Source organism: Bos indicus, chromosome 8 (assembly GCF_029378745.1).
Source record: "Bos indicus isolate NIAB-ARS_2022 breed Sahiwal x Tharparkar chromosome 8, NIAB-ARS_B.indTharparkar_mat_pri_1.0, whole genome shotgun sequence".
In the NCBI taxonomy this organism is placed as follows: Eukaryota; Metazoa; Chordata; class Mammalia; order Artiodactyla; family Bovidae; genus Bos; species Bos indicus.
The window spans coordinates 3639354-3783532 of NC_091767.1; positions in this window are offsets into that span (position 1 = coordinate 3639354).

A 144179-nucleotide genomic window follows, 5' to 3' on the forward strand; every position below is an offset into this window, starting at 1 on the left:
TACTTTTTGTTCTGCAACTTATCTCTATATGAATGGAAATGTCGTATCTTTGAAGATCAGAGCCTTGAAAATGGACTGTCCTGTATATTTCAGGCTGTATGCAACATTTCAAACTTGTAGCAAGGTACGAGACAGCAAAAGAGACACTGATGTATAGAACAGTCTTTTGGATTCTGTGGGAGAGGGAGAGGGTGGGATGATTTGGGAGAATGGCATTGAAATATGTATAATATCATATATGAAATGAGTCGCCAGTCCAGGTTCGATGCACGATACTGGATGCTTGGGGCTGGTACACTGGGACGACCCAGAGGGATGGTATGAGGAAGGAGGAGGGAGGAGGGTTCAGGATGGGGAACACATGTATACCTGTGGCAGATTCATTTTGGTATATGGCAAAACCAATTCAATATTGTAAAGTTAAATAAAATAAAATTAAATAAAAAGTTAAGGAAACAGATCCAACATGGATGCAGATTTGTTCTTCCCTATTATATATCTACATTTGAAAATAAATAGTTAAAAAAAAATTAATACAAGGCACCCAGCTCGCTAGAGGGTTCAATTCTTCATCCTACTCCAGAAATCTTATCTTACTTAGAAAAACCTTACGGGGATGTGATAATCCTATTCAAAGTACCCTCTGCACATTCTCATAGTTCATAGTTATTGGTTCTTGTTAATGCTTTGGCACAATCTAGTTTTCTTTTTATCCTTTCTTTTCCCCACAAAAAAGCAATACTATTTGCTCTACCTGTCAAAGCCCACAAACATGATTAGGGCAAGCCAGAAAATGACTGCTTCTCCAACAACAGAATTGGGGTCTTGAAGTAAACCAGGAGATGTGCATGAGGAAAATGAATGATACCTACCCAAGGTGTTTTATATTTCACATTGGTGTTAACAATTGCTCAAAATAAAAATAATTCACATTCATCAACTAAATTATACTTTTTTTATTAGTTCCTATTGTCAGATTAGGGAAGCCCCAGGTGGTACAGTGATAAAGAATCTGACTGTCAATGTAGGAGACCCAAGAGACACAGATTCAATTCTGGGTCAGGAAGATCCCCTGAAGGAGGAAATGGCATCCAGCTACAGTGTTTTCGCCTGGGAAATCCCATGGAGAGAGGAGCATGCTGGGCTACAGTCCATGGGATCGCAAAGGTTGAACGCGACTGAGCATCTGAACCCAACACAGCAAATAGGGTTGACAGTATGTTAAAGCTTTGCTCAGACATAAGACTTCATTTAAATAACCCACAATTCTTCAAACATAAAAGCTGCAGAGTCTGCTGGAATTAAATGTGTTGGCTCAAATTGTATACATATTGAGTGCTTATAATAAAGAGCTAATAGATTTAGGAAAATTAAAATTGAGTTTTAATCTACTATGTATTAATCTTAAATATGTCTTACATTTGCAAAATTACTCAGAAATATTTTTCTTTGCATTTCACAAGAGTGCATATAAATTACTTCTGACCTACTTTCAGAGAAAAAAAAAGTGTTGTGATAGTCAGTCGTGTCTGACTCTTTAAACACTCCCCCTTAAAGAATATGAATTCCTTTCTGAGACATACATTTAAATACAGGAAAAAAAAAAAAAAAACATTCCTTTTTAGGTGTCATGTCAATGCTTCTACAAATAACCAAACTATCATTTTACAGTAAGTGTTATCATCTCAAAAACTCTAAAAATGTAAATGGGCCAGAGTCCCTTTTAAGTGTGAGTTGAATGGTACAGCTGGGTGTCTGCTCATCACACTGCCCTGCTGATAAAGTATGAGATTACACAGGAATCAGATGGGAATTTCAGTAGTATCAGAAGAGAACTAAAGCATAGCCGTGCATTCAAACTAATGGTGGACAAGGCTCTAGGGACTGCTCTAGGGCAGTTGATTATGCATGAAACCATTTAAAATTCCATCCCTTGTTAGTTTGATCGAACTACATTAAAAACTATGTGCTGCAGAGGAAACTTAAAATAAAAAGGTTCATTTATTTCCCTTTGGACCAGAAAGTTACAGCTACCCAATATTACCTCTTAGATAGAGGAAAGTGCTTGAGAAAATTGACCTAGGGCTGATCAGACTCAGCATCTTAGAAATGTATTCAGTTGAACTGGTCCAGACTGACTCATGTGATGGTGCAGACTGAGGGCCTTTCCTTAAGAATTAAGTATTTAGCCCTAAATTATATAACTACACTAAAATGTTAGTGTGCATTTTCTTATAGCAAATTCTCTCACTGAGTAATTCTTTCACAAGATGCCCACATTATGTCAGAAATTCTTTCTCTTCAGGGGATGAATAACAGATGATAGAATGATGAGTACATCTGCTGTTTTGCTTGTTCCCCTACTCATCTTTTACAAGAACTTGCTGGAGTTCTGAGGATTAGAAATGAAAGTTCTAGACCTTTTGTCTTGTTTTGAAGTCTTATTCTGAAATTGTGGTTTAGTCACTAATTCGTGTCTAACTCTTGAGACCTCATGGACTGTAGCCTATCAGGCTCCTCTGTCCATGGGATTTCCAAGGCAAGAACACTGGAGTGGCTTGACATCTCCTTCTCCAGGGGATCCTACTGACCCAGCATCTGCTGCATTGCAAGTGGAGTCTTTAGTGACTGAGCCATCTTGGGAGCCATTGTTCTGGAATCAGTTCAGTCCACTCGCGCAATGTGTCTGACTCTTTGCAACACCATGTACGTCACCATGCCAGGCGTCACTGTCCATCGCCAACTCCTGGAGCTTGCTCAAACTAATGTCCATTGAGTTGGTGATACAATTCCAATCATCTCATCCTCCGTTGTCCCCTTCTCCTCCTGCTTTCAATCATTCCCAGCATCAGGGTCTTTTCCAGTGTGTCAGTTCTTCACATCAAGAATCAAAAGCATTGGAGATTCACTTTCAACATCAGTCCTTCCAATGAATATTCAGGACTTATTTCCTTTAGGCTTTACTGGTTTGAACTCCTTGCAGTCCAAGGGACTCTCAAGAGTCTTCTCCAACACCACAATTCAAAAGCATCAGTTCTTCAGCAAACAGCTTTCTTTATGCTCCAACTCTCACATCCATTCATGACTACTGGAAAAGCCATAGCATTGACTAGATGGACTTTTGTTGGCAAAGTCATGCCTCTGCTTTTTAATATACTGTCTAGGTTGGTTATAACTTTTCTTTCAAGGAGTGAGTGTATTTTAATTTCATGGCTACAGTCAGTCTGTAGTGATTTTGGAGTCCAAGAAAATAAAGTCAGTCACTGTTTCCATTGTTTCTCTATCTATTTGCTGTGAAATGATGGGACTGGATGCCGTGATGTTAGTTTTTTGAATGTTGAGTTTTAAGCCAGCTTTTTCACTCTCTTCTTTCACTTTCATCAAGAGTCCCACTACTGGGCATACACACCGAGGAAACCAGAATTGAAAGAGACACGTGTACCCCAATGTTCATCACAACACTGTTTATAATAGCCAGGACGTGGGAGCAACCTAGATGTCCATCAGCAGATGAATGGATAAGAAAGCTGTGGTACATATACACAATGGAGTATTACTCAGCCATTAAAAAGAATACATTTGAATCAGTTCTAATCAGGTGGATGAAACTGGAACCTATTATACAGAGTGAAGTAAGCCAGAAAGAGAAACATCAATACAGTATACTAACGCATATATATGGAATTTAAAAAGATGGTAACAATAACCCTGCATGCGAGATAGCAGAAGAGACACAGATGTATAGAACAGTCTTTTGGACTCTGTGGGAGAGGGAGAGGGTGGGATGATTTGGGGAAAAAAAAAAAAGCAGAGACATTACTTTGCTAACAGAGGTCTATCTAGTCAATGCTATGGTTTTTCCAGTAGTCATGTATGGATATGAGAGTTGGACTCTAAAGAAACCTGAGCACCGAAGAATTGATGCTTTTGAAATGTAGTGTTGGAGAAGACTCTTGAGAGTCCCTTGAACTGCAAGGAGATCCACCCAATACATCCTAAAGGAAATCAGTCCTAAATATTCATTGTAGCGACTGATGTTTAAGCTGAAACTCCAATATTTTGGCCACCTGATGCAAAGAGGTGACTCATTTGAAAAGATCCTGATGCTGGGAAAGATTGAAGGCAGGAGGAGAAGGCGATGGCAGAGGATGAGATGGCTGAATGACATCACTGATTCAATGGACATGAGTTTGAATCAGCTCCAGGAGTTGGCAGTTGACAGGGAGGACTGGCATGCTGCAGTCCATGTGGTCACAAAGAGTTGGACACGACTGAGTGACTGAACTGAACTGAACTGAACTGACTCTGAATCTAAGTTAAATAAGCAAAGAGACAACATACAGCCTTGACGGACTCCTTTTCCGATTTGGAACCAGTCCATCCTTCCATGTCCAGTTCTCACTGTTGCTAATTGACTTGCTTATACATTTCTCAAGAGGCAGGTAAGGTGGTCTGGTATTACCATCTCTTTAAGAATTTTCCACATTTTGTTGTGCTCCACAAAGTCAAAGGCTTTGGCATAGACAATAAAGCAGAAGTAGATGTTTTTCTGGAACTCTCTTGCTTTTTCAATGACCCAAGGGATGTTGGCAATTTGATCTCTGGTTCCTCTGCCTTTTTAAATCCAGCTTGAACATCTGGAAGTTCTCAGTTCATGTACTATTGAAGCCTTGCTTGGAGAATTTGAGCACGTTGCTAGCGTGTGAGATGAGTGCAGTTGTGCAGTAGCTTGAAAATTCTTTTATTTTGCCTTTCTTTGAGATTGGAATGAAAACTGACCTTTTCCAGTCCTGTGGCCACTGCTGCCTTCTCAAAATTTGCTGGCATATTGAGTGCAGCACTTTCACAACATCATCTTTTATAATATGAAAGAGCCTTACAGGAATTCCATCACTTCCACTAGTTTTGTTCATCCACTGGACTTTGCATTCCACAATGTCTGGTTCTAGATAAGTGATCACACCATTGTGGTTATCTGGGTCATAAAGATGTTTTTTGTATAGTTCTTCTGAGTATTCTTGCCACCTCTTCTTAATATCATCTGCTTTTGTTATGTCCATACCATTTCTGTCCTTTATTTAGTCCCTCTTTGCATGAAATGCTCCCTTGGTATTTCTAATTTTCTTGAAGAGATCTCTAGTCTTTCCCATTCTATTATTCTCTTCTATTTCTTTCCATGGATCACTGAGGAAGGCTTTCTTTTATCTCATTACTCTTCTTGGGAACTCTGCATTCAGATGTGTATATCTTTCTTTTTCTTCTTTGCCTTTTAGTTTCTCTCCTTTTCTCGGTTATTTGTAAGGCTTCCTCAGACAACCATTTTGCCTTTTTGCATTTCTTTTTCTTGGGGATGTCTTGATCATTGCCTCCTGAACAATGTCAGGAACCTCCGTCCATAGTTCTTCAGGCACTCTTTCTATCAGATATAATCCCTTGAATGTGTTTGCCACTTCCACTGTATAATTGTTAGGGATTTGATTTAGGTCAGACCTGAATGATCTAGTGGTTCTCCCTGCTTTCTTCAATTTAAGTCTGAATTTGGCAATAAGGAGTTCATGATCTGAGCCACAGTCAGCTCCCAGTCTTGTTTTTGCTCACTGTATTGAGCTTCTCCATCTATGGCTGCAAAGAGTATAATCATTCTGATTTCAGTTTTGGCCTTCTGGTGTTGTCCATGTGTAGAGCCTTGTGTTGTTGGAAGAGGGTGTTTGTTATGACTAGTGCTTTTTCTTGGCAAAACTCTGTTAGCCTTTGCCCTGCTTCATTTTGTACTCCAAGGGCAAATTTGCCTGTTACTCCAGGTATCTTTTGATTTCCTGCTTTTGCACTACAGTCCCCAAGATGAAACAGACATCGTGTGTGTGTGTGTGTGTGTGTGTGTGTGTTAGTTCTAGAAAATCTTGTTTGTCTTCATAGAACCTTTCAAGTTCAGCCTCTTAGCATTGGTTAGGGCATAGGCTTGAATTACTGTGATACTGAATGATTTGCCTTGGAAACAAACAGAGATCATCTGTCATTTTTGAGATTGCACCCAAGTATTGCATTGTGCACTCCTGTTGACTATAAGGGCTATTCCATTTCTTCTAAGAATTCTTTTCCACAGTAATAGATATAATGGCCATTTGAATTAAATTTGCCCATTCAAGTCCATTTTAGTTCACTGATTTCTAAAACGTCAATGTTCACTCTTGCCATCTCCTGTTTGACCACTTCCAATTTTCCTTGATTCATGGACCTAAAATTTCAGGTTCCTATGCAATATTTTTCTTTACAGCCTCAGACTTTACTTCCATCACCAGTCACATCCACAACTGAGCATTGCTTTCACTTTGGCTCTTCATTCTTTCTGAAGTTATTTCTCCACTCTTCTCCAGTAGCATACTGTGCACCTACCGACCTGGGGAGTTCATCTTTCAGTGTCATATTTTTTTGCCTTTTCATACAGTTCATGGGGTTCTCAAGGCATGAATACTGAAGTGGTTTGCCATTCCCTTCTCCAGTGGACTACGTTTTGCCATAACTCTCCACTATAACCAATCTGTCTTGGGTGTCCCTACGTGGCATGGCTCATGGTTTCATTGAGTTAGACAGGCCTGTGGTCCATGTTGGCTTCCCTTGTGGCTCAGCTGGTGTCGAATCTGCCTACAATGTGGAAGACCTAGGTTCAATCCCTGAGTTGGGAAGATACCCTGGAGAAGGGAAAGACTACCCACTCCAGTATTCTGGCCTGGAGAACTCCATGGCCTGTATAGTCCATGGGGTTGCAAAGAGTTCATGTGATCAGTTTGATTAATTTTCTGTGATTGTGGTTTTCATTATGTCTGCTCTTTGATGGATAAGAATAAGAGGCTTATGGAAGCTTCCTGATGGGAGAGACTGACTGAGGGGAAACTGGCTCTTGTTCTGATGGGTGGGGCCATGCTCAGTAAATCTTTAATGCAATTTTCTATTAATTAGCAGGGCTGTGTTCCCACTTTGCTTTTTGACCTGAGACCAAAGTATAATAGGGACAATGAAGATAATGGTGACCTTCTTCAATAGGACTTGAAGTATTCAGTGCCCCCTGACCATGCAGCAAGCCAGTGTCAACCCATACCTCTGCCGGAGACTCCTGGACACTCTCAGCCAAGTCTTGGTCGGTCTCTTGTGGAGTCACTACTCCTTTCTCCTGGGTCCTGGTGCACACAAGCTTTTGTTTGTGCCCTCTAAGAGTCTGTTTTCCCAGTCCTGTATAATGTCTGTAATCAAATCTCACTGGCCTCCAAAGTTAAATTCCCTCCAGTTTTACAGGCCCTTTGCCAGATCCCCAGATTGGGATATCTGTTGTGGGCCCTATAACTTTCTTAACAGTGTGAGAATTTTTTGGTATAATTGTTCTGCAGACTGTGGGTCATCTGCTAGGCAGTTCTATGGTGGGGTTAATGGTGACCTCCTCCAAGAGGGCTTATGCCACACGCTATGTGACCCAGGTCTGCTGAACCCAAACCCCCTGCCCCTTTGGCAGGCCACTGGTGACCCGAAACTCCCCAGAAGACATTCAAAGGCAGGTCTGGTTCAGTCTCTGTGGGTCTCTAGGTACTGGTTTGCACAAGGTTTTGTTTGAGCCTACTGAGAGTCTCTGGTGGGTATGGAGTTTTATTCAAAACGTGATTTTGCCCATCTTACAACCTTTCTTGGGTTTCTCCTTTGCCCTTGGACATGGGGTATCTTATTTTGGTGGGATCTAACATTTTTCTGGGCTTTCCTTGTGGCTGATCTGGTAAAGAATCCATCTGCAATGCAGGAGACATGAATTTGATCCCTGAGTTGGGAAGATCCCCTGGAGAAGGGAAAGGCTGCCCAATCCAGTATTCTGGCCTGGAGAATTCCATGGGCTGTTTAGTCCATGGTGTTTCAAAGAGTTGGAAATGACTGAGTCACTTTCACTTTCACTTTCAACATTCTCCTGTTGATGGTTGTTCAGCAGCAAATTGCAGTTTTGGAGTTCTTGCAGGAGAAGATGAGCACATGTCCTCCTACTCCACTATCTTGCTTCATCTTTTCTAGAATCATCTCCCATTTACCTTCTAAGATGCAGACCATGGCCACAAACAGAAATATTTTATCTCACAAAACTGCTTCACTTTCCTAACTTCAAGCATTCTTTAGCCTGACTTTAGCCATAATTTCATTGGCTCCTTCAAAACCCATCAGCTTGATTCAAATACTTCAGATTAACCCTGGCCTTCTGGTTCCCTTGGTCTCTATACCACTTTGCTTTGGTCAGCATTTACGTGCTAACTATTTGGAACTCATTCCTCCCTTTTTCTTTCTTACTAAGGAAAAAGAACAAATACTTTTGCTTTTTGAATAAAGAAATGACAAAAATAAATATATCCAAGACTATGTCATTCAGTTTTCCAGGAGTAGATCATGAAATGTGGAAAGAGGAAAAAAAATTACACATGAATCTGTATGAATGATTAAAAACAATATTTTAGCAAAGAAAAGTGTGTGAGTTTGGAGATTAAAAAGGATGAGTTTAGTACTCAAAAATATATACCTGTTTGACTGAATCAAAAAAACATCATTAAAGTTCTTCTAAAACAAAGTAATTTAACATGAGTTCTATCGAACTTTCCACATTTTTCCTTTTTTTTTTTTTTTTTTGGTCTCTGATATCAATAGTATTGGAATTCTATCTAACATTTTACAGGTGATTCAGAAATACCTGACCAGAAATATTTTTATTAATAAGTAGAAACAAGAATTATATATCCATGGGTTATAAGCTGTATAAGCAGTTAAAATGTTAATAACTCTTAAGCCAAATTGACTGTATACATTTGATGTTGCTAATGTGATTGATGATATGTTTGAAAATTTTTTCTAAAATGTATCTCCTTAAAATGGAATTAATTATTCCATTTCTAAAGAAATTTGAGAAAGTTTCAAGAATTAGCAATGCATGTTCTGCACATTTCATGCAGCAAGATGCTGTAAATTTTTTTCAATATTTTACATTTTTCTTTACCATTCCCAAGGAATTCTTTAAAGCAACATAAATCCCAAATTTAGAGAAATATTCTACATGTCTGGGGCTTCCCTGGTCGCTTAGTGGTAAAGAATCCACACGCGAAGGCAGGAAATGCAGATTTGATCCCTGGGTGGGAAAGATCCCCTGGAGAAAGAAATTGCAACCCACTCCAATATTCTTGCCTGAGAAAAACCATAGGCAGAGGAGTCTGGCAGAGCCACAAAGAGTTGGACACAACTGGACACACATGCAAGTTGCATGTTTTAAAATTTTGTATACTGAGTACTAAAAGACATCCCAAAAATATTCAAGAGGAGAAACTTGTGTCAATAATACTTATTTAAAAGTTAAATACTTATTTACCTAAATACCTATTTACAGACTTGAAATATGTTCCTAAAGAGAATTTAAGACAAGTTAGCAAGAAAGCATGACCTCACTCTAAGTAAAACCTCTGTGTGTGTGTGTGTGTGTGTGTAGGCATGGTGTGTGTGTGTTTGTGTGTGCACGTGCGTATGTGTGTGTGCATGTGTACACTTGTGCGCATATGTCAGTCTGAACGAAACAAGCTTGTTTAGTCAGTCTGAAACAAGCTCGTGTTATCTCATCCTTAACTCAGAAGCTGAGCAGACTTGGGAGAAAAAATGATAAGGAAACAGAACTAAGGGCTAGTTAAAGGCTCTGTCTCATTTGGCCAAGTTTCTCCTGGCAGAAGGATGGCCTGATACCGTCGAGTACAAGTGTTAATGTAAGGCAGTAATAGAAACTCCCCAAAATTCAGAGCCTTCACAGACACTTTAGTTCCAGTAATTTGATGCTCAAGAATAAAAATTTGCTGTCGTATGAACTGTTGTAAAGCACACACACTCATTCTGACATCTAGCATAAATCATCTCAGCTCCTGTCGATTATGTATTTAGTATAATAAAAATCATGATTTATTTTTTATAAGAATGTAAAGAAATCAACATAGGTCCATTAACAATATTCTGCTCTGCCACTTAAACAAAGGAATTGCCAATGCTGAAATAGAACTGAGGAGAATTATAAGGGGGGAAAAAGAGATATGTAGAGAGGAAAACAAAAGGAGAGACTGAAAATAGTGAAATCTGAGACCTTTAAGAAAATTACCAAATATACTAAGAAATGTGTGTGTGCAAATACATTTTTACATCTACATTTTAAAATACTAGATATTTTATTTGTGCGTTTTGAAATTGAGGTTTAAAGCTTCTGCCACAGCAGTAACGAATTTCCAGGTTTTTCTTTGTTTTGTTTGCTGGATGTTTTCTGATTAATTTGAGCATTTCTCTGTGTGGGGGTGACTTTATGCTTTTTTTCTGCTATCATATGAAGCAAGTAGTCTTCTGCAATCTTTCATTTGTCTTTTGGCTTTGCTTAGTGTGAACATTATCGTGTTGAAATTTCTAATACTTATGGAGTCTATCTGACATTCTTTTTCTTTATAAATTCTGGTTTTCCTATCTTGCTTAAAACTTTCTCCTCAATTCTAAGGATTCTTATTATATTTTATTTTTACATTTAGAATATTAGCTTATTAGAAATAATTTAGTATATGTGATAAAATAAGCCTTACTTTTTCAAGTGCAAAGACTATTGTACTAAATTATTAACATAAACTGTTAATCACTGAATCAAAATGTCATATACATATATAAGATATTTTATATTTCTTATATGTTATTTTCCTATATACACTTACAAATTATTTTCTTTAATACTCTCTAAAATAGAATCTTGATTGATTTTGAAGTAAATACCTATAATAAATTTAGCAAGGTGTAAAAGCATAAAGCTATTCTTTTCTGTTCTAGAACATTACAGGTGTCTCCATCCTTAACTTGGGAAGCTATTAACAGAATAATCTTAATAAAATAATGAATTTTCATTGTCCAGAAATTAGGCAGGCATGCCATTTTTCTGAGATGGACATTAGATGGTGATTGTCAAAAATACTTAATGTTTCAGCAGCAATTAATTTTACCAAACTATCTGTTAGCCAGTGAAATGTGACTTCCACAATAAATGTTTAAGGCTAGGGAAACAAGTTAAAAAGCCATATTCCAATTGAATTGTGAATATCAATAGAATTTTTTCATTATATATTTTAAAACTCAGTTGATTGTTTTGTATTTCCTTTGATAGTTGAGACTGAAGGAATCAAATTATGACCTAACAATACATTCATCTTAGATTTTTTTGGTCAATTCTCAATGTATGCACTGTTCTTTTATCTTTCTGTATCCCTAAATCTGAATTAAAAGTTTAAAGTGTCAAATGTCAAATGGTAGAAGATAGCAAATATTAAAAAGTATGAGTCAGAGAAGAAGAATTAATAGGGAAACCAGAAGCCTTGTATTTGACATTTAAGCATCTTCCTCAAGACTTCATCATGAACAATTTGTAGACTTAACTACAAATGAAATGTCACAGATAATTGTTCATGTACCTTTGACATTATATCTCGGGTTTTGTGAATGAATTTTGTAATTTGGAACACTAGGAGCCAATATTCAGGGACTGAAATATCAGAACTAGCTATTTTAAACTATTTTATGGAAGTGTGTATTTTGCTAATTTTATAAAGTACAATAAGGCAAATCATGACTAGAGAAACAGAATATAAGTCAACATAGAGATTCTTGACATATAAAAATATTAAATGAAAAAGCATTTCTGATAATAATAAGTATTAGTTCAGTTCAATCATTCAGTCGTGTTCAACTTTTTGCAACCTCATGGACTGCAGCATTCCAGGCTTCCATGTCCATCACCAAATCCTGGAGCTTGCTCAGACTCATGTCCATCGAGTCGGTGATGGCATCCAACCATCTTACCTTCTGTTATCCCCTTCTCCTCTTGCCTTCCATCTTTCCCAGCATTAGGGTCTTTTCTAATGAGTCAGTTCTTTATATCAGGTGGCTAAAGTATTGGAGCTTCAGCATCAGTCCTTCCAATGAATATTCAGGACTGACTTCCTTTAAGACTGACTGATCTGATCTCCTTGCAGTCCAAGGGATCTCAAGAGGAGTCTCCAACAACACAGTTCAAAAGCATCAGTTCTTCACCGCTCAGCTTTCTTTTTGGTCCAGTTCTCATATCCATACAAGACTACTGGAGAAACCATAACTTTGACTAGACGGCCCTTTGTCAGCAAAGTATATGCTGTCTATGTTGGTCATAGCTGTTCTTCCAAAGAGCAAACATCTTTTCATTTCATGGTTGCAGTCACCATCTGCAGTGATTTTGGAGTCCAAGGAAATAAAGTTTATCACTGTTTCTACTGTTTTCCCAGCTATTTGCCATGAAGTGATGGGACCAGATGCCATAATCTTTGTTTTTTGAATGTTGAACTTTAAGCCAACTTTTTCACTCTCCTTTTTCACTTTCATCAAGAGGCTCTTTAGTTCCTCTTCACTTTCTGCCATAAGAGTGATGTCATCTGCATATCTGAGGTTATTGATATTTCTCCCGGCAATCTTGATTCCAACTTGTGCTTAATGTAGTCCAGCATTTTGCATGATGTACTCTATATATAAGTTAAATAAATAGGGTGACAATATACAGCCCTAACATACTCCTTTTCCAATTTGGAACCACTCTGTTGTTCCATGATGAGTTCTAACTGTTGTGTCTTGACTTACATATAGATTTCTCAGGAGGCAGGTAAGGTGGCCTGGTATTCCCATGTCTTTGAGAATCTTCCACACTTTGTTGTGATCCACACAGTTAAAGGCTTTGGCATAATCAGTAAAGCCAAAGTAGATGATTTTCTGGAACTCTTTTGCTTTTTCTATGATCCAATGGATGTTGGCAATTGATCTCCCCTGTGTTTTCTAAATCCAGCTTGAACATCCAGAAGTTCTTGGTTCATGTACTGTTGAAGCCTGACTTGGAGAATTTTGAGCATTACCTTGCTGGCGGATGAGATGAGTGCAATTGTGCAGTTGTTTGAACATTCTTTGGCATTCCCTTTCTTGTCCTGTGGCCACTTTGTGGTATACTGAGTGAAGTATCATCTTTTAGGATTTAAAATAGCTCAGCTGGAAATTCATCACCTGCACTAGCTTTGTTTGTAGTGAAGCTTCCTAAGGCCCACTTAACTTTGCCTTCCAGGATGTCTGGCTTTAGGTGAGTGATCACACCATCAGTTATCTGAGTCATTAATTATAGAGGTCTTTTTATTTCCTCTTTTGATATAATTAAAATAATATCCCATATTGTGCTTCTGAGCTTTAGGGTAAATATTGTCCATTTCTGAAGAACTTCCTATATAAAATATATATGTAACATTAATTACTGCATTGGTTAAAGTTGAGCTTATAGAAGGATATTATTGTCCTATCTAAAACTTTGAAATACTTGACTCTTTTTTATGAGCACACAAAAGCAAGTCAAGTCAATTTAGAAAGGAGGCAAAGATATTAATAACATTACAAAATATTGTGCATAATCATAGACCAAGGAAATAGTTAAGAATCTGGAAAAATCAGAATTGAGTCAATTTCTATTGGAATTCTCTCTTTTTTTTCCTATTCTCCTTCCTTCTGAGTGTTTGCCTCATTCTTATTTTATGCAGTCAAGCTGATTTATTTATTTATTTCAAACCACAAACCAAAATAAGGCAGTCAGAAGAACACAGGTTTACATTCTGGTACTTTAAAATGTCTTACCTACTGAGTTGGAATCTTACTAAGAGACAACCTGGGCAGGATTCTGGTTGGCCTGACTTGAGGAGTGTCCACATGAACCAGTTATCTGTGACCCAAGTTTAAAGGGCTCCACCAGAAGGTTGGGGAGCAGCAGCTTGATGTACTTCCCTAAATAATTGTGAAGGTTATTCTCTGAAAATGGGATGGAGGACCTGAGAGTGTTTTCTTTTTCACTCTAGGAATAATCTCCTATAATTCGTGGTTGTCCAACATGCAAATCTAAAGGGGCCAACTTATTAAAGTGCATGTATTTAAAGAAATAAAACTAGAACGTCTTGAGTGTGTTTAAATAATTTTCTGATCAATTGACCTTCTCTTAGTTTAGGAAACAGCTTTTAGAATTATGGAAAGTGACTGGAAATCAATAGCTTAGAGACCTGTGAAATGAAATGGGAAAAATAAAAACCTCAAAAGGGTCAAAAGTGGAGATTGCTGACCTTAAATAGAAAATAAACTTGCAGTTTTTAACCCTGTCTAATTTATTCAGCTTGAGATTAATATTTTAGCACATTGTTTGTGGCCACAAAGCACACATTCTGGCATCTTGCTCTGTAATTCATCACTGTCTTGTTAGCTCTTTGCTATTTCCTGGTGGATTTAAACACATGGATTTTATCTAGCTTTTCAGGTTTCCTTAGAAACAGAGTGAGAGAGAGAAATAGAAAGCAGAATAACATACCCCAACATCATTGCAATCCTACTTATCAATACATTTTAGTATTGATGATGTATTTAAGTTGTAGGAAAATAGGGCATGAGAGGATGGCCACATCCTAGGTCCTCAGTGAGTCCTAGGGATGGGCCACCAAGTGAGGGTCTTTGGCTTCTGATAGGAAAGAACTCAAGAACTCAAGCCATAGTAAAGGGAAAGCAGGTTTATTAAAAGAGATACACACTTAGATAACCACAGATAGAGTATGGTTCATCTCAGAAGGCAAGATCACCCTGAGGTGAGGGGCTGGTTAGTATTTAGAGGCTGGGCAATTTTATAGGCCAGTGAGTGGGAGGATTATTCAAACTATTTTGGAGAAGGAGCAGGGAATTCCAGGAACTGGCCCCTACCGCTTTTGGCTTTTTATGGTCAGTCTTGGAACTATCATTGTACCTGTGATTTTGTCATTTAGTTAATGTTGTTACAGTCAGCCTGGTGGTGAGATATTAAAGAACATGCCTGCAATGCAGGAGATTTGATTTCAATCCCTGGGTCAGGAGGGTCCCCTGGAGAAAGGAATGGCTACCCACTCCAGTATCCTTGCCTGGAAAATCCCATGGAAAGAGGAACCTGAAGGGCTACAGTCCATGGAGTCACATACACACCTCTTTATTCCACTGTTAAACTTTCTAAATTACTTTATTTTTCTTCTCTGGATGTCTTAACTTCTTTCCTTACAGTTAGCATTTTAAAATTTTGGGAACTTATACTCTGGTGAGCTTGTTTTTCATTCATTAACCAGGTCCTTTAGTGGACCCATCTGTACTACAACTCTTAAGTAAGTTATTGCTTTTTGGTGGTAAAAGCTTATGCAATTTTCTGACATTTTATATCTCTAGAACAGAGATATTAATTATTATTCAGATATGTGGCCTTATATATTGATACTGTGCATCTCTTTGATATTTTATTTTTCTGAATTTTATTTAAAACTTTTGGAAAGCTTCCTTGATTATGTTTTCTAAGGTCACTGGACAAATTTTAAATTTTATTTTGAAAATTTATTTATAATTTTTGTTTATTTGGTTTATTCCCTGATTGGTTCTTTGTTATTTTTATGGATGCAATGGCTCTCACATTTCTCTGAGCATGCATTAGGATATCTTTTTGTTTTTGCTTTCTATTCTTTATATCACTTTTATTATCTGTTTCCTGGGGTAATTTTTCATAGTGATGTTTTTAAATTTTTTATTGAAATATAGTTTATTTAAAATGTTGTATTAATTTCTGCCATACAGGAAAGTGATTAAGTTATACACATGTGTATATTCTTCTTTATATTCTTTTCTAGTCTGGTTTATCACAGGATGTTCAATGTAGTTCCCTGTGTTATACAGTAGGGTCTTGTGGTTCACCCATTCTATGCGTAATATTTTGCATCTGCTAACACATGGTGATAAATTAAATCAGATGTTAAGAGGTGTTTTACTCCTTATTCCGACATAAGTATAAGGAAGTAAAAGGCTGGTTGGCAGCTTTCAGTATGCACCTTCATCTTGGCTTTAATAGGGAAGACTAGAAGTGAGGTTTCAAAGGGAAGCCTGAATGCCACCACTCACATCACTTTCCTTGGAACTGTTACATTTTCCAGGGACAAACTCTTAAGTTATCCTACTTGGGAGGTATTACTGGAATGTCATGCAGTGTGTGAGTCTGAGAGGGAACAAAATCCCTCCTATGAAGCATTTCAACAATCCTTTTGAATTTACTACTATGTTTTTGATTCCCATCTGGCATCCTTGAGGTTTTTGTTGTTGTTGTTGTTTGTTTGTTTTTTAATATAAATTTATTTATTTTAATTGGAGGCTAATTACTTAACAATATTGAGTTGGTTTTGCCATACATGGGTTTCTGCTTTCTGAGCTGCATCATGGTTTAGGAACATTCTGGACCAAATCTTTCATGACCTGGTGCCTTAGTTACTACTCTTATATACAACTTGTTGTTGCTGTTATTTAGTTGCCAAATCTTGTCCAACTTCTTGTGACCTCATGGACTGTAGCCCATCAGGTTCCTCTGTCCATGGGATTCTCCAGGCAAGAGTACTGAAGTGAGTTGTCATTCCCTTCTCCAGGGGATCTTCCTGACCCAGGAATCTAACCCATGACTCCTGGATTGGCAGGCAGATTCTTTAACACTGTGCCACTAGAGGATCCTCTTCTAAGTGTGAGTCACATGTGTATCATCAGACTTCTTAAAGCTCAGAGTGAGGTGACAGCTGCTGACCTTGCTAAATATAGATTTCATTTTCATTACCACTAGGTGAACTGCTCCATGGGCCTCCTATGAAGGTCAATCTGATTCAATAGCCTGCAACTTCCTTGAAGTCCATCTGCTTTCTCTCTTTTCTTCTTGTTTTTATCACTATTATTTGCTAACCAGGTTAATGTCATATGAAGACTTCTGTCCAGGGGAAAATATCTGAATTTCATCTTGATATAATATACAACTACCATGGTCTGATTTAACTGAAATTGTTCATGCAATCCTTCTTATTGAGTCAATTCCTAGGCAGGTTGATAAGAAGTCCAGGGTCCCTGAGGAGGAGAAAGTGGTCTGGGGCTCTCAAGGAGGAGATGGGGTCTGGAATTCTTAAGGAGGAGGAAAGGACAAATGTTTCTTTTTTCATTCCTTAGTAAAGATTATAACAGTAATATATCCTGCTTAAGGACATGTTTCTCCTTCTTGAAAATCTTCTGACATATCCTTTTATCTTAAAATGTATATTGTGGGAGTGGATCTAGTAAGACCTTTACAACCTTGACACATTCTTTTGATTTATCATAATAACCAATTATAAAAATACATAACTCCGTTGTTAACACTAGTGAGGGGGATACTCTCCATCCCCCTTCTGATGTCTATGTCAGAAGCTTTCCCTGCCCCCTTTCCACTTTAAGAAAACTCTGCTATATAAAAGCTCTTGAGTGATCAAGCGTGGTCCCTGGTCCTGAAGTTAAATTTTCTTTGGAGATCAAGAATCCAACATTGGTCACCATAAGCTATCATTGTATTAGATTTATTCAACATACATTTATTCAACTTTTAATGATATGTTATTATTTTATTGGGATTTTAGAAGAGAAAATAGTTGAGTGTGATCAATCAATTATATTCACACAGAAAATTTAAACTGCATATAGGACACTTTCATATGAAAAAGACTCTACAGACTTTGAAATGATGACCAAGTAAACTTCCTATGTACTACTATAGTTGCAGCATCATGAATCTTTGAAAATTAGGTCAACTCTAAAACATTTGCAGTACCCTACAGAAAAAAAAAAATGTAGATAGTCACTAACTGGAATAATAAAACCTTTTGAACAAATACATTCGATTTGCATATGTAAATACTATAGCACAGAAAAAGTAGGGATGAAATATCTTAATGCTTACCTCTCTTCCATCACCTGTAACTATGAGAAAGCATTTGAACCTTGCTGAAAGATGTTTTTAAATTAAATTAGATAATGCAAGAGAATGGTTAGCATATAATTTAGTACACTGTATGCCTCTAAAAATGCCTATTATATCAGCATTTCCTCCAAATGCAACTAAAGAAACATACATTCACACTTGTCAAGACTTTAAAATAAAATTTTAGGTTTAGTAAACATCTGAATAGTGGAGTTTTGAAAGAGTAAGCTGTCTCTCAATTCAGTTTAACTGAGTCATTCAGTGAACTCAGTCACTCAGTCATGTCTGACTGTTTGCGACTCCATGGACTGAACCACACCAGGCTTTCCTGTCCATCACCAACTCCCGGGGCTTACTCAAACTCATGTCCATCGAGTTGGTAGTGCAATCCAACCTTGTCATCCTCTGTCGTCCCCTTCTTCCACCTTCAATCTCACCTAGTTCAGAGGCTTTTCCAAAGAGACAGTTCTTTGCATCAGGTGGACAAATATTGGAGTTTCAGATTCAACATCAGTCCTTCTATTGAATACTCAGGACTGATTTCCTTTAGAATTGACTAGTTGGGTCTCTTTGCAATTCAAGGGACTCTCAACAGTCTTCTCCAACACCACAGTTCAAAAACATCAGTTCTTTGGTGCTCAGCTTTCTTTATGGTCCATCTTTCATACCATACGTGGTTATTGGAAAAACCATAGCTTTTACAAGATGGATCTTTATTAGCAAAGTAAACTCTGCTTTTTAATATGCTGTCTAGGTTGGTCACAGCTTTTCTTCCAAGGAGCAGGCGTATTTTAATTTCATGGCTGCAGTCACCATCTGCCGTGATTATGGAGCCCTCCCCAAATAAAGTCTTTCACTGTTTTCATTGCTTCCCAATATATTTGCCATGAAGTGATGGGACCAGATGCCATAATCTTAGATTTCTTAATGTTGGGTTTTAAGGCAATTTTTTCACTCTCTTCTTTCACTTTCATCAAGAGGCTCTTTAGTTCCTCTTTGCTTCTGCTGAATCTCTGGTTCTGCTGGCTTTTATAAATCCAACTTGAACATCTGGAAGTTCTTGGTTCATGTACTGTTGAAGCCTGTTTGAGCACTACTTTGCCAGCATGTGAGATGAGTGCAGTTGTGTAGTACTTTGAACATTCTTTGGCATTGCCTTTCTTTGGGATTGAAATGAAAACTGACTTTTTCTAGTCCTGTGGCCACTGCTGACTTTTCCAAATTTGTTGGCATATTGAGTGTATCACTTTAACAGCATCATTTTTGGATCTGAAATAGCTCAACTGGAATTCCATCACCTCCATCAGCTTTGTTCATACCGATGTGTCCTAAGGACCACTTGCCTTTGCATTCCAGGATGTCTGGCTCTAGGTGAGTGATCACACCATCATGGTTATCTGGGTCATTAAAATCTTTTTTGTATAGTTCTTCTGTGTATTCTTGCCACCTCTTCTTCATATCTTATGCTTCTGTTAGGTCCATACCATTTCTGTTCTTTATTGTGCCTGTCTTTGCATGAAATAGTCCTTTGGTATCTCTAATTTTCTTGAAGAGATCTCTAGTCTTTCTTAGTCTATTGTTTTCTTCTATTTCTTTGCATTGATCTCTGAAGAAGGCTTTCTTATATCTCCTTGCTATTTCTTGGAGCTCTGCATTCAAATGGGTATATCTTTCCTTTTGTCCTTTGCCTTTCACTTCTCTTCTTTTCTAAGTTATTTTTAAGGTCTCCTCAGACAACCATTTTGCCTTTTTGCATTTCTTTTTCTTGGGGATGGTCTTGATCACTGCCTCTTGTACTATGTCAGGAACCTCCGTTCATAGTTCTTCAGGCAATTTGTCTATCAGATCTAATCCCTTAAATCTGTTTGTCACTTCCACTGTACAATCATAAGGGATTTGATTTAGGTCATACATGAATGGTCTAGTGGTTTTCCCTACTTTCTTCAGTTTAAGTCTGAATTTAGCAATAAGGAGTTCATGATCTGGACTGCAGTCAGTTTGTGGTCTTGTTTTTGCTGCCTGTTTAGAGCTTCTTCATCTTTGTCTGCAAAGAATATACTTAATCTGATTTTGGTATTGACCATCTGGTGATGCCCACGTGTAGACTCGTAGAGTCTTCTCTTGTGTTGTTGAAAGTGGGTGCTTGCTATGACCAGTGTATTCTCTTGGCAAAATTCTATTAGTCTTTGCCCTGCTTTATTTTGTTCTCCAAGGCCAAATTTGCCTGTTACTCCAGGTGTTTCTTGACTTCCTACTTTTGCATTCCAGTCCCCTATAATGAAAAGGAGAGCTTTTGGGGGGTGTTAGTTCTAGAAGTTCTTATAGGTCTTCATAGAACCATTCAGCTCCTGCTTCTTCAACATTACTGGTTGGGGCATTGACTTGGATTACTGTGATACTGAATGTCTTTCCTTGGAAACAAACAGAGATCATCTTCATTTTTGAGATTGCATCCAAGTACTGCATTTCAGACACTTCTGTTGACTATGAGGGCTATTCCATTTTTTCTATGAGATTCTTCACCACAGAAATGGATAATGGTCATCTGAGTGAAATTCACCCTTTCCAGTCCATTTTAATTCACTGATTCCTAAAATGTCAACATCACTGTTGCCATCTCCTGTTTGACCACTTCCAATATACCTTGATTCATGGACCTAACATTCCAGGTTCCTATGCAATACTGTTGGGTAGGTATGGCATAAGCCCTCTTGGAGGAGGTCACCATTAACCCCACCATAGAGCCGCCAAATGTTACATAGCACTGGGGAAACAGACTTTGGAGGACACAAACAAAACCTTGTGTGTTCCAGGACCCAGGAGAAAGAAGCAGTGACCCCCACAAAAGACACAGCCAGACATGCCTGTGAGTGGCCAGGAGGTTCTGGCAAAGATGTGGCCTGCTGCTCTGTTGGGGCACTGAACACAACAGTCCTGGCATAAGCCCTGTTGAAGGAAACTGCCATCACCACCATCACCCCTACCATAGAATGGGAAAATACAAACAGAAAGACTAAAAATCTCTTCAAGAAAATCAGAGATAACAAGGGAACATTTCATGCAAAGATGGGTACAATGAAGGACAGAAATGGTACAGACCTAACAGAAGCAGAAAATATTAAGAAGAGGTGGCAAGAATACACAGAAGAACTATAAAAAAAGATCTTAGTGACCCAGATAACAATGGTGGTATGATCATACATCTAGAGCCAGACATCCTGGAGTGTGAAGTCAAGTTTTCCTTAGGAAGCATCAATAAGAACAAAGCTAGTGGAGGTGATGGAATTACTGTTGAGCTATTTCAAATCCTAAAAGATGATGCTGTGAAAGTGCCGCACTCAATATGTCAGCAAACTTGAAAAACTCAGCAGTGGCCACAGGACGGGAAAAGGTCTGTTCTCACTCTAGTCCCAAACAAAGGTAATTTCAAAGAATGCTCAAACTACCATACAATTACACTCATCTCACATGATAGCAAAGAAATTCTCAAAATTCTTGAAGCTAGGCTTCAAAAGTATGTGAACCAAGAACTTCCAGATGCTCAAGTTGGATTTAAAAAAGCTAAAGAAACCAGAGATCAACTTGCCAACATCTGCCAGATCATAGAAAAAGCAAGAGAATTCCAGTAAGGCTTCTGCTTCATTGACTACCTTACAGCCTTTGACTGTGTGGATCACAACAAACTGTGGAAAATTCGTAAAGAGATGGAAATGCCAGACCACCTTATCTGCCTTCTGAGAAATCTGTATGTAGGTCAAATGCAACAGTTAGAACCAGACATGGAACAATAGACTGTTTCCAGATCGGGAAAGGAGTATGTCAAGGCTGTATATTGTCACCCTGATTATTTAACTTTGTGCAGAGTACATCATGAAAAACGCTGGGCTGGATGAAGCACAAACTGGAATCAAGATTGCGCAGAGAAATATCAATAACCTCAGATATGCAGATGACACCACCCTATGGCAGAAAGCAAAGAGGAACTAAAGAGCCTCTTGATGAAAGTGAAAGATGAGAGGGAAAAAGCTTGCTTAAAACTCAGCATTCAGAAAACAAAGACGGCATCCCACCCCATCATTTCATGGCAAATAGATTGTAAAACAATGAAACAGAGAGAGATTCTATTTTCTTTGGCTCCAGAATCACTGCAGATGGTGACTGCAGCCATGAAATTAAAAGACGCTTGCTTCTTGGAAGAAACGCTATGACCAACCTAGACAGCATTTTAAAAAGCAGAGTCTTTTCAACTTGCTTATAGATTTTGTTGTTGTTGTTGTACAGAAGCTTTTAATTTTAATTAGATCCCATTTGTTTATTTTTGCTTTTATTTCCAATATTCTGCCAGGTGGGTCCTAGCGGATCCTGCTGTGATGTATGTCGGAGAGTGTTTTGCCTCTGTTCTCCGTATGTCAGAGACTGTTTTGCCTATGTTCTCCGTATGTCAGAGAGTGTTTTGCCTATGTTCTTCTCTAAGAGTTTTATAGTTTCTGGTCTTATGTTTAGATCTTTAATCCATTTTGAGTTTATTTTTGTGTATGGTGTTAGAAAGTGTTCTAGTTTCATTCTTTTACAAGTGGTTGACCAGTTTTCCCAGCATCACTTGTTAAAGAGATTGTCTTTTCTCTATTGTGTATTCTTGCCTGCTTTGTCAAAGATAAGGTGTCCATAGGTGAGTGCATTTATCTCTGGGCTTTCTATTTTGTTCCATTGATCTTCTGTCTTTGTGCCAGTACCATACTGTCTTGATGACTGTGGCTTTGTAGTAGAGCCTGAAGTCAGGCAGGTTGATTCCTCCAGTTCCATTCTTCTTTCTCAAGATTGCTTTGGCTATTCGAGGTCTTTTGTATTTCCATACAAATTGTGAAATTATTTGTTCTAGCTCTGTGAAGAATACCGTTGGTAGCTTGATAGGGATTGCATTGAGTCTATAGATTGCTTTGGGTAATATACTCACTTTCACTATATTGATTCTTCCAATCCATGAACATGGTATATTTCTCCATCTATTAGTGTTCTCTTTGATTTCTTTCATCAGTGTTTTATAGTTTTCTATATATAAGCCTTTCGTTTCTTTTGGTAGATATATTCCTAAGTATTTTATCCTTTTCGTTGCAATGGTGAATGTAATGGTTTCCTTAATTTCTCTTTCTATTTTCTCATTATTAGTGTATAGGAATGCAAAGGATTTCTGTGTGTTGATTTTATATCATGCAAATTTACTATATTCATTGACTAGCTCTAGTAATTTTCTGGTGGAGTCTTTAGCAAGGTGAAAAGACAGCCTTCAGAATGGGAGAAAATAATAACAAATGAAGCAACTGACAAACAACTAATCTCAAAAATATACAAGCAACTCCTGCAGCTAATTCCAGAAATATAAATGACCCAATCAAAAAATGGCCCAAAGAACTAGACATTTCTCCAAAGAAGACACACAGATGGCTAACAAACACATGAAAAGATGCTCAACATCACTCATTATCAAAGAAATACAAATCAAAACCACAATGAGGTACCATTTCACACCAGTCAGAATGTTTGCAATCCAAAAGTCTACAAGCAATAAATGCTGGAGAGGATGTGGAGAAAAGGGAACCCTCTTACACTGTTGGTGGGAATGCAACTAGTTCAGCCACTATGGAGAACAGTGTGGATATTCCTTAAAAAACTGGAAATAGAACTGCCATACGACCCAGAAATCCCACTGCTGGGCATACACAGAGAGGAGACCAGAATTGAAAGAGACACGTGTACCCCAATGTGCATTGCAGCACTATTTATAATGGCCAGGACGTGGAAGCAACCTAAATGTCCATCAGCATATAAATGGATAAGAAAGCTGTGTACATATACATAATGGAGTATTACTCAGCCATTAAAAAGAATACATTTGAATCAGTTCTAATGAGGTGGATGAAAACACCAATACAGTATACTAAAGCATATATATGGAATTTAGAAAGATGGTAATGACAACCCTGTATGCGAGACAGCAAAAGAGACACAGATGTATAGAACAGTCTTTTGGACTCTGTGGGAGAGGGAGAGGGGATGATTTTGGAGAATGGCATTAAAACATGTATAATATCATATAAGAAACGAATATCACCAGTCCAGGTTCGATGCAGGATACAGGAAGCTTGGGGCTGGTGCACTGGGATGACCCCGAGGGATGGTATGGGGCGGGAGGTGGGAGGGGGGTTCAGGATGGGGAACACGTGTACACCTGTGACAGATGCATGTTGATGTATGGCAAAACCAATACAACATTGTAAAGTAATAAAAATAATAATAAAAAAGAAAATAAAATTGGAAAAAATAAAAAATAAATAAAATCTAAAAAAAAAAAAAAAAAGCAGAGTCATTACTTTACTGACAAAGGTCCATCTATTCAAGGCTATGATTTTTCTAGCAGTCATGTAAGGATGTGAGAGTTGGACCACAAAGAAAACTGAGGGGCAAAGAATTAATGCTTTTGAACTGTGGTGTTGGAGAAAACTCTTGAGAGTCTCTTGGACAGCAGGGAGATCAAACCAGCTAATCCTAAAGGAGATGAATCCTGAATATTCATTGGAAGGACTGATGCTGAAGCTGAAGCTCCAATACTTTGACCACCTGATGTGAAGAATTGTCTCCTTGTAATGGACCCTAATGCTGGGGAAGATTGAAGGCAGGAGGAGAATGGATGACAGAGGATGAGACAGTTAGATGACATCACCAACTCAATGGATATGAGTCTGAGCAAGTTCCAGGAGTTTGTGATGGACAGGGAAGCCTGGCATGTTGCAATCCTTGGAGTTGCAAAGAGTCAGACATGACTGAGCAACTGAACTGAACTAAACTGAAGGACATGGATGCAATCTAGATGTCCATAGACAGAGGAATGGATAAAGAAGTCATGGTACATATATACAATAGAATATTGCTCAGCCATAAAAAGTATATATTTGAATCAGTCATTACATATTTAACGGAACTCAGATCAGATCAGATCAGTCTCTCAGTCGTGTTCGACTCTTTGCGACCCCATGATTCGCAGCACGCCAGGCCTCCCTGCCCATCACCAACTCCTGGAGTTCACTCAGACTCACCTCCATCGAGTCAGTGATGCTATCCAGCCATCTCATCCACTGTCATCCCCTTCTCCTCCTGCCCCCAACCCCTCCCAGCATCAGAGTCTTTTCCAGTGAGTCAACTCTTCGCATGAGGTGGCCAAAGTACTGGAGTTTCAGCTTTAGTATCATTCCTTCCAAAGAAATCCCAGGGCTGATCTCCTTCAGAATGGACTGGTTGGGTACTGTCTCTGCTTTTGAATATGCTATCTAGGTTGGTCATAACTTTCCTTCCAAGGAGTAAGCGTCTTTTAATTTCATGGCTGCAGTCACCATCTGTAGTGATTTTGGAGCCCAGAAAAATAAAGTCTGACACTGTTTCCACTGTTTTCCCATCTATTTCCCATGAAGTGATGGGACCAGATGCCATGATCTTCGTTTTCTGAATGTTGAGCTTTAAGCCAACTTTTTCACTCTCCACTTTCACTTTCATCAAGAGGCTTTTGAGTTCCTCTTCGCTTTCTGCCATAAGGGTGGTGTCATCTGCATATCTGAGGTTATTGATATTTCTCCCAGCAATCTTGATTCCAGCTTGTGTTTCTTCCAGTCCAGCATTTCTCATGATGTACTCTGCATATAAGTTAAATAAACAGGGTGACAATATACAGCCTTGACGAACTCCTTGTCCTATTTGGAACCAGTCTGTTGTTCCATGTCCAGTTCTAACTGTTGCTTCCTGACCTGCATACAAATTTCTCAAGAGGCAGATCAGGTGGTCTGGTATTCCCATCTCTTTCAGAATTTTCCACAGTTTATTGTGATCCACAAAATTAAGAGTGAATGATGGGAAATCTATGGACCTTGAGTGACTATGGTAGGTCATTGTAGCTTCATGAATTGCAAAATATGTACCACTCAGGTGGGGAATGTTGATTATGAGGGAGGTTCTGCCTTTTTAGTGATGCAGAATATATGGGGAAATCCTGTACCTTCCTCTCAATTTTCCTGTGAATCTGAATCTTCTCTAAAAAGAATAATGTATGTTGAAAAACTCAGGAAGGCAAAACAAAATGCAAACCAAAGTCTGCTTGAAAAAAGAATAAATTACAGATCTTAGAGTTTAATACTGTGATTATATAAATTTAAAATATCTCAACATTTTTATGGTTGAATAATATTCCACTGTGTATATGTATCACAACTTCTTTGCCCATTCATCTGTGGATGGAGAGTTAAATTGTTTCCATGTCCTGGCTATCATAAACAGAGCTGTGATGAACACTGGGGTACATGTGTCTATGTCAATTGTGGTTTCCTCAGAGTATATGCCCAGTAGTGGAATTTTGAGTCATATGTCAATTTTATTCCTAGGTTTTTAAGGAATCTCCATACTCCTCCCTAGTGGCTGTATCAATATGCATTCCCACTAACAGTGCAAGAGGATTCCTTTTCCTCCACACCCTTTCTGGGCTTTATTGTTTGCAGATTTTTTGATGATGTCCTTTCTGACTGGTGTGAGGCAGAATGGATTAAGGGAGTGGCATTGAAACATATGCATTATAATGTATAAAATAAGATAGCCAGTGGAAATTTACTGTATTATGCAGGGAGCTCAAATCCAGTGCTTCATGACAATCTAGAGGAGTGGGATGGGGTGGGAAGTGGGAGGGATGTTCCAGAGGGAAGGGACATATCTATACCTATGGCTCACTCATGTTGACAGATGGCAGAACCCAACATAACATTGTAAAGCAATTATTCTCCAATTAAAAATAGAATTTGAAAATTCATCCTTTTTAAAAATATTAAAAATAAAACTTCCTCCCAACTACCAGAGACGTTGTGTCCTTTCATGTAATTTGATTGTTTATAGTCCATTTCTTTGAGAAAACAAGAGTATAATTAAACTTGTTTAAGATCCAGACATCTTATGTCTTTTTTCTGATCTTCCAACATCCCAGGAAAAGCAGTAAGGATGTCAGTATAAGAACACTGTGCAAGAAAAGTGAAAGGAAATGCAAACTGGATAAATATTTTTTAAAAATAAATGTAAATTAACAAGATAGAATTTAAGGGAGAAAGCAATATATTGAAGTTAAATTGGGCCAGCAATGTGACAAATGAAAAATAAATATCTGTCATTTATAATTTTTTTCCTTTATACTAAAATAACTTAAGGTCACTAAGTGACCATAAAGAAGAATTTTCTCTTGTTCTTATTGAAAACATCATACGCCCACATCAGTCTTCATCTAGGTAGAGTTGAGTTGAGTATTTTTTAAATCTAACAACTATAAAAATGGTCTTTATGCTCCAAATTTCGTAGGACAAATGCCATTCTACACCAACAATAGATAATGACAAATTATAAATTCTGTTTCTGTTGAAGAAGTTAACCGCCATAGTCTGCCAGGTATTTAGAAATGCCTGAATCAGCATCTCCTGGGGGATCACTGCTTCTTTCCCCTGGGTCTTGGTGCTCACAAAGTTTTGTTTGTACTCTCCAAGAGTCTCTGCTTCCCCCAGTCCTGTGGAAGTTCTGTCATCAAATCCCTCTGCCCTTCCAAGTCAGATTCCCTGGACATCCTAAGTCCCTTTGTTGGATCCCCAGATTTGAAAGTCTGATTAGGGCCTAGAAACTTTTCAACAGAAGGACTTTGCAACAGAAGCACTGATACTGAAGAAGTTGAAGCTCCAATACTTTGGCCTCCTGATGTAAAGAGCCAACTCATTGGAAAAGACCCTGATGCTGGGAAAGATTTACGGCAGGAGAATGTGGCAACAGAGGATGAGATGGATGGATGGCATCATCGACTCGGTGGACTTGAGTTTGAGCAAACTTGGGAGATAGTGAAGATCAGAGAAGCCTGGTGTGCTGCAATCCAAGGGGTCACAAAGGGTTGGATATGACTTAGTGACTGAACAACAACAACAAATTCAGCATCAGCCTCTGGAATTCCCTTTTACAATTGAGAGTAACTATTTAAAGGGACATGCACATTTTTCTGCAGCTGTTCTTCAAATGATGTGGTGCATTTTAATTACAATATCCATGCAAATTCTTCATCATGAAATCCCTTCTGAGACAAGGCCTGTGTGCCCTAGGCCTTCAGTGTTTTATTCCAGCTTTCTAAGTATTCTGCAAATGTAAGATAATAAAGGATCTTGAAATTATCCCAAGTAGCTAGAAAGTACTAACCACCTTTTGCAGTAAAATAACAATGTGTATACTTGCATTTTGGAAATGAAGAAGTCACTGCAAATATATAAAAATAGAACAGCAAATGAATAATACAGATTTCCAGTTATCTGAATATTTAACTTTTTTGGTCACTTAATATAAGAAAATATATATTAAGCACACTTAATATAAGAAACCATCACCACTGGCAGACTGTTTTATTCAATAGGACCTTAATAGTTTCTTTTTAATTCTACAACTTCTATTTCTGAAATTGTATGTTTTTATTTAATCATGATGTAAACAGTAGCATCATAATTTTACTTCTAAGTTACTCGGGTGTTATTACACGTTTTAATCTGCTCCCGTCCTATTGACATAAAACTGAGAGACCTGAGGATTTCCAAATCCAAGTATATTTGTATAGCGATGCAATTCAAGAATGCACAGAGCAAGCAGGTGGACAATGAGGTTGGTAAGAGTGGCCTGCCTGGGTAGGCGCAAGCACTCCATCACTGAAATTGTCCTGAGGTACTGACTCACAGTAATAATACGGTAATGATAAGAACAGATCAACTTTTATTCTGTTTTATGATTGCTTCCAAAGTCACTGCAGATGGTGCTTCTCTTACTGACTGCTGTCTGTGGTGCTGTGTTGTCAATGAAAACCAGAACAATAAATAAAAATAAATAAATAGCTTGCTTATTTCAAAAGTAAACTCTGGCATTACTCTGAATATAAAAGTAGACATGCATGTCCTTTATTCATTTGTTTTGGCTTCGCTGGGTCTTCATTGCTGCGCAGACTTTCTCCAGATGCCGAGAGCAGGGGCTACCCTCTAGTTGTAGTTTGTGGGCTTCTCACTGTGATGCTTCTCTTGTTGCAAAGCACGGGCTCTAGCTTCATGGGTTTCAGCAGTTGTGGTGCCTGACTTAGTTGCCCTGTGGCATGTGGGATGTTAACTCCCAGACGAGTGATCAAAATCATGTCCCCTGCGTTGGCAGGCAGATTCTTCACCACTGAGCCATCAGGGAAGCCCCTCTTTCCCTTTAGAACAAGCGTATTTGTTGTGAATAAGTCCTTTAGTCCCAGATACCTCTAAAGGGTAATAAGGAATATTTAGGTGTTCCATGCGGAGAAGGCAATGGCACCCCACTCCAGTACTCTTGTCTGGAAAATCCCATGGACAGAGGAATCTGGTAGGCTGCAGTCCATGGGGTTGCTAGAATCGGACACAACTGAGCGACTTCACTTTCCCTTTTCACTTTCATGCGTTGGAGAAGGAAATGGCAACCCACTCCAGTGTTCTTGCCTGGAGAATCCCAAGGACGGGGGAGCCTGGTGGGCTGCCGTCTATGGGGTCGCACAAAGTCAGGCACGACTGAAGCGACTTAGCAGCAGCAGCAGCAGCAGGTGTTCCATGCCTCCAAATTTTGAGCACTTTTAAGTTTGCTTCTGGAAGAAGACATTTAATAAATATTGTACTTAGTGTGGCTTAAAATAGAGGTTTTAAATGGATAGTGAAGTGCTTCTGGTTCTAAAGAAGAGACACAGATATAAAAAAAAATACAAGCTGTTACTATTTATTCCATAGTATTAGATGTTTGTTTAGAAAGCAATGGCAACCCACTCCAGTACTCTTGCCTGGAAAATCCCATGGATGGAGGAGCCTGGTAGGCTGCTGTCCATGGGGTTGCTAAGAGTCGGATATGACTGAACGAATTCACTTTCACTTTTCACTTTCTAATATAAATTTATTCATTTTAATTGGAGGCTAATTACTTTACAATATTGTATTGGTTTTGCCATACATCAATATGAATCTGCCACGGGTATACACGTGTTCCCCATCCTGAACCCCCTCCCGGTACCATCCCTCTGGGTCGTCTCAGTGCACCAGCCCCAAGCATCCAATATCATGCATCGAACCTGGACTGGAGATTCGTTTCATATATGATATTATACATGTTTCAATGCCATTCTCCCAAATCATCCCACCCTCTCCCTCTCCCACAGAGTCCAAAAGTCTGTTCTATACATCTGTATCTCTTTTGCTCTCTCGCATACATGCATCGGAAAAGAAAATGACAACCCACTCCAGTATTCTTGCCTGGAGAATCCCAGGGATGGAGGAGCCTGGTAGGCTGCCATCTATGGGGTCGCATAGACTCGGACAGGACTGAAGCTACTTAGCAACAGCAGCAGCTTTAGATGTTTGACAAATCCATTCTTAATTAGAACATTGCAATGGCACCCCACTCCAGTACTTTTGCCTGGAAAAATCCCATGGATGGAAGAGCCTGGTAGGCTGCAATCCATGGGGTTGCTAAGAGTCAGACACGACTGAGCAACTTCGCTTTCACTTTTCACTTTCATGCATTGGAGAAGGAAATGGCAACCCACTCCAGTGTTCTTGCCTGGAGAATCCCAGGGACGGGGGAGCCTGGTGGCTGCCGTCTATGGGGTCACACAGAGTTGGACACGACTGAAGTGACTTAGCGTAGCATAGCATAATGAATTTGATGCTTCCATTTTCCTTGGGATTTTATGTAATGGTGGAAAAAAATAAATAAATAAAAATACTTTTTGCTTTTTCTTTGTCTGTAAAACAGCATGATCATCCTTAAGAAGATTACATGATTATCTCACCCTGAGGGTTCACCCATGGTTTTAATCCTTATTTTTTAATATTATTTTCTAATTTTGTTCTTGTATCCTGTGGCTAATAGGTGGAGCTTTTGGTTTTATCCACCCACTTTATAACATTTTAAAAAGTCAAAGACTCAGAATGACCCAGAGTCACTCAAATACAGTATAATAGAGCTGAAATGCATTCCCATTAGACCATGACCATTCCCTTAACAGTATTTATTATGCTGACATTTGTCAGATAGTTGGTCTGGTCTCCTATAGGTAAATATTTAATACTCGAAATGCTTTAAAAATTAAATGACTGGTTTACATATAGTTGATATTTTTTAAAATATATTTCCATTTCTTCTATCAATACTTGTGTTAGGAGTATTTCCCCACCTCCTCTGGACATAAAAGATAAGAAAGTCCTTATATAATGCTTCATTACCTATGTCAGTTTAAAAAAAAAATACACAAATTGAGAGTTGTGAGTTAAGTTTTATTTGGGGCAAAATGAGCACTATAGCCTGGGATACAGTGTTTCAGATAGCTCTGAGAAACTGTTGCAAAGAGACAGGACAAAAGTTTAGTGTACATGTAATTTTGGCAAAGAAGGAGTGCATGTGATCAAGCACATATATTTTTGCAGAAGTTTGCCACTAGTCACAAGGAACAGAAGCCACCATGAAGGGTTTTAGTGCTTATCTAGATACAAGGATATGCAATAACTGTGCCCATAAAATCATTCTCCTGAAAATATCTAACTAGAGAGCACAGAGTGACTCTTTTCTGCTCTCTACCTTGAACTTTTTTCAGGGACTATTGAAAATTGACAGCTTCAGCAGCATATGATTTAATCCTTGTAGAGGTAGAGGCAATACCAATGGTAAGTGCCAATTTATAGCTGACCATTTAAAAACATCTGAGATGTTACAGTATTTAGGGGTCAAAGTATAGTTACTGTGACCTGTCTGCCCACTTTGGACTCTAACTCTACTTTCTATGCTTTGCTTTCTTCTATTTCAAAATGGGAATGCTATTAATATTATACGCATAGCGCTGCTTTGAGTATTGAATAAAACTTGTAAAAGGTATGCACAGTGTCTGGTACATATCAGACGTTCACTAAATATTAACCATCTCTCTCATATCTGCCTCTAAGATGAGTTTTCTCTTTGCTTAAACTCTTCCTCAGGGAAACATGGCCAATTCAGGTTAGTTTTGTTCGTTTTTTAATCGTATCAGTTAGACATTATTTTTATTCACGTTATTTTATTCATAATGCTTGTTTATATTTATCTTTATCAAATTTTTGTTCATCTTTTTTTTTTCATATTTCATATCATACTGCTGAGACCATTTAGCTTCTTCCATGTATTCTTAAAAGTTGCCTAAGGAGAAGTTTGCTGGTTAAAAATTCTCTTTGACTCCAGTTAAACTGGAGATGTTTGTTTCATTCTTGTTAGAGAGTTATGTCATGTGCAGTTCTAAGTTGCAAATTATTTCCTGTGGGCAGTTTGAAGCTATTATTCACACTCTTTATGTTTCCATTTATTGTTAATAACATGTCCAACATCAGTGTTATCTATAGATGTGTTTTTACTCTCTGCCAGCTTTTAAGTTGCTTCTCTTCTGTTTGAAATGTTACAGTTATCCTATAATGTAAACTTGGGCTTCCCAGGTAGTACAGTGGTAAAGAATTTGCCTTGCAATGAAGGACACACAAGAGATGTGGGTTCAATCTCTAGGCTGGGAAGATCCACTGGAGTAGGAAATGGCAATCCATCCCAGAGTTCTTGCCTGAAAAATTCCATAGACAGAAGAGCCTGGTGGGCTACAGTCCAGGGGGTGGCAAAGAGTCAGACATGACTGAGTGACTAAGCATACAGTCAACTAATACACTGTATTAGTTTTCTGTTGATACATAGCAGATGACCACAAACATGTAAGTCTGATGTCCTAAAATGACAAACTGAACCAAGCTGCTTTAATAGAGGGCCACACATCTAACTGCAGAGTGGGTTTTCAATCTATCCCAGGCTTCAGTAATTCTCTCTTCAGTTGTACTTTATTTGCTATTTTACCATTAATTTAAATTTTACCTTATTATATATTAATATACTTTTAGCTTATAAAACAAAGTTGGGCTTTTATTTACACTGTCCTAAACATCTCAATAGTCCCCTGTTGCATGGTCATCTTAATGAGTCCCATCTTTTTCTCTGTAAACATTTGTGTACACTTACTCTAAATATATTTTCTATATTCCAGAGTATAAAAGTCCTAAGGTTCTAAATGTGTTCATTTTTTTTTCTGTGAGTCTATTCACAACTACTTGTTTCTTATTTGGCAATTGTTAGTAATGAGTTCATATCTGTACTTTTATTGTGGGGACTCATTAGGCTAATTCCAATGAGAGACAATTGAAGTCTTCCATTGGGAAGTTTGAGAGTTGAACAGTGAGACCTTTGCACCCGTTGAGCATCCTTGGATTAAAGTGTGAGACTCAGGGAGTTCTTCCACCTTGCTTCTGGCCCAGGGCTCCTGAAGAGATGCAATGCTGATAAAGGCATCTGCTCCCAGACACTGGGGTCTCTCAGTTTACTTATTTCTCTCCACCAGTTTCTTCATACACATTACTTCTGTCTACTCTCCTGTTTGGGGGAAGTGGGATTGAGTAGGAGATTTTAATACATTTTTTTTTTCTTTTGAGCACAATGATGCATTAAAATCAGTTTTATTTATATCAAGTTGCTTTTAGTGTTCCATTCTGCTGAAAGAACAAAACAAAACAACTCCTATGCATTCCCAAGTAAAAGTTGCTAAGGTATTTCTTGAGTATAATAGAGACTAACATCAAAATTAGAGTATACTGTAATTTAACAGGGCTCCATGAGGTTAGGAGGCTTCCCTAGTGGCTCAAACAGTAAAGAATCTACCTGCAATGCAGGAGACCTGGGTTTGGGGAGATCCTCTGGAGAAGGAAATGGCTACCAACACCAGATTTCTTGCCTGGAGAATCCCATGGATGGAGGAGCCTGGCAGGCTACAGTCCATGCGGTCACAAAGAGTCAGATACAACTGAGTGACTAAGCACAGCACAGCACATAATATATAGTATATACCAAAATAATTCTATATGTTTATCATATATAAATACATTTATATACATACATACATATATATATATATATACATACATACATATATATATATATATATGCATGTGCGGGTACAGGTGCACTCAGTCTTGTCCAACTTCTTTGCAACCTTCTCCAGTATTCTTGCCTGAAAAATTCCATAGGCAGAGGAGCCTGGCGGGCTATAGTCCATGGGGTCACAAAGCGCTAGACAGGACTTAGCGAGTAAACAATATTCATCCATGGCTGCTTGTTGAGTGCAAGTTCTTATCCTCGCTTAGAAAATTCAATTTAATAGAAAAATGCACCCCTTAATTTGTAACATGGAGAGTAAAAAAATTGTTCCCTGGATAATTTATACTGCCTGGAACCTCTAAGCTTTATGCAAGTGGATTTCTTATAATGATCAACTCCCACTGCTTAAGCACAAATGTGGTGTCTACTGGGTTAGAATTAGATATACATCAAGTAGCAGAGAGCAGAAACAACATGTGATGCAATGGATTGCTCTGAGGATAATGCTCCTGATGGAATTTCTGTGCTTCATTTCCGGCAGTAGCTTTTACTCAGGTAATTCAAAGCCAGGGCTTCTTGGAACACCGCCAGCTCTCCAGAGAGGGGAGCTCCTCTTAAAAAACAATGTGACTGTGACAGTGGGGTGGATATTTCTCAATTAATTTATATGCAGAGAAGGTATGCTACACATTGGGAAGCATAATACACTCAAAGTTTTCCCAGTAGCACTGCTCAAAATTGATTTATGACAGAGAGAATCAGGATCACAGGCCCCAAAGAGCCACCTGAAAGAAGGCTTTTCAAGATGAAACAAAAGAAAGACAATTCAATGCAGTCCTTAGGGAAGACCCTATGCATTAGGAATCTCTGGAGGCTTAGCTAAACAGCCAACCTATTTCCTTTAATACGAGATTATAAAATTTATAAATAACTCAGGCCACTTACATCACTATTTAAAATGGAATGCTTTACAAAGAGGTGTGAAACTGTTTAACATTACTTAGACACTGTATACTTGTACCACAGAGAAGGCGATGACACCCCACTCCAGTGTTCTTGCCTGGAAAATCCCAGGGACAGGGGAGCCTGGTGGGCTGCCATCTATGGGGTTGCACAGAGTCGGACACGACTGAAGCGACTTAGCAGCAGCAGCAGCATATACTTGTATTGAACTCCTCTGAGAGGAAAAAATTCTCAATAATGGAAAGGAAAGAATGAGAAAAAGTTAAAACACCGATTTTTGGTGGAGCAATGAAGTTACCTTTGTTACATATTGTCTAGTTTTTAAGTTGAACCTATTAAAAAATGAAACTAGTGAGACAAAATTGGATCCTTTGTGTAAGTGTTGTTGTGGCTGTTCAGTTGCTCAGTTGTGTCCAGCTCTGAGACCCCACAGACTTCAGCACATCAGATTCTTCTGTTCTCCCCTCATCTCCCAGAGTTTGCTCAAATGCATGTTTTTTGTGACAGTGAAGAAACCTATATTGGGAGACAGAGCCTCCTTTTTCTCTAGTTTAACTAGGGTCTCCTCATACTTACCTTGGTTGCACCCTGTATTCTTTTCTTAGTATGTTTAAAGTAGTCACCTTATGTTGTGGTGGCAACTTCTGTTATACAGAAATGGCAACACACTGCCATTTCTGTATAATATTGGGTTGGCCAAAAAGATGGCTGGCTGTTTCTGTAAGATGGCACGGAAAAATCCAAATGAGTTACTTGGCCAACTCAGTACTTAGTTTCAACTCAGTCATTGGCATAGTCATTTTATCTGACAAGTAAGCTCCTATTGCCGAAGTTAATTTATAGCACCACAGTGATTATGAGTCCAATATTGTTACAACTTTGAAAATCAGAGTTTATGAACTTAAATTTTTGACCTATTTTAGACATAGTGTCTGGCTCGCCTAGAGCCAGACATCTTGGAAAGTGAAGTTAAGTGGGCCTTAGGAAGCATCACTACGAACAAAGCTAGTGGAAGTGATGGAATTCCAGTTAAGCTATTTAAAATTCTGAACGATGATGCTGTGAAAGTGCTGCACTCAATACACCAGCAAATTTGGAAAAGTCAGCAGTGGCCACAGGACAGGAAAAGGTCAGTTTTCATTCCAATCCCAAAGAAGGGCAATGCCAAAGAATGTTCAAACTACTACACAATTGCACTCATCTCACACACTACTAAAGTAATGCTCAAAATTCTCCAAGGCAGACTTCAGCATTATGGAAACTGTGAACTTACAGATGTTCAAGCTGTGTACGAGACAGCAAAAGAGACACTGATGTATATAACAGTCTTATGGACTCTATGGGAGAGGGAGAGGGTAGGAAGATTTGGGAGAATGGCATTGAAACATGTAAAATATCATGTATGAAATGAGATGCCAGTCCAGGTTCGATGCACGATACTGGATGCTTGGGGCTAGTGCACTGGGACGACCCAGAGGGATGGTATGGGGAGGGAGGAGGAAGGAGGGTTCAGGATGGGGAACACATGTATACCTGTGGCAGATTCACTTTGATATTTGGCAAAACTAATACAATTATGTAAAGTTTAAAAATAAAATAAAAAAATAAAATAAAATCAACTTACCAAGTGGAAAAAAAAAAAGAACCTACTGTATAACACAGGGAACTCTACTCAATACTCTATAAAAACATATATACTGGAAAAGAATCTAAAAAAGAAGAGATATATGTATATGTATCACTATATTTACTTTGCTGTACACCTGAAACTAACACAATATACTATACTCCAATAAAAATATTTTTTGATTAAAAAAAAAAAGAATAGGCAGAGGAACCACAGATCAAATTTCCAACATCCTCTGGATCATCTAAAAACATCTAGAAACATCAACATCCAGAAAAACATCTACTTCTGCTTTATTGACTATGCCAAAGCCTTTGACTGTGTGGATCACAATAGACTGTGGAAAATTCTGAAAGAGATGGGAATACCAGACCACCTGACCTGCTTCTTGAGAAATTTGTATGCAGGTCAGGAAGCAACAGTTAGAACTGGACATGGAACAACAGACTGGTTCCAAAAAGGAATAGGAATACGTCAAGGTTGTATATTGTTACTGTGTTTATTTAATTTATATGCAAAGTACATCATGAGAAACACTGGGCTGGATGAAGCACAAGCTGGAATCAAGATTGGAGAAATATCAAGAACCTCAGATATGCAGATGACACCACACTTATGGCAGAAAGTGAAGAAGAACTAAAGAGCCTCTTGATGAAAGTGAAAGAGGAGAGTGAAAAAGTTGGCTTAAAGCTCAACATTCAGAAAATGAAGACCATGGCATCTGGTCCCATCACTTCATGGCAAATAGATGAGAAACAATGGAAACAGGGGAAGACTTTATTTTGGGGGGCTCCAAAATCACTGCAGATAGTGACTGCAGCCATGAAATTAAAAGACCCTTACTCCTTGGGAGAAAAGTTATGACCAACCTAGACAGCATATTAAAAAGCAGAGACATTACTTAGTCCACAAAGGACCATCTAGCCAAAGCTATGGTTTTTCCAGTGGTCATGGATGGATGTGAGATTTGTACTATAAAGAAAGCTGAGCTCCGAAGAACTGATGCTTTTGAACTGTGGTGTAGGAGAAGACTCTTGAGAGTCCCTTGGACTACAAGGAGATGCAGCCAGTCCATTCTAAAGGAAATCAGTCCTGAATGTTCATTGGAAGGACTAATGTTGAAGCTGAAACTCCAATCCTTTGGCCACCTGATGCAAAGACCTGACTCATTTGAAAAGGCCCTGATTCTGGGAAAGATTGAGGGCAGGAGAAGGGGATGACAGAGGATGAGATGGTTGGATGGCATCACTGACTCAGTGGACTTGAGTTTGTGTAAACTCCGGGACAGGCAGGCCTGGCATGTATCACAAAGAGTCGGACACGACTGAGCAACTGAACTGAGACATAGTGTGATGGTGTACACAATGTTTAATGAAAATTCTTCAATTTATGCCCATAAATTGAAGTCATTACACAAAAATGGAAAAAAAAAAAAAAAGAAAACTCCTTATGTAACACAAACTACTAAGCTGACTAAAGGGGAAATACAGAAACTATATCAACATATCTATTTAAAAATTTGTATTTGTAGTTACAAATCTAACTATAAAAATAATGACAGGCTCAGATGACTTGACTGGTAAATACTAGGAAATGCTTAAGAACTAAAGAATTCCAATTCTACTCAAGTTCTTCTTGATGGTAAAAAGGAGAGACATTTCTAGCTTGTTTTTGAATCCAGAATTTCAAAGAAAATCAGGAAGATACACCATAAGAAATAAAGCCACCAAACCAGTATTCATCATGCTTAAAGACACAAAAGATGTGTTATAAACTCATGGCTTTGTTCTTTCAAATAAGTTAAGATGATTAATATAGTGAGTGTTTTGTTACATTGATTACTGGTGTTAAATAAACATCTCTCACTTCACTATGGCAAGTGAGCCTGTCTGCGTTGTTAGATGCCTAAAAATATATCCCAATGTGGATGAAGCAATTATCTAAGTAACAGATTGCAAATATTTACAAGCAAAATTTGTCTGGTTTCTTAGTTTGAATTGCAGTTTGTAAACACCATACGCATCGGCATGAATGCCCACTCACATAGCTGCTGTCCTCCCAGCAACTTGGCATCGCTCAGAAGTGACCTGCAGGACACGTGGACTTTTGGCACCAAATATATTCTTGGGTGTGGGGACTGGCCGCCATGTCAGAATTGTGACACACCTTTCAGAAGTACACAACTGTGCTCCCTCTGAAGACTATAAACCACACGATGTAGTACCTTGCTCTGCACTTGTGTAAAACAACACAGAGCTTCAAGATACAGAATTATTGAATGAAAGAATATATGCACTTTCTGGTAAAATGTACCAATATCCCTTGCTTGCAGGATTGAATTGGCTGGCTTTATACAGACTTCCTTTGCTTGATACACTGTTTCTCACACACCTTAGGCATTTTCTACTCTTGACTTAACTACGTTTTTTTTTTTTTTTTAAGATAACAGCTTTTAGTTTTTAAAAGTTGCCGAACTAAGCAAATGAACACCAAGAGTATATTAATGACTTAGGATACCATTGCTCTCATCACCACCTACAGACATGATTTTAGCACACTTCATTAAGCTTTTGATCTGTAAACTAGACCTCTAATTCTGGGGAGAAGAAGAAGGAAAAGGAGAATACGAAGAAGATGACCAAGGCGAGAGGGAGAGGGTAGGAGAGACTGCCTGGAGTTTGCCAACAGAAAGGACTGTAGAGAGGCTATAAACAGGTATATCCTCGTTGGATATATCGTCTGCAGTCCCTGACAGCCACTGATCTTTTGATTGTCTTTTACACTCTCAGCTACAGCCCTCACCAGATTCTTATAAAACCTTGTAATTGTAATATAATTCCACTATGGCTAACTCCACCATCATTTGTTGTCTCCCTTAACTCTTCCCACACCTCTGCAAACAGCCTTTTCATTAAAATTTGTTGTATTTACAACTTCATGCTGGGTAGCAGTGGTTACCCAGGAATTCTTTCAGTGGGTGTAACTTCCGAGAGTATACCCAACAATTATGTATAATAATTATGTGTGTGTGCTGTGTGCTCAGTCCTGTCTGACTCTTTGCGACCCCGTGGACTATAGCCCACCAGGCTCCTCTGTTCATGGGATTTCCCAGGCAAGAAAACTGGAGTGGGTTGCCATTTCCTTATCCTGGGATATTTCTGACACAGGGATTGAAACTATGTCCTGCGTTGCAGGCGGATCCTTACTTGTGGAGCCAACAGGGAAGACCATATATATGTATTTACGTATATGTGTATATAAATGTATACATATTTATATACACATGTATATAATATATATCTGAATATGTAATTTTGTAGGAAGAAAATTTGGCTAAGATATGAATTTCTAAATTTACAGTGGTTAATAAGCTGTAGGTTGCTTGAATTAGCAGGGACCTTGAAAGAAATACTTTGAAAAATTTGGTGAAAGAAAAGGACAGAAAAGTTTCCAGCAGTTGGCTGTGAAAATAAAACAGCTCTGAAAAATAAAATCTTAAAAATACATCTACTAATATATTACCTTAAGAGAGAGAAATATTGAAATTATTGATGAATGCTCACTGGAATAGGGATATAATACAAAATATCATTTATAAATATATATTTTATTTTGCATGGCTTATTTGAACCTAATGGTGGTAGCATTGTACCTATATGCCATGTGCTATATATTATAATGTTGAAATATTTAAAAAAACTTATACATATATTGTGTTAAAAGTGTATATTTTGTTCTCTTTCTCTTAGGCATATAGTATACACTAATGATTGATTAATAAGTTGAAAGACTGTGTAGACAGTGTGATATTATTATGATATTTTTTTCACATTTATGCTCAGTTGCTCAGTCATGTCTGACTCTTTGAGACCCTGTGGACTAGCCCGAAAACCTCCTCTGTCCATGGGATTTCCCAGGCAAGAACACTGGAATGGGTTGCCATTTCCTTCTTCAAGGGACCTTCCCGATCCAGGGATCCTGCATTGGCAGGTGGATTCTTTACCACTGAGCTACCCAGGAAGCTATGATAATACTCGAGGACATATAAATTTGTATATTTCCTTTATTTTCTAAGCAATTTTCTGATATTTTCCTCCCTAACAAGCTACTTAATTTTTCTGTTAGCATTCTCAATCTAACCTCAATGTAAAGGAGGTATTTTCAAACTAAATAATCTAGCCTATTTCAAGATTTAAAAAAAAAGCAATGTAAGCCATTGCTAATACTATAGCAAAATAATTTAAATTTACATTATAACTTGTCCAGTGTATAATGCGTAGTAATATCTTGGAGAAAATGTATATTTGAAAGAAGAGACATACCTGTATGTTGTGCTTTTTTATTTTTAAATTGGTGTGTAAATTATGCTACTTCCTTTTAGAAACTTTATAACCTATGTACTTTTACAGGAGAAAAATGTTTCCTGTATAACACATAAAGAAACCATTACCTCTGTTGTTATTGTTCAGTTGCTAAGTTGTGTCCAACTCTTTGCGGCCCCATGCTCTGTAGCCTGCCAGGCTCCTCTGTCCTCCACTATCTCCCAAAGTTTGTTCAAATTCAAGTCGTTTGAGTGCTGTACCTTTAAAAAAAAAAAAAAGAGAGAGAGAGAGAGAACATTCAGAAATGGGTCAAGGAAGCGAAATGGCTTCTTATGTTAAGAGAAGGAGCAATATTTATGAAAGAAAATGTGTGAATTGGGTTATACTTCTGGTTAATTACTACAGTTGAAATTCATCCTTCAAATCATAAGTTCCTCTGCAAGTTATTTTTTCTTTAATGTTTTATACTCAATGTCACTGCTTATGATTTCAGTGCCTATATGAAGCATATGCTGTATCATATTTAATTCAACATTATTTGAAAAGCAAAGGAAGTTGTTATGGCAACTGAAGCTCAAAAATAATTTCATTTAGAAGATTTTTTAACACTTTCACTTCAACATGGCATTCAGCTGCAACATAGCATATAACACTGTTCAGTCTGGAAAGAAAAAAGTGCTTTGAGGAAAGTGTGGCATAATGTTGAAATGTTTAGCATATTGCTTTTAGTTTCCATATCATATGATGGACAGAAGAAAGTCAAATGCAATGTAAAATGTTGTGATCTTAGAATTAGCCATTACACATTCATTTATAAAATTGTGTTCTTGATGCAGAGTAAATCTCTGAGTGCTTTTCCATTTTCCTTTCTTCTTCACAGTGCACATGGACCATCTGTGGGCCTTCTCTGCCCCCAGCTCAGTGGCCTCATGCTGCCTGCGTCAGTCAGGTTGGCAGTGAACAGATGCCTTAGTTGAAGAGGTGCATGTGTGCTCAGTGCCTGAGTTGTCCTGTCTGGCTCTTTATGACCCACAGACTTCAGCCCGCCAGGCTCTTCTGTCCATGGGGTTTCCCAGGCAAGAACGCTGGAGTGGGTTTCCGTTCCCTTCTCCAGGGGATTTCCTGACCCAGAGATTGAACCCAAGTCTCCTGCATTTGCAGGTAGATTCTATACCACTGAGCCACCAGGGTAGCCCATATTTTCCTAACACCATATTTCCCTAACACTAAGGTAAATGTTAATATGAGTTCTACCCTTGAAACCACCATCAATTTTATCAACAGTTGACAGTGTGTAGAATCAGCATAAACCCTAAAACCTTATAAACCCCGAAGCCATGCTCTATTTCTGCAAAGCAAAGCAAAGCATTTTATTTTTCACCCACTGAATAATTTTCAAGTAAACCAAGAATTTCACTCTGTAAAACGAAGCTTACAATGCTTCCTTCTAGCCTGGAATTAGAAGTTGCAAAATAGAAAATGAGAACAAAGCTTATCAGTTGACACATTTACTTTATTTGTGCTACTGTGGACTGGCTTGGCACTTTCCATGAACCAACAATCCAGAAAGGCAAGGTCAGTGGTAATAAGAAATTATGGACAAAGTTATTTTCAATTTCCAATTGATTTGAGCTGAGGCAGAAAATTTAGCTTCCCTTCTGAGAAGTCATGATTTCTATCAGCACTTCAGGGAGTGAATAAAACTTTAAGTTGCTTTGATTTGAAACATTCACTTGTTTAAAACTCATGCAAACCTAAAAGCTTTGACATACTCTCTTTCAATACACAGTTTAAAAAGAGAGACCAAAGAGAGATTATTTGATTCCCTGGTGTGTCCTCATTTATCTTATGTGCTTCATTTATAATTATGAATTGTTTATATCCCTTTATCTAATGTTCTTAATTTATTACAGTGCATAAATCCAGATCAAATTGAATTCATTTGTTAAGTCATACATTTTGAAACAATTTATCAAACCTAAAATTCAGAACAGACCATATGATTATTACTTCTTTTATCAAAAATTCTGTGATGTTTTTAAATTAATTAAAAGTTACTCCTTTTTGGCTGTGCTGGGTCTTTGTGGACTTTTCACTGGTTATGGCAAGAGGGGACTACTCTCTAGCTGCTGTGGGGGCTTCTCGCTGCAGTGGCTTTTGTTGTAGAGCACAGGCTAGAGGCACAGGCTTCAGGAGCTGCAGCTCCCGGGCTCTGGAGCATGGGCTCAGTAGTTGTGGTGGATGAGTTTAGTTGCTCCCTGGAATCTTCCTAGACCAAGGATCAAACTCCTGTCTCTTTCATGGCAAGTAGATTCTTTACCACTGAATCACCAAGGGAGTCCAATTCTGTGGTTTTTGATAAATAAGGGCTCCCATTTGTTTTGTGTAGTAGGTTTCTTACCAAATTTTTCCCTTTTGTATATCCTTCATTACTGTACTGGAGATGTTAATTTATCTATCTCTGTGTGGATGTGTGTCTATGTGTGTGTATAAGATATAAGCTTATGGATTGAACTATATCAGACCTGTACCTGTCACACATTTTTTCTTTGCTTCTTATTAAGTATCATTTTATAAATCATTCAGCAATTCACTACTAATTTTAGAGATGCTGATACTAAATGTTTAGAAATAAAGAAAAATTAATGGCTATTTGTTCTATTATTTATATTCTGAAGTCTTCCCACTAGAATACTAAGGTACTGTAATTTAATAATGCAATACCATTACATATTATAAACTCCTTTACCAGAGAACATATTTTAATTTTGAACAGTTTTACATGAACATTTCTGAATAGGATATTGAAGAACATTATAAAAGTGAATTGTAGGAAATATTCCATGCCTAAAAGGAAACAAGGTGAAGTAGTTTTCCAACAACTACAATTTTAATATAGATGGAAAATTGAAGCAAATATTTCCTTTGAATCAGTAACTTAAAATACTCAAATAGAGAGTAACAAAACCCTTAAATAGTGCAGACTCCCTGCTTGGGTATTATCCACTAAAGGTAATATGTTTCTCTAATGAGCAAAGGGACTGAGTATTACCTTTCATATGTCTCAAACTGAGCCTTCTCTTTATGATATTGCTCTTGTTGTTCAGTTACTAAGTCGTGTCTGTCTCTCTGCGATCCCATGGACTGTAACCCACCAGGCTCCTCTGTCCATGGGATTTTCCAGGCAAGAATACTGGAGCAGGTTGCCATTTCCTTCTCCAGGGGATCTCCCTAGACCCAGGAGTTGAACCTGAGTCTCCCACATTGGCAGGTGGATTCTTTACCACTGAGTCACCTGGAAATCCCTGTTTATGGCGTTGGCAGGTAAGAAATACAAGTGCTACAAAAGCTAACTTTCCTATGCAATTATTTCCAGGTGTTTAAGACAGGACTGGGTTTCCCGAGTGGCTCAGTCCTAAAGGATCTGCCTGCCAATGCAGGAGCCACAGGAGACATGGGTTAATGGGTTTGGTCCCTGGGTGGGGAAGATCTCCCGGAGGGGGAAATGGCAGCTCACTCCAGTACTCTTCTCTAGTAAATCCAATCATGGACAGACGAGGCTGGCAAGCTACTGCCCCTGGGACGGCAGAGTTGTACCTGACTGAGCTGCTGAGCTCAAAAACAGGACTAAATACTAACTCCTACTACCCAGGCACTCTGTTCCAGCATTGCCATGAGGTATGCTAGGAGTGAAGCTGGAAAATAAATAGAATTTCCTGAATTTCTTGGTTGAAAGTGAAAGTCACTCAATTGTGAATTTCTTTGTTAAGTGAATATAAAAGTTCATCCCTCTGGCTGTCTCTACATCTGGGCTGTGCTTTGCTCAGGAAATGGGGCTTCACCTGACTTTATCATCTGGCCATCTCTTACTCTTTTCTTCCATTTAATATCACTTAGCTTAATGCTCTTATTTGTCAAACCTATTTAATCTATGTATGTAAATTCTGGATCTCTTCCTGCAAGGAGCAAAGACAAGTAATGCCTTTTAGCACAGTGTGTTATAGCTTTAAATATTTTTTATTTTACCTTGAGATAAATTGGTTACTAAGATAAGCAGTTATTGAACTCCATGGATATACCCCAGTATTCATAGGAGTGGACTTTATTCTTCTGGCCCAATATTTCTTTTTACAGATACTAATAATCCATAATTTATCCCCTTGTGGAACCATTATAAAATAAAATAAAGTTATGATCTTATAAAATCCTCCTTAAAATGACTGATTTCCTGTGTTGTGTGAGCATGTGTTTTTTCTAATCAAGATCTGGATGAGTTTGGGGAATATATTTTTGTGTGCATAAGCAACCATGCCTTCTCTTCTTTTGGTGAAGTTTTAAAAGTATATCACAGCAGCAAGCACAAACTGTCATGCTCCCTAGCATTCCTGGCTCCAAAGTTCTCAAATACTTGTTTTTTTTTTTTAATCCCATCACATCTGAAGCAAATACTAGGCCCACAGGAGTGATGGGAGGTTGGTTTCAACAGGACAGCCAATGTCAGCTTCAGAATAAACTGCTCCAGCAGACAGTAACAGTCTGAGTCTGAGGGTGGCTGTGGAAAGACATATTTTGATAAAATCTCAATGGTTCTTGACAATGTCAGCCTAAGGTTATCCTAGCAAATTTAGTTGGCTACTAAATAACTTTCAGCTTTCTGAAAACCTGCAATATATGTTTACCTTTATCTCTGTCCTACCTGTAAATTTTTAAATATTTTCATTGAAATATAATTGATTTCAAATGTGTTATTTTCAGATGTAGAGTGACTCAGTTTTGTATATATACATACATATATATGTATATTTTTTTGTTACATTTTAGTTTTACATTTTGTTCCATTATAGTTTATGGTAAGATATTGAGTAGAATTCCCTGTCCTTTACAGTAGGTCATTGTTGGTTATCTATTTTACTTATAACTGTATGTGTGTTATTGTTGTTGTTTAGTCATTAAGTCATGTCTGACTCTTTTGTGACCCAAGGACTGTAGCTGGCCAAGGCCCCCCTGTCCATGGGATTCTCCAGGCAAGAATACTGGAGTGGATTTACCATGCCTTCCTCCAGGGGATCTTCCCAACCCAGGGATCAAACCCACGTCTCCTGCTGTGATAGGCAAATTCTTTACACTTGAACCACCTGGGAAGCCCTAGTTACGTGTGTATTTCTATCCCAAACTGTTAATCTATCCCTTTCCACCCTTTCCCATTTAGTAATCATTAATTTATTTTCCATGTGTGTGAGTCTATTTCCGTTTTGTAAATAAGTTCATTCGTATTATTATTTTTTAGATTCTGTGTAGAAGCAATACCATATTTGTCTTTGTATGGCTTTAACTTCACTTAGTCTAATAATCTCTAGGTACATCCCTGTAACTTTTAATTTTAAAATGTTCACATATTGCTTATATACTGACCAACTTTGCCCAAGAATTATGGTTGAAATGCAAATTAGGAAATGAAAAACTGAATAGTATGAAGGGGATAAAATTATAGTAGAGAAAAGTTATTAATACAAATCTTGAATGCTAGCTATTTACAGTTATCTTATACTAAAAAGCATATTGCCCAAATCCTGGTAATCCCTTAGCTTGACTGCATCCGTAGAATGTGTCTTTGTCAATCTTGTATACTTTTGTATTAATGTATTTGGAAACGGCTGACTTAAATCCTTAAGCATGACAATGCAGGTTTTAGGCTCACCAGGATCTCAAAGATTTCCTAGCTAGCTTTCAAATGTCATGAGTCTAAAACATCACTGCATTTTCAAACACAGATAATTAGAACAGGGATAAGACCCTGACCGAGGCTGTGCTTGGACAGTCTTCTAGGAATTTTGGAATGAGAATATTCCAGCTCATTTGTGTAATTTCCTTACTGTGAGATTTAAGTACATGCTAAGTGAATATCAGGCTTCCAAACCTAGGACAAGGAGAAAAGATTTCTGGTGAGGAACAGCACTGAAAGATGTTCTACATGTTCTATTAACCTAATCTGTAACTAATCTAATCTTTTAAAATAAACCTCATTTTTATTTCTGATCACTTCTAACATTTATTAGGCATTCATTGCCTATTCATGTGATTTTTACTTCTACGAGTTTCTTCCCTATTTTGAGGATGAATAAACTGATCATTAAAAGGTTTCAAATAAATACATGTAGTTAGTGGCAGAGCTAATGAAAATGGAAGATGGTGTGCTTTGAAAGGAAAAATAAATTTATCAGTAACAGGAAAAGAATGTCTACTGAACTCCAGACACTAAACAGTGTCTGGGAAGCTACTGTTATTTCTTGATGACAGGAAAGCCCATGCATGTGCAGAATGCTCAAAATCCTTTGCTTTTCCTCTCAAAAACTGATTATTTGATCCATATCTCTGACCTCAGTATGCTTATAGCTGGGAAACACTTCTTTAGTCATTTTGCAAACATTTACTTAGACTCTACTTTGTAGCAGGCACAACATTAGAGGCTAAGGATGCCGTATGAGCAGGAAAGTGTATTCCTTTCCTGACAGCAAGTCTAAAAATGCAGACATCTTTAAATTAGCAACTATTGCATATCTTGTTAAGAGGAAATACCAGGTAGAATGGGATGACAGGACAAACATCTGAATCTAGTCCAGGTTCTCTCAGAAGACCTTTACTTTTAAGATAATAATTCTAGAATATCTAGGATTTAGAGATTTGATGAGCGATGAAAAAATTATAAGCCAGGGAAATATCATGTGTGACAGTCTGGAGGTGATAGAAATGCAGTTGGTGATGACTCCATGTCTTAGGGAACTCACATCTCTGTCACTGAGATAAGTGAGTGTGTCTCTCAGGTCCAGAGCACGAGGATGAGAGCTGAGGTTCAAGAGGTGAGAAGGGCTCACGTCATTAAAGAAATTTTACGCGTATTCATTCATTAAATTTTAAAAATGTATTTTTAATTGAAAGATAATTGCTTCACAATGTTGTGTTAGCTTCCGCCGTTCAACAATGTGATCAGCCATATGTATGCATATATCCCCTCCCTCTTGAGCCTCCCTCCCATTTCCCCATCCCACTGCTCCAGGTCATGACAGAGCACTAGGCTGAGCTCCCTATGTTATACGCAGCTTCCCATACTTTATTTTACATAAGGTAATGTATACGTTTCAATGTTCTCTTTCCTCTGTTGTGTCCTCAAGTTTGTCCTGTTCATCTGCATCTCTATTCCTGCCCAGCAGATAGGTTCATCCATACCATTTTTCTATATTCCATATATATGTGTTAATGTATGGCATTTGTTTTTCTCTTTCTGACTTACTTCACTCTGTATAAGCTCTAGTTCATTCATCTCATTTCAACTGACTCAAATCCATTCCTTGTCTGGCTGAGTAATATTCCACTGTATATATGTACCACATTTTCTTTATCCATTCATTATGTGTCAGATATTACCTGTAGTAGGGAAAACATAGTTTAGAAGTACTAGTGAGTGAGGGAAAGAGACAGTAAAAAAGAAGTGCAGTCAGTCCCACCATAATGCTTTTACACATGCATTTTGTTATAGATCACACATGCATAATACATATACACGCTATATACACACATGTACACATTATATGCTTATATACAAGCACACCCAGACTTGCACATACACACAAGGCAATGATTTGAGCATGGTGCATATTTCCTATTAACAACCTGTGCACCATTTCCTGCACAAGAAACACCAAGTAAATGCTGAAAACTGCATTTGGCTGAACCAAGTGACACAGACATAAACAGAAGCACGCTGCCTGTGCACACTCACATGCACACACACCCCCTCAGCATCTACCAGCTGCCCTTCCTTCACCACTTGTGTTACCAGCTGCACTCACCCACACCTGGTTTTACAATTTTCAGTCAGATTCCACGTAAGCCTCCTTCCAACACTTCACAAGGACTCCCTAGTTGCACTTCCAAATGCTCACTCTCTGACACCCCTCCACAAAAACCTCAGCTCTTTCTTAAGGTGACATGGCATATCCACTGTAGAGAACATGTTTATCTTAAAGTTTTACAGTATGTAAAATTGTGCTACCATTTTTATGAGGTTCTGATCTTTTTTTAGTGTCTTATTAACAACATTTTTGAATGTTGTCTTCTAACCTCATTTTTTCACATGAGCCTTGTGGTTGTTAAAAAGTTTTAAATAATATGCAAATATTTTTAGAAACATGTATGTCACATTTTGGGATAAATGACTGTATTTATGTTAGACCGCTAGACGCCTAGGAGAAAAAGTCAGTCAGACAAGAGGGATGGGAATTTTGGGGACATTGAAATTTCAGATTAGTTTTTCAGAGATGGCCTTACTGATAACAGATATTTGAACATTAAGAGACACAACTGTGTATATGTGAGAAGGAAAGGCATTGCAGGCTGAAGGAATAGGAGCTGGAAAAACTATCTTCTAATGTATCCATTATTAAAATTTAGCTCTTCTGCAGGTTTTGATAGTGCAGTTGATGAGAAAGGAACTATGATATTCTAAAATAGGAGAGTCTGTTACGTGTCATAAAGGTTTTATAAAGATTGGGAATGATTAAATACAGGATGGCATGCTTTCAAATCCATCCTGTACATTAAGGAACTATCTTGGCCATGTGTGGAATGACTGAATGTTTCAATTTTCTGGGAATCATTTCATTTCATGCCTATTGTACCAGCATAATTATTAGTGCTCTCCTTTATGCTTACAAATATCCTAAGTTTGCACAAAAATTATAAGGCTGCACTCACTATTACATGCAGCAGGAAATGGCAATGCACTCAAGTATCCTTGCCTGGAAAATTCCATGATCATAGGAGCCTTCTGGGCTACAATCCATGGGGTCACAATGAGTCAGGCACAACTGAGCACATACAAGCATGCATACTCACTATATAGTTTTCTCATATGAAATCATTCAAAGCCTTTTAGAATATGGCTAATGATTTGTAAAGGCTGACCACTGAGCAGCTTTTTACAGCATTAACAACAAACATAACAAGAGAAGTAGAAAAAAAGTGCATAAATATTGGTTAGCAAAAAAAAAATGTTCATTCGGTTTTTCTGTAAGATTTTGTGGAAAAAACTAAACAAGTTTTCTGACCAACCCAATACTACCAGGATCATGGTTTTTGGAGAAAAGTCTACTATATGCTGAATGAGTCCCTCATCTCCCACTCCCATCATTGCCCCTTCTACCTTCTTCAGGCATGGGGAAATCTAGTCTTAGTGGGCAGCTTCAAGCAAAAAGGTGAACATTCATAGTAGATAGTTGGGGATGAACCACAGGTGGTTGAAATTATAATAAAACTATCCAGACACTGAACTTTCCTTTGATCATCTGTCTGATGTTCCTCCCATGAATTGATTATCACAAATAGAACAGATGAGGTGGTGCTTTTATGAACAGTTGTTTATGTATGTAGGCTCACAAAAACGGAAGCAAAAGGACAGCAGTGTCCAAGTTACCCATGTGATTACCAAGGTAATCACAACACAAGCTCTCAGGATTCTGGGGCATCGTTGGTAGGCACTGCTCATACATGCCAAGTGATATGGGTTAATTTCTCAAAGTTGTGGGCTATCTTATCAAAACATTCTGAAATTCTACTGCAAATTTGTCTTCCAGAGTAGACCCCACAACTGCTTACCTCTCTGTCCAAAATGGCATTTACTTCTTACACGTGTATTGTATGAGGACTTTCTCCTCTAATTGGGAGAACTGGATGTGATGCTAAGCTGAGTCATATCACTCACCTATATAGGGTTCTGTGTCCTTGGAAGGAATCATTGTGTAGCTGCAGGGGTGAAGTTTATCTACAACTTTCAATTTCACATCTGGTCTATGTTTGGTATATGTTTGAGTGACAACTTGGTTGCATTTTGCCATAATTCAAGAATCATGCAAACTGATAGCTTCACTATGGAGAAAAGTAAGGATATTCCTTAAAAAACTAAGTATAAAACTACCATATGACCCAGAAATTCACTACTGGGTATATAACCAGAGAAAAACATAACTGAAAAAGACATATACACCCCAATGTTCATTGTAGCACTATTTACAGTAACCAGGACATGGAAGCAACCTAGATGTCCATCGACAGATGAATGGATAAGGGAGTTATGGTACATATAAACAATGGAATATTGCACAGTGATAAAAACATATGTGACTCACTGCTAATAAGATGGATGAGCCTATTATACAGAATTAAGTACGTCAGAAAGAGAAAAACAAATATATTAATGAATAAATATGGAATCTAGATGTACAGCTGTGAGAGCTAGACTGTAAAGAAAGCAGAGCGCTGAAGAATTGATGCCTTCAAACTGTGGTGCTGGAGAAGACTCCTGAGGGTTCCTTGGACACAAGGTGATCAAACCAGTCAATCTTAAGGGAAATCAACTCTGAATACTCATTGGAAGGACTGATGATGAAGCTGAAACTCCAGTATTCAGCTCATCTGATGTGAAAAGCTGACTTATTGGAAAAATCCCTAATGCTGAGAATGACTGAGGGGAGAAGGAGAAAATAGCATCATGAGATGGCTGAATGGTATCACGAATGCAGTGGACATGAATGTAGGCAAACTTTGGTGACAGTGAAGGACAGAGAGGCCTGGCGCGCTGCAGTCCATGGTGTCACATAGTCAGACACGACTGAGTGACTGAACTCATGAGCTCATGGACTCCAGAAAGGCTGAACTGGACGTGGACTCTAGAAAGACTGAACATATGGACTCTAGAAACATAGTACTGAAGAACATGTTTACAGGACAGCAGTGGAGACTCAGGCATAGAGAACAGACTTGTGGAGACAGTGAGAGAAGGAGAGGGAGGGACAGATTGAAAGAGTAACATTTAAACATACATAAATATATTACCATATGTAAAATGCCTAGCTGGTGGGAATTTGCTCTATGATGTAGGGAGCTCAAATCTTGTGTTCTGTGATGACACTGTGGAGTGGGATGGGATGGGAGATGAGAGGGAGGTTCAAGAAGGAGGGGACATATGTATACCTATGGCTGAAACCTATATGCAGGTCAGGAAACAACAGTTAGAACTGGACATGGAACAACAGACTGGTTCCAAATAGGAAAAGGAGTTCGTCAAGGCTGTATATTGTCACCCTGTTTATTTAACTTATATGCAGAGTACATCATGAGAAATGCTGGACTGGAAGAAACACAAACTGGAATCAAGATTGCTGGGAGAAATATCAATAACCTCAGATATGCAGATGACACCCCCCTTATGGCAGAAAGTGAAGAGGAACTCAAAAGCCTCTTGATGAAAGTGAAAGTGAAGACTGAAAAAGTTGGCTTAAAGCTCAACATTCAGAAAACAAAGATCATGGCTTCTGGTCCCATCACTTCATGGGAAATAGATGGGGAAACAGTGGAAACAGTGTCAGACTTTATTTTTCTGGGCTCCAAAATCACTGCAGATGGTGACTGCAGCCATGAAATTAAAAGACGCTTACTCCATGGAAGGAAAGTTATGACCAACCTAGATAGCATATTCAAAAGCAGGGACATTACTTTGCCAACAAAGGTTGGTCTAGTCAAGGCTATGGTTTTTCCTGTGGTCATGTATGGATGTGAGAGTTGGACTGTGAAGAAGGCTGAGCACCAAAGAATTGATGCTTTTGAACTGTGGTGATGGAGAAGACTCTTGAGAGTCCCTTGGACTGCAAGGAGATCCAACCAGTCCATTCTGAAGGAGATCAGCCCTGGGATTTCTTTGGAAGGAATGATACTAAAGCTGAAACTCCAGTACTTTGGCCACCTCATGCAAAGAGTTGACTCATTGGAAAAGACTCTGATGCTGGGAGGGATTGGGGACAAGAGGAGAAGGGGACGACAGAGGATGAGATGGCTGGATGGCATCACTGACTCAATGGATGTGAGTCTGAGTGAACTCCAGGAGTTGGTGATGGACAGGGAGGCCTGGCGTGCTGCGATTCATGGGGTCACAAAGAGTCGGACAAGACTGAGCGACTGATCTGAACTGATCTGAATCTTGTTATTTGTTGTTATTGTTGTTTAGTTGCTAAGTCATGTCTGACTCTTTGTGACCCCACAGACTGCAACATGCCAGGCTTCTCTGTCTTTCAGTATCACCCTGAGTTTGCTCAAACTCATGTCCATTGAGAAAGTGATGCTATCCAACCATCTTATCCTCTACCATCCCCTTCTCCTCTTGTCCTCAATCTTTCCCAGCATCAGGGTCCTTTCTAATAAGCCTGCTCTTTGCATCAGGTGGCCAAATTATTGGCCAAAAACACCAGTCCTTCCAATGTACATTCAGGGTTGATTTCCTTTAGAATTGACTGGTTGGCTCTCCTGCTGTCCAAGGGACTCTCAAGAGTCTTACCTAGTACCACAGTTTGAAAGTAGTAATTCTTGACACTCAGCCTTCTTTATGGTCCAACTCTTAAATCCATACACCATTACTGGAAAAAACATATCTTGACTATAAGAACCTTTGTCTGCAAAGTGATATTTCTGCTTTTTAATACACTGTCTAGGCTTGTCATAGCTGTTCTTCCAAAGAACAATAGTCTTTTAATGTTGTAGCTGCAATCATTGTCCACAGTGATTTTAGAGCCCAAGAAAATGAAATCTGGAACTGTTTCCATTGCTTTCCCATCTATTTGCCACGAAGTGATGAAACCAGATGCCATGATCTTAGTTTACTGAATGCTAAGATTTAAGCCAACTTTTTCACTCTCTTCTTTCACTTTCATCAAGAGGTGCTTTAGTTCTTCTTCACTTTCTGCCATAAGGGCGGTGTCTGCATATCTGAGCTTGTTGATATTTCTCTGAGAAATCTTGATTCCAACTTGTTATTCATCCAGCCCAGGATTTTGCATGATGTTTTCAGCATTTAAGTTAAATAAGCAACGTAACACTATACAGCCTTGACGTACTCCTTTCCCAATTTGGATCCAGTCCATTGTTCCATGCCCAGTTCTAACTGTTGCTTCTTGTCCTGCATATAGTTTTCTCAGGAGACAGGTAATATGGTATGGTATCAGAGCCAGACATCCTGGAATGGGAAGTCAAGTGAGCCTTAAGAAGCATCATCATGAACAAAGCTAGCTGAGGTGATGGAATTCCAGTTGAGCTATTTGAAATCTTAAAAAGTCAGTTTTCATTCCAATCAAAGAAAGGCAATGCCAAATAATGTTCAAACTACCACACAATTACATTCATCTCACACACTAGCGAAGTAATGTTCAAAATTCTCCAAGCCAGGCTTCAACAGTATGTGAACCAAGAAATTCCAGATGTTCAAGCTGGATTTAGAAAAGGTGGAGGAACCAGAGATCAAACTGCCAACATCTGCTGGATCATCAAAAAAGCAAGAGAGTTCCAGAAAAAATCTACTTCTGCTTTACTGAATATGCCAAAGCCTTAGACTGTGTGGATCACAACAATCTGTGGAAAACTCTTCAAGAGATAGGCGTACCAGACCACCTGACCTGCCTCCTGAGAAATCTGTATGTGGGTCAAGAAGCAACAGAACTGGACATGAAACAACAGACTGGTTCCAAATCAGGAAATGAATATGTCAAGGCTGTATATTGTCATATATATAGCTTATATATATAAGCTTATTTCACTTATATGCCAAGTACATCATGAGAAATGCTGGACTGGATGAAGCACAAACTGGAATCAAGATTGCCCGGAGAAATATCAGTAACCTCAGATATGCAGATGACAGCACACTTATGGCAAAGAAAAGAACTAAAGAGAAAGCAAAGAACTAAAGAGCCTCTTGATGAAAGTGAAAGAGGAGAGTTGGCTTAAAGCTCAACATTCAGAAAACTATGATCATGGCATCCGGTCCCATCACTTCATGACAAATAGATTGGGAAACAGTGGAAACATTGACAGACTTTATTTTGGGGGGCTGCAGAATCATTGAGAATGGTGACTGCAGCCATGAAATTAAAAGAGCACATGTATACCTGTGGCAGATTCATTTTGATATTTGGCAAAACTAATACAATTATGTAAAGTTTAAAATAAAATAAAATTAGAAAAAAATAAAAAATAAATAAAAAAAAAAATAAAAGACACTTGCTCCTTGGGAGAAACGTTATGAACAACCTAGACATCTTATTTAAAAGCATAGACATTACTTTGCAAACAGAAGTCCATCTAGCCAAAGCTATGGTTTTTCCAGAAGTCATGTACGGATGTGAGAGTTGGACTATAAAGAAAGCTGAGCACTGAAGAATTGATGCTTTTGAACTGTGGTGTTGGAGAAGACTCTTGAGAGTCCCTTGTACTGCAGGGAGATCCAACCAGTCCATACTAAAGGAAATCAGTCATGAATATTCATTGGAAGGACTGATGTTGAAGCTGAAAGAAACTCCAATCCTTTGGCCACCTGACGTGAAGAACTGACTCATTTGAAAAGAGCCTGATGCTGGGAAAGATTGAAGGTGGGAGGAAAAGGGGATGACAGAGGATGAGATGGTGGGATGGAATCACCGACTCAATGGACATGAGTTTGAGTAAACTCTGGGAGTTGGTGATGGGCAAGGAGGCCTTGTGTTTTGCAGTCCATGGGGTCGCTAAGAGTCGGACACAACTGAGGGACTGAACTGACTGACTGATTCCCATATCATTAAGAATATTCTATAATTTGCTGTGATCCACATTGTCAAAGGCTTTAGTGTAGTCAATGAAACAGAAGTAGATGTTTTTTTTTTAATTACCTTGCTTTTTTTATGATCTAACAAATGTTGGATCATAGATGTTAGCAATTTGATGTCTGGTTCCTCTACCTTTTTTAAATCTAGTTTGTGCATCTGGAAGTTCTCAGTTCATGTAGTATTAAAGCCTAACTTGAAGGAGTTTGAACATTTGCCTTATTAGTACATGAAATGAGTATGCTCGTATGAATGAGTATGCTCGTATGGTAATTTGAACATTCCTAGCCATTGCATTTCTTTGAGATAGGAATGAAAACTGACCTTTTCTAGTCCTGTGTCTGGGGACAAAGCAACATGAGGACTGTGGCCTCAGAGGCTGTGGCCATGTCCACTGGAGAACTAGAATGAAAGCCTGATGGTGGTCAGTAATCAAGACAAAGTTGGATTGGGAGTTAGGGACTATCAGGTACAAAATAGTATATATAGGATGGATCAACACTAAGGTCTGTTCTACAGCACAGAGAACTATATTCAGTATCTTATAATAAACCATAATGGAAAAAGAAAAAGAAACTAACTAAATAATTTAATTTTTCCTTGTTTTTGAGAAGGGTAACAGGTAGGAATGCCAGGCGTCCCCAGCTGGCAGAAGGAAACAAACTGCAAGTAATAAACCTTTTTTTCCACTTCTCTGTTGAGGACACCTGGTTCCCTCCGAACTTAACTTTTCTCAAACCTTCAGCTAACCAATGCATTTTTCTTATGGAAATGTTTTTCTTAAGCTATGTTCATCAAATTATGTATTTGCTTTGGAATCTGCCTTTCTTCAAATGGGTTCAGCCTAAGACTGACTTTTTTTTTTAATTTTATTTTTAAACTTTACATAATTGTATTAGTTTTGCCAAATATCAAAATGAATCCGCCACAGGTATACATGGGTTCCCCATCCTGAACCCTCCTCCCTCCTCCCTCCCCATACCCTCCCTCTGGGTCGTCCCAGTGCACTAGCCCAAAGCATCCAGTATCGTGCATCGAACCTGGACTGGCATCTCGTTTCATACATGATATTTTACATGTTTCAATGCCATTCTCCCAAATCTTCCCACCCTCTCCCTCTCCCATAGAGTTCATAAGACTGTTCTATACATCAGACTGACCTTTTTTTACTTTTTGTCTTTTCTCATACCTTGAGCTGATAATGGCTCAACAAACCAGTATTCATGTCAATTGTTTTATGGCCAGGGATGCCATCCTATCTCAAAAATGCATGCTGTGGGAAAGAGGCCTGGTAAAACTCCCTCAGCCTTGGTGTGTCTCTCTTATTTGATCAGCAGCTTGCTAACAGACATAAAAGGCCTTGCTAAAAAACTAGAAAGGAGACATTCTTTCTTCCCTCTTCTGATGTCTATGCCAGAAGCTTTCCATATCTCTATTTTAATTTAATAAAATTTTGCCACACCAAAAGCTCCAAGTAGTCAGTCCTAGTCCCTGGCCCCAGATGGAGATCCTCTCATCTGGAGGTCACAAATTCCAGCGTAAGAGATGGCTAGCAACCACAGCTTTTCACTTCCTCCATCTCATCTTGGAGTTTTTGTTTGCCATTGCTTAGCTAAAACATTAAGAGCTATTTGAATATATAAGACAAACATAAAATTAGATATAAATGAGTTATAAAGTTATAATTTTTGTTTGAGTCTTCAATTAGTAATTTTTGAATCCAAAATAATCAAAACAAATCTACACTTAATGCCATTGCCTTATGATTTTAACCATCTCAGTATGATGAAAAATGGAATAGTGCTTAACTTTGTAATTAATTACTACAAAAGTATTTTCTTTTCAAATAGAGTTAATCAAAATTATTCAAAAGCTAATTTGAAATTACCAGTGTAGATCAGTATCAAGACTTCTTAAAAGTTATTTTTTTTAATTTTTCATCACCCAATCTATAATTTTTTACAAAAGGAAAGGAAGATGTTAATTCCTTTTTAATTATGGCCATCTTACTTGTAATAATAACATTAATTTTCTGCTTCAGATTGGCAGAAAATGTCTTTAGTGATAAATGTCTTTATCACTAAGAAGTAGTGAATATCCCATTGTGTTTATGATCACATAATTATAGGATTCAAAAGTGGAAAGAGAACTTCAGAATTACCTGAGACAACTTCTACCTTTTCTAGATGAATAGATTCAAACAAAATTTATATGTGAGCTAATTTAGGTTATATTTAGATATGTTTCTGCTTTTTGTTTTGGGCTTCTGCATATCTTCCACATGTTGCCTGTTAGCTCAGTTTTTCAGGAACTATTTGATTTTATATTTTAAATGGTTATCATCTCTGGAAATGAGTCTATAGATTAATCTGCTTCTGTTCTAGGTCCTTGCTAAAGCCTGGTGCAATTATAAAAAAGTCTTCTTTCTCCTTGTCCCAGGGAAAACATGTTTTGAGATTTTTACATATGTGTGTGTGTGTGTGTGTGTGTATAATTTCTGAGGAAGGAACAAAAGGATATCGGAGAGAAAGAGAAGAAATAGGAGGAGGAGAAGAAAAATAAAGTGGATGGAAGTGTAGAAGAGTCCATCAGTGAAGTTTTAGCCTTTTCCCAAGAAAATATCATGAGAAACTGAAGTCATCATTTATCCCAACAAACAAAACACTAAGCAAACTGAAAAACTTGAAAGCTCTCCTTAAATCTACAAGATGAGTTGAGGTCAAAAGGCAAGCTACCACCCCCTTCCACCTCCAATTGGAAGAGATTGCTGAGCAACTACAGGAAGTCACAACTTAAGGGAAAAGAAACCCAGTCATTGAAACCTTGTAGAGAAACCAGGATTATAACCAACAAATTGCTGGAGGCCCTGGGTGGGAAAGTCTGAGACATCAAACTCCAGGGAACCCAGTATTGGGGGGCTGGGACCACACTTCTGTGAATTTTACATCTTGGAGTTTGAGAGGTTCTAATAGGAAATATCAGATTAAAATCCCCTTATGCTTTCATCAAGGCCAGGGGAAAGGAATCTTAAGACATGCTCTGGAGTACTCTGCTCTCAACACGGTCAGCCTTCATGAGGAAGCTAGTTCAGCAGAGTCTAACTGACCTGGAAGATGGAAAATACCCAGCTGTGTCACCCTGTACCCTTCCAACTGAGACGGGGGAAATGCCCAACCCCAACCCACACCAACCACACTATCTCATATAAAAGAGGGTGTGATGACCAGTGCTGTGGAAATTCAAGTCTAGAGGCACACTTCAGTCACTCAGTCATGTCCCACTCTTTGCGACCCCAAGGACTGCAGCACACCAGGCTTCCCTGTCCATTACCAGCTTAGAGTTTGGTGGGGTTTTTTTGTTTGTTTTTGTTGTTGTTGTTGTTGTTTTTTAATATCATCTCGTACAGTTTCTGCCTTTTAATTGGTATGTTTAGATCGTTAATGTTTAATCATTGAAGTAGTGAATTTATATCTACCACATTTCTCACTGTTTTTTACTTGTTGCACCTGTTTCTCATGTATATTTTTTTCTTCTACTGGCTCTCCTTTGTGTTTTTAATTGAAAAGTTTTTTTTTTTCAATAGTATTGAAAACACAATACTATTTTCTCTCCTTTTTTAATGCATCAGTTATACTTTTATTTAAATCATTTTCAGTGGTTTCCTAGAGTTTGCAATATTCTTTTACCACTTATCAAGTCCAGTTTCAAATATCATGACAGGACTTTATGAGTAGTGCAAGTACCTTATAGTAAAACCTGATTTACTTTTAAAGACAAGATGAACCTGAAAGAACTTGTTGAACCAGCAAGTAAAAATGTGCTTACAGAACCAATGGGAAATATCTAAAGGAAATAAGAATCAGTTTGAAAGAAATAGAGAAATATGGGGTAATTTGTGTGTTAAGATAAAGGATAAAAATAATGTATTTTAACTTCTAAATAGAACAGAAATCCATGAATCTGCACTTATGCTTAACAAATAACTAAAAATTTTGTGAGGAACAAATATGGGCATTGTTTAAAAAAGTAAGTTCATAAATGAAAATTCTTATAAATACCACATTAGTCAAGTCATGAAAGTTGCCACTGCCAATATGGGACAAATTAAAATCATTTACCCCCCCAGTAAGATGGAGTGAAAATAGCACTTCTTTGATATTCCTGAAAATGGTGAGTACCTTGAATCTGTTTATGAGGAACCATAACACATCCAAATGGTGGATATTCTGAAAAAATGACTGGCCTGTCATTTCTTTTTAAAATCATTTTTTATTTTATCCTGGAGTATAGCCAATTGATAATGATGTGATAATTCTAGATGAACAGAAAAGTGACCCAGCCCTTAAATAAATAAAATTTATTTATTTACATGGATATAAATGCATGTATCCATTCTCCTCCAAACTCGCCTCCCATCCAGGCTCCCATATAACATTGAGCAGCAATCCCTGTGCTATACAGTGGGACCCTGTTGTTTATCCATTAAATCTAGCAGTGTGTACATGTCCATCCCAAACTCCCTAACTGTCCCTTTCCCCCATCCCTGCCTGCCTGGTAACTGTAAGTTTGTGCTCTAAGTCTGTTTCTCTTTTGTAAATAAGGTCTTTTGTATCATATATTTTTAGAATCTGCATATGTTATTTTATATAATATTTCTGTTTTTGTGTCTAATTTAACTTCACTCAGAATGACAAACTCTAGGTCCGTCCATGTTGCTGCAAATGGCATTATTTCATTCTTTTTAATGGCTGGTTAATATTCCATTGTGTATATGTACTACAACTAATTTCTAAACTTCAAGGTCATAAAGGTCAAAAAAAGAGTAAGAAACTATTCCACGAGGAAAGTACCTAGACTTAACTAATAAAATAGCACATGATTGTGAACTGAACTTTTTTATTAATTAGAGGACATTTTGGGGCACTTTATGAAATGTCACAGAGAAGGCAATGGCACCCCACTCCAGTACTCTTGTCTGGAAAATCCCATGGATGGAGGATCCTGGTGGGCTGCAGTCCATGGGGTCTCTGAGAGTCAGAAATGACTGAGCGACCTCGCTTTCACTTTTCACTTTCATGCATTGGAGAAGGAAATGGCAACCCACTCCGGTGTTCTTGCCTGGAGAATCCCAGGGACAGGGAAGCCTGGTAGGCTGCCATCCATGGGGTCACACAGAGTCAGACATGACTGAAGTGACTTAGCATGAAATGTCAAAGGGACTGATAATTAGATGGTAGTAATTTACCAATGTTTAGTTTCCTGGTTTTGGTGGTTGCACTGTCATTATACAAACATTTTGACTATAAAGTATCTGGGGAGTGGGGGAAGCACATCAGTTGTGGAGTACAGGCGCCAGGGCTTGCGGTTTTCAGAAGTTGTGGCTCCTGGGCTCTAGATCTCAGGTTCAGTAATGTGGCACCTGGGATTATTTGCCTTTCAGAGTGTGGCATCTCCCTTGACCAGGGATCGAACCCATGTTCCCTGCATTGGCAGGTGAATTATTTACCACCGAGCCACCAGAGAGGTCCTCCAATATATCTTATACCAAATTACACTCTCCTTGTATGGAGACCTTTAATGTTTGAGCATTACATTTGTTTGTTTCTGTTAAATATGTTCTCTGTTTTAGCAGGGCTCTTTTTTTTTCTCCCGGACCTTGGTTTTATGACACAAATTATATCCTTTATTAAATAGATTGTTTTATTTACACCTTTCAATCTCCTCTGCAAGTCATTGTTCTGTCTTATCAAATTCTATGGACTAATGTTGGGAGCTCCTGGTTCATGGCTCCCTTCCAAACTCTTACCCATCTTTCCAGTTACATCACAAGCTCAGAGCCCTGAGTACTCCTCACCGACCCTTGCTTCAGGCTCGTTGCAGCAAGGAACTTTGGCAGATGAGATCATAATGTCTTTCTCCAGGACAAAGACTAAGTTTGCTTCTCACTTAGTAGAAAGCAGTAGATGCCTGAAGCACACCCAGTACTTCTGCAGCATCCATTTGGGCCACCCCTGCACATTCCCCCAAGCCTGGGCAAGGTGCAGGCTGCAAATCTGGCTTAGGCAGCTTGCTGTGTTAAGTCATACAGTCCTGTGCTCCTGAGGCAGAAGCTGTCTTTTGCAGCATATATGCAGTAACTAGCTAATTTATATGCTTGTAAAATTGCTTCCCTGGTGGCTTAGTGGTAGCAAATCTGCCTGCCAATGCAGGAGACCTGGGTTCATTCCTGGGGTCAGGAAGATCCCCTGAAGGAGGAGATGGCAACCCACTCTGGTATTCTTGTCTGGAAAATCCCATGGACAGAGGAGCCTGTCAGGCTACAGTCCATGGGGTCGCAAAGAGTCGGGCATGACTTAGCAACTAACCAACAACAAAGCTTGTAAAATGAAATCTCAGACTCAATAGCTAATATTTCTGCTACAGTGTTAAATAATGTTTGTAGCAGAGAATGTTTTAATTTCTGTATTTAGCAAGAATACCCTATTCAGTAAAATATTAGATCTATATTGATACATACCCATGAATCACATGATGAAATTATCCATTATCCATTTTCTAGAGTATTTTTAATATGACTGTGTATTGAATGATGCTAGCTGTCTTTTCAGCATCTGTGGTATTCATAATAAATTCTGTTAAATGAAAACAATTAATAAATTATATTAAAATATTGAAACATTCTGGCACTTCTTAAATAAATTCCACTAGGCATGATGCATTGTTTTTAAATGTTCTGTTGTATTTTATTTCCTAATTCATTTAAGATTATTGCAAAGATATTCATGAGTGAAATTAGACTTTATTTATTTTTTTTTTGGCACAATCCTCATCAGTCTTCAGTGTCACTGAGCAGAGGAAAATTTCTTCTTAAGATGCAGAAAAATATTTTATATCCTTTACAGATTATAGTGACTAAAAGTACATACAATTTAGGGAGCAAAGTATGGTTCAAAGTATAACTTACTGTAACTGCATAATATTGGGTCACCTGCTCAGGAATTTTTATGAAAAAGGCAAACTGGATCTCTCCCTGTAACTTTAGAGGGAAGTTCTTTTTATAGTGACTTTTTGAGGTCGTCTTAATATCTAGGATAATATAATTTGAAAGAATTGTCCTTCTGAAATAATCAGTCTTGGATGTAAGAATCCTTACCACTCAAAGTCAAGTTGAAGATGACCCCAGAGAATTTTGTGAGAGTGACTATGAAATTTTGATATTCTTTCCTATATCCTAGCTTTTGAGTCTCTTCTTGACTTCCTTTCCTTCTTTCTAACTTGCTAACTCTTCACCCTACTTTCCCATTTATCTTAGCATCATGGCATTACTAAACCACCCACAACTGTTTCAAGTATCCTACTTTATCATCCACTCGTATCTTCCAAGCACAACTCCAGCCTGCTTCCATCTCTTAGATTTGACATTAAAATTAGTTCTACAGAGGTCCTTTTCTCTCTCCCTGTGCATGCCCTCATTGTTTTCCCAATTTAATTTTCGCAATCCGTTCAGATCACCCCTTTGCTACACACCTGCCTCCCTTGCTCCTCTCTCCCTTTTAAAGATTAGCCTACAAGCATCCCACCTTGAGGAGATTCAGCTTTTATCTACTCTATAACTTACCTGAATTACCCAATGTAGCAGAAGGAAAAAAAAAGAAAAAAAAAAAAAAAAAAACATGAAACTGGATGGCCTTTTATTGACTTCACTATCACTTAACTTAATTGGCCTCTTAGTACTGTGCAGAGGTCTGATGTCAATGTCTCACCCTCAGTTCCTTTCCTTACCCACTTACCTAGGTGGCTTTTCATGCTTTGTCCTTACTGGAACACCTAAGACCCCATCTCCCTTCCTCACTCTCAGCTGATGAACTATTTTCTTGTCTTGTGGAGCAAAAAGCTTTCAAATACTCTGAGCGGGGACTTCCTGGTGGTTCAGTGGTTAAGACATTGCCTTTTACAGTAGGTGGTACAGGTTCAATCCTTGGTTTGGGAGCTAAAATCCCACATGACTAGCAGCCAAAAAACCAAAACATAAAGCAGAAACAATATTGTAACAAACTCAATAAAGACTTTAAAAATGGATCATATAAGAAGAAATATTTTCATATATTTGTTTTTAATTGGAGGATAATTGCTTTAGAATATTGTGTTGGTCTGTGCCATACATCAACATGAATCAGCCATAAATGTAAAAATAAATCTTTCAAAAAATACCCTGAGCCATTCATAGGTGGACCCACTGGCTTCCATCTGAGCCCCCTCTGCCTTGTCTTCCTCTGTATCAATGAGCTCTCTGCAGACCTTCATCCAGGTAGTCTCCCTCTCGTCTCTTCTGTCTTGCCAGTTTCATTTCCTTATTGGTTATCATAAAACATATTTTATAACATTTCATTTAATGTTTTAAATCACTTTACACATTATCCCCCTCCAGTTTGACCCTCCTTTATTCTTACTTCTTAGCAGATGTTTTCTTTTGTTTAGGTCACTGAGTCATATCCAACTCTCATCAGGCTCCTCTGCCGTGGGATTTCCCAGACAAGAATACTGGAGTGGGTTGTCATTTCCTTCTCCAGGGGTTCTTCCCGACACAGGAATCAAACCCATGTCTCCTGCACTGGCAGGTGGATTTTTTACCATTTAGCCACCAGTTTTAATGACAGTTTTAACTTGTCCCAAATTATTTTCTGTTTTATCTCGTTAATATATCCAGTGCAGTGCACCAAAACAAGCTAATCACTGGAAACCATTTTGCTCAATTCAGTTTTACCGGACTTCCTAAAATATTTGACAGCCTCCATCATTCCATTCTTCTGGGAACATCTCCTAGACTTGATGTTAGTGCGTCCGTGTATGCCATCCGGCTGCTACTTCCCAGCTTTCTCTGTGGCTTTTGTCTCACCGCAGTTACTAACAGGTTTCAGAATGCCCACTCTGGACTCGGTACATGGACTCTCCTTCAGGTAAACTTACATCCTCGCTGACCTCACTCAGCTCCTTAGCTTTAAATATCATCTATACCCCCAATGACTGCTTCCTCAGTGAGGGTTCCATCATGGTGAATCAAAGATACAGAACCTCAGTGAGTTATAAGATAATGGATTATCTTACGTACTGCTTCTGCGGCCTTCCCAGTCCCAATTGATGACATTTCCATCTTCCCTTTGCTCAAATCATGTTGGATCTTCATTGGTTCTGCTCATTTTCTCAATTCTTACCCTCCAAGCAGGGACAGATGGTGTCAGCTCCACCCTGATTGTCTGTTTACTGAAAATATAAGCACATCTCTTTGCCTCCAATGATACCAACCTGAAACAAACCACTCTAACCACTGGTCTGGATCACTGCAGTTTACTGATTATTCTCCCTTATAGTCCTACCGTAAATCCTCAGCACTGATGTGATACTTTAAAAAAATGTAAGTCATATCATGCTATCTGGTTCTCAAAGAATTTTAACAACTTTTCGTTTCTCTTCCAAAATGTAATTTATTTGCATTGATGTGCAAGGTTAAGCACCTCATATTTCACTTACTACATCTGAAATTTTCTTCTTTTTTGTAAACTGATATTTTTAAGGAGTATTACTATTAATTTGTAGAGTGATAACTCATTTGTTTTTAACTGCTATACTAAATGTTTTGTGAATATTCCCCATTATATATTTATCCATGTACCCAGCGTGCATTTCAATGTTTCCAGTTATTTTCCCATCGTAAATTGTCAATTTGTTAGGGACTCTTCATATATTGAGTTTTAATTATGGATTTTTTTTGTAATTTCTAAATTTCAATTGCTCTCAGTTGTATTAAATCAAACTCTCTATTTTCTGTTTTTTCATGAAATGTTCAGCAGATTTCACAATCTTCTGTTGATTTCAAATACATCTGGTCAATTTAAAGCTATAATCCAACTTCCAATTCAAAGTTGGAGGTATATATGTTTAGTATTAATGCCATAAACTCAGTATTCATAATAAGCTTACTGAACTAAAACAATTAACATAAGACATTGTTCTGAAATATCTCCTAACATTGAAGCCTTCTGGTACTTCTTAAATAAATTCCATACCTGTGGCGGATTCATTTTGATATTTGGCAAAACTAATACAATTATGTAAAGTTTAAAAATAAAATAAAATTAAAAAAAAAATTCCACTAGGTACGACATGTTACTTTTAAATGTGGTACTGTATTATGTTTCCTCATTTATTTAAGATTATTCCAAAGATATTCATGAGCAACATTGGCCTTTAGTTTTGTCTTTGGCACAGTCTTTATCACTCTTCAGTGTTGCTGAACAGAGAAAAATCACTTCTAAAAAATCAGCAAATTTCACCTGAATTTTGACCAACAAAACTGTAAGATACTAATATAGGCATTCATCTATGGGTTGATTTTGTGTGTTTCTTTTTTCTTTTTGCACAGGTAGTACAATACCATTTATGTGTTTCAAAAATACCCACTAAATAATACCATATATGGTCAGTTCTTCCATCAAATTTATTTTTAAAATAATTTGCTATGACATAACTGATATATTAAGAATAAATGTGAGCATTAACACAAAATTCATAATTGCTTGAGTGTGTGTGTGCTAGTTGCTTCAGTCATGTCTGCCTTTTTGCAACCCCCTGGACTGCAGCCCACCAGAATCCTCTGTCCACTGGATTTTCCAGACAAGAATACTGTAGTGGGTTGTCATTTCCTTATCCAAGGGATCTTCCTGATCCAAGGATTGAACCAGTGTCTCCTGCATCTCCTGCATTGCACACAGATTCTTTACCACTGAACCACCAGGGAAGCCCCAAGACTTCTTACATGCAATTTTATCCATGAGAAACTAGGTGAAAACAGTAACCCAGGCACACAAGAACCCACAAATCCCACACAGAAACACACAACTCAAAAATCCATTATCTGTCCTTTGGCTTTAATAAAGGAAACTAAAAAGTAATGAAGTTCTGGCATCTTGAAGAGAAGAAGGTTAATATAGGAAAGACAGAAAAAGTAAAGTCATTCAGTCACATCTGACTCTTTGCAACCCCATGGACCGTAGCCTGCCAGGCTCCTCTGTCCATGGGATATTCTAGGCAAGAATACTGGAGTGGGTTGCCATTTCCTGCTCCAGGGGAATCTTCCTGACTCAGGGATTGAAGCTGGGTCTCCTGCATTTCAGGCAGACTCTTTACGGTCTGAGCCACCAGGGAACCTGGGGAAGACATAATCAATCAGCTTTTACAGTAACTTAGCCACATTGCTTTCTTCAATATTATGTTGTATTAACTTACCCTGAAAACAGCTATTCTGGCTATTTTAGGGCTTCTAGGGTTTAATGGTTTCCTTATGTCTGAAGTCTCTCTCTATTCATGGATTGCTCTGTTACTGAAATATACAAGCTATGAAGTAGAATTTTCATCAACATACATTGTCCTTACTTTCAAAGGAAACAATAATGTTTTTTTTCCATGTCTTTACTTCAAAGATCCCCATGTCTTCACCCCAAAGAGAAAAGGTGTTTAAAAACTACCTTTGAATATGTACAGTGGCATTTAGATTATCATATTAAGATAAACATGAACTATAATTTAGTTCTTTTCAGTTTACTATGGGACCCTGACCTCTTTTTATGTTATTAGTATAATACTTTCAGAAAGGAAAAATATATCTGTCTTGAGCTTGTAAATGACTATCCAGTATAAGATGTCAATCATGTATTCTCTTTTCACCTGGGAGTACAGCTTGTTACAGGATTTTTATTGATCTTATAGAAAGAGTATGTGTAAGTACATCACTTAACTATTTTCCATTTCACATATCTTATGAAACTGGAATGAAAGAATATGTGCAGTGGTGCATATAACACCCAGAACATTACCTGCTACATAGAATGCATCAGCTTTTATTAGATCAATTAGTTAAGACATAGTTCTCCAAGCACAGTCTTAGAGAATCAATAGGTTCCTGCTTGAGTATTTTGCAGCAGCTAAAAAGAAGTCTGGATATTCCATCTAGGAAACCAATAGTTGTTTGCTTTAAGAAAACATAATGGTAGGGATGTCACCAAGATGGTGATATAAGTTGTTCCTACTTTCCATCCCTCTCACAAGAAGAACAACTGACAACTATTCATGACAGGACAGCACTGAGAGAATCTAGAACACAAGTGTGAGGCTGAAACACTGTTGCACCACAGACATCGAGACAGACTGTGTTAGAAAGGGGGACAAGTGTCTGCACGCTGACCACATTACCCCTGCCCCCAGGCCAGCACAGCACCAGGTAGACGGGTCTCCCCTGCATCACTGGTTCATCCAGTAGGAAAGGAGGGCCCAGGAGGGACAACTGCCCCCTGCAGCATTGAGATCCACTTTGAGGAAGCCCCTATTCTTACCTCACCCTTGGTGGATCCAGGAGGAATCCATGGAGCTCAACAGCTGGGACTCTGACTGATAGAAAAGACTACCATGAACAACTTTGTGCTAACAAACTGGACAAGCTAGGACAAATGGAAACATTCTTAGAAACATACAACTTACCAAGGCACAAAATCACTGCAGATGGTGATTGCAGCCATGAAATTAAAAGACACTTACTCCCTGGAAGGAAAGTTATGATCAACCTAGACAGCATATTAAAAATCAGAGACATTATTTTGCCAACAAAGGTCCATCTAGTCAAGGCTATGGTTTTTCCAGTAGTCATGTATGGATGTGAGAGTTGGACTATAAAGAAAGCTGAGCACCAAAGAATTGATGCTTTTGAACTGTGGTGTTGGAGAAGACTCTTGAGAGTCCCTTGGACTGCAAGGAAATCCAACCAGTCCATCCTAAAGGAGATCAGTCCTGGGTGTTCATTGCAAGGACTGATGTTGAGGCTCAAACTCCAATACTTGGCCACCTGATGCAAAGAGCTGACTCATTTGAAAAGACCCTGATGCTGGGAAAGATTGAGGGCAGGAGGAAAAGGGGATGACAGGGGATGAGATGGTTGGATAGTGTCACCGAATCAATAGACATGGGTTTGGGTGGACTCTGGGAGTTGGTGATGGACAGAGAGGCCTGGCATGCTGCGATTCGTGGGGTCCCAAAGAGTCGGACACGACTGAGTGACCGAACTGAACTGAACTGAACCAAGACTGAATAAGGAAGAAATAAAAAATCTGAATAAAACTCTTACTAGTTTTCTTGTCCAGGAAATCCTATGGATAGAGGAGTCTGGTGGGACAGTCCATGGGATTGCAGAATTGGACACGACTGAGCAACTGACACACATTAGTACTAAGGGTATTGAATTTGTAATAAAAGTCTCCCAAAAAAGAAAAGCCTAGAACCAGGTGACTTCATGGGTAAATTTTACCAAATATTTAAAGAAGTCATTGTTGTTCAATCACTAGGTCATGTCCAACTCTTTGTGACCCTATGGGCTACAGAATGCCAGGCTTCATTGTCCTTCACTATCTCCTGGAGTTTGCTCAAATAAATTTCTATACCATTGTGAATTTTGAACATGTGATATGTGTATAGGGATTTTAGAGGCAAGTATGAAGAAAATGTCAAGAACATGTTATTTACTACATGCACAACTTTAACATTAAAATCTTTTATTTGAGACAAAATAACATATTCTGTTAGATTAATACCCATGCCACCTTATTTTTATGGATAAATGTATTATGTATGCAAATTCAGTTTTAATCTTTAATAGCAATATGTTAGATATTTTATTGATATATTGGGGGAAATTTCCTTAAGATATAGAAACAAATCAGAGTCCAGTGGTTTGAAGAATATCATGATAGAGGTTTTGATGGTGGAGCAGGAGAATCATCATTTTTTTTAATTACTCTAAAAATTTTAATATCGCACTTGACAAAATAAAATTAAAACAATAACAGCAAAAATATCTTAGTACAAAAGTAATAAAACACATGGATTAAAATGAAAGCCCTCTGTACCCTGTTTAGGGGGAATGTTACAGTCCCTCAGGGGAAATTCATACTTCTCAAAATAGCAAGAGTGCCTTGGGTGAGAGGTTGCCATGACAGCACAGAGGCCAGACACACCTGATTGTTCTCTCTGCACAGATTTCACAGGGCTTCTCAGCTCTTACTTAAAAGCTACTGATGGGTCTCTGCCTTGCACAGGGGCTAATTCTCCTTTCAATTGCATTAACCCAGTAAGTCTGGAGAGTGGGTGGTCTGCCACCTGGATCTGCAAACACGATTGAACTGGATCCAAACAGCCTCTACAGAGCTCATCTGCAAACTGTCGGGAAAGTTGTGGAAACGGACACTTTGCAATCCTGGTGCAAATGTCCTTGGACTAGTTTCCTTACAACATTCAAATATCCACAGACACAGTGAAGTTCCATTTGAATCATATGGAAATGCATGCAGTATCTTTACCTTAAAAAAAATTCTACGTAGACATTTCAAATTATTTTCCATTTAATCATGTTTATATATCTTAATCTGAACATATATTTGAAGCTGAACACATATCATCTCTTCCTTCTTTACCATCCAGTATAATTTCTGTCATATTTTAATTTTTATAAGAGAAAAAGTTAATATTTAATTTTTTCAGTTTTACTGACCAATGGCTGACAAATGAAAATATTCACTTAAGTGTATGGCATGAGGAATCGATGCATGTACGCATTGTGAAATGATTACCACAATCAAGTTAATTCATATGTTGATCCCATCACCTCACATAGTAAGCTGTGTGTGTGAGTGTTTTGCATCTCTGTGTGTGAGAACACTTGACATTTACCCTCTTAACAAATTTCTGGAATACTTTATTATTACCTGTAATCACTATGCTGAAGATTTGATCTCTAGAACTGAAAGTTTGTACACTTTGATAAATACCATCCTTTTGCCCACCTCAAAATCCCTGCTAAGCATCATTCTTTTCTCTGTTACTATGAGTTCATCATTTTTAGATCCCATGTAGAGTTGACATTATGCAATATTTGTCTGTCTATATCTGTCTTATTTCACTTGGCACAATGTCTACCATGTTTATCTACGTTGAAGATTTCCTTCTTTTTAAAGACTGAATATTCCGTTGTTCTCAACCCTTTTATTTTATTTCAATTTTTTATTGAAGTGTAGTTGATTTACAATATTGCGTTAATTTCTTCTGTAGAGCAAAGTGATTCAGTTATACTCATATATACAGTCTTTTTCATATTCTTTCCCTTTATGGTTTATCACAGGATACTGAATATAGTTCCTTGAGCTGTATTGTAGGATCTTGTTGTTTATCCATCCTATGTAAGTAGTTTCCATCTGCTAACCCCAAACTCCTGCTCCATCTTTTCCCCAACCCCATCCCCTCGGCAACCACAAGTCTGTTTTGTGTCTGAGTCAGTACATTTGTGTCACATTTTAGAATCCATATTTGTAAGTCATACCATATTATACTTGTCTTCCTATTCCTGACTGACTTCACTTAGTAAGATAAAATCTAGCTTCCTCCATGTAGCTGCCAATGGCAGAGAGAGAGAGAGAGAGAGAGACTCCCTCTTCTTTATCCACTCATTTGTTGACGAACACTTAAGTTCCTTCTGTGTCTTAGCTATTATAAACAGTGCTGCCATGAACAGAGGGGTGCATGTGTCTTTTCAAATTATAATTTTATCTGAATATCTGCCCAGGAGTGGGATTGCTGGATCATATGGTAGCTCTATTTTTAGCTTTTTGAGGAACCTCCATGCTGTTCTCCACAGTGGCTGCACATTCCCTCTCATAGTGTATGAAAGTTCCCTTTTCCCCACATTCTGTCCAGCATTTATCGTTTGTAGACTTTTGGATGATGGCCATTCTGACCATTGTGCAGTGGTACCTCATTGTAGGTTTTGTTTTTCAGCCATTTTAATATTCTTTGAGCCCCTTTTACAAATGAGAGAAAAAACCAGTTATTTGACTATCCATTATTCAACAAAATGAAGCCCACTGTTAGGTTAGTACCTTAATCAGGTGACATTAGGACAAAAGCAGGGAATATGAGATAATAAAGTTAGTAAAAATGAGAGATCTTGAAGAATAAGTACCTAGAGAGAGGAGTAAATGCCAACTGCAAGGACTGTAGTCTCAGATTTTTCATCATGACAATGTTTCTTTCTTAGATGCAAATTTTAAAATTGCTTCATCTTGAGTTTCATTGTCATTATGCCAAATTGTTGGGAAGCAGATAAGAATTTCCTAGAAGAGTTTCCATGAGCTCTCATAGAAGCTCTCATGAACTTTGGAACCCTCACTCTAGATTCACCTGTTTTTAAGTTATTGATCATTTGGGAAAATATACTTATGGTTCAGTGGGTAAAAACATCCGACTGCAGAGCAGGAGACACAGGAGACTCTAGTTCAATGCTCAGGAAGATCCTCTGGAGGAGGACATAGCAACCCACTTCAATAATCTAGCCTGGGAAATCCCATGGACAGAGGAGTCTGGTGGGCTACAGACCATGGGGTCGCAAAGAGTCAGACATGACTTAGCAACTAAATAAGAACCACAAAAGTCAGCTTGACAATGCAAAGGGACACTAGAGACTGCCGGGGTCCAGCCACAGTGGATCCAGGGAATTCGAAGCGGGGACGGCGTCGGCGAGGATCAGGAAACAACTGCTTAATTAAACTTTAATTAAGGATATAAAGAGTAATAGAATAAGGATAGCTCAGTGAGGAAATTCAGTGGAGAAAAGAGGCTGAATAATTCAGCCAGAAGGTGAGAGAAAGAACGACATGGGGAGACCAAGTTTCGGTGAACAAGGCCCGCACTTTATTTTCCAAAGTAGTTTTTATACCTTAAGTTATGCATAGAGGATAATGGGGGAAGGGGTAGTCATGCAGCAAGCCAGGCTTTCTTCCTGCAAACTTATCATATGCAAAAGCTTAGGTGATTTGCATCATCTTCTGGCCTGGAGGCCTGTTAACATTTTAAGACCCTTTCTTCAGAAAACTTATTTTTCTCTAAAGGTGATAAGTCAAGCGCCACCCTCCAAAAGCATTAGATAAAGTTGCATTCCTACAGAGCAAAGGCGTGGTGGGCTATAACAAGAAAAAGAATTAACTCAAGGGTCCCAGGTTACAAACATTAAAGCTACTATTTACACCAATTATATTAATCAATACACTGCCAGGGACACAGCAGGTAAGGGATATGGAAACTTAGCAGCAAACATTGGCCCAAGAAGTGAAAATCCCTTCACCAATACAATTTCTAATCAAACTTTTACCTACTCAAAATAATCTGTGTTTAGACAGTTTAGAACATCTCCTGCCTCTCATAGTTGGGAGGCTCTGAACAATCACATGTGGCCAGAAAAACCTATTCAGGCAGGCTAGAGGATTTCCAAAGGAGTTTGTAGGTTGAAACACTGTCACACCCAGGAATTATTAACTGGAGCTGTAAGCTAGCTCTTTTTTCAGAGAGAGGTAGTGGGGGACAGCCCCCCTGTAAAGTCAGAGGTGTAGGTGAAAGCACAAAGCAGAAAGTAGGCAGACTCTGGTTTTGGGGGTAGATGGGGGACTCCTGAGGCTCGATCCCGCCTTTGCGTATGCCGAGCCTCCTTCCTCATGACCTTTGTCATGGGAGGAGTTCCTCATGCTGGCTCCCAGCAGTGATAGAATTCCAGTTGAGCTATTCCAGACCCTGAAAGATGATGCTGTGGAAAGTGCTGCACTCAATATGCAATATGCACTCAATATGCAATATGCCGGCTCCCGGCAAGAGACAGCTCTTCTACCAGAGCAACTGCATTAACTACTAACTTATTCTCCAAACCCCATAGATGCTGACAGAAGATGCTAGACTACCGATTCTGCTGTATCAGATTGTTTACTCACAGAAAGAAAGTAGTAGGAATATGAGTATAATCTCCCCTGTTTCCTGGGTCCCAAATCCCACAGCATGATTAATGGGGAGCCTGTGCATGCATTGAGTCCAGCACAGGAGAGAACCCTCAGCTGGAGGAACCCACTATGATAATCCTCCAAATAGCACTGAAAATATGCAGTATAGTCTTCGCCTCTCTTTCCACCTCCACACACTGTCTGGAGAACTGATGGTCTCAGAAAAGTGTAGGTCACAGCCTTGAGATCGTGTTCATGCGGGAAGCGTCTGTGGCAGATGTCTCCCAACATCACCATGTAATGATGCATCAGCATTTGGAAATTTTACATTTACAGTGAGCCAACAGTTTTTTGATAGTGCGTCCATGAGGTTATACAATTAAGCATGAGTTGAAAAAAAAAAAAAAAAAAAAAAAAACTACTCAAAGTGCAAAATAGATCAAGAAATTTTAACACTTAACAGGGTATAAAAAGGTATTTACTATGTTTTCTGATTGTCTAAGTACCTTACAATATTTTTTGAAGTTCTACTTTTTCTAAAGTATATTTATCTGCAAGAATAAATGGATAACTTACATTTTCACATAGAACTAGCTGTTAAGTCATTTCTGGACAGTTGAACATACAGATTGTTCTTATTTTTTGTTTTGTTTTCGATCAAAAGATTTTGCAAAGGAGGCCCATTCCACATTGCATGCGAGATCTTAGTTCCCTGACCAGGGATCAAACCTGCACCCCCTGAAGTATGGAATCTTACTTCAGGGACGTTAACAAATTGTTTTTAATAGAAGGCCTGCTCTCTCTCTTTAAAGTAGATATACACTTTAGAAGAGCGTGAAAGAACGTATAGACTTAGGCTTCCCTTGCTGCTCAACTGATAAAGAATCTGCCTGCAATGCAGGAGACCCCAGTCTGATCCCTGGGTTGAGAAGATCTCCTAGAAAAGGGAACAGCCACACACTCCAGTATTCTGGCCTGGAGAACTCCATGGACTGTATAGTCCGTGGGGTCCCAGAGAGTCAGACAAGACTGAGAGAAGTTCACTTTCACACACAAAAACATGTTTTACAGACCTAGTGCCAAACGAACAAAAATTAAGAAACAGAATAAAATGTATAATGCAAAGTGGTAGTTTAGTCACTAAGTCATGTCCAGCTCTTAGGCCCCCATGGACTTAGCCCTCAAGCTTCTATGTCCTGGGGATTTCCCAGACAATAATATTGGAGTGGGTTGACATTTCCTCTTTCAGGGATCTTTCCGAAAAACCCACATCTTCTACATTGCAGGCAGATTCTTTCCCATCTGAGCCTAAGTATGCTATTTATAACTACAGAGTCAATAACCTATGGAAATACAAATAGAAATATTCAGGTATAGATAGCTCTGAGACTGAGACTTGTAGGTACAAGTGATTTTTCCAAAGAAAAATATATTTCATTTTTAAATTTGAGACCTTTAATTTTTTGATGTTTACTTTATTGCAATAATAATATTAGCAGTGTATTTTAAAATAGACCAGGTAATTCATTAGAGTGTTGCACAATAATTATTCCTTCTATCTATCTTTCAAGAAAACTTATGTAAGTATTAGTCCAGTACAAGTTGTTTAAGAGAGGGTACATTTAACCTTTATCATACAAAAATTACAGTATTTTGGAAAGAAGGAGCACAAAATAAGTCCTTTTGTAGTTATCTTTTATGTAAGTGGAAAAACTGCACTAGTTTCTTTTCCTCTACCCTCAAACACACACATTTTGAAAATACATTTCCAAGGAATACTCATAATGTTATAACACTCATTGACTTTCAATAGTTGAATTTTTAAGTAGATTATAATTTTAACCTGATTTATCTATTTTTATAAACAAATGCACATATATTTTAATTCATAAATTATGCTGTTTTGCTGAATTTTTAAGAAAAGTCACTGGAAATATTTGTGTAGGTTTCATTTAAATGTCTGTACTTACTTTTATAAAGTCTACTTTTATATTTGACTGATAGAGTGGCACAGTTTTCAAGTATTTTCTTCCACTTAGTAATCTCTGCAGAATTTTTGAAGTATTGATACGTATCAAAACAGAATCAATTTCCTCAAGGTTCAATATTTGATTAGTTTCATTAGGTAATGATACATTATCATTAAAAGATCCTGTTAATATCAATGTGTTTTATTCAGTCCAATCCAGTGTTCTATGCAGCACTTCAAATAAAAAGCAATAGAAAAGGGTCATTTAAATTTGTGAATAATTTTTAATTCATGGATTGATCTGATAAGGCTATATTCTGATTCTCTGTTACAACAAAAATATCAACGTGTCTTTGAGAAACAAAAGTAAACTTTCATTTGCAGCAGGAACTACTTATTTTACATAACAAATACTCATTGAACTTGAATAAACAGTAGTAAAAATGAGCCTGGTATCTGGAAATTACTACTTGCCTTATTGCTCTTTTATATGTGTGTGTTTTTCCCTGAAAACATAGCTTAATTGCTCTATAAACTTTAGAGGGTTTAAAAAATTGCCATAAAGCTAAATGAGATAAAAATGTATGCTAAGTAAAGTGTCATTTTGTTGCACTATTTTTTTGTTTGTTTCATTATGCTTTATTTTTTGAAAGGAGAAATAAAAAGGTCAGAATAATTAAAGTTTTATAGCAACACAAATTCAAGTTGACACAGTGTTTTTCTAGAAGTTTTGAAAATTCCCTGGACTCAGTAAAAAGTGAATCGAAATTAAGAAAACAAAGCAATGAGAGGAGGAGGTGTCAAGTTTCAAGGAGGAGGTGACTCAGAGCCAGTCCTTGTAACTGCAGTGATGATTCCTTTTCTTGAGTTATGGTCCTCACTCTGAGAGGCTGTGTCCTGTGATGAGGCTGTGTCACTCTGCGAGGTTGAGTTGCAGTTGAGTTGTGAGTGAGGACTCTTCTACCTGCACAAGGTGCACTCTGTCAGACTTCTAGGGCATCTTTTCATAGGAGCAACCACATTTGTTGTTCTTGTTTGTAAAACGAAGTGATGGAATTACAGCAAATAATGTTATAAACAGTTAATAAATTCTACAATTATGTGTGTTTTAGATAATGATTGACATAATAGACCATTGTAGACTTAAAGAATATTCATAACCTAAACACTGAATTATGTTTCATTTGGTGGGAATTTTTAGGATGTTAAGCCTGGTAGGCAGCATGTCAAGTAACTAACTCTGAGACAATTGCTGCATGAAGGTGAGGAGAAAAGCCAGGTTATACAGAAGTTTTGGAATTTAGTGCTTTTCTGTGTACGGGAAGATGCAAGAATCTGGGCTTACTGAAATCATCCCTTTGATGTGTCACCTCAGCTATCTAGGGCTGGTATGCTATGTCTCACCCCTGAGTTCCTTAGGGCTCACTGTGGGGAGTGGCTGCAGTCTGATGGCTGCTCGAGGGCAGGTATTCTTTCCTTTCTGAATTACTTCAGGGATCGCCAGCTCACAATGAGTGGTGGCTGCTATCACTGATGACTGTGACAACCTTTGTTTACTGATATGGCAGAAAATGTTCCACTTTCCAATGTGTAAGTAAGATTGGATATGGGCTATGGATGGACACAGTCTACTAACCATGCTTGAACAATTAAAAACAAACAAACAGAAAAACTGTGATGGTATAATTTAGGTTACTTAAATTCCACTCATCGATAAATGAACAATTTTGTCTTTCCCATATACATTTCACCACTCATTTCCATCATGGCTGGAATTCCTATTCAATAGAATAAAAGCTCATCTCCTTGTCAGTGGTTTAACCACTACACCACTACAAGACTCTATGAGACAACAAGAGCAAAAGCAAACTAGGTAATTTTACTCTACAAAGAACTAATCTGTGAAGTTGACTCACAGGCTAAAGGAGGTAAATGTTATCACTCAACCCAGACCCTTTCCTTTCTTCCTCATTTCACCAAACTCAAGTCCTGTGTAGTTCACCTACTTTTGCATGTACATGTGCTGTAAAGGAAGCTGACCTCATACATCTCCTTGGAAGGAAGAGCTCAGATTCCTGAAATAAATTACATTGACCTTGTACCCTTGCTGAAAATCAGTATGGGCAAAGTCTTATCACAAGCTTCTAGAGAAGGATTCCTCATTCTTAAAGGGATACACATAAATAAGAGCCTGTTGTTTTTGGCTTGGTGTTTTCCTGTTCCTAGCTATTGTATAGATGTTTAGCCTATAGCTGCTACATCCATTTTCTTGGATGATAGCCTAAGCAAAGAGCTAACACACTACAGATCACAACACCAAGAAGATGCATAGATCCCAGGTCTTTGAAGAGGTCATATAACTAATAACTAAATCTGCAGCTGCCTTATTGCCAGGCTTCTTGTCCTGGTGATGGCATAGATTCTTACTTCTTATGCTAATGTAGGTTGGCTAATGTATGACACCAGATATAGGAGTGGAAGCAGCCTATAAAATCCTCAGGATATTCCTTGTGTTGGGATGGCATATGTGGAGAAGAGGGCAAGGAGAAGAAAGTTTATCAGCTGTGGTCACTTTTCCGTGTATTTATTTATTCACTCATTCATTTGAGTAGACTATAGGAATAAGACCTTTATGAATAATACATGATTCTACATTTTAAGGAGTTGATAAACATACAGGGTGTCTCAGGTACGTTGATGAACAAATAAATAGGGCATAGTGGACATAGAGATGCAAAATCTATTTTCTCTAATCAAATTCCCCATCTGCTAATTCATAACATTTGGACTTCTTGACTAGCTTCAGTTTTGTTTGCATACAAATTGGTATTTGATGTCACAGTTTGGGTATCCTATCCCTTCAAGTTGAACTGAGAGTATAGAAATAGAAAAATATTGCTGAAATTATTTAGCAGATACAATTGAAAGCTCTAAAATTATTCATTCTGTTTAACCCAGGAATTTTGCTTTACTGGGAATTCACTTTAAGGAATTTATCAGACTGTCAATGGCTTCAGTTGGTAAAGAATCCACCTATAATGCAGGAGACCCCGGTTTGATTCCTGGGTTCAAAAGATCCCCTGGAGAAAGGATAGGTTAACCAGTCCAGTATTCTTGGGCTTCCCTTGTGGCTCAGCTGGAAAATAATCACCTGCAATGAGAGAGACATGAGTTCAATCCCTGGGTTTGGAAGATCCCCTGGAGAAGGGAAATGTTACCTGCTCCAGTATTCTGGCCTTGAGAATTCCATGAACTCTATGGTCCATAGGGTCACAAAGAGTCAGACACACTGAACAAACCTCACTTCACTTCACTTCAGACTGTCAAAGCATTTCCAAGATGGAACAATAGAATGCTCAAAAATAGCTGCTTTGTTAACAGATTCCGCTTTAGTAATATGAGAAATAACACATTGTCATTTAATGCTTTGTGCTAGAAATGCCAGCTGTATTTGGTAATGTTAAGTAAAAAGGAGCAATTAAAAAAAGATGTCTTTACTTGAGGAGATAACAGTTGAAAACTTCCCTAAAATGGGAAAGTAAATAGCCACCCAATTCCAAGAAACCCATAGAGTCCCAAACACGATAAACCCAAGGTGAACACCCCAAGACAAATTAACAAAGATCAAACACAAAGAACAAATATTAAAAGTAGCAAGGGAAAAACAGCAAATAATTCACAAAGTGATCCTTATAAGGATAACAGCTGATCTTTCAATAGAAACTCTTCAAGCCAGAAAGGAATGGCAGGACCTACTTAAACTGATGAAAGAGAAAAATCTACAACCCAGATCACTGTACCCAGCAAGGATCTCATTCAAATATGAAGGAGAAATCAAAAGCTTTGCAGATAAGCAAAAGCTCAGAGAATTCAGCACCACCAAACCAGCTCTTCAACAAATGCTAAAGGATCTTCTCTAAACAGGAAACACAGAAAAGGTGTATAAACTCAAACCCAAAACAGCAAAATAAATAGCAATGGGATCATATTTATAAATAATTACCTTAAGGATCATAAGAGACTACTATCAGCACTATATGTCAATAAAATGGACAACTTGGAAGAAATGGACAAATTCTTAGAAAAGTACAACTTTCCAAAACTGAACCAGGAAGAAAAAGAAAATCTTAAAAGACCCATCACAAACAAGGAAATTGAAACTGTAATTAGAAATCTTCCAAAAAAAAAAGACTGGCTAAATCGATACAAGAACAAGACCCTTATATATGCTGTCTACAAGAGACCCATCTCAAAACAAGGGACACACACAGACTGAAAGTGAAGGGCTAGAAAAAGATTTTCCACGCAAATAGAGACCAAAGAAAGCAGGAGTAGCAATACTAATATCAGATAAAATAGACTTCGAAATAAAGGCTGAAAAGAGACAAAGGACACTACATAATGATCAAATGGTCAATCCAAGAAGAAGAAGATCTAACAATTATAAATGTATATGCACCAAAAAAGGAGCACCATAATATGTAAGGCAAATGCTAACGAGTATGAAAGGGGAAATTAACAGTAACACAATAATAGTGGGAGACTTTAATACCCCACTCACACCTATGGATAGATCAACTAAACAGAAAATTAGCAAGGAAACACAAACTTTAAATATTACAGTGGACCAGTTATACCTGATTGATATCTATAGGACATTTCACCCTAAAACAATGAATTTCACCTTTTTCTCAAGTGCACACAGAACCTTCTCCAGGATAGATCACATCCTGGGCCATAAATCTAGCCTTGGTAAATTCAAAACAATTGAAATTGTCTCAAGCATCTTTTCTGATCACAATGCGGTAAGATTAGATGTCAACTACAGGAAAAAAAAAAAAAAAACTATTAAGAAATACAAACACACTTCTGAATAACCAACAAATCCCAGAAGAAATAAAAAAAGAAAACAAAATACGCATAGAAATGATTGAAAATGAAAAGACAACAACCCAAAACATATGGGAGTCAGTAAAAGCAGTGCTAAAGGGAAGGTTCATAGCAATACAAGCCTACCTCAAGAAACAGGAGAGAAATCAAATAAATAATCTAACAGGACACATATAGCGACTAGAAAAAGAAGAAATGAAGCACCCCAGGTGAAGGAGAAGGAAAGAAATCATAAAAATCAGGGCAGAAATAAATGCAAAAGAAACAAAAGAGATCATAGCAAAAATAAACAAACCCAAAAGCTGGTTCTTTGAGAAGATAAATAAAGTTAACAAACCATTAGCCAGACTCAAGAAACAAAGGGAGAAAAATCAAATCGGTAAAAATAGAAATTAAAATGGGGAGATCACAACAGACAACACAGAAATACAAAGGATCATAAGAGACTACTATCAGCAACTATATGCCAATAAAATGGACAACTTGGAAGAAATGGACAAATTCTTGGAAAAGTACAACTTTCCAAAACTGAACCAGGAAGAAAAAGAAAATCTTAACAGGCCCATCAAACACTGAAATTGAAACTGTAATTAGAAATCTTCCAATAAACAAAAGCCCAGGACCAGATGGCTTCACAGCTGAATTCTACCAAAAATTTAGAGAACTAACACCTATCCTACTCAAACTCTTCCAGTAAATTGCAGAGGAAGGTAAACTTCCAAAGTCATTCTATGAGGCCACCATCACCCTAACACCAAAAGCAGACAAAGATGCCACAAAAAAAGAAAACTACAGGCCAATGTCACTGAATGAACATAGATGCAAAAATCGTTAACAAAGTCCTAGTAAACAGAATCCAACAACATATTAAAAAGATCATACATCATGACCAAGTGGGCTTTATCCCAGGGATGCAAGGATTCTTCAATATTCGCTAATCAATCAATGTAGTGAAGTGAAGTGAAGTAAAGCAGCTCAGTCGTGTCCGACTCTTTGCAACCCCATGGACTGTAGCCTACCAGGCTCCTCCCTTCATGGGATTCTCCAGGCAAGAATACTGGAGTGGGTTGCCATTTCCTTCTCCAGGGGATCTTCCCGACCCAGGGATCGAACCAGGGTCTCCCGTATTGCAGGCAGACGCTTTAACCTATGAGCCACCAGGGAAGCATTAACAAACTGAAAGATAATAACCATATGATTATCTCAATAGATGCAGAGAAAGCCTTTAACAAAATTCAACACCGATTTATGATAAAAACCCTCCAGAAAACAGGCATAGAAGGAACATACCTCAGCATAATAAAAGCCATATATGATAAACCCACAGCAAATATTATCCTCAATGGTGAAAAATTGAAATCATTTCCCCTAAAGTCAGGGACAAGACAAGGATGCCCACTCTCACCACTACTATTCAACATAGTTTTGGAAGTTTTAGCCACTGCAATCAGAGAACAAAAATAAATAAAAAGAATCCAGACTGGGAAAGAAGAAGTAAAACTCAAGCTGTTTGCAGATGACATGATCCTCTACATAGAAAACCCTAAAGACTCTACCAGAAAATTACTAGAGTTAATAAATGAATACAGTAAAGTTGCAGGATATAAAATTAACATTCAGAAATACCTTGCATTCCTATACACTATCAATGAGAAAACAGAAAGAGAAATTAGGGAAATAATTCCATTCACCACTGCAACGAAAAGAAGAAAATACTTAGGAATAAATCTACCTAAAGAAACAAAATACCTATATATAGAAAACTATAAAAGACTAATGAAAGAAATCAAAGATGACACAAATAGATGGAGAAATATTCACGTTCATGGATCAACAGAATCAATATAGTGAAAATGAGTATACAACCCAAAGGAATCCATAGATTCAATGCAATCCCTATCAAGCTACCAATGGTATTTTTCAGAGAACTAGAACAAGTAATTTCACAGTTTGTATGGAAATACAAAAAACCTCGAATAGCCAAAGCAATCTTGAGAAAGAAGAATGGAACTGGAGGAATCTACTAGTCTACTTCAAGTTATACTACAAAGCAACACTCATCAAGACAGTATGGTACTGGCACAAATACGGAAACATAGATCAATGGAACAAAATAGAAAGCCCAAAGATAAATTCACACACCTACAAACACCTTTCAGAATTTTCCACAGTTTATTCTAATCCATACAGTCAAAGGCTTTGGTATAGTCAATAAAGCATAAATAGATGTTTTTCTGGAACTCTCTTGCTTTTTCCATGATCCAGTGGATGTTGGCAATTTTATCTCTGGTTCCTCTGCCTTTACTAAAACCAGCTTGAACATCTGGAAGTTCACGGTTCATGTATTGCTGAAGCCTGACTTGCAGAAATTTGAGCATTACTTTACTAGCGTGTGAGATGAGGGCAATTGTGCAGTAGTTTGAGGATTCTTTGGCATTGCCCTTCTTTGGGATTGGAATAAAAACTGACCTTTTCCAGTCCTGTGGCCACTGCTGAGTTTTCCAAATTTGCTGGCATATTGATGCAGCACTTTCACAGCATCATCTTTCAGGATTTGAAATAGCTCAACTGGAATTCCATCACCTCCACTAGCTTTGTTCGTAGTGATGCTTTCTAAGGCCCACTTGACTTCACATTCCAGAATGTCTGGCTCTAGGTGAGTGATCACACCATAGTGATTATCTGGGTCATGAAGATCTTTTCTGTTCAATTCTTCTATGTATTCTTGCCACTTCTTCTTGATATCTTCTGCTTCTGTTAGGTCCATACCATTTCTGTCCTTTATCGAGCCCATCTTTGCATGAAATGTCCCCTTGGTATCTCTAATTTTCTTGAAGAGATCTCTAGTCTTTCCCATTCTGCTGTTTTCCTCTATTCCTCTGCACTGATAGCTGAGGAAGGCTTTCTTATCTCTCCTTGCTATTCTTTGGAACTCTGCATTAGAGATGGGAATACCAGACCAATCAAGCTGCCTCTTGAGAAACCTATATGTAGGTCAGGAAGCAACAGTTAGAACTGGACATGGAACAACCAAGTGGCTCCAAATAGGAAAAGGAGTATGTCAAGGCTGTATATTGTCACTCTGCTTATTTAACTTATATGCAGAGTACATCATGAGAAACGCTGGGCTGGAAGAAGCACAAACTGGAATCAAGATTGCCAGGAGAAATATCAATAACCTCAGATATGCAGATGACACCACCCTAATGGCAGAAAGTGAAGAGGAACTAAAAAGCCTCTTGATGAAAGTAAAAGAGGAGAGCGAAAAAATTGGCTTAAAGCTCAACATTCAGAAAACTAAGATCATTGCTTCTGGTCCTATCACTTCATGGGAAATAGATGGGCAAAGAGTGGAAACAGTGTCAGATTTTATTTTGGGGGGGCTCCAAAATCACTGCATATTAAAATGCATATTCAAAAGCAGAGACAATACTTTGCCAACAAAGGTGCATCTAGTCAAGGCTATGGTTTTTCCAGTAGTCATGTATGGATATGAGAGTTGGACTGTGAAGAAAGCTGAGCACCAAAGAATTGATGTTTTTGAACTGTGGTGTTCGAGAAGACTCTTGAGAGTCCCTTGAACTGCAAGGAGATCCAACCAGTCCATCCTAAATGAGATCAGTCCTGGGTGTTCACTGGAAGGACTGATGCTGAAGGTGAAACTCCAATACTTTGGCCACCTCATGTGAAGTCTTGACTCATTGGAAAAGACTCTGATTCTGAGGGGGATTGGTTGCAGGGGGAGAAGGGGATGACAGAGGATGAGATGGCTGGTTGGCATCACAGACTCGATGGACGTGAGTCTGGGTAAACCCCGGGAGGTGGTGATGGACAGGGAGGCTGGCGTGCTACGATTCATGGGGTTGTAAAGAGTCCGACATGACTGAGCAAATGAACTTAACTTAAGGACACCTTATCTTTGACAAAGAAGGCAAGAATATACAACGGATTAAAAACAATCTCTTTAACAAGTGGTGCTGGGAAAACTGGCCAACCACTTGTAAAAGAATTAAACTTGAACACTTTCTAACACGATACACAAAAAGTACTCAAACTGAATTAAAGATCTAACTGTAAGAACAGAAACTATAAAACTCCTAGAGGAAAACAAAGACAAACACTCTCTGACTTAAATCATAGCAGGATCCTCTATGACTCAGCTCCAACAGTAATAGAAATAAAAGAAAAATAAACAAATGATACCTAATTAAGCTTAAAAGCTTTTGCACAGTGAAGGAAAATATAAGCAAGGTGAAAAGATAGCCTTCAGAATAGGAGAAAATGAGAGCAAATGAAGCAACTGACAAAGAATTAATCTCAAAAACATACAAGCAACTCGTGCAGCTCAATTCTAGAAAAATAAAATACTCAATCAAAAAATGGGCCAAAGAACTTAACAGACATTTCTCCAAAGAAGACATCAGTTCAGTTAAGTTCAGTTCAGTCGCTCAATCGTGTCCGACTCTTTGCAACCCCATGAATTGCACCACACCAGGCCTCCCTGTCCATCACCAAAACCTGAAGTTCAACTAACCCCATGTCCATCGAGTCAGTGATGCCATCCAGCCATCTCATCCTCTGTTGTCCCCTTTTTGGCCTGTCCCTAATCCCTCCCAGCATCAAAGTCTTTTCCAATGAGTCAACTCTTCACATGAGGTGGCCTAAGTATTGCAGTTTCAGCTTTAGCATCATTCCTTCCAAATAACACCCAGGACTGATCTCCTTCAGAATGGACTGGTTGGATCTCCTTGCAGTCCAAGGGACTCTCAAGAGTCTTCTCCAACACCACAGTTCAAAAGCATCAATTCTATGGAGCTCAGCTTTCTTCACAGTCCAACTCTCACATGCATACATGAGTACTGGAAAAACCATAGCCTTGACTAGACTGACCTTTGTTGGCAAAGTAATGTCTCTACTTTTGAATATGCTATATAGGTTGGTCATAAATTTCCTTCCAAGGAGTAAGTTTCTTTTAATTTCATGGCTGCAGTCAGCATCTGCAGTGATTTTGGAGCCTCCCAAAAATAAAGTCTGCCACTGTTTCCACTGTTTTCCCATTTATTTCCCATGAAGTGATGGGACCAGATGCCATGATCTTAGTTTTCTGAATGTTGAGTTTTAAGCCAACTTTTCACTCTCCTCTTTCACTTTCATCAAGAGGCTTTTTAGTTCCTCTTCACTTTCTGCCATTAGGGTGGTGTCATCTGCATATCTGAGGTTATTGATATTTCTCCCGGCAATCTTGATTCCAGTTTGTGCTTCTTCCAGCCCAGCGTTTCTCATGATGTACTCTGCATATAAATTAAATAAGCAGGGTGACAATATACAGCCTTGACGTACTCCTTTTCCTATTTGGAACCAGTCTGTTGTTCCATGTCTAGTTCTAACTGTTGCTTCCTAACCTGCATATAGGTTTCTCAAGAGGCAGGTCAGGTGGTCTGGTATTCCCATCTCTTGAAGAATTTTTCACAGTTTATTGTGATCCACACTGTCAAAGGCTTTGGCATAGTCAATAAAGCAGAAATAGATGTTTTTTCTGGAACTGTCTTGTTTTTTCCATGATCCAGCAGATGTTGGCAATTTGGTCTCTGGTTCCTCTGCCTTTTCTAAAACCAGCTTGAACATCTGGAAATTCACGGATCACGTATTGCTGAAGCCTGGCTTGGAGAATTTTGAGCATTACTGTACTGGAGTGTGAGATGAGTGCAATTGTGCAGTAGTTTGAACATTCTGTGGCATTGCCTTTCTTTGGGATTGGAATAAAAACTGACCTTTTCCAGTCCTGTGGCCACTGCTGAGTTTTCCAAATTTGCTGGCATATTGAGTGAAGCACTTTCACAGCATAATCTTTCTGGATTTAAATAGCTCAACTGGAATTCCATCATGTCCACTAGTTTTGTTAGTGCACTGATCTGGAGATCAGTGGAGAAATAACTCCAGAAAGAATGAAGGGATGGAGTCAAAGCAAAAACATACGCAGTTTTGGATGTGACTGGTGATAGAAGCAAGGTCCGATGCTGTAAAGAGCAAAATTGCATAGGAACCTGGAATGTTAGGTCCATGAATCAAGGCAAATTGGAAGTGGTCAAACAGGAGATGGCAAGAGTGAACGTCGACATTCTAGGAATCAGCGAACTAAAATGGACTGCAATGGGTGAATTTAACTCAGATGACCATTATATCTACTATTGCTGGCAGGAATCCCTTAGAAGAAGTGGAGAAGCCATCATGATCAACAAAAGAGTTCAAAATGCAGTACTTGGTTGCAACCTCAAAAATGACAGAATGATCTCTGTTTGTTTTCAAGGCAAACCACTCAGTATCACAGTAATCCAAGTCTATGCCCCAACCAGTAACGCTGAAGAAGCTGAAGTTGAACGGGTCTATGAAGACCTACAAGACCTTTTAGAACTAACACCCAAGAAGAGATGTCCTTTTCATTATAGGGGACTGGAGTGCAAAAGAAGGAAGTCAAGAAAGACCTGGAGTAACAGGCAAATTTGGCCTTGGAATATGGAATGAAGCAGGGCAAAGACTAATAGAGTTTTGAAAAGAGAATGCACTGGTCATAGCAAACACCCTCTTCCAACAAAACAGGAGAAGACTCTACACATGGACATCACCAGATGGTCAACACCAAAATCGGATTGATTATATTATTTGCAGCCAAAGACGGAGAAGCTCTATACAGTCAGCCAAAACAAGACCAGGAGCTGACTGTGGCTCAGATCATGAACTCCTTATTGCCAAATTCAGACTGAAATTGAAGAAAGTAGGGAAAACCACTAGACCATTCAGGTATGACCTAAATCAAATCCCTTATGATTATACAGTGGAAATGAGAAATAGCTCTAAGGGCCTAGATCTGATAGATAGAGTGCCTGATGAACTATGGATGGAGGTCGTGACATTGTACAGGAGACAGGGATCAAGACCATCCCCATGGAAAAGAAATGCAAAAAAAGCAACATGGCTGTCTGGTGAGGCCTTACAAATAGCTGTGAAAAGAAGAGAAGTGAAAAGCAAAGGAGAAAAGGAAAGATATAAGCATCTGAATGCAAAGTTCCAAAGAATAGCAAGGAGACATAAGAAAGCCTTCCTCAGTGATCAATGCAAAGAAATAGAGAAAAACAACAGAATGGGAAAGACTAGAGATCTCTTCAAGAAAATTAAAGATACCAAGGGAATATTTCATGCAGAGATGGGCTTGATAAAGGACAGAAATGGTACGGACCTAACAGAAGCAGAAAATATGAAGAAGAGGTGGCAAGAATACACAGAAGAATTGTACAAAAAAGATCTTCGCAACCAAGATAATCATGATGGTATGATCACTCACCTAGAGCCAGACATCCTGGAATATGAAGTCAAGTGGGCCTTAGAAAGAAGACATACAGATGGATAACAAACACTTGAAAAGTTGCTCAACATCATTTATTATCAGAAAAACGCAAATCAAAACCACAATGAGGTAGCATCTGACGCTGGTCAGAAAGGCTGCTATCAAAAAGTCTACAAACATTAAATGCTGGAGAAGGTAAGAAAAAAAGGAACCCTCTTAAACTCTTGGTTGGAATGCAAACTAGTACAGCCACTATGGAGAACAGTGTGGAGATTCCTTTAAAAACTGGAAAAAGAACTGCTATATGACACAGCAAACCCACTGCTAGTCATACATACCGAGGAAACCAGGATTGAAAGAGACATGTTCACCCCAATGTTCATCGCAGCACTGTTTTCAATAGCCAGGACATGGAAGCAACCTAGATGTCCATTGGTAGACGAATGGATAAGAAAGCTGTGGTACATATACACAACGGAATATTACTCAGCTATTAAAAAAGAATGCATTTGAATCAGTTCTAATGAGGTGGATGAAACTGGAGCCTATTATACAGAGTGAATTAAGTCAGAAAGAAAAACACCAATACAGTATATTAATGCATATACATGGAATTTAGAAAGATGGTAGCAATGACCCTATATGTGAGACAGCAAAAGAGACACAGAAGTAAAGAAAAGACTTTTGGACTGTGCGGGAGAAGGTGAGTATGGGATGATTTGAGAGAATAGCATTGAAACATGTATATTATCATATGTAAAATAGATTGCCTGTCCAGATTCGATGCATGAGACAGGGTGCTCAGGGCTGGTGCACTGGGATGACCCTGAGGGATGGGATGGGGAGGGAGGTGGGTGTGGGGTTCAGGATGGGGGACACATGTACACCCATGGCTGATTCATGTCAGTGTATGACAAAAATCACTATAATATTGTAAAGTAATTAGTTTCCAATTAAAAATTTTAAAAAGAGATGGCTTTGTGATCATATAAGTACATAAGGAAAAAAGACTGTAAATAGAGATACAGAGCTCGCTGGGAGCAGAGAGCAGAAATAGCCAACAGAAAACTGAGAGCGAAATTAGAGTATTGATAGTGCATGAACTTCAAAATTTATAAAGATATGTGTGTGCGTGTGCATGTGTGTGTGTGCATGTGTGTATGGACTTCCCTGATGGTTCAAACAGTAGGGAATATGCCTGCAATGCAGGAGATACGGATTTGATTCCTGGGTCAGGAAGATCCCTTGGAGAAGGAAATGGCAACACACTCCAGTATTCTTGCCTGGAGCATTCCATGGATAGAGGAGAGTGGCAGGCTACAGTCAGATATGTATATGTGTTTGTGTGTGTCTGCTCAGTCGCTTAGTCATGTCCAGTCCTTTGCAACCCCATGTACTGTAGCTCACAAGGCTCCTCTCTCCATGGGGATTCTCCATGCAAGTATACTGGAGTGGGCTGCCATGGCTTCCTGGGGAACCTTCCCTACTTAGGGATCAAACCCGTGTCTCGTGTCTCCTGCACTGGAAGGCAGATCTTTAACACTAGCACCACCTGGGAAGCCCAAAGTCAAGAATACTTTATTAAAATTGAAAACTGTTCTGGGAAAGACTATTAACAGTATCTAATGACAAGGTGGAAGAAAATGTTTGCAAAATCTGGACCTAATAGTACTATATCCAAAATTCATTTTAAGAAACAAACTGATTTTGTAAGGAACCTCCATTCTGTTCACCATAGTGGCTGCATCAATTTTCATTCCCACCAAGGGTACAAGAGTACCCTTTTCTCCATACCTTCTCCAGCATTTATTGTTTGTAAATGTTTTGATGATGCCATTCTGACTGTTGTGTGGTGAAGCCTCACTGTGGTTTTAATTTGCATTTCTCTAATAATCAGTAATGTTGAACATCTTTTCATGTGCCTCTAGGCCCTCTATGTGTCTTCTTTGGAGAAATATCTATTTAGGTCTTCTGCCCATTTTTAGATCAGGCTATTTGTTTTTCGTTGTTGTGGTTTTTGTTATTGAGCTGCATGAGTTCAGTGCATTCATGAGGAATAGACACTGCACAAAAAGATGAGGATGGGAGTGGTGACAATAAAACTTGATGAGCAATTTAGCACACCAGATTTTCCTACCTGCCACCAATGATTGGGTAGGTAGGCTTTGAGAGAATAAGTGATGTCTATTAGGAAATGGCTTAGTGGGTCTGTGGGACAGAAGAATTCTGCACATTGAGTGGAGTTCTGAAGTAGCCGGAAGGCCAAGGGACCCCAGAGCTGGGCATAGACCATCAGTACATGGAATCTTTTCTGAAGACAGTTTGAAGTGAAATGAGTGGACATTTTAAGTGGGTGATGTCACTAAGACATCTCAGTATTCAGATATAGGCTATAAATTGTTTGATTTATTTAGTACATTTTATTGTTGTCCAGGCTTCCCTGATGCCTCAGGGGTAAAGAATCTGCCTTACAATGCAGAAGTATGGATTCGATCCCTGGGTTGAGGAGGAAATGACAACCCACTCCAGTATCTTGCCTGGGGAAATTCCGTGGACAGAGTAGGCTGGTGGGTTACAGTCCATGGGGTCACAAAAGAGTCAGACATGACTTAGCGACTAAACAACAGCAAATTGCTGTTCATTTTTTATAAGAACAAAATATAATAAGCTGAAAAAATATTTCTCCAACATTTCACACGGTTCCAGGAATTCTGCTATACTACTTGAAAATATCCAATGAAGATAATATTCTGAGAAATATTTATCAAAATAGACGGATGTAATATTTTATACATTTTAATAGCAGGTGAAAATCGAAAGACTCTGAATTTTTCCCTCATATTTATGTTCCACATTCCTGGAATTACCCAAAATGCCAGAACCGAATTTAATATGATAAATCTTAAATAACTTGATGACAAGTGAAAACTTAGTTCAAAAAATATTTATATGCATTCAGTTCAGTTCAGTTCAGTCATTCAGTCCTGTCCGATTCTTTGCGACCCCATGAATCGCAGCACGCCAGGCCTCCCTGTCCATCACCAACTCCCAGAGTTCACTCAGACCCACGTCCATCGAGTCAATGATGCTATCCAGCCATCTCATCCTCTGTCGTCCCCTTCTCCTCCTGCCCCCAATCCCTCCCAGCATCAGAGTCTTTTCCAATGAGTCAACTCTTCACATGAGGTGGCCAAAGTACTGGAGTTTCAGCTTTAGCATCATTCCTTCCAAAGAAATCCCATTAGCCCATGGTTTACCCATGGATTTCCATATGCCTACTGAATCTTCCTTCAATTTAAATTGTAAATGATGTAGTAATTTTAAATTTGTATTTATTTAAACATTATACTGAGGGAGTATTTATTGAATCCCCTTGGTACTAAGTTCTTGTAAAAACTACATTTTTGTATTTTTAATAATAACATATGGTGTGATTTAAATTGTTACATAAAATTCATCTACTTGGTTTTCTTTTCTTGAAGCAGTAAACTAGAATGTGCTCTAAGAACAAATTGAATTAAATTAAACAAATGGAAAATATGGTCGAATCATCTCATAATTCCAATTTTTTGTTTCCATTTGGGGCCAACTGTTTGTTCTTGGTGAAACATTTTACACAGTAGGATAGTACTGACAGCTAATGAAAATTTAGATTCAAATGATATCCCATAAAGAATTATAAAGCTGGTCATCTAAAGGTTTCAAATTGTGCTGAAAATACTATGCTAAAATGCAGACTCAAGTTCTGAATTGGTTATCTAAGGCTTTGAACCACAATGAAAGTTTTGTATGTGGTCTATATGGAACTTTTTAGTTTTATATAAAGCTTAAACTTTCTGAATTATCCTCCAATTTTATATTACATTTCTCTAAATAAATATTCTAAAAATTATTGTTTTCATTTATATTAGTCAAATTAAAAATCATTTAGACAATAATAAAACTGTATATATTTTTTGAAAAAATATTGTGACAATTGTAGGAAAAAGGAGTAAATTTTTTTTTTAAAGAGTAATTCAGCCAAGGAGGCAATACCAATGAAGATGACATAAACTTTGTTCTGATAAGGTTTATGTGCCCCAGAAAATAAGTATGTGAAAAATGTAATTGCAGGTGATAATAAATTACATAAGAAAGATAACAGTGTATCTTGTGTGAAGGAGACCTGAGTGATAAACAAGTGCCCAGATAGTATTTGGGGGATTTTTAAGATACAGCTTTAGGTGCACGGATTCTGAGACAGGAACAGACAAATGTGGTTTGGATGGTGAACCTGGAGCACACAGGTAGGGGATACATTCCAGAACACACACAGGGAGCAGATTGTTTGCTCTAAAACTATAGTCTAAGTCTTCTGCCAAGTCATTAAAATTGGTGTTTTATTAGGATCTGATTAACTTATTAAAATGATCTCTCTTGCTGCTGCCTGGGAAGTGATGTGTAAGGAGATGCAAGCAGGCAAGTTAGAGAGGGATCATGATGGTCCAGGGTTTCCCTGGTGGCTCATTCGGTAAAGAATCTGCCTGCAAAGGCAGGAGTTGCGGGTTCAATACTTGGGTCAGGGAAAATTCCCTGGAGAAGGAAATGACAACTCACTCCAGTATTCTTGCCTGGAGAACCCCATGGACAGAGGAATCTGGTGGGCTACAGTACATGTGGTCACAAGAGTCAGACACAACCAAATCACTAAACCACCACTCACCACCACCATAGTGGTCCAGAAATGAATTGGAGTTGCTGTATATGTGAGGAAAAGGTAGGGAGGTGGGGAGATAGATGAGGTATGATTTCACATGAGTAATCTGAAGACACAGGACTACCTCTAAAAAGAACTTCAAATATAGAAGTTGTAAAATGTCATATGTTGAGTTGACTGAATCTGGTTATCTTCATAATATGGAAAACATGAACTAACTACCTTTTCACAGGAAAAGAGTAAAACTGTATATCTAGTTTATACTTTCTCTTCCAAATATCAATGATTTATTCAAGATTCTTGTGTTATTTTAAATTCCATGACAAGGAAATTGTGCATATAGAATGCACCCAATTGCAGTATGAAGAGCAATACATTTAAGACTGTCACATGTGTATGTTAGGATTCCTTGGTGGCTCAGCAGTAAAAAAAAAAAAAAAAAAAATCCACCTGCCAAGCAGAAGACATGGGTTCTATATCCCTGGGTCTGGGAAGATCCCCTGGAGAAGGAAATGGCAACCCACTCCAGTATTCTTGCCTGGAGAATCCCATGGACAGAGGATTCTCCTGGTGGGCTACAGTCAATGGGGTTGTAGAAGAGTTGGAGCATGACTGAATGACTGAACAACAAATGTGTGTGTCACAACTAAGTTTTTCTATCTGAAGAAGTGGTGCACTAGCAAGAGGGCATCATCATTGGAAACAGTTTCAGGGACAAAAAGAAAAACATGATGAAGACATCTTTTTTTGAAGCCTTTCATACTAATCTACACTTTCATTGTACATTCTTGCTCCCTTAAATCCATATATGGAAAGCATTTTATTAAGTCTATTTCCTGAATATTTGGGGACAAATGAGGAATAAGCTGACATTACAGTGTATATTGTGATCAATTACTAAAAAAGTACCAGTCTATTTTTAAGACCAAAGTGATTTTCTCATACTGAAATGAAGAAGTTAGAAACAGAGCAACTAAGTGATTTTGTACAGGTCACAACCCAAGTTAATTGGATATTTGATAATAGAACCACACCAACTGATCCTTGAAATACATCACCATAAGATGATGTTATATTTTCAAATAAAGCAAACAATTCTCCAAATGTCATATTATTAGCTTGTTGACTATTTTTTGTCTTTGCTTTTTAATCAGTTTTATAAAGATGTAATTTACATACAATAAAATATAACCAGTTTAGTTGTAGAAATGTTTCTAGAAATGTTACATCACCACACTCAACTATGAAACTATTCCATCACCCACCCACCCCCCAAAGTTCTCTATTATCTCTTTGCAATTCTCCTCCACCATCAGTCTGACACAACCACTTACTTACTTTCCATAAATATAGATTTGTTTTGTCATTTCTAGAATTTCATATGAGGCAACTGTAGATTGTATACTTTTTTTTAAAAAATCTAGCTATTTTCAGTCAGCATATTGATTTGGATATTCATTCCAGTTGTTATTGTATGTATCAATCAGTATCACACTTCTTATATTGCTGAGTAGTTTCCCAATATATGGATATATGAAAATTAGTTTTTTCACTCAGTTTATTTATTCATGTATCTGAGGTTGGACATATGAGTTATTGTCACTTTTACTAGTTTCATCAATAAAGTTGCAAAAACTATCCTTTACAAGTCTTTGTATGCACATGTGCTATGATATTTTCTTGGGTGAATAGCTAGCAGTAAAATTGCTGGGTTATATGCTCAATTTATGCTTAATTTTATAAGAAACTGTCAAATTGTTCATATGATACTGCACTCCTGACAAAAATACATGAAAGTTGCAGTCACCTTATATCCTTGCCAATAGTAGTCATTTTACAGCCAGACTTTTTAAATTTAGCTGTTGTAATGGGTGTAGATTTGTATGACATTTTTGCTTGCATTTCCCTAGTGATATAAAGTATTTTCGCATAAGCTTATTGACCATTTGCACATTTTTTTTTGTAAAGTGTCTGTGTAAATATTTTTCTTATTTTTGAGTTTTTCTTATTAGTATTGAATTGTAAGTGTTATTGATATATTTTTGGTATAAGTTCTTTGTTAGATATAAGAATTATGAATGTCTTCTCTAATCTCTGGATTGCCTTCTAATTTTTCAAATAATGTCTTTTAATTTTTTAAATTGAAGTATAGTTGATTTAAAGTGTGTTAGTTTCTGATATACAGCAAAGTAACTCATATATGTGTATATATAATTTTTCATATGATTTTCAATTATGGTTTATAACAAGATATTGAATATCACTCTCTGTGCTATACAGTAGGACCTTGTTTTGGAGGGTTGCTTTTCTTAACATATATATACATATGTATTTTAAAATTTGATTTATCTGCTCTGTTGCTCAGTTATGTCTGTCTCTTTGCAACCCTATGGACTGTAACCCACCAGACTTTCCAGTCCATGGCATTTCCCGGGCAAAAATACTGATGTGGGTTGCTATTTCCTCCCGGGGATCTTCCTGACCCAGGGATCAAACTTGGGTCTCTTGTGTCTGGCGCATTGGCAGGCAGATTCTTTACCACTGAGCCTGACGGGAAGCCCCAAATTTTATTTATTTACTTTTGGCTGCACCATTGGCATGCAGAATCTTAGTTCCCTAACCAGGGGTTAAACCCATACTCCTTGCATTGGGAGCACAGAGTCTTACCTACTGGACTGCCAGGAAAGTCCTTACAGTAGGGCATTGTTGTTTATCCATTCCATAGGTAATATTTTGCATATTCTAATCCAAAACTCTCAGTCTAACCCACTCCTTCTTGACACAAATCTGTTCTCTATGTCTGTGAGTCTGTTTCTGATTCATAGATATGTTCATTTGTGTCATACTATAGTTAACACATGTAAGTGATATCATATGATATTTTTATTTTTCTGACTTACCTAATTTAGTATGATAATCTCTAGGTCCATTCATGTTGCTACAAATGACATTATTTCATTCTTTTTTATAACTGAATAACATTCATTCTTTGTGCTGTGCTGTGCTTAGTTGCTCAATCGTGTCTGACTCTTAGAGACACCATGAACTGCATCCTGCCAGGCTCCTCTGTCCATGGGGATGCTCCAGGCAAGAATACTGGAGTTGGCTGTCATTCCCATCTCTGGGGGATCTTCCCAGTCCTGGGATCGAACCCAGGTCTCCCACATTGCAAGCAGATTCTTTACCATCTGAGCTACCAGGGAAGCCCAAAATTACTGGAGTGGATAGCCTATTCTTTCTCCAGGGGAATCTTCCTGACCCAGGAATTGAACCAGGGTCTCCTGCATTGCAGGTGGATTCTTTACCAGGTGTGTCGCCAGGAGAGTCCATTCCATTCTCTATAACTACATCTTGTTTTTCCATTCATCTGTCAGTGGAAATTTAGGTTGTTTCCTTGTCTTAGCTATTGTAAATAGTACTTCTGTGAACATAGGAGTGCATGTACTTTTTCAAACTTAAGTTTTGTCTGGGTTTATGCCCAGGAGTGGAATTGCTGACATATGACAACAGTCTCCATCTTTGTTCTTTTTCAAAAAACTAAAAATAGAGTTGTCATATGCCAGCATCAATGAAGTTGGACTTATCATTCAAGATAAACACTCATTTCAGTCTGCAAACCTAAGTTGCCTTAAATAGGGCAAGTTCAGGGCCTTCCTTATAACTTAATTTGCACACACACACTACTCCCTTTGGGGAAATGAAAGCTTTTATGTATAAATGGGTGGCTTTACCTAATCTGACTACTACTAAGTTTAAAGGGTGCATGTATGCATGCTCAGTCATGTTTGACTCTTTAAGACCATATGGACTGTAGTCTTCCAGGCTCATCTGTCCTTGGGATGTTCCAGCCAAGAATACTGGGGTGGAATGCAATTTCTCTCTCCAGGGAATCTTCTTTACCCAGGTATTGAATGTGAATCTCCTGTGGCTCCTGCATTGGCAGGCAGATTCTTTACCATTCATGCCATGAATTCATGGGAATTCACTGCTAAGGTTAAACAGAAGTTATCATAAACGGATTTGGAAATTCACCATAAACAGAATATAGAAGTGTGAGTGAGTTGGTGAGAGGATTCTAACATAACCTTGTGCAGTATTTGAGGTTTATTTCCTTCCCTGATGCTGTGCTTCCTAGAGTGGCTCCCCCAGCATCTGGGTTTGGACAGCTCACCAGAGTCAACCTAGTCAGCTCCTGTCTTAAGACAAAGAAGGGACACAGCACATACTGAATTAATAGCCAGAGGATGCTTTTCGTATCAAAAGGCATGAGACTAATTAGAGGAACTTCAAAAAGTAATTATTGAAGAAATCACTGAAAGCTGCTGCAACAAAGCACAGAATATGCTGCCAAGAAGCAATATGATGTCTGCTGTGTTCAGCCAAGGACCATCCATGTGGATCACATAGGGCATCTGGTCCTTTGTGAGCAGTCCTAGAATATCTGTATGAACCTTACTCTCACCCTTTCCCAGAGGAGGAACTGAGACAGGATAATGTGTCAAAAGTCCAGATAAAGCATCCCAGATGGAAAGTTGGGAGTGCAGGACCCTTGCTTCTTATTCCCAACATCATTGTTCTGAGTGACTCAGTTTTGTTCATCAGACCTCTGCTCTGTATCTGTATTGCTTTGTAAATATCTTCATCATGTCCTATGGCTTTCGTATCATTCATCTGCATATCATTCTCAGATATCTGTGTTCTCTCCAGGAGTTTCTTCCCAAATCCCTGCACTTTAATTGCCCCCATTGGATAGTAGCAGGCATCTCGATTGATTATTTCCATACACTCCAACCCGAGTTGTTCCCTAGAATTCTCCATTTAGTGCATGACACTGCAAGAAGGTTAGTACCTAAAGAATGCTGAGCCCCAGAGAATTGATGCTTTCCAATTGTGGTGCTGGAGAGGACTCTTGAGAGTCCCCTGGACAGCAGGAGTACCAAAAAGTCAGTCCCAAAGGATATCAATCCTGAATACTCATTGGAAGGACTGATGCTCAAACTGAAGCTCCAATACTTTGGCCACCTAATGAGAAGAGCCTATTCATTAGGAAAGACCCCTATACTGGGGAAGAATGAAAGCAAAGGGAAAAGAGGGTGACAGAGAATGAGATGGTTAGATAGTATCACTGACTCAATGGACATGAGCTTGAGCAAACTCAGGGAGATAATGAAGGGCAGGGAAGCCTGGCATGCTGCAGCCCATGGGGTTGCAAAGAATTGGACGTGATTTAACAAACAAACAACAACACACAACAGATTACACATTAGTTCAAGCTAAATGCTAAGACCATCTTTGATGGCTCTCTCTGTCTCTTTCTCTTTTTGTGTCTAACCATATCAGGAAAACTGTTATGTGTTTCTTTATTATTTATCTCTCTCCTTTCTCTTAAGTAAGAACTCCATAAAGGTATGGACATAGATTACTATCTAAAAGATGTTGCTGAACCATGAAAGATGCTGGGATTCTTGGCCTCCAGAGGAGAATAATTCAATCCAGGGCCAGTGACGAGGCTCGATCACTCAGAGCTTCTGTGTAATAAAGTTTTATTAATGTATAAAAGAGATAGAGAAAACTTCTGACATAGACATCAGAAAGGGGCAAAAAGACTTCCCCCTCTGCTAGTCTTTAGCAGGATGTTATGTATCTACTAGCAAGCTTCTAATTAGAGAAAGGAAAAGTTTCAAAACTCAGAGACTGGCACCAGGCCCCTCACCCACAACATGCATTTTGAGATAACAGTGGCACCAGGTGAATCATCCCGGTCCACAAAACGATTGACATGAATCTTGAAGAAATGCAGGTTTCCAGGTAAATATAGAGTTTCATTAACATAGCTTAAGACTAACGTTTCCATAAGAAAAACATATTGGTTAGCTCAAGGTTTGAGAAAAGTTAAGTTAAGGTGGAGCCATGTGATGTTCGGGCGACACAGAATTTTAAGAGAAACCTCTTTTTAAGTTCGTATAGAGAAGGGGAAAAAAAATCTAACACTTCTTTGTTTCCTCCTGCCACTTAAGAGAGAGGTAAAAACTGTTTGACACTTGCAGCCTATTTCCTCCCTTTGGAGACCCCTGCCTTCCTGCCTATTACGCTCTCACTATTTCTTCATCACTTTAGCTAAAACAGGATACTGCTTCCATAGTATAGGCTCTCGATAAATGTGTTGAATGGGAAAAATCCCTTTCTGAGTAAATGACACCAAGCTCAGCGCTCTTTCATGATCCTGTGTTTCATAGAGAAGCTGCTAACAGGAGCCACTGTTTTCAGAGCCAGGAAGGAAACCAGAAGCTGTCAGGGAGCAAGAGGGCCCCTGCGAGTGGTGGATGTGCTGACACGGGTGCAGCAGGAAGGCAACACCAGGAGTCTTGTAGAAGAATCAGCAGAGAGAACAGGAAATGTTCACTTGCTTCCATGTTGAGGTTTCAATATCGAAGTGGAATGTAGTCTTTAGAGCTTACTCAATATGACATGAGGGATTATTACATTAAAAGATAAGACATTCTGCTACACTCAATGTCCCCACCCCTGCATCAGGCCACCACCAACCCAAGCCTTCGCTGGAGACTCCTGGACACTCATGAGCAAGTCTGGGTCAGTCTCTTGTGGGGTCACTGCTCCTTTCTCCTGGGTCCTGTTGTGCACATGGTTCTGTTTGTGTGCTCCAAGAGTCTGTTTCCCCAGTCTTGTGTAAGTTCTGGTGGCTCTACGGTGTGGTTAATAGTGACCTCCTCCAAGAGGGCTTATGCTATGCCCAGGTCTACTGCACCCAGAGCCCCTGCCCCTGCAGCAGTCCACTGCTGACCTGACTTGAGGAGCAGTCCACTACCTCCTCAGGAAACACTCAAACACAGTTCTGTCTCAGTCTCTGGGTCCTGGTGTGTGCAAGGTATGTTTGAGCCATCTGAGCATCTCTGGCAGGTATGGGGTTGGATTCTAAACACAATTTTACCCCTCCTACCATCTTGCTGTGGCTTCTCTTTGCCCTTGAACATGGGGTATCTTCTCAAAGTTCCTCCAGCAGACAGGCAGCCAGCACTCCAGTGCCTCCTTTTGAAGGAGGTCCACATTATCTTCATTACCTCCACCAGAGTTTGGCCTCAGGTCAAATAACAGGAAGGGAACACAGCCCCACCCTTCAATAGAAAAATGGATTAAAGGTTTACTGAACATGGCCCAACCCATCAGAATAAGACCCAGTTTCCCCCTCAGTCAGTCTCTCCCATCAGGAAGTTTCCATAAGCCTCTTATCCTTCTCCATCAGAGGGCAGGTACAGAATGAAATCCACAATCCCAGAAAACTAACTAATCTGATCACATGGACCACAGCCTTGACTAACTCAGTGAAACTATGAGCCATGCCATGTGGTGCCACCCAAGACAGACAGGTCGTGGTGGAGAGGTCTGACAGAATGTGGTCCACTGGAGAAGGGAATGGCAAACCACTTCAGTATTCTTGCCTTGAGCACCCCATGAAAAGTATGAAAAGGCAAAAAAATAGGACACTGAAAGATGATCTCCTCAGGTCGGAAGCTGCCCAATATGCTACTGGAGATCAGTGTAAAAACAACTCCAGAAAGAACGAAATGATGGAGCCAAAGCAAAAACCACACCCAGCTGTAGATGTGACTGGTGATGGAAGTAAAGTCCTATGCTATAAAGGGCAATATTGCATAGGAACCTGGAATGTTAGGCCCATGAATAAAGGCAAACTGGAAGTGGTCAAACAGGAGATGGCAAGAGTGGACATTGACATTTAGAAGTCAGTGAACTAAAATACTGGAATGGGTGAATTTAACTGAGGTGACCATTATATCTACTACTGTGGGCAAGAATCCCTTAGAAGAAATGGAGTAGCCATCAGTCAGCTCAGTTTAGTTCAGTCTCTCAGTTGTGTCCGACTCTTTGTGACCCCATGAATCACAGCACACCAGGCCTCCCTGTCCATCACCAACTCCCAGCGTTTACTCAAACTTACATGCATCGAGTTGGTGATGCCATCCAGCCATCTCATCCTCTTTCGTCCCCTTCTCCTCCTGCCCCCAATCCCTCCCAGCATCAGGGTCTTTTCCAATGAGTCAACTCTTCACATCAGGTGGCCAAAGTATTGGAGTTTCAGCTTTAGCATCAGTACTTCCAATGAACACTCAGGACTGATCTCCTTTAGGATGGACTGGTTGGATCTCCTTGCAGTCCAAGGGACTCTCAAGAGTCTTCTCGAACACCACAGTTCAAAATCATCAATTATTCGGCGCTCAGCTTTCTTCACAGTCCAACTCTCACATCTATACATGATCACTGGAAAAACCATAGCCTTGACTAGATGGACCTTTGTTGGCAAAGTAATATCTCTGCTTTTTAATATACTGTCTAGGTTGGTCATAACTTTACTTCCAAGAAGTAAGCATCTTTTAATTTCATGGCTGCAATCACCATCTGCAGTGATTTTGGAGCCCAAAAAATAAAGTCTGACACTGTAGCCGTAGTAATCAACAAAAGAGTCCAAAATGCAGTACTTTGATACAATCTCAAAAATGACAGAATGATCTCTGTTGGTTTCCAAGGCAGACCATTCAATATCACAGTAATCCAAGTTTATACCCCAACCAGTAATGTCAAAGAAGCTGAAGTTGAATGGTTCCATGAAGACCTACAAGACCTTCTAAAACTAATGCCCAAAAAAGATGTCCTTTTCATTTTAGGGGAATGGAATACAAAAATAGGAAGTCAAGAAATACCTAGAGTAACAGGCAAATTTGACCTTGGAGTGCAGAATGAAGCAGAGCAAAGGCTAATAGAGTTTTGCCAAGAGAACACACCAGTCATAGAACACACACTCTTCCAACAACACAAGAGAAGACTCTACACATGGACATCACCAGATGGTCAATACCGAAATCAGATTGATTATATTCTTTGCAGCCAAAAATGGAGACGCTCTATACAGTCAGCAAAAATAAGAACAGGAGCTGACTCTGGCTCAGATCATGAACTCCTTGTTGCCAAATACAGACTTAAATGGAAGAAAGTAGGCAAAAGCACCAGACCATTCAGGTATGACTTAAATCAAATCCCTTATGATTACAGTGGAAGTGACAAATAGGTTCGGGGGTTAGATCAGATAGATAGAGTGCCTGAAGAATTATGGGCACAGGTTCGTGACATTGTACAGGAAGTGGTGATCAAACCATCCCCAAGAAAAAGAAATGCAAAAAGGCAAAATGGTTGTCTGAGAAGGCCTTATAAATAGCTTTGAAAAGAAGAGAAGCAAAAGGTAAAGGAGAAAGGAAAGATATACTCATTTGAATGCAGAGTTCCATACAACAGCAAGGAGAGGAAAGAACGCCTTCCTCAGTGATTAGTGCAAAGAAATAGAGGAAAACAATAGAATGGGAAAGACTAGAGATCTCTTCAAGAAAATTAGACATACCAAGGGAACATTTCATGCAAAGATGGGCACAATAAAGGACAGAAATAGTATGGACCTAACAGAAGCAGAAGATATGAAGAAGAGGTGGCAATAATACACAGAAGAACTATACACAAAAGAACTTCATGACCCAGATAATCACAGTGGTGTGATCATTCACCTAGAGCCAGACACCCTGGAATGCAAAGACAAGTGGGCCTTAGGGAGCATCACTACGAACAAAGCTAGTGGAGGTGATGGAATTACAGTTCAGCTATTTCAAATCCTAAAAGACAGTGCTATTAAAGTGCTACACTCAATATACCAGCAAGTTTGGAAAAGTCAGCAGTGGCCATAGGACTGGAAAAGGTCAGTTTTGATTCCAATCCCAAAGAATGTTCAGACTAGCACAAAATTGCCCTCATCTCACATGCTGGCAAAGTAATGCTCAAAATTCTGAAAGCCATACTTCAGCAGTATGAACCATGAACTTTCAGATGTTCAAGCTGGATTTAGAAAAGGCAGAGGAACCAGAGATCAAATTGCCAACATCCACTGGATAATCGAAAAAGCAAGAGAGTTCCAGAAAAACATCTACTTTATTGACTACGCCAAAGCCTTTGACTGTGTAGATCACAACTGTGGAAAATTCTTCAAGAGATGGGAATACCAGACCACCTGACCTGCCTCCTAAGAAATCTGTTTGCAGGTCAATAAGTGACAGTTAGAACTGACATGCAACAACAGACTGGTTCCAAATCAGAAAAGGAATACATCAAGGCTGTATACTGTTACCCATCTTATTTAACTTATATGTAGAGTACATCATGCAAAATGCCAGGCTGGATGAAGCACAAGCTGGAATCAAGATTTCCAGGAGAAATATCAATAACCTCAGATATGCAGATGACACTACCCTTATGGCAGAAAGTGAAAAAGAACTAAAGAGCCTCTGGATGAAAGTGAAAGAGGAGAGTGAAAAACTGGCTTACAACTGAACATTCTGAAAACTAAGATCATGGCATCTCACTCCATCACTTCATGGCAAATAGATGGGGAAACAGTGGAACCAGTGACAGACATTATTTTTTGCAGCTCCAAAATCACTGCAGATGGTGACTGCAACCATGAAATTAAAAGATGCTTGCTCCTTGGAAGAAGAGTTATGAACAAAGTAGATGGAATATTAAAAAAAACAGAGACAGTACTTTGCCAACAATGTTCCATCTAGTAAAAGCTATGGTTTTTCTAGTAGCCATGTATGGATGTGAGAGCTGGACCATAAAGAAAGCTGAGCACCAAAGAATTGATGATTTTGAGCTATGGTTTTGGAGAAGACTCTTGGACAGCAAGGAGATCCAACCAGTCCATCCTAAAGGAAATCAGTCATGAATATTCCCTGGAAGAACTGATGCTGAAGCTGAAACTCCAATACTTTGGCCACCTGATGTGAGAAACTGACTCATTTGAAAAGACTCTGATGCTGGGAAAGATTGAAGGCAGGAGGAGAAGAGGATGTCAGAGGATGAGATGGTTGGACGGCATCATTGACTCAGTGGACATGAGTTTGAATAACTCCGGGAGTTGGTGATGGACAAGGAGGCCTGGCGTGCTGCAGTCCATGGGGTTGCAAAGAATCAGACACAACTGAGAGACCTGACTGACTGACTGAAGTCATTCTGTCTTTCATATGACAATGACTCAAGCCTGATGTATTTTTCATGGTGGATATTTCTCATGAAGTCAAGTGAAGTGAAAGTCGCTCAGTCATGTCCAATCCTTTGTGACCCCGTGGACTACACATTCCATGCAATTCTCCAGGCCAGAATACTGGAGTGGGCAGCCTTTCCCTTCTCCAGGGGACCTACCTAACCCAGGAATTGAACCAGTGTCTCCAGCATTGCAGGTGGATTCTTTATGAGCTGAGCCATAAGGGAAGCCCCGATGTTTCTCACAGCATCGTTCCTATTCCTCCCTTTCATAATTAAATCCTGGGTTGACTTAGTGAATGAAGAGTTTAGTGTTGGTTTATGTGTTCTGCTTCTAGAAGACAGATAATAAGAAGGACCATTGAATCTGGAGTAGTAATTAAAATTCTGTCAAAGGCTGTATAGCATTTTGAATAATTAGATTTATTTTAAGGAAGTGTGCATTCTGTCACTGCATAGCACATTCTCAGTCACACCTTCTCTTGCAACTGTTGGCTAGCATCTTATCATTCTTTCCCAGAGTGAGCATAATATTTAGGATGGGTAGGTAGATAGATAGATAAATATATACATACAATTAATTTTGGGGTCTTTGTATAAGAGCAATTACTTCTGCAGACTGTCCAAATCTCCATGTAGGAATATTTTTATATGTTCTAAAACCCTCTGCATGTGCCCCACTTCCATGAAAATCCACAAGAACACATCTAAAATCCATGTTGAGCATGATCTCTTATATTTTCTAAACTGGTGATGTGAACTAGACTCCCATGGGTTTTGGGCTCATATGTTTTAGTTTCAAATAACTGTGACCATTTATATATAAAGAAAAAAAAATGTTATTGTGTTAGATGCTTGATAGAAAATATCAACATCTATATATGTTTTCAAAAATATTATAAATTCTGAAAAGCATGCTATAAAAAGTTTGTTAGATGTTGCATCTCATTTAGAACACACATCACATTTGGACTTAAAATTTTTCTGTATACATAAAAGATAATTTTCAAATATGCTTTCCATTTATAGTCTATATTTCCTACACTCAAGCAGTGGTTTGTCATTAAAGATTTCAATCTAGTGTGGTGTTCATGATGACAAGCACAAAAGTTCTGTTCTTACTGCAGTTTTGCTTTTTAAACTTCTCAATATGCTAAGTTATCTAGTTTAGAATCTGTGGTATAAAATTATTGTTCAGTTATATACATCAGAAGAATGAAGAAATTATATTTTCCTTGTTTGTTAAAATGCATTTCATATGTATACACACATATATACAGATATATATTATAGCTCAATTTTATACAAGGCACGAAATGCTGGCATGGACTAGAGAAACAAAAATTACATCTATTTTTTATAGTAATCAGTTCAGTCACTCAGTCATGCCAGACTCTTTGTGACCCCATGGAATGAAGCATGCCAGTCTTCCCTGACCATCACCAACTCCCGGAGCTTATTCAGACTCATGTTCATCGAGTTGGTGATGCCATCTAACCATCTCTTCCTCTGTCATCCCCTTCTCCTCCCACTTTCAATCTTTCCTAGCATCAGGGTCTTTTCACATGAGTTAGTTCTTTGCATCAGGTGGCCAGAGTATTGGAGTTTCAGCTTTAACATTAGTCCTTCCAATATATATTCAGGACTGATTTTCTTTAGTATTGACTAGTTGGATCTCCTTGTTGTCCAAGGGATGCTCAAGAGTCTTCTCCAACACCACAGTTCAAAAGCATCAATTCTTCGGCACTCAGCTTTCTTCACAGTCCAACTCTCACATCCATACATGACCACTAGAAAAACAATAGCCTTGACTAGATGGACCTTTGTTGGCAAAGTAATGTCTCTGCTTTTTAATATGCTGTCTAGGTTAGTCATAGCTTTTCTTCCAAGGAGCAAGTGTCTTAATTTCATGGCTACAGTCACCATCTTCAGTGATTTTGGTGCCCCAAAAAATAGTCTGTCACTGTTTCCATTGTTTCCCTATCTATTTGCCATGAAGTGATGGGACCAGATTCCATGATCTTAGTTTTCTTAATGTTGAGTTTTAAGCAGAACTTTTCACTCACCTCTTAAAGTATTATTAGAGAGGAAACTATGTTAATAATTGTCCAAAGCTGCTTAAGCACTAAATATCAACATTTAAAAAAAAAAAATAGCATTTCATGTTTCCATGGCTCCTGGTCAATAACTAATAGTCTGTCCTTCAAACCCAACACATTTTGTGTGTAAAGTTGAGTCATATAAAGCTAAGTGAAGTGAAAATCGCTCAGTTTTGTCTGACTCTTTTTGAGTCCATGGACTATACAGTCCATGGAATTCTCCAGGTCAGAAAACTGGAGACGGTAGCCTTTCCTTTCTCCAGGGGATCTTCCCAACCCAGGGATCAAACCCAGGTCTCCTGCATTGCAGGCGGATTCTTTACCAGCTGAACCATGAGGGAAGCCCGAGAATACTGGAGCAGGTAGCCTATCTCTTCTCCAGCAGATCTTCCTGACCCAGGAATTGAACCATGGTATCCTGTATTGCAGCCAGATTCTTACCAACTGAGCTATCAGGAAAACCAATTAAAAATTGTATCCAGATATAAATGTTCTGTGCTGAGTTGCTCAGCTGTGTGGACTATAACCCGCCAGGTTCCTCTGTCCTTGGGGATTCTCTAGGCAAGAATATGGCAGTGGGTTGCCATGCCCTCCTCCAAGGAATCTTCTCAACCCAGGGATCGAGCCCAGGTTTGTGGCTTTGCAGGTGGGTTCTTTACCATCTGAGTCACCAGGGAATCCCAAATATAAATGGTCATTACATAAATGACAATTAATATTGACTTTAACATAATTTGTATGCAGGTCAGGAAGCAACAGTTAGAACTGGACATGGAACAACAGACTGGTTCCAAATAGGAAAAGGACTTCATCAAGGCTGTATATTGTCACCCTGTTTATTTAACTTATATGCAGAGTACACCATGAGAAATGCTGGACTGGAAGAAACACAAGCTAGAATCAAGATTGCAGGGAGAAATATCAATAACCTCAGATATGCAGATGACACCACCCTTATGGCAGAAAGTGAAGAGGAACTAAAAAGCCTCTTGATGAAAGTGCAAGTGGAGAGTGAAAAAGTTGGCTTAAAGCTCAACATTCAGAAAACAAAGATCATGGCATCCGGCCCCTCACTTCAGGAGAAATAGATGGGGAAACAGTGGAAACAGTGTCAGACTTTATTTTTATGGGCTCCAAAATCACTACAGATGGTGACTGAAGCCATGAAATCAAAAGACGCTTACTCCTTGGAAGGAAAGTTATGACCAACCTAGATAGCATATTCAAAAGCAGAGACATTCCTTTGCCAACAAAGGTTCATCTAGTCAAGGCTATGATTTTTCCTGTGGTCATGTATGGATGTGAGAGTTGGACTGTGAAGAAGGCTGAGTGCCGAAGAATTGATGCTTTTGAACTGTGGTGTTGGAGAAGACTCTTGAGAGTCCCTTGGACTGCAAGGAGATCCAACCAGTCCATTCTGAAGGAGATCAGCCCTGGGATTTCTTTGGAAGGAATGATGCTAAAGCTGAAACTCCAGTACTTTGGCCACCTCATGCGAAGAGTTGACTCATTGGAAAAGACTCTGATGCTGGGAGGGATTGGGGGCAAGAGGAGAAGGGGACGACAGAGGATGAGATGGCTGGATGGCATCACTGACTCGATGGAGGTGAGTCTGAGTGAACTCTGGGAGTTGGTGATGGACAGGGAGGCCTGGCGTGCTGCGATTCATGGGGTCGCAAAGAGTCGGACACGACTGAGCGACTGATCTGATCTGATCTTAACATTTTTAAAAAGCCCATAAAATGGATTGTTAAAGACAAACTCAGTAATACAGGGAGCCCAGGATTGTGCTTTGTGATGACTTAGAGAGGTGGGATGGATGAAGGAGAGGGTGGTTCAAAGGAGGATATATATATATATATATATATGACTGATTCATGTTGTTTTATGGCAGAAACCAACACAAAACTGTTGATGTATGGCAAAACCAATACAATATTGTAAAGTAATTAACCTCCAATTAAAATAAATAAATTTAATTTAAAAATAAATAAATAAATAAAAATAATAAATTTTAAAAAAGGAAAAAAAAATTTAAAAAAACTGTAAAGCAGTTTTCCACCAGTTAAAAAATAAGAATTAAAAAAAAAAAGTGTTAATATTCAAAAGCAAGCCAAGCTTCAATTAGAGGCTTCAAATATTAATTTGCTAGTATTGTTGTCCATTAAATGTTATAGATAAATAGTAAATGTGGGAGGAACATGAAATAAAATCAATAAATGGCTCACTGAGAAAAAAAAAGATGAACCTGATATTTTCTTAATCTGTATTGAGTATCTTAGAACATCTTAGAACATCTCCAGTTTTCCCAACATAAGTAAGCAAAATATAAAATGTGTAAACTGGGTTGACTTGTTTCAATTTTGTTTAATCACTAAAATTATTGAAAATGTTAAGTTGATATATACAGTAGTAGTAAACACTGAAAGGAAATTTGGAGATCATTTTACTTAATCAGGTCTGCCAATTCAGGAATCTCTTTAACCAACCCCTGGACACTCATTGAATATTGGCCTCTATTGAGAGACCTCAGGGACTGGGGAACTGATTTCTCAGGACACAGTGGAGAAGTCATGGCCTCTTTGACACTTCATGTTTGATCTTACCAAGCATTACTTCTACTAGATTAAATATTTTGAGGGCAAAGAAACACATGACATAGCTGCTGGAATATCTTACTCATTTATTCAAGAAATGTTCTAAGTACTTAATTTTCCAGCTCTGTGCTGTAAGATAGAAGTAGAGCTGTGAATATAATGACCATTATATTGTCTCATAAAATATATAATCATCAGGTAATGATCTGTTAGTTAAGTGGGAAATTAGCTAAGTATTGAAGTGTTTTGTGGAAAAAGGAGAATGTCAGGGAGGTCACATGTCAGCAAATCATAGGCAGCTTGCATGGTTTAGAAATTATATTTAAACTTAGTCTTAAGAAATGCATAGAGGATGCTCAGGTTGAAAAGAGGAAAGACCATTGCACATACTGGGAGTAGCTTGCACAAACCAGGATTTGGGGGAAAGCATAACACATTCAGACATAGCTCTTTCTTCCCTTTCGTCTAGTAATTAACATCCATTTATTTCTGATATCTGTTATTTTAAAAATTATGCAGTATTATATCAAAGTATTTCATTTGTAAGACTCATCACAGCTACAGTTTAATTTTGTATGATAATTGATTAAAATTCTTTCCCTCACTATAGCCTAATCTCCAAAATTCTAAGAACATGGCCTATTTTTTTAAATTTTATTTTTAATTAGAATATAATTGCTTTACAATGTTGTGTTAGTTTTTGCTCTACAACAGTGTGAAACAGCTATACATATACATAAACCCCCTCCCTCTTGGACCTCCCTCCCACCTTCCCTCCCTCCCTCTTCAACCCCTCTGGGTCATCACAGAGCACCAAGCTGAGCTCCCTATGCTATATAGCACATTTCTGCTACCTGTATATTTTACACATAGTAGTGTATATATGTCAGTGCTACTCTCTCCTTAGAACAGTGTATTTTTATCCACCCTCATAGCTTCAGTATTTAACATGGCATGTGGCATACATCAGGTTCTATTTGATATTGTTAGCTAAGGAAAGGAAAAACAGGCAGCAATGATATATAATTATATGATGGGAAGTGGGAGAGCCAGGTAATGCAACTCCTAGGTGATCTCATTCAAAATACTGGCTTTTTTCTTTGAGGCAGTTGAAACAATGAAAAGATTTTCAGCAGTGGGGTGATGAAGTCACCATGACTTACTAAAGTATAGAATGTGGGCAAATAAGGCCTGAGGATGAACAGGTAATTGGTTAATATCATAATCTGGGATAAAGACAAGGGAAACTTAGTAGAGAGTGGCTGAATTTGAGAACTATTCAGAAAACAGACTATTCAGAAATGGGATAGAGAGTGTGAAAAAGAGAGATATCAATAATCATCTATGTACTTCTCACTTTAAAGCTATGTGAAAGATGGCAAAGCTCAGGAAAGTAAATTTCATGACACCTGTACTGCTGTTGCTGCTAAGTCTCTTCAGTTGTGTCTGACTCTGTGACCCCATAGATTGCAGCCCACCAGGCTCCTCTGTCCCTGGGATTCTCCAGGCAAGAACACTGGATTGGGTTGCCATTTCCTTCTCCAATGCATGCATGCACACCAAATTGCTTCAGTCCTGTCCGACTCTGTGCAATCCCATGGACAGCAGCCCACCAGGCTCCTCTGACTACCGGATTCTCTAGGCAAGAATACTGGAGTGGGTCGTCATTTCCTTCTCCAAGACACCTGTACAATTTGATGTACAAATTGAATACTAAATTCACAAGCCCGTGTGCACAATCCATTTAGAGTGCTGTATAGAGAAGAGGAAACTCTGCCTTTGTTTCCTGCCCAAGTCCCAGCAGTTATTGCTGGTTGTTCATCTCCAGGGATCATCTCTTTTTCTTCTGTGATTGCTGTGGCTAGGACTTCATTTTTTTTGCCTTCTTTGTTGCCAAATATTTCACTCATGTTTCACCCCCTACTACAGGAAAAGGCAGCAACGCTGTTACTACGTCTTGTTATTTGTCATAACTCCAGGAACCTGATTTTACTGAAACACCACAGAACAACTTGCCTCTGTGATTCTCTCAGACCATTTAGTTGATGGTAATCACATCACTTCTCAGGGTACTCAATGCATCATTTATCCCACTGCCTATCCTGTGAATAATGACTTCCAGAGATTCTCTCAAAGGTTCTTACTGTTCTTCTACAGTCAAGACCACAAATGGAAGTCTTACTCAGAATAAGACAATGTAAACAAGAAGTATTAATAGTTTTCTGATCTTATAAATTTACCGTGAAGAATGTTGCAGCATAAACAAGAAACAACCCATGTTTAAATGCATCTTCTCTTGAACTTTTTGATACTGCATCCCTACATTCTTAGAACATTATCTCTTTGGTCTGGACAAATGTGGGAGGTGGAACAATTGGAGAGCATCTCAAAAGGAGAAATAGGAACCAGAAATTGATACCAAAGGAGAGCTTTGAAGAGTTTGATGTAAGCACTTTAAACCACCAGGATCCATGGGTCATGAGTCCCTTTTAATGTAGGTTTAGATTACTAGATTTATAGATAAATAAATCAGGACAAGTGCAGCTAACTCTTTTATTTATTTATTTTAAATATATTTGATGGTAAGAAGTGTAGAGAAAAAGGAAAGTACCAGGAAAAAGATTCATAGCTCAGAGCAACAGTAGAACTTCTGGAAGACTGAATATAATTCTATGAGTAAAGAAAATTTAGACTATTTGAATGCTGAGAGTGATACTCTAGAAGACAGGAAGAAGGTCAGGATTTGGAGTAAGTGAAAGAGTTCTATCTAGAGCCTAAAAGGCTCAAGTACCAGGGATGGTCATTAAGCAAGAGGATTTTTCTATATAAAATAGAAGGATAGAGAAAGGAATGAATGAACATGCAGAAAATCTAGCTTATGTTTGAAAAAAATAGTAGTTTGATTTGATGGTTTCTATCTTCTCTATAACATGCAAAACAGAAGTAGAAGCATGGAATGTGAGATACTCAAAGTTGTGAGATAAGACTATTTGAAATAGTTGCTTCAGGATGTGGCTATTGAATTGATTCAAGAAATCATAAATTTCAAGGCTGAGCATTGAGACCAGTGAGCATTAGTGACCAAGATTAAAGGTTCAATCATTCTGCCCTTTTCAGTCATTTTCTTCACTTGACTTAGCAACCAACATGCCAGCATTGATAAAATGAAGTTAGACTTGTCCTGAGCTGGTTCAAGCTGAGTTTTGAAAGCTTTGGCAAAAGATAAATTGAGGTTATGACCCACTGATTGTAAAATAATTAGGGACTAAAATGCATCCAGCTGAAGATGAAGGGATAAGGGCAAATAGAGGAGTCAATGGGAAGTCTTTGAGATAGCCATCATGACTCAAAGTAGAAGGACAGGAGTTTGGGGTGGAACATGAGATTACATAGACTGGAGATTAAAAAATGAAGCAATTTCAGCTTAAAATATGACTGAGCTTCTTGAGGCAGGGGCTCAGGGGGGTTAGAGGAGATGGATGGACAGGAACATGAAGCTAGGTGTTAGCTCAACCCATTTAGTCATAACACTGACTTCAGAAGTTCTGAAATTCGACAAAGAATCAATTCATCAGATATGCTAGGATATTCATCAAAAGTTATTTTAAGTACATGACTTTTTTTTTCCCCAGAAAGCATCTAATCTTTTAAAATTAACTGTCCATGTCCTTGCTTCTCTCTGTTAAGAGTAGTTTGAGATGCATAGAGATTATGCACTTTATATTCATGGTTTGTCTTTTGAATCATCCCAAACATAAGATTAATATAATCATCTCTTTCTATCTTTGGCTTTACTCCAGACTTTAGAAAATTAATTCATTTAATTAATAGAATATTCAGTATTCATAGGAAGGCTTCTTTGAGAGTAGAAATAAATGATCCTTCACGGATAGATTGATTATATTTAACCTAGACTCAAAATATTAAGATATACCAAATGCATCACATACATGATACTCATATAAAATATATATTTGAACCAAGCAAGTGAAGGGGAGATTTGCATTACCTTTAGAAAATCTATGACATGTTCTTATTTTAAAAATCAAGTACACAGCAGTACATAAATACATTCTCATTATACAGAGATCAGCAAAGAGAATGACAGCAGCAAGATGCTGACATAAGAAGTACTAGCCCCCATACCTTCTTGGAAACCCAGACCTGACATGATTTAAGTAACAAAATCCCTTTATGAGAGGACTGGAATCCAGTTAAGGATTTTCAGTACCTCAGACAAGCACAAAATGGAGATTAACCACACTGAAGTGGTGAAGAGAACAATTTCACTTTCACCACATCAGCCTCTCCTGAAAGCTGGCACGGTTCAGTCATGACTGACCATGAGCCTTCGCTGCTGCAGGACAAAGAGTGTACATCCATACCTATGTCCCTGGCCTTTCTGTAGTATCTCTGAATGGTGACACTCTTCCTCACCTCACAATGAATGCTGAAAGAATTGTAATAGTCCGGCTGCCCAGGGTTGCCGAGGGGATGGATGCAATCCTGTGGCATGTACTCCTCTGGGAGGTTTGGAAGAGGCACAACACTGAGACCTTTCCTCCAAAAGAGAGTGACTCCAACAACCTGGTATTTCAATGGGCTTCCCTGCAGTGATGGTTTTTGCTCTCACACAGAGAGCTGAGGAATCCTGCATCCTCCAGATCACTGGGACAGTAGTGGTCAGCATGGCTTTGGGATATGGAAAAGATGCATAACTGAAGTTGCTTCCGAAGGATGGAGAAGAAGAGTAAAGCATGGCCCCAACATCTGTGGTCTTCCAATGCACCACAGAGAGGCTGGTTTCCGTCTCATCTCAAATGGGGTGATGACAGAGCTGACATAGTCACCAGAGGGAGCAAGAGGTTATGAGCTACTGGAGAAAAACAATAACAACAAACTGAAAATAAAAGCAACAATTATCAATATAGTGAAAATGAGTATACTACCCAAAGCAATTTATAGATTCAACGCAATCCCTATCAAGCTACCAACAGTATTCTTCACAGAGCTAGAACAAATAATTTCACAATTTGTATGGAAATACAAAAAACCTCGAATAGCCAAAGCGATCTTGAGAAAGAAGAATGGAACTGGAGGAATCAACCTACCTGACTTCAGGCTCTACTACAAAGCCACAGTTATCAAGACAGTATGGTACTGGCACAAAGACAGAAATATTGATCAATGGAATAAAATAGAAAGCCCAGAGATAAATCCACGCACATATGGACACCTTATCTTCGACAAAGGAGGCAAGAATATACAATGGATTAAAGACAATCTCTTTAACAAGTGGTGCTGGGAAATCTGGTCAACCACTTGTAAAAGAATGAAACTGGACCACTTTCTAACACCATACACAAAAATAAACTCAAAATGGATTAAAGATCTAAACGTAAGACCAGAAACTATAAAACTCCTAGAGGAGAACATAGGCAAAACACTCTCCGACATACATCACAGCAGGATCCTCTATGACCCACCTCCCAGAATATTGGAAATAAAAGCAAAAATAAACAAATGGGACCTAATTAACCTTAAAAGCTTCTGCACATCAAAGGAAACTATTAGCAAGGTGAAAAGACAGCCTTCAGAATGGGAGAAAATAATAGCAAATGAAGCAACCGACAAACAACTAATCTCAAAAATATACAAGCAACTCCTACAGCTCAACTCCAGAAAAATAAACGACCCAATCAAAAAATGGGCCAAAGAACTAAATAGACATTTCTCCAAAAAAGACATACAGATGGCTAACAAACACATGAAAAGATGCTCAACATCACTCATTATCAGAGAAATGCAAATCAAAACCACTATGAGGTACCATTTCACACCAGTCAGAATGGCTGCGATCCAAAAGTCTACAAATAATAAATGCTGGAGAGGGTGTGGAGAAAAGGGAACCCTCTTACACTGTTGGTGGGAATGCAAACTAGTACAGCCACTATGGAGAACAGTGTGGAGATTCCTTAAAAAACTGGAAATAGAACTGCCTTATGATCCAGCAACCCCACTGCTGGGCATACACACTGAGGAAACCAGAAGGGAAAGAGACACGTGTACCCCAATGTTCATCGCAGCACTGTTTATAATAGCCAAGACATGGAAGCAACCTAGATGTCCATCAGCAGATGAATGGATAAGAAAGCTGTGGTACATATACACAATGGAGTATTACTCAGCCATTCAAAAGAATACATTTGAATCAGTTCTAATGAGGTGGATGAAACTGGAGCCTATTATACAGAGTGAAGTAAGCCAGAAGGAAAAACATAAATACAGTATTCTAACGCATATATATGGAATTTAGAAAGATGGTAACAATAACCCTGTGTACGAGACAGCAAAAGAGACACTGATGTATAGAACAGTCTTATGGACTCTGTGGGAGAGGGAGAGGGTGGGAAGATTTGGGAGAATGACATTGTAACATGTAAAATATCATGTAAGAAACGAGTTGCCAGTCCAGGTTCGATGCACGATACTGGATGCTTGGGGCTAGTGCACTGGGACGACCCAGAGGGATGGTATGGGGAGGGAGGAGGGAGGAGGGTTCAGGATGGGGAACACATGTATACCTGTGGTGGATTCATTTTGATGTTTGGCAAAACTAATACAATTATGTAAAGTTTAAAAATAAAATAAAATTAAAAAATAAAAAATAAAAAAAAAAAAAAGAAATACCTGGACCTGTGGAGCAGGAGAAAGCAGATTCCCTAACCAGCCTCACTGCTGAAAGTCTTTCCTAGTCAAAAGCAGCTTGTAAAGATTTGAAGAGGATGTTTTCCTTCAAATGCACAGACATTATAAAGCTGCAAGGAACATGAAGAATCATGAAAATACAGTCTAAAGAAAATAGTTTTCTGATAATTGACCCTGAAGAAATGGCTGTCTATAATACATTTGATCAATAATTCAACATGATAATTTCTAAAAAGGATCTCAGTGAATTACAAGAAAACACAAACAACTAAATGAAATAAGGACCACAATACGTTATAAAAGCTGAGAATATTAATGAGGAGATAGAACAATAAAAACTCTAACAAATCCTGGAAGTAAGAACACAATCAGTGAATGAAAAAATCAGCTAGAAACATTGATCAGCAGACTTGAGCAAGCAGAGGAAAGAATCTGTGTACTTAAAAACAGGTCATTTGAAAGTATTCTATCAAAGGAACTAAACAAAAAAAGAATGACTAAAGAGAGCTTAAAGAACTTATGAGACAAACCAAGAGAAACAATACAAACACAGTGGGACTGTCAGAAAGAAAAGTGACTAAGGAGCTGAAAACTTATTTACAGATACAGTGGCTGAAAACATCCCAAATCTGGGGAAGGTCCAACCAAATTCTGAATAGGATGAATCTACATATAAAGTCTATGGAAGGACATGCTATAACAAAAAGTCAAAACTTAAGGAAAAAGAATTTGGAAAGCAGAGAAAGCAAAGTGATTCATCAAATACAAGGGAACCTCCATTAGACTCTCAGCAGATCTCTTAGCAAATACTTTGCAGGTGAGAAGGGAGTGAAAAGAGATATTTAATGTGCTGGACAAAACCCTGCCAATAAGAACACTATACCTGGCAAAACTGTTTTTCAAAAATAAAGGAGACAAAAAGACTTTTTAAGACAAACAAAAGCTGAGGAAGTACATTACTATCAGACCTGCATTACAGAAAATACTAAAGGGCATTCTTCAAGTTAAAATTAAAGGATGCTAAAAAGCTATTAATACTTTAAAGCATATAAAAGTATAATAGATGCTGCTAAAATGAATATATAGTTAAAAACAGAATACTGTCCCATGATAAGGATGTTAGATAAATCACTTTTCATTCTAGTATCAAAGTACAAAAATAGCTTTAACTAAATGTGTCAAAAAAGCACAATTTGTATATCTTTAAATTGTGAAAACAATAACATAAAGTGGGGGAAGGTAAGCAAAATGTAATGATTTGTATGCAACTGAAGTTAAATTGCTGTCAACTGAAAATAGATTTGCATTATATGTTTTATTTAAGCCATTGTAACTCCAAAGAAATGTTTATGCTAGATATATAAAAAAAGAGAGAGACAGAAATCAAAGCATATCACTATAAAAAATGAACCAATCACAAAATAAGATGAGAGAGGAAAAGATGAACAAAGAACTGTAAAGCATTTACAATGAACAAGACAGCAAATAATAATCCCATACCTATTAATAATTACTTTCAATGAAAATGAATTTAACTCTCCAATCAAAAAGGGTAAAGTAGCTGAATAGATTTTTTTTAAAAGATCTCATTATATACTCACTACACTTTAAGACACAGGTCACAGGAAGCTTCCCTGATGGTTCAGATGGTAAAGCATCTGCCTGCAATGTGGGAGACCCAGGTTTGATCCCTGGGTTGGGAAGATCCCCTGGAGAAGGAAATGGCAACCCACTCCCCATGGACAGAGGAGCCTTGTAGGCTACAGTCCATGGCATCGCAGAAAGCCAGACACTACTGAGTGACTTCACTTTCTTTTTTCTTTCACACAAAGTATGAAAGTGAAAGGATGGAAAAAGGTATTCTGTGAAAATTATAATCAAAACAGACTAGAGGTGACTATACTTAGACAAAACATACTGTAAGTCCAAAATAATCACACAAAAAAAAACAAAGAAGATCATTTTATAATGATGAAAGGGACAGTTTGTCAGGGATATATAACAATTTTAAGTATATGTGCACTCAACATCAGAGCACCTAAGTTTATAAAGCAGTCATTGACAGACCTGAGGGAGAAGCACACAGCAGGACTATAGTAATAAGAGACTTCAAAATCTCACTTTCAATAATGGATAAAATATCCAGACAGAAAACTGATAAGGAAAGAGTAGACATCAATGTTACAGACCAAATAGACCTAACAGACAGTTACAGAACATTTCATGCAATAGTAGCAGAATATGCATTCTTTTTAAGCACACAGGAAACGTTCATCAGAATAGATCACATGTTACATCACAAAACAAGTTTGGGGAAATATAAGAAGACTGAAATCATACCAAATATGTTTTCTAACCACAAGGGAATGAAAATAGAGATCATTAGCAGAGGGAAAACTTGGAAATACGTAAATATGTGGAAGTTTAACAACATATTCGTAAATAGCCATGGAGTCAAGAAGAACTCAAAAGGGAAATTAGAAAATACCCCAAGGCAAATAAAACCCAAACCTGACAGAATGAAACATATAGGACACAGCAAAGGCAGTGCTAATGAAACTTTATAGCAGAAAATGTCTACTTTCAAAAAGAAGAAAGATCTCAAATAAAATCTAACATATACTCCCAGAGAGCTAGAAAAAGAACAAAGTTCATATTTATCAGAAAGGAGACAATAGCAAAAATTGCAGCAGAAATAAGTAAAATAGAAAAGAGAAAAACTGCAGAAAAAATAAATGAAGCCAAAGTTGATTTTTATTTTTTTATTTTTTTGACAAGATGAATGAATTGACAAGACTTATCAGGACTAAGAAAAAGAAGACTGAAATAAAGAAAATCAGAAATGAGAGAAAGGACATTTAAGTAATGTTACACAAATGAAAAATATACCATGAGACTGCTATAAATATTTACAATAAATTGGATAGCCTAAACAAAATGAATAAATCCCTAGAAACTTAGAACCTATCGAAACAAACTCATGAAGAAACAGAAAATTTAAACAGACCAATAATGAATGAGATTGAAACCAGAACTTCTCAACAAACAGAAGTCCAGGACCAGATGGCTTCACTGGTGAATTTTACCAAACATAATTAAGAATTAACACCGATCCTTCTTAAAAATCTTCCAATTAATTAAAGAAGAGGGATAATTTCCAAACAGAATTACCATGTGATCCAGCAATCCTAGGTATACATCCACAATAACTGAAAGCAGGCTCTCGAAAAGTATGAATCCCCCTTGCTCACTGCAGCATTATGCACATTACCAGAGATATGGGAGAAATGTAAATGTCCATCAACAGATGAAAGGATACAGTAAATGTGGTCTCTATGTACAAAGAATAATCAGCCTTAAATAGAATATCCTGCCATAGCTGACACACAGATGAACCTAGAGGACATAATGCTAAATGGAATAAGCCAGTTTCAAAAGGATAGATACCATGTGACCCATTTACATGAAATATCTAAAATAGTCAAACTCAGAAACAGAGAGTGGAATGCTGGTTACAAGGACTGGCGAGGAGTGGAAAGAGATGCAATTCAACTGATATAAAATTTCAGTTGTTTAAGATGAATATGTTCTAGTGGTCCACTGTACAACACAGCAGCTATTGTAAACAGTATAAGCATGGTGTGTGGAAAATTTAAGAGGGTAGATATCATGTTATATTCTTAGAAAATAATAAAATAAATTAGTAAACAAGAAAATAATTTAGTAAAAGTACAGTATAAAAATATGAAACACCATTCTTTAATATACAACACGTCCCTGGAGAGAACAGTTTTATTTTTATTTTTACACTAGTATCCCCAAAAAGCTTATCAGACAAGCTTACTCTGAAATCATATCAATCACTGGCCTTTAGTGCCTCATTCTTAATTGTGAATGATGGGCAGATAAATATCATCAGTTCATTGAAGAAAGACTCCAAGATAACAGAGACAGACTACATCAGGAAAACCAGGAAATCAGAAAGAAGGATTAGAGATAATTGAGAAACCAAAAGAAAATGAACCAAGTCATTATTAATATCCTCAGGCCAGAAAGAAAAAATGGACTTCCATAAAACAAGAGTATGACACCATGAAAATGTCAGAAATGTCCTCATTTCTTTTAATTGATTTTTCTTTTTTCCTCTCTGATTCATTTATTTCTACCATTCTATCTTCTACTTCACTAATCTTATCTTCTGCCACATTTATTCTACTATTTATTACCTCCAGGGTGTTTTTGATCCCATTTATTGCATTATTTATTATATATTGACTCTTTTTTTATTTCTTATAGGTCCTTGTTAAACCTTTCTTGCATTTTCTCAATTCTTGTCTCAAGGCTATTTATCTGTGATTCCATTTTTATTTCAAGATTTTGGATCATTTTCACTATCATTATTTGGAATTCTTTCAGGTAGATTCCCTATCTCTTCCTCTTTGGTTTGGTTTGGTGAGCATTTATCCTGAAAATCTCAGAGACCTCCAGGACAGTGTCCAATATTCGAATCATAGGAGTCCCAGAAGAAGAAGACAAGAAGAAAGACCATGAGAAAATACTTGAGGAGATAATAGTTGAAAACTTCCCTAAAATGGGGAAGGATATAATCACCCAAGTCCAAGAAACCCAGAGAGTCTCAAACAGGATAAACCCAAGATGAAACACCCCAAGACACATATTAATCAAATTAACAAAGGTCAAACACAAAGAACAAATATTAAAAGCAGCAAGGGAAAAACAAATAACACACAAGGGGATTCCCATAAGGATAACAGCTGATCTTTCAGTAGAAACTCTTCAGGCCAGGAGGGAATGGCAAGACATACTTAAAGTGATGAAAGAAAATAACCTACAGCCCAGATTACTGTACCCAGCAAGGATCTCATTCAAATATGAAGGAGAAATCAAAAGCTTTCCAGACAAGCAAAAGCTGAGAGAATTCAGCACCACCAAACCAGCTCTCCAACAAATGCTAAAGGATATTCTCTAGACAGGAGACACAAAAACGGTGTATAAACTCGATCCCAAAACAATAAAGTAAATGGCAATGGGATCGTACTTATCAATAATTACCTTAAATGTAAATAGGTTGAATGCCCCAACCAAAAGACAAAGAGTGGCTGAATGGATACAAAAACAAGACCTCTATATATGTTGTTTACAAGAGACCCACCTCAAAACAGGGGATACATACAGACTGAAAGTGAAGGGCTGGAAAATGATATTCCATGCAAATAGAGCTCAAAAGAAAGCAGGAGAAGCAGTACTTATATCAGATAAAATAGACTTTAAAACAAAGACTGTGAAGAGATACAAAGAAGGACAGTACATAATGATCAAAGGATCAATTCAAGAAAAAGATATAACAATTATAAATATATATGCACCCAACATAGGAGCACCACAATATGTAAGACAAATGCTAACAAGTATGAAAGGGGAAATTAACAATAACACAATAATAGTGGGAGACTTTAATACCCCACTCACACCTATGGATAGATCAACTAAACAGAAAACTAACAAAGAAATACAAACTTTAAATGATACAATAGACCAGTTAGACCTAACTGATATCTATGGGACATTTCACCCCAAAACAATGAATTTCACCTTTTTCTCAAGCACACATGGAACCTTCTCCAGGATAGATCACATTCTGGGCCATAAATCTAGCCTTGGTAAATTCAAAAATATTGAAATCATTCCAAGCATCTTTTCTGACCACAATGCAGTTAAGATTAGGTCTCAATTACAGGAGAAGAACTATTAAAATTTCCAACATATGGAGGCTGAACAACACGCTGCTGAATAACCAACAAATCACAGAAGAAATCAAAAAAGAAATCAAAATATGCATAGAAATGAATGAAAATGAAAACACAACAACCCAAAACCTATTGGACACTGTAAAAGCAGTGCTATGGGGAAAGTTCATAGCAATACACGCATACCTCAAGAAACAAGAAAAAAGTCAAATAAATAACCTAACTCTACACCTAAAGCAACTAGAAAAGGAAGAAATGAAGAACCCCAGGGTTAGTAGAAGGAAAGAAATCTTAAAAATTAGGGCAGAAATAAATGTAAAAGAAACAAAGGAGACCATAGCAAAAATCAACAAAGTCAAAAACCAGTTCTTTGAAAGGATAAATAAAATTGACAAACCATTAGCCAGACTCATCAAGAAACAAAGGAAGGAAAATCAAATCAATAAAATTAGCTATGAAAATGGAGAGATCACAACAGACAACACAGAAATAAAAAGGATCATAAGAGACTACTCTCAGCAATTATATGCCAATTAAAATGAACAAGGTGGAAGAAATGGACAAATTCTTAGAAAAGTACAACTTTCCAAAACTGGACCAGGAAGACATAGAAAATCTTAACAGACCCATCACAAGCATGGAAATTGAAACTGTAATGAGAAATCTTCCAGCAAACAAAAGCCCAGGTCCAGACGGCTTCACAGCTGAATTCTACGAAAAATTTAGAGAAGAACGAACACCTATCCTACTCAAACTCTTCCAGAAAATTGAAGAGGAAGGTAAACTTCCAAACTCATTCTATAAGGGCACCATCACCCTAATACCAAAACCTAACAAAGATGCCACAAAAAAAAAAAAAGAAAGAAAGAAAATGACAGGCCAATATTACTGAGGAACATAGATGCTAAAATCCTTAACAAAATTCTAGCAATCAGAATCCAACAACACATTAAAAAGATCATACACCATAACCAAGTGGGCTTTATCCCAGGGATGCAAGGATTCTTCAATATCTGCAAATCAATCAATGTAATACACCAGATCAACAAATTGAAAAATAAAAGCCATATGATTATCTCAATAGATTCAGAGAAAGCCTTTGACAAAATTCAACATCCATTTATGATAAAAACTCTCCAGAAAGCAGGAATAGAAGGAACATACCTCAACATAATAAAAGCTATATATGACAAACCCACAGCAAACATTATCCTCAATGGTGAAAAATTGAAAGCATTTCCCCTAAAGTCAGGAACAAGACAAGGGTGCCCACTTTCACCATTACTATTCAACGTAGTTTTGGAAGTTTTGGCCACAGCAATCAGAGCAGAAAAAGAAATAAAAGGAATCCAAATTGGAAAAGAAGAAGTAAAACTCTCACTGTGTGCAGATGACATGATCCTCTACACAGAAAACCCTAAAGACTCCACCAGAAAATTACTAGACCTAATCAACAAATATAGTAAAGTTGCAGGATATAAAATCAACACACAGAAATCCCTTGCCTTCCTATACACTAATAATGAGAAAATAGAGAAATTAAGGAAACAATTCCATTCACCATTGCAACAAAAACAATAAAATACTTAGGAATATATCTACCTAAAGAAACTAAAGACCTATATATAGAAAACTATAAAACACTGGTGAAAGAAATCAAAGAGAACACTAATAGATGGAGTACCATGTTCATGGATTGGAAGAATCAATATAGTGAAAATGACTATACTACCCAAAGCAATCTATAGATTCAATGCAATCCCTATCAAGCTACCAACGGTATTTTTCACAGAGCTAGAACAAATCATTTCACATTTTGTATGGAAATACAAAAAACCTCGAATAGCCAAAGCCATCTTGAGAAAGAAGAATGGAACTGGAGGAATCAACCTGCCTGACTTCAGGCTCTACTACAAAGCCACAGTCATCAAGACAGTATGGTACTGGCACAAAGACAGAAATATAGATCAATGGAACAAAATAGAAAGCCCAGAGATAAATCCACCCACATATGCACACCTTATCTTTGACAAAGCAGGCAAGAATATACAATGGATTAAAGACAATCTCTTCAAAAAAAAAAAAAATAAATAAAGACAATCTCTTTAACAAGTGGTGCTGGGAAAACTGGTCAACCACTTGTAAAAGAAGGAAACCAGAACACTTTCTATCACCACACACACAAATAAACTCAAAATGGATTAAAGATCTAAACATGAGACCAGAAACTATAAAACTCTTAGAGGAGAACATAGGCAAAACACTTTCCGACATACATCACAGCAGGATCCTCTATGACCCACTTCCCAGAATATTGGAAATAAAAGCAAAAATAAACAAATGAGATCTAATTAAAATTAAAAGCTTCTGCACAACAAAAGAAACTATAAGCAAGGTGAAAAGACAGCTTTCAGAATGGGAGAAAATAATAACAAATGAAGCAACTGACAAACATGTAATCTCAAAAATATACAAGCAACTCCTGCAGCTCAATTCCAGAAAAATAAACGACCAAATCACAAAATGGGCCAAAGAACTAAATAGACATTTCTCCAAAGAAGACATACAGATGGCTAACAAACACATGAAAAGATGCTCGACATCACTCATTACCAGAGAAATGCAAATCAAAACCACCATGAGGTACCATTTCATGCTTCAGAATGGCTGCGATCCAAAAGTCTACAAGCAATAAATGCTGGAGCGGGTGTGGAGAAAAGGGAACCCTCTTACACTGTTGGTGGGAATGCAAACTAGTACAGCCACTATGGAAAACAGTGTGGAGATTCCTTAAAAAACTGGAAATAGAACTGCCTTATGACCCAGCAATCCCACTGCTGGGCATATACACTGAGGAAACCAGAACTGAAAGAGACATGTGTACCCCAATGTTCATTGCAGCACTGTTTATAATAGCCAGGACATGGAAGCAACCTACATGCCCATCAGCAGACAAATGAATAAGAAAGCTGTGGTACATATGCACAATGGAGTATTACTCAGCCATCAAAAAGAATACATTTGAATCAGTTCTAATGAGGTGGTTGAAACTGGAGCTGATTATACGGTGGCACCCCACTCCAGTGCTATTGCCTGGAGAGTCCCATGGAGAGAGGAGCCTGGTGGGCTGCAGTCCATGGGGTAGCTAGAGTCAGGCACGACTGAGCGACTTCCCTTTTACTTTTCACTTTCATGCATTGGAGAAGGAAATGGCAGCCCACTCCGGTGTTCTTGCCTGGAGAATCCCAGATACAGGGGAGCCTGGTGGACTGCCGTCTATGGGGTCGCAAAGAGTCGGACACGACTGAAGCGACTTGGCAGCAGGCAGCAGCATACAAAGTGAAGTAAGCCAGAAAGAAAAACACCAATACTAATGAATATACATGGAATTTAGAAAGATGGTAACAATAACCCTGTATACGATACAGCAAAAGAGACACAGATGTATAGATTAGTCTTTTGGACTCTGTGGGGAGAGGATGATTTGGGAGAATGGCATTGAAACATGTATAATATCATATAAGAAATGAATCGCCAGTCCAGGTTTGATGCAGGATACAGGATGCTTGGAGCTGGTGCACTGGTATGACCCAGAGGGATGATATCGGGAGGGAGGAGGGAGGGGGTTCAGGATTGGGAACACGTGTATACCCGTGGTGGCTTCATGTTGATGTATGGCAAAACCAATACACTATTGTAAAGTAATTAGCCCCTAATTAAAATAAATAAATTTGAAAAAAAAAAGAAAATATCAGAGAATAACAAAGTTTACTTGGAAATGTAAAATGTGATTGATAAAGTTAAAAGAAGGAATGGAAGATAGGTCAAGAAAATCTTCAGATTTTTTAAAAATATTAAAAATAGAATATAGAAGGTAAAACAGAAAATGTTAGTGAAAATGGGAGGAACAAATTAAACAAGTGGTAAATTTTAATTGGCTTCTCTGGAGTGTGCTGCTAATTATCCAACAACATGGATGAGGAGGACTCAGAGCCAGGACATCAAACACCCATTAACTGTCAGAACAGTTTGGATCTAAAATACATAAAATTATATGAGTTAAATGATACCACATTTTCAACAGCAAAAATAAAACAACATTTTCAAAATTTTGAAGAAGTCTTACTAGGTACAAATCAGCTGCTGCTGCTGCTGCTGCTGCATTGCTTCAGTTGTGGCCGACTCTGTGCAACCCCATAGACGGCAGCCCATCAGGCTCCCCCGTCCCTGAGATTCTCCAGGCAAGAACACTGGAGTGGGTTGTCATTTCCTTCTCCAATGCATTCATGCATGCTAAGTCGCTTCAGTCATGTCCAACTCTGTGCGACCCTATGGACAGAGCCCACCAGGCTCCTCTGTCCTCGAGATTCTCTAGATAAGAGTACTGGAGTGGGTTGCCATTTCCTTCTCCATTTAAGAATTTAATCCAAGTGAAGGCAGAATATAAATCTTTTCTTTAATTTTGCAGACTAAATACATTTGCCTCCCTTTAACACGTTCTGACAAAACCACTAGTGGAGTTGCTCCTATAAAACAAGAGTGTAGTTTAGCAGGAGGAAACAAATGGAACCCAGTTCCCAAATAGGAAAGGGCTTCCCTGATAGCTCAGTTGGTAAGAATCTGCCTGCAATGCAGGAGACCTGGGTTCAATTCCTGGGTGGGGAAGATCAGCTGGAGGAGGGATAGGCTACCCACTCCAGTATTCTTGGGCTTTGCTTGTGGCTCAGCTGTCAAAGACTCCACCTGCAATGAGGGAGACCTGGGCTCGATCCCTGAGTTGGGAAGATCCTGTGGAGAAAGGAAAGGCTATCCATTCCAGTATTCTGGCCTGAAGAATTCCATGGACTGTATAGGCCATGGGGTCGCAAAGAGGCTGATAGGACTGAGCGACTTCACTCACTCAAATAGGAAAGAGTTGATGAAAACATCTAAGATATCAGTTGTTCTCTAGTAGCTCAGTCAGGTCGGATTCCTAGGTCAGGAAGATCCCCTGGATGAGGAAATGGCAGCCCCCTCCAGTATCTTTCTCTGAAGAATCCCATGGACAGAAGAGCCTGGCAGGCTATAGTCTATGGGGTCGCAAGAGTTGGGCACAACTGAGCAACTAAGAACGCAAAGTAAACAGTTCAGGATGAAACAACAAAGGACTCCAGGAAACAAAAATAAAACAATTATACGGTTTCAGATTAAGTAAACTTTTAATAATAGTGTTATGTTATTATATTATTAAAATAATGTTATATAATTATATTTTCAGCATCTAAGAAATAACTGAAGGTATGATTATGAGATATTAGCTAGTATAATTTGAATAAAAAAAGAATAGATCCATCAAAAAATGTGAGAGGAAATGCTGAAGAAAATTAAGTCATTTTTTTTTCTAGATAATAGAATTGCAGTGGGAAAAATACAGAGAAGAAAACTTCTTTTCATTGTTCAATATTTAATAATGTATGCATAAATATGTAAATATTTTTATAAAATGAGAATACAATGCTTATAATAATGAAACCAAAAATATTAAAATAACAGACTTGGAAATGAGCTGGATTAAAATTAAATTAAAAATAAGAAGTGAAGTTCATAGGACTATCAATGAATAATAAGACATAGTAGAAATTAGCAAAATAGTTAATATTTTATCATAATATCCAAAAGTTATTTTTAAATAAACTAGACCTTTACTGACAAATTTTAATCACGAAAAAGATATGATACAAATAAATAGCTATTGGAATGAGAACAGGGATTAAACAATGTTAATGGAGAAGAACAGCAGAATAACTGCATGAAATAGAACTCTTTGCCAAAACATTTGAAAATATAGATGAAGAGGGTGACTTTTAATAAAGTATTATATCAGAATTGCCTCCAGGATATACAATATGAACATTACAATGAATTCAAATTAAATTTAAAAATGTAAGCGGGTCTAACCTAAAAGACAGTATCAAGGGAGTTTAATTGGCAAATCTTATCAGCCATTCAAAATTTGCTTTGGAATGCAGTTTTTCATGGCATTTGTTTCATATGCACTTTCTTTTTTCCTCTCTTATTTTTGTTGTTTTTTCACATTCTACTGCTCATATATACCTATTTGTCAATAAAACACTGATCGTTGCCTTGGCAATAATGGCAAGGTGACAGATGACAATGTGACAGTGAGATAATGAGGGAAGAAAGTAAGTCTTGTTCATTCATTCATTCAGTAAGTATTGTGTGTGTGTGTGTGTATGCATCCTTGGAGTTGAAGAGAAGAAGGAGCAGATTTAACACAGATTATCATATTCTGCTCCAGTAGCGGCAGATATTTTTCTACCTGGAGGGAGAGAGGTGTAGGGGGCAGAGATCCACTGGCATTTGATCCTAGTAATCCAGTCACAAGATGAGATTATCCATTTGAGATAATAAAATTATTTAAAGATATGAAAAGATCCATTGTTTCTTTCTGACTCTAGTATAATACTCAAAGTTGAAAGCTTTGGATCTAGCATCTTCTATCCAGGTCATGTTAAATTCAAACACTTCCTTGCAATCTGATGTTACTGTTGTGTCCTGAACTTGAAAGAATGTTTCTTTGGCAAGAAGCAGAGTTTCTTTTCAACAAGGGTAAAAGCATGGTATGATACCTGTGTTGTTTTTAACTTGATTTTATACATTTTCAATGTTGGAAAATACATGCTGTTTTCTCTGCAACTTGTTTGTGAGAAATGGGAAAGTTTATACCACTTTTTTTTTTTAACACTTTTCCCTTATTTTTGGTCATTACCTTTGCAAATACAAGTCTGAAGTCTATAATATCTAGAAAAGAGAAAAATAGAGACAGCTTTTTGTTTTTGTGTGGGAATCTTTTCAAATTGTATACAAATGACCCAAACAAGAGAAAAAAGTGCTAAAAAAAAAAAAAAAACAATAACAGCATTGAAAAGCAGTAACGTTAAACTGATGTGATCTGGAATTTCACACTATAAAAAGCTAAATAGGTAATATGTTATAAATCTGATAACCAGATGGACTACTATCCTCTTCCTCCAATATAACACCTACAGAATCTTGTTCACAATGTTTTGTATTAATACTAAAGTGAGCTCCTGCAATAATACTTGTTACTGAGTTATAATATATGTGGCTGGTATCTGCTGTTTCTGTGTCAAATACCTCATAGAAATGATTTTGAATATTTTGGCATCTTTGCCACTCTGGTTTTGTATCTGCTGTGATTGACAATCCAACCCATGCTAATTCATTGCTGGCCTGCATTTCTCTGACGCTAGAGTATATCTAAAGAATGTGCATGGAGAAAATGGGACTAAAAATTAAAGCATTGGTTTCAGATGATTTAGATTTCTCAAATTCATCTAATGGACTCTCATTTTGAAAATGGCAAAATTATAAGGAAATTTGTTACAGTTAATTAAATATTAACTTTATTAGGAAAACAGTGACTTCTCTCCCACTTTCATTATGTATTTTAAAACAAAAGCCCAAGAATTTTATGTAACCCAGAAATACCATGAATATGCACCAAGCATGAATATATGGATGCCATTCGGCATGCAGGTATAGGGAAGAAAATGTTCAGAATTATCTTGTTAAGGGTGTGGCTGGAACCCAAAATAAAATTTGTTCAGATACTACATAAATGAATACCACAGTCTATGTCTCCCACTCTCCCCCTCCCTTTCCCCCATATGTATTTGTGATAGATATTATTTTGATACTTAGCATATCCTTAGCTATTTTCAGTAAATGTTTCCATATTCCTATAAATAATATTTGATAATGTGTATCAGGATTTTTTTTTTTAATTTTTCTTCTCCTTCACTGGCTTCTTTCTGACTTTGGGCAAAATAAATTACTTTAGTTACCATCGTGGTTACTGCTGGCTTATTAACCAAGTTTAATATGAACATTTCAAGATTTGATGGGAAAGATTTAAAACTGCATTTTATATTATTAAAATATGACTTGCACTTGTAATGGCACCCTTTGGCACAGTCATGGTGATTGATATGTACCACGATTCCCCCTAAATCAGGATAAAATGAAATGGCTCCCATGTGTTTGACATGTTCCCCTCAGTGATTGATGCAGATAAGCACATGATCACCAGTACCTGAAATAAGTATTGATCTTCAAGACATCTGAAAGGAACAGATGAGTTATCACAGTCTCTTGACAGTTTAGACTTCTAAAAAAATGTCTTTGATAAATTTGAAGGCTCTGAAATTTTTTTCTCTGGATCAAGTCTGACTCTAAATATTACATAAGGACAATTGTTTTGCTCCCTTTTAAGTAGACTGGATTTATAACAGACTATTATAAACTAAATAAAAGGAATTGGAAATATGTACTATTCTAATACAGGAAATCACTGGAGGAGGAAATGTCAACCCACTCTGGTATTCTTGCCTGGAAAATCCCATGGACAGAGAAGCCTGGCAGGCTACACTCCATGGGATTGCAAAGACTCAGACACAATAGAGCAACTGAGCACAATACAGGAAATAATAACATTTATGCAATTTAAAAATGATTGAGTTATCAGGTGCTATTCACCTCATAGTGGGCCAGTAAATGGGCAAGTGTTGGAGCAAGGATTATCGACTTTTTCAGAGAGCCAGCAGACTGAGAAGATAGTGGACTAGCATCCCAAGAACCATCTTTCTGGAGTTAGAATTCAGGTTTCTTTTATATTAAATACTAAAGGGGAGGCAGTGTGGCAGGTTGTTGCAAACTTCTTGGTGAGGGTCAGACCCCAGGGTCAGACTCCTTTGTTCTTGCAGCTGTTCACATAGATCTGATCACATTCCTACAAACCTCCAACAAGCCAATTATTTTCTGTTCTTCACATTTATATCTCTGTATGAATGAAAAGAGTTATGCTTTTAAAGGCAGAGCCTTGAGAATGGGCCCTCTTGGACACTTCAGGCTACAGGCCACATTCTTTTACAGTTTGGGACTAAGGTGCAGCGTGACTGTGGAAAGTGAAAGTGTTAGTCATTCAGTTGTGTCCAGTTGTGTCCATCTCCCTGTGACCCCAAGGACTGTAGCCTGCAGGCTCCCCTGTCCATGGAATTTTTCAGGCAAGAATACACGAGTGGTTGCATTTCCTTCTCCAGGTGATCCTCTGACTGAGGGACTGAACCTTTGTCTCCTGCACTGCAGGTGGATTCTTTACAATCTGAGCCACCAGGAAGCCCTAACCACAGGCAACAGAGCACAATGCTTAGAGCGGAAGGAATAGGCCTGTTGTGGGACGCTTGGGCATAAACCCTTCTCTGCTTCCGTCTCCAGTGTTTTAGTTTGTTTGGCACCACTGTGTGTCAGCTCTTTTGTCTCATTTTCTTTTTTATTTATTTAGGGCTTCCTGGTGGCTCAGTGGTAAATAATCTGCCTGCCAATGAGGGAGACCCGGATTTGATCCCTGGGTTAGGAAGATCTCCTGGAGGAGGAAATGGCAACTCACTCCAGTATTCTTGCCTGGGAAAATCCCATAGACAGAGGGTCCTGGAGGGCTATAGGCCATGGGATCCCAAAGAGGTGCACACAACTTAGTGACTAAATGACAATTTATTTATTTGGCTGCCTTGGTCTCAGATGTGGTACACAGGAACTCCATTGCATCCTGTGGGTTCCTCCATTGCATCCTGTGGGTTCCTCCATTGCATCCTGTGGGTTCCTCCATTGCATCCTGTGGGCTCCTTCCTTGCTTCCTGTAGGCTCCTTCCTTGCATCTCGTGGGTCCCTTCCTTGCATCCTGTGGGTTCCTTCCTTGCATCCTGTGGGTTCCTCCACTGCATCCTGTGGGTTCCTTCCTTGCTTCCTGTGGGCTCCTTCCTTGCTGTGCACGGATTCTCCAGTGGTTTTAGTGTGCTGGCTTAATTGCTCCGAGGCATATGGGATCTTAGTTCCCTGACCAGGATTGAACCCATGTCCCCTGCCCTGGAATGTGAAATCTTTACCACTGGGCCATCAGGAAAGTCCCTTCTGTCTCATTGTCAAGTGGACATTCTGGTGATGAAACATTTCCTCCCTGAATAATTAAAGTTGTTTTTAAGCTTATCAGTATTTCATTAAAGAATGAAACCCTATTATCTTCCACAATCCCAGACATTATTTCCATTAAATTGGTAGAAAAACAAAGCTAATCTTTTAATTTTTTTTTATATTTACATGCAGTCACATTATTCTTTAAAATCTGCTTTTTATTTATGTATGTTGATTCATCTGTATCATTAATATAATAATTTATCTTTAAATGTTTTAGTAAGTTATTATTATCCAATACAAGGGACTTCACTATAGATCATTTTTTAATCAAAAAACATCAAAAAATAACAAAATCTAAAACTGTAATCCATTGAGGTGAATATGTAACAAAATTGAGTTCTTAAACATTCAGAGTAATAATAGAATATCAGGAATGGAAGGGTAAATATAATGAAATAAGCAATAAAAATATCTGAATTTGCAACATATAATATAGCATTTATTTAAGCATATTTAGGTAAACTCTACAGTAATTTGTTTTTAAATCTTGTGAAGGGAAAGAGTTTCTAGAAGTAATAAATTGAAAATTTCAGCCACAAATTTAAAACTAATTGGAAAGGCAAATAGGATATTAACACAGATTTAAACATCTTTTATTTTTTAATGTAGGGATCCTGTAATTGGAAAATTCACTTGCTTTCTTCTCTTATTTAAAGGGAACTGTATGCTCCTAAGAATATAGAGCAGTTCTGAGAAAAATTGGGGTTGGGCCCTACATCAGTATGTGTTTCCCATGTGGTTAAATGGTAGAGAATCAGCCTGCCAATTCAGAAGCCACAGATTTGATTCCTGGGTTGGGCAGATCCCCTGGAGGAGGAAATGACAACCCACTCCAATATTCTTGCCTGGGAAAATCTCATGGACAGAAGAGACCAACAGGCTTAAGTCCATGGGGTGGCAAAGAACTGGACATTACTGAGCACATACATATACCCTCCATCAGTATAATGCTGACTAAAAACATCAAGAATCACTTCATTACTCTGGAGGCATCACTGAATGGAGCTGGGCAAAAGCAAATGGATTTTCCCCATAACTCAGCCTTTTTTTTTTTTTAAAGGACTGCTACTATCTTAATTTGAACTATTTGGGTGGTAACTTTTAAACATATAGTACATCTTCCCTCCATTCTCAGAAACTAATTTACATAAGTAACTGCCTTGAAGATTCAATCATCATTATGATAATTCTTACCATGAATATCATAATCAGCATCTTTATAAATGGTATTTTAATTCCTGCTATTATAATAATAACCCATCTGATGACTGATACATATAAAATGCAGTAATTAATTAATACATTTTTAGTTAACTGAATACTAATGAAATTACCAATAAAAGCAATATCATGATGCATTTTTAAGAAAGAGGAATTTTTAAAATGAATAAAGTGGCTAATTCTCACTAAGAAGACTGTATTTACCTTGAAATTATTTTCAGAATAAGGATTAAAAGGCAATTCCAAAACTTAGTTCTAGATACGAAATTATATGAAATTATATGAAAATGTTTGCTTTTCTTTTTTTTTTAATAAAAAGAAATGAAAAGACACTTTAATCACTAATTGTGTTTTTTCATCCTGCAAGTAAAACAGAGATGAGTTGATGTATATGTAGGCTATGTACTAAATATATTATATGTGGTTTTGTTTAGCTGGTTATCTTGCACAACCCTTTTATTATCAGAAGTAATAAAATTACTTCTGCTAATTATTATTCAGGACTTCCTTGGTGGCTCAGATGGTAAAGAATTCACCTGCAATGCAGGAAACCTGGGTTCAATCCCTGGGTTGTGAAGATCCCCTGGAGAAGGGAAAGGCTACCACTCCAGTATTTTAGCCTTGAGAATTCCACCCCCTCCAGTATTCTATCCTGGAAAATCACCCACTCCAGTATTCTTGCCTGGAGAATCCTATGGACAGAGGAGCCTGGCAGGCTACAGTCCATGAACATGACTGAGTGAGTTTCACTTTCTCTTTTTCCAGTTTCTTTGAATTTTTACTCAATAAATATGAACTTGAATCCATGTTTCCAAAATTGTCTGAATGATCTGGTAGTGTTACATGTCACTCATTTTTTGATGCTAAAACATTGATGTTGATCAAAGGAGTTTTTCATTTATTTCTCTTTATAACCAAAATAATATGAAAAAGCTAATCAAAATTGTAATACAGTTGTTTGTGATGATTAAAAAATACAGTTGTGTATGTCACAACTAAGAATTGAATTTGAGGTTTCTTGTTAAGTTTCTGACATATTTCTTCACCGTCTAGGAATGTATCTGTTCAACAAGGAACTGTGAGTTTAAGTTATAATCATAATAGGAAAGAATGTATTTTATCTTACTCTGCTGTAATAGAAGTTGCATTTTTTAACTGTGTTGTATGTACTTTTCTGTTTCTATTTTCAAAAAACTTGTCTAAAACTTTAAACAATATACAACATGTATTTGCAATTATTTAATCCCAATAGGGTGGGTAAGATGGTAAAGAATCTGCCTGCAATTCAGGAGATCCGGGTTCGATCCCTGGGTGGGGAAGTTTGCTTGAAAAAGGAAATGGTAACCAATTCTAGTATTCTTGCCTGGAGAATCCCGTGGACAGAGGAGGCTGGAGGGCTACAATCCATGGGGTCACAAAGAGTTGGACGTGACTGAGCAACTAACGCTTTCCCTTTTCAGATATTTGAAATTATATTCATCATTAGTAGGTAAACAGCTGATCCTTGAACAACACAGGTTTCCCCAGTAGAAAATCTTTGTATAACTTGCATTTGGCTCACCACATCCTTGGTTAATTCATACCCATGATTTTGCACCTGTGGATTCAGCCAACCACAGATAGTAGCACTGTGTTATTCGCTATTGGAAACATCTGCCTGTAAGTGGACCCAGGCAGTTTGAACACATGTTGTTATAAGAATAATCATATAATGTGCTTTACTGATAATCCATCTCAGTAAATAAATATAATTTTGTCTTGAAAACCATCCAAATCTTATCCAAGTGAAAAAAGTATGGGTAAGAGGGATAGCGGGAAAGTAAGAAAAAGTGATAGAGAAAATGTATGTGCATATATATTCATGTGTGTGTGCATTGTTTGTTCATGGGTGCATGAGGGTGTTTATGTGACTATGTGCTTGTGTGTTTGTGTGTGTGTGTGTGGGTATATGCATGTGTGTTCCTGTGTTACTGCATAATATGTACATGTGTATATATGTTGTGTACACATGTTCATGTGTGGATGCATGAGTGTGTGTACATCTGAGTTATGTGCATGTATGTTCGTGTGCATGCATGTTCATACGTTGTGTGTGTGCTGTGTATTCATGGGTGTGTGAGTTCATGCATATATGTGCTTTTGTGTTTTTGCATATGTGTTCATGTGTGTATTGAATACTATGTTTGAATTTGTACATGTGTATACATGTGTGTGTTCATGTGTGTGTTTGTGTGTATGGCTGTGTGCACATGTGAGTATGTCCATGTGTGTTCATGTGTGTGCATGTGAGTGTGAGCATATGTGTGTACATATGTGCAGAGAATGATTGTAAGGCAGTGAGGGGACAAGTCAGAGCCTCAGAAAATCAGAGTAGTCTCTTTCCCAACATTTCAAAAGTAATTTTCTCTAAATACGGGTGATATGTTTCTTCTTCACAGCTTATTTAAATTACCATATCTTTTCTGCTACACACAAATTATAAAAAAGGTCATTTTCTAAAGTCAAAGTAAATGTCATCTAATTTAACTTGGAGGCTAAGCCCATTTATAGTGCATGATAAGAACTCCTTAATTCATATATTATTCCAAAATCCAATGAACATATCAATAAATAAAATGCCATAACCAGGCATAATTATAATAATCTTGAGGAGAGAACTCTGGATAACATAAGCAGCTATACCTAAGCTATTCTTTCCCTATTTGACTTCTTAGCTATGGATAAATAAATGAATAACCATCAGCTAAACACAGTAATTTAGAAATCTGTGTGTGGGTATTGATCAAACTCCACTCAATTTTCAGTCAAGACTTTTGTTTTGATTGCAGTATAAGATTTAAAATGTTTTGTCCATAGTGTAATATTGTGATGGGACTATTCAATGGGAAAAAAATCTCATTTATTTTACACATCTGTACATGAGAAAATAAAGAGAAAACTCAATAATGAGTAGAGGACTGATCTCAAAGAATGATCTCATTTATTCAAGGCATTTCAGATATTTTGGAGGAGAAATCTGAATGTTACAAAATGAGGGCACTAGTAGAGGGTGTAGAAAGTGGAAGCACATTTTTGGGGAAAGAAGGTTGAAATACCTTGGCTAAAATATTAGCTTTTAGTTTAGAAGGATTGCCTTGATGTCTATGGAGCATAGAAAGAAATTTTTTTTAATGATTCTCATTCTTTTATTGCAGTCTGCTAAAGGAAAATGTAGTCACAAATTCACTCTTAAATTTAAAATGCATTACTGACATTTGGGGATATGTTAAAGAGACACTCTTTATGTGTGAGTATTTTCTGGTTGAGATGCGCCTATCCTGTACCTTCTAATAGACATGATGCTCATATTTCTGTTTGTAAAGGGTAGATGAGCATTATGGTCCCTGATGAACAAGGCCATTAGATGTTTGAGGATGCTTGATATGTTCAGAAACAGCACAGACTTCATCTTCAGGGGCTTCCTAATGACCTCAAGGGGCTGCTGAGTGCCCTGATACATTTGCACTAATCATTTTTTGTTGGAAATTTTTATGCTGCTTATGAAGAAGACTTGGGCGAAGTGACCTCTTGCTAGAACAGTTCCTCAGAAGTGAGCATGTGAGTTATTCTTGTTACTCAAATAATATCAGTGTGGATAACAGCCCAGTAATTCTTTTGATATCTTAAAGAACAATACCAAATGCAAACAAAATTTAGTTGTAAAATTTGCCAATTTGGTTATTGTCTGAAAGTAAACTGTACCCTCTCTAAATTCCATGATTACACACATTAGTTAATTTATGTGTTCAATATATATTTATTGAACAACTGTTACTGATTTAGGTCTCATGGACCCTGCTTGGATCCTAGCCTGGACAAGACAAATTTTTCTCCCATGTTGATTTTCTGCATGTGATTTTGTAACGAATTTTAACAGTATTTGTTGTTGTTTAGTTGCTAAGTCATGTCCAACTCTTTTGCAACCCTATGGACTGCAGCCCACCAGGCTCCTCTGTCCATGGGCTTTCCCAGGTAAGAATACTGGAGCGGGTTGCCATTTCCTTCTCCAATGGGAATTTTCCAAACCAGAGATCAAACCCATGTCTCCTGCATTGATGAGCAGATTCTTTCCTGCTGAGCCACCAGGTGGTGGTAAATAATCTTCTTGATAGTATTTAATGCCTTTATTAAAATTTATTTTTAATTGGATGATAATTGCTTCACAACATTGTATTGGGTTCTGCCATATGACAGTGTGAATCAGCCAAATGTACACATATGTTCCCTCCTTCTTGAATATCCCTTCCCCCTCCACATAATCACCCATTCAGGTCATCACAGAGCACAGAGCTGAGCTTCTTGTATACAGCAGCTTCCCACTGGATATTTTACACATGATAGTGTGCATATGTGTCACTGTTACTCTCTCATATACCCCACCCTCTCCTTCACCATTGTGTCCACAAGTCCCTTCTCTTATGTCTGCGTCTCTATTTCTGCCCTTCAGATAGATTCATCAGGGCCACTTTTCTAGATTCCATTTGATTATAAAGAGTGAGGATAATGGGGATGAGGATAATGATAATGGGGAGGTGTATGCATTTGTCTTCTGGGGGAAGGGATAAGGCTTCTCCAGGAATGGGGTGCCATCCTCTTTCTGTCTTTCTTTGCTCCACACCTTCCAGTCATGGCTTCTCATTGATGTGTCATTTAGTAGCTAGTTCAGTAAAATCAGCATAGAATACGACTCTGGGTCTGTGGAAGGATAGATTTGTGGCGGTCTTGGTTCCAGCTAGTTCTATCTAGTTTTTGTTTTTCTCTTCCTATCATTTCATACCTTTTAGTCCAGATTCTGTGACTTAAAGAGATGTGTTAGTTCCTGTTTCAGGGAGGGGTTGGTGGTTTTTGCACAAGGATGTCTTCTATGTCTTCCTGTTCCTGTATGAAGCACTTTTCCCACTTCACATCGGTCTTCAGAAATCAACTGATTCTCTGTGTTGCATTGCATCACAGTAGTAGCACCTAGTCTCTTAGTTGTGTCCAATACTGTCCAATAGTCCATAGTTCATCCGTATGGACTCAAGCCCTCCAGACTCCTCTGTCCATGGAATTCTCCAGGCAAGAATTCTGGAGTGGATTGCCATTTCCTCCTTCAGAGGATCTTCCCAACCCAGGGATTGAACCTGAGTCTCCTGTGTCTCTTGTATTGCAGGTGTGTTCTTTACCACTGAGCCACCAGGGAAGCCAATGGTGCATTGCATTTCGTCCTTCAAAAATGGTTTGTCAAACAATACCCAGATGGTTGTCACTAGAGGTCCCCACAGCTTTTTATCTATTTCCAGGGAATTTGACATTCTCTAAGATATTTACTCTGGGAGAAGGCAATGGCACCCCACTCCAGTACTGTTGCCCAGAAAATCCCATGGATGGAGGAGCCTGGTAGGCTGCAGTCCATGGGGTCGCTAAGAGTTGGACACGACTGAGCGACTTCACTTTCACTTTCCACTTTAATGCATTGGAGAAGGAAATGGCAACCCACTCCAGTGTTCTTGCCTGGAGAATCCCATGGACGGAGAAGCCTGGTAGGTTGCAGTCCATGGGGTCGCACACAGTTGGACACGACTGAAGCAACTTAGTAGTAGTAGTAAGATATTCACTACTTTTTATAACTGTCTCATCTAAGTATGCTTTGATTTCCTCCAACAATCTGAAATAATATGCTTTTTTTTCAGAATTTCTTTTCTTTTCAAAATATTTGTTCTCTTAGTGGCCCTGCATTAATTAGAGCTCTTTGGTTACCATCAGTAGAGGCTGATTCTAATTAGGAAAAGTACATTGGTCGAAAGACAGTGAGTCTTCACAGAACAGACGTGAGACTGGGGAGTCTTGGAAGCAGACGGAGTGTTAAGATGACATAATGCACACAGTGACCACTGCCTTCAGAGTGGACGGACCTGACACACCTCTGTTGTCCTCAAGATGTTTCATGAGAAGACAGAGAACAAGAGAGAGCCATAAGCAAATAAAGTTCATAAAAAGATAATCAAAATAAGTTACCCACATACAGACAGAGCAATAAAAATTGCCTATCACATATCTGAAATCCACACTCTTTCTATGCAACTTGGAGGCCATTTCTGTTCATGATATTTCTGGTTTAGAGGATGAGTAATCTTGATAACACCTAAAACATTATAGCATTATTACCTAACTGCCCACAGGTCACCTTTCTGTTGAAATTCTGATTAATAAGATACATGGCTATAAATTATTCTGTAAAAAATGATTTCACGTGATGAAAGTCAAAATGAAGCTCAAAAATATACTCTTTGTCCTTCTCTTTCTACACTGTTTTATCAAATTATTACATGCACGAATTGTGCATTTCTTGTAAAGAAAATATCCAATTCTTTGAACACCACACATTTTTAAGGGTGCCAAATACATAAAGACCTCTATTCAGGTGTGTTAAATAAAGTCTTAATGTGGGGGAAAACGTGTATTTTTCATTTCAAAATACTCTCTAGGCATCAACAAAATAGGACAAACTTTCATTTATACTTGTTTGAAAGTGAGATGTACTAGAATATCTGTTATATGAAGTCTTATGGGGCCTTCCAGCTTCAAGTTACAGTGTAATTGTATTTCTCAAAAATTCATGGGTATTTTCAATATTGTAGGCATCTAACTTTTTTTTTCACTTCTTTTTTTACTGCTTTATTCATTTATTTATTTTGTTTTTTTTTTTGTTTGTTTTTTTTTTTTTACCTTACAATATTGTATTGGTTTTCCATACATCAACATGAATCTGCCATGGGTGTACACGTGTTCCCAATCCTGAACCCCCATCCTACCTCCCTCCCCATACCATCCCTCTGGGTCCTCCCAGTGCACCAGCCCCAAGCATCCTGAATCCTGCATCGAACCTGGACTGGCAATTCGTTTCTTATATATTATACATATTTCAGCAAAAAAGACACAGATGTATAGAACAGTCTTTTGGACTCTGTGGGAGAGGGAAAGGTGGGATGATTTGGGAGAATGGCATCTAATTTTTTAAAAGAAGGACTCAAGAGCAATTCTTACTTGGAGGGAATCATGAAATGGTTCATTATACTTACTGAAAATTGACAATATTGAAAACAGAGAACTCATAATTAAAATATGCAATATTTGTTCTTTTCAGAAAAGTGATTATAAAACTGCCAAAGAAGAAAAACACATACACAAAGAAACACAGATTGATTTTGTCTCTATTTCTAGCAGTATAATATATCCATTCTGTTATTCAGTTTTCTATATCATAAGAAGAAGTAATGAATGAATGTTTCTATCTTTTCTACTCCCTATATGAGATAAAGAAAATTCTAGTTTTCTCAATTTTCCTCCTTAACTTTTTCTGTAGAGATTGAATAATACTAGCAATAATCTCTGGATATGAAAAAGCAGAAGCCTCGGCTCTCTGAAAAACAGTTAAAGATGAGGATAGGGTAGCACGGGTTAGTGCTAGGATTGAAGAAATGGAAGGTAATTAAATGTGTTATGGAATGTTTCCATCTCTGTGGCTGAAAACAAACTAAAAGACGCTTAAATTCATTACAGGTAGCTAGGAAACACATCTGTATTTGTTTGCAATGGGGCCCAAAAAATTTGGCCCATTCTTTGCTCTGAGAAGTAACCCAAAGGACCTTCATGTTAGAAATACTGAAAAGAACAAGGCTTTGAATCACTGTCATACTTTTAAAGTCAGGGCAAAGGGATAACTTATTGCTAGAAATATTTTGTAGATATATATATATATGTATATGTATATATATGTGATTATAAAATGTATATAATTAATATAAAGATTAATACTTATATATATAAAATAAGTATAAACACATATAAAAAGTGTTATAAAATAACACTAATTAACACTTATATAACAAGAATATATATTATATATATTACATACTATATGTTATATATTATATATGTAGTATATTTTATTAACACTTAAATATATAATATATATAACATAAGATGTACATATTATATTATTTCTATATATTAATGTATTTTATAATTTATATTATACAATTAATAATCTATTGATATATATAAAATATATTATATCATTTTATATTATATATAATATATAACACATATATTATATATATGATATAATACATACCATATAATCATATAATGATATATATTTTAAATTATATTATATATATAATACATTATATAATATTATATATTGCATAGTATAATATATTATATAATATTATATGTTGTATATTTTATTATATGAAAAAGTATATAATATTACATATTACATATAATTATGTATACTTAATAATTTTAATTAATGCTTATATAAAAGTATATATATTTATATATTGTATAAGTATACATATATATATTTATTATACATAACATTCATAACATAGACATATTATAATATATATCATGGGATATATATTACACATTCAATAAAATATAAATATATATAATTATATATATTATATATTATAATTTATATGAATATATATAATACATATATATTATATATTTATATAATACATAATACATATATAATATAATATAATATACAAAATATAGTATAATATATATAATTATGTACAATTATATCTATAATATATATTATATATTTATCATGCATTATATGTATATTATATATTATTATACAACATATTTATATATATATAATATAATATATGTACATAATATATTATATATTATATAATATGGTATATAATATATATTTACATATATACATATATAATAATGCAATGTACAGAGAATAGAATGTATATATATTATATAGATAATTATATATATAATATAATATATATAATACATATTATATATCTTATATTATTATAATATGATGATATTACATAAATATATATCTTTGTATATAGTATATTAATATATTAATATATTGATATACAATATATTGATATGTTATGTAATATATAATAACATTTATATATATAATAAATATTATAATTATATTATATTATATATATTTTGTAATTATATTACATTATATATTATATAATTATCTAGTATTATATAATTATGTATAATATATATAATATATTGTAATATATTAACTATATATATGTATATATAGAATAGAAAGTACAGAGAATAGAATGTATATATAATTATATGTATACAATATATATAACCGCTATATTTAAATATATACATATCTATCAATAGATAGATACATAATATCTATCTATATATATATATATACACATATACGTATAATATATCTATAAAATATAAACTCATATCTCCTGCATTGCAGACAGATTCTTTACCATATTGGGAAGCCCAAGTATATATAAATATATATATATGTGTGTTCGTCTAGTGAAGGCTATGGTTTTTCCTGTGGTCATGTATGGATGTGAGAGTTGGACTGTGAAGAAGGCTGAGTGCCAAAGAATTGATGCTTTTCAACTGTGGTGTTGGAGAAGACTCTTGAGAGTCCCTTGGACTGCAAGGAGATCCAACCAGTCCATCCAAAAGGAGATCAGTCCTGGGTGTTCATTGGAAGCACTGATGCTAAAGCTGAAACTCCAGTACTTTGGCCAATTCATGCGAAGAGTTGACTCATTGGAAAAGTCTCTTATGCTGGGAGGGATTGGGGGCAAGAGGAGAAGGGGAGGACAGAGAATGAGATGGCTGGATGGCATCATTGACTCGATGGACATGAGTCTGAGTGAACTCCGGGAGTTGGTGATGGACAGGGAGGCCTGGCATGCTGAGATTCATGGGGTCGCAGAGTCAGACATAACTGAGCGACTGATCTGAGTTTATATATTATGTATATGTTATAATAATATAATATATATAATAATATATACAAATATAATACGTATATTATACATATATATATGTATATTATGCAATATACATATATATATGTATATTATGCAATATACATATATATATGCATATAATATGTATAGTATATATACACATATATGTATATACATATATATGTATATTATATGTATGCTAAGTTGTTTCAGTCGTGTCCGACTCTGTGCCACCCCGTAGATGGCAGCCCACCAGGCTCCACTGTCCCTGGGATTTTCCAGGCAAGAACACTGGAATGGGTTGCCATTTCCTTCTCCAATGCATGAAAGTGAAAAGTGAAAGTGAAATCACTCAGTCATGTTCGACTCTTAGCGATCCAATGGACTGCAGCCTACCAGGCTCCTGGGTCCATGGGATTTTCCAGGCAAGAGTACTGGAGTGGGCTGCCATTGCCTTCTCCGATATTATATGTAAACATATACATATACATATAATATTTATACATATACATATAATACATTAATTATATATACATATAATTAAAAATATATATTATATAATATATATAACAATACATATATTATTTATATATGTATATTATATATGATATATTATATATATGATATAATATATATTATATCATATAATATATATGTTATATATATCTACAATTCTATAGTATATATTTTATATATTATAAAATATATTACATATGTTACATATATATTATATATGCTTGCTTGCTAAGTCACTTCAGTCATGTCCGACTCTGTTTGACCGCATAGATGGCAGCCCACCAGGCTCCCCTGTCCCTGGGATTCTCCAGGCAAGAACACTGGAGTGGGTTGCCATTTCCTTCTCCAATGCATGAAAGTGAAAAGTGAAAGTGAAGTTGCTCAGTCGTGTCCGACCCTCAGCGACCCCATGGGCTGCAGACTTCCAGGCTCCTCCGTCCATGGGATTTTCCAGGCAAGTGGAGTGGGTTGCCATTGCCTTCTCCTATATATGTAATATATATTATATTATTGTTTATATATATATATAATATATATAATGTATATCATATTTATAATATATATCATATGTATGTGTTATATAATATATATGATATATGATGTATATAATGATATATCAAATATATATCATATATCATATATTATATAATTATAAATAATCATTATAAATATGAGTTTTTTATATAATCATAAATATAGACTATAATATAGATATTATATATATCAACAATAATGTAGTATATAATATATATATCAACAATAATATAATATATAAAATATATATCAACAAATATATAATATATATGATATATATATAAATAATATATGGTATATTTTATAATTATATAGTTTATATATGAGTCTTTATTCAGTTCATTTCAATTCAGTCGCTTAGTGGTGTCCGACTCTTTGTAACCCCATGACTTGCAGCACGCCAGGCCTCCCTGTGCATCACCAACTCCCGTAGTTCACCCAGACTCACGTCCATCCAGCCATCTCATCCTCTGTTGTCCCCTTCCAATGAGTCAACTCTTTGCATGAGCTGGCCAAACTACTGGAGTTTCAGCTTTAGCATCATTCCTTCCAAAGAAATCCCAGGGTTGATCTCCTTCAGAATGGACTTGTTGGATCTGCTTGCAATCCAAGGGACTCTCAAGAGTCTTCTCCAACACCACAGTTCAAATGCATCGATTCTTCAGCACTCAGCCTTCTTCACAGTCCAACTCTCACATCCATACATGCCCACAGGAAAAACCATAGTCTTGACTAGACTAACCTTTGTTGGAGTCTTTATTATATAATGATAAATATGATATGAGTCTATTACTGGATTGGGAAGATCCCCTGGAAAAGGGAATGATAACCCACTCCAGTATTCTTGCCTGGGTAATCCCATGGATAGAGAAGCCGGGCAGTCTATGGTAATATATATCCTGTTTTGAAGGGCCCATTAATTGGAAAAGACACTGGTGCTAAAAAAATTGCAAGCAAAAAGGGAAGGGGACAGCAAAGGATGAGATGGAGGGATTCCATCACCGACTAACAGGACGTGGATGTGATCAAACTCCAGGAGATAGTGGAGGACAGAGGAGTCTGGTGTGCTACAGTCCATGGGGTCACAGTCAGACATGATTCAGTGAGTGAACAACAGCAACTACATAGCCAACTGTGTTAGTAGGGTACCTAGCTAACTCTGTTGGACTTATGAATCTGCTCTTTGAACAGAACTCATTTTGTAGGAGACTTAGTATACACCAGAGCACTTTGTTTTTCCTACAAAGTCCTGCACACAGGAAAACTGTTTTAACCAGATTCTAACCTGTGGGGTATATCACAGCATAACAGACCTAGGAGAAAGGAAGTAACCAACCAACTGGCTCTAGCCTTCTACAGAGAAGGAGGGAAATATCCAACTATAGCCCTTTGCAGTCACTTGGTCTCCCCTGAGAGGAGAGGGGACTGAGGAACACATGTGAAGTTCACAGCCCAGGCACACAGGCTGACCAACCATAGGATGTAGAGGGTTCCCCTC